Source organism: Pogoniulus pusillus, chromosome 41 (genome assembly GCF_015220805.1).
Source record: "Pogoniulus pusillus isolate bPogPus1 chromosome 41, bPogPus1.pri, whole genome shotgun sequence".
Taxonomy (NCBI): domain Eukaryota; kingdom Metazoa; phylum Chordata; class Aves; order Piciformes; family Lybiidae; genus Pogoniulus; species Pogoniulus pusillus.
The window spans coordinates 713,547-846,838 of NC_087304.1; the positions used below are offsets into that span (position 1 = coordinate 713,547).

Below are 133,292 nucleotides of genomic sequence, written 5' to 3' on the forward strand. Positions count from 1 at the left end.
GCTGTCCCCTGAGCCCTGAGCCTGCTCCTGAGCTGTCCCCTGAGCCCTGAGCCTGCTCCTGAGCTGTCCCCTGAGCCCTGAGCCTGCTCCTGGGCTGTCCCCTGAGCCCTGAGCCTGCTCCTGAGCTGTCCCCTGAGCCCTGAGCCTGCTCCTGGGCTGTCCCTTGAGCCCTGAGCCTGCTCCTGGGCTGTCCCCTGAGCCTGCTCGGGCTCCTGCCCCGCCGCAGCTGCTGTGTGCAGCATGGGGATGCCTCTGTCCTGCCCGATGGAAGCCTTCGCTCGCTGTGGCCTGGCCAAGGTTTCTCTGGGCTCTGTGCTGCTGCTCTCAGGGGCAGGAGGTGCCCTGGTGGCTGTGTGGTGCGGGAGGCACAAGCAGAGGCCATTGCCGCGGTGGGAGGAGGTGGAGAAGTGCAGGGAGGCACAGAGCAGGCAGAGATCCCCTGGAGGGCAATTGGGCAACTTGGGCAACAGCCTGAGGGTCAACGAGGCCAAGGGCTGGGTCCTGCCCGGGGGTCACAGCTGCCCCAGGAAGGCTCCAGGCTGGGGGCAGGGTGGCTGGAAGGTGCCCAGCAGGAAAGGCCCTGGGGGTGCTGGGTGGCAGCAGCTGAAGGTGAGCCAGGGAGTGCCCAGGTGGGCAAGAAGGGCACCACAGCCTGGCCTGGCTCAGCACTGGTGTGGGCAGCAGGAGCAGGGCAGGGACTGTCCTCCAGTGGTGGCCTCATTCGAGCAGAGGGGGAGCAGAACCTCCCTGGGCCTGCTGCCACACTCCTCTGGATGCACCCCCGGGGACACTGCCTGTGCCCATAGGGCAGGGTGAGGTCTCCTGGGCAACTTCTGTCTGCCAGCACTCCCAGGCCCTCTGCAGAGCTGCTTCCCAGCAGGTCAGCTCCCAGCTGCACTGCTGCAGGCCTTGGTCCTCCCCAGCTGCAGGAGCCTGCCCCTGCCCTTGGAGAGCTGTGAGAGGTTGCCTCTGTGCCAGTCCCCAGCCTCCCCAAGGCTGCCTGAGTGGCACCACTGCGGAGGTCCCCTCCAGCCTCCACCCAGGTCGCTGATGAAGATGCTGGGCAAGCCTGCACCTGGTACTGAGCCTCAAGGAGCACCACAAGCTACAGGCCTGCAGCTGGACCCTGCCCTGCTGATCACAACCTTCTGAGCTGTCCCTCAGCCAGGTGCCAGCCCAGCTCCTGCCCACTCATGCCACCCACACTTCCCGAGCTGGCCTCTCAGGGTGCCATGGCAGGCAGTGTGCCAAGCCTGCTGCAGCCCAGGCGGGCACCAGCCCCTGCTGTGCCTGCAGCTCCCCAGCCCTAGGGCACCACACTGCCCCAGCAGGGCTCCCCCTTGGTGCCCGCGGAAGGCAGCAGCGAGACCCCGGGGCCCTGGCACCTCAGGGCAGCCCTTTGCTGGTGCTCCCCACGCTGCCTGCCCTCCACACAGGCACGGAGCAGTGCTGCAGGAACAGCTTTTACTGGGCACAGCCGAACGGCTCCAAGCTGCTCTGACCACACACCCCCACAGCCGGCCCCAGCCCAAGCTCCCCTCAAGCCCACCCAAGTCTCTGCCAGGGCTCTAAACCTGCCCAGTGCTCCCCGAGGTGCCCACTGTCCCGCCAGCTCCCTGCTGCTCCCCACAGCCCTGCGCTTGCTGGGGGCTCTGCCCCCGCTCGTGCCCCGGGGCAGCTCCAGCCCCCCCCCCCCCCGAGGCTCCCCAGCCTGCAGCCCGACCCCGCTGCCAGCTGCCCACTGCCTGCTGCCCGCTGCCCGCTGCCCGCTGCCCGCTGCCCGCTGCCTCCTGCCCGCTGCCCGCTGCCTGCTGCCTGCTGCCCGCTGCCCGCTGCCCGCTGCCCGCTGCCCGCTGCCCGCTGCCTGCTGCCCGCTGCTCGCTGCCCGCTGCCCGCTGCCTGCTGCCCACTGCCCGCTGCCCGCTGCCTGCTGCCCGCTGCCCGCTGCCCGCTGCCCGCTGCCCGCTGCCTGCTGCCTCCTGCCCGCTGCCTGCTGCCTGCTGCCCGCTGCCTGCTGCCCGCTGCCCGCTGCCAGCTGCCAGCTGCCGGTGCTGTCGCTGCCCTCTGGGGCTCAGCCGCTCCTCCGGCAGGGACTCCGAGTGCCACCGCGGCCGCCTGTGCTGCTGGCACCGCTGTGCCCGGGGCTGGGGGCACTGACCCCCCCCAGGCCCCACTCCTCGGCAGCTCCTCTGCAGCAGCTGAGCCTGCGGCTCCGGCGCTGCTCCTACGCCTCCTGCGCAGCCTGCCCGGGGCCGGAGGCGCTGCGGGGCTCAGCCCCGCCGGGGGTGCCGCTTGCCCACGGGGTGCCCGCACGGCCGCCTGGCAGCGCTGCAGAGCCTGGCGCCGCCGCCGGCCCTGCCTCTGCCCTGCGCACGGTGCCCAGGCCCGGGGCCGCTGCCGGCTCCAGCGGGGCACAGCTGCCGGCTCCAGCGGGGCACAGCTGCCGGCTCCAGCGGGGCACAGCTGCCGGCTCCAGCGGGGCACAGCTGCCGGCTCCAGCGGGGCACAGCTGCCGGCTCCAGCGGGGCTCAGCTGCCCCACGCCTGCCAGGAGCCGACTCGCCCGAGCCCCCCTGCAGCAGCCTGGGCTGCGGCCCCAGCTCCTCATCCTCACAGCCCTCAGGCTCTGGCTCCGGGGGGCGCAGCGCCGCTGGGGGCATAGCACTGCCCGCAGGGGGCACTGCCCGAGGCGCCGTCGCCGGGGGGTGCCCGCTGCTCGCCATCCCCGCGGGAGCCGCGCAGGGACATGGGCAGCACTGCCCCGCAGGGACTGGGCACTGCCCCGCTCGGCTCTTCGGAGGGCACCAGGCACTGCGGTTGGCACTGGGATGTGCCTGCGGCTGCCCAGACCCAGGCAGTGCCACGCATCCCAGGGGCTCCCTGCGTGGCCCAGGCTGGCAGCGTCTGGTGCGGGCAGGGGGCTCCAGGAGGCAGCCGCAGGGAGCCCTCTGCAGACCCGCGGGGGGCAGGAGGAGCCTGCTTCGGGGGGCACCCCGCGGGGGCATGCTGCCAGCTGGCACCGATGGCCGCGGCTGGGCTGCTGTGCCAGGCGCTGGGGCTGCCCCCCAGGAGGAGCCGCGGCGCCAGCAGCCCAAGCTGCAGAGCTGGCCCCGGGCACTCAGCAAGCTCCTGGGCAGAGCTGACAGGGGCAGGGAGGCCACACCTGCTGCGGGGGGCTGGGGGTCCTGCACTGCCACCCTGCCGGCAGTGCCCAGGCTGTGGGGAAGGGCTGCCCCTGCCCAGCCGCTGGGCACAGGTTGGCCACACCTGGGAGAGAGACAGGAGCCATGGCTGGGCTCAGCTCTGCTCTTGTGCCTACAGCATGCCCAGGCTGCAGGCCTCGGGCTCCTTCCTGACCTTGGAGGCTGAAGCTTTCCGGGCACACAAGAGGCGTTTGGGGCACCCAGAGCTGGCCAGAAGGGAGCTGTGCTGCTGTCACTGCCATGCTCAGCTCACTCCCTTGCTGACTGTGGAACCTCTGCTGTGCCCCAGCAGCTCTTTTAGAGCTGCCCTTGTGGCACCCCACCCTGTGCCACTGTGATGTGCAGGTTGGCATAGAGACATGGCAGCATGGGAGACACCAGCCCCACCTGGCTGCAGAGGGCAATGAGGTCTCCCTCAGCTCCTCTCCTCCACACTCACACCCCCAGCTCCCTCACTGCTCCTCCCCAGCCCTGTCCTCCAGACCCTGCCCCAGCTTTGGTGCCCTTCTCTGGGCCTGCTCCTGCCTCTCTGTGTCCTTCTTGGGGACAGGGCCCCAGAACTGACCCCAGGAGCCGAGGTGTGGCCTTGCCAGTGCCATTCAGGAGCACAATCCCTGCCCTGCTCCTGCTGCCCACACCAGTACTGCTCCAGGTCGGGGGCTTGGTGCCCTTCTTGCCCACTTGGGCAGGGCTGGCTCCTCTTCAGCTGCTGCCAAACGCCCTCCTGAGGTCCTCCCCAGCAGGCACTTTCAGCCACTCTGCCCCCAGCCCTCGTGGGGTTGTTGGGAGCCAGGGGCAGGACCCAGCCCTTGGCCTCCTTGAGCTCACACAACTGTCCTCAACTCAGCAGTGCAGCCTGGGCACATCCTGCTCTAGATCCTCCTCCCCACATCAGCTCTGCCACGCAGCTTGCTGCTGTCTGCAGGCTGCCTGGGGATGCCCTTGGTCCCCTCCTCCAGACCACCTGCAGAGGTCGTTTGCCAGCTGCCTTGCTGGGCACCACTCAGCCAGGGAGCCTTTGGCTCTCCTGCCCACCTGGGCACTGCTGCCTCACCTTCAGCTGCTTGTGCATTACAGCCCCCAGGGCCCTTTCTGTTTCCAGCCACACTGCCCCAGGCCTGTGCCCTTGCTTGGGGTTGTTGTGGCCCAAGTGCAGGACCTGGCACTTGGCCTTGTTGCAGCTCAACCTCTTAACACTGACCCTGGACCCAGTCTGCCTCTGCACAGCCTCCCTGCCCTCTGCAGATCAGCTCTGCCACCCCTTGGTGCCATCTGTGAGCTCACTGCTGGCACTCTGTGTCTGTGTCAGGGGCAGAGAAGTTAACCAGAAGTGGTCCCAGCACTGAGCCCTGAGGAGCTCCACTTGTGCCTGGCTGCCAGCTGGGGTTAGCTCCACTGACCACCACCTCTGGGCCCTCCTGCCCAGCACTGCTTTATCCAGCACCTGGAGCCACTCAGAGCCTCTTCTTAGAGCCACTCAAAACCTCCTTCTGGCTCCAACCCATCCCCCCTTGTCCTGTCCCAACAGCTCCTGCTCCACAGTCTGTGCCCAGCTTTCTGCTCAGCCCTTGGAGCACTGCAAGGCCACAGAAGGGCTCCCTGGAGCCTTCTCTCCTGCAGGCTGCCCAAGCCCAGCTCTCAGCCTGGCCTCACAGCAGAGCCCTGCCAGCCCTGCCAGCACTGCTGTGGCCTCCTCTGGTAGCTGCAGCTGCCCTGACAGACAATCCCTGACAGACAGACCCTGACAGATCCTGGAGGGCTGAGTGCTGGCAGGCAGAACCCTGGCACAGCCCAGCCCTTGCCAGAGCCCTGGCACAGCCCAGCTCAGGCCCCACAGCCATCACTCAGCACTGAGGGGCCCTGCCCTGGGTTGCCTTTGCCCTGCCCCTGCCCTCACTGCCTGCAGTGCCCCAGCTCAGACTGCTCTGGGCTGTAGCTGCAGCCCTGCCCAGGGCCAGCTGGCAGCTGCAGTTCACCAGCCGGAGCTGAGCAGGGCAGGGAGAGCTACGGCCAGAGCTGAGCTAGGGCCAGAGCTGAGCTAGAGCCAGAGCTGAGCTACAACCAGAGCTGAGCTAGAGCCAGAGCTGAGCTAGAGCCAGAGCTGAGCTAGAGCCAGAGCTGAGCTACAACCAGAGCTGAGCTAGAGCCAGAGCTGAGCTACAACCAGAGCTGAGCTAGAGCCAGAGCTGAGCTAGAGCCAGAGCTGAGCTACAACCAGAGCTGAGCTAGAGCCAGAGCTGAGCTACAACCAGAGCTGAGCTACAACCAGAGCTGAGCTAGAGCCAGAGCTGAGCTACAACCAGAGCTGAGCTAGAGCCAGAGCTGAGCTAGAGCCAGAGCTGAGCTACAACCAGAGCTGAGCTACAACCAGAGCTGAGCTAGAGCCAGAGCTGAGCTAGAGCCAGAGCTGAGCTACAACCAGAGCTGAGCTACAGCCAGAGCTGAGCTACAACCAGAGCTGAGCTAGAGCCAGAGCTGAGCTACAACCAGAGCTGAGCTACAACCAGAGCTGAGCTAGAGCCAGAGCTGAGCTAGAGCCAGAGCTGAGCTACAACCAGAGCTGAGCTACAGCCAGAGCTGAGCTACAGCCAGAGCTGAGCTACAACCAGAGCTTAACCACAACCCAGCCTGGCCTGGGCTGCCGCAGGCTTGGCACACTGCCTGCCATGGCACCCCGAGAGGCCAGCTCGGGAAGTGTGGGCGGCATGAGTGGGCAGGAGCTGGGCTGGGCACTGCCCAAAGCCCTCCCAACAGCCTCTCCCAGGGCGAGGATCAACATGTCCGGGCCCTGCCTGTGCCCCGTGCCCCATGCGGCTCCTCTGCCGCCGCTGCTGTCGGTGCCCTCCCGGAGCCTGCAGCTCCCTGCCCGCTCCCGCCCAGCGCAGCTCAGCAGCCCGGGCTGGGCTGTGGGTGATGAGTGCCCAAGGGCACTCCCTGCGTGGAGAGATTTTTGCTGACAGGACCTGAAATGCTGAACATGAGCAGCCCCTGCTGGGGAGTGTCCTTGAGTCCACCTTGGGCTTCAGACACCAGGCGCTGGGTGGCATCCCCCACACGCAGCTGCAGGGGCTGCAGTGCCAGCTGCATGTGGGCAGATGTGCTAGTTTGAAGCAGGCAAGAATGTTTTGGTGAGAAAAAGCAGATCATAGGCTGTGAAAGGAAAACAGTGGTGATGTCTGCTGCCCTCAGAGTCTCGCTGAAGGAGAAGTGCAAACATCAGATAAATCTCTGCCTTTTTGCTGCCAGCTCTGGCTGGGCTGCAGCTCCCTGACCTCACTGCCACTCACCTTTGCTGCTTAACCTCTTGGCTGAACCTCCTTTCTTCCTTGGGACTGGGGTGAGGTTGAGAGGGGCAGGGGGAAGGTGCAGGGGTGGTTGAGAGCCCCTCCTGGGGACTCAGGTTTCTGGGAGGGGAGTTGTGTTTCTGTATTGCTTTTACCTTGTCTGCTTCTGTCCATAGCTGTATGTACTGTGACTATCTGCTTGTGTGCTGTGCTGCTGTAAGTAAATAGCTTCATTTATATTCCCAGAGCTGGCTGAGTCTAGTTTGGGTATTTCTAAAGTGTGGGGGGGTGGGGAACACCCAAACCATCACAGCAGAGTTGGCCAGCCCTGGGGCTGACCCCCCAGAATGTTATTGTGTGCCACCCTATGTGTGCCTCACATGTCACCCTGTGCCCTCCACCTGTAACCAGTCCCAGGCTAAGCTGTGCAGGCCTCTGGCAAGGCAGCATTCAGGTCTCTGTAACCAGAAAGTGACCATCTAACCACACTGGTGACCAAGAGTCATTTTGCCCAGGTGCTCCACTGCCACTCCTGCACCCTGCAGTGCTGTGGCACTGCCAAGCTACCAGCTGGGGCCACCTCCAGGCAGGAGAAAGGTGAAGGAACCTTAGGGAGGCTGAGCCAGAGTGAGCTGCTGGGGGGCAGCTGTGCCCCACCTGAGACAGCAACAGGAGCAGTGCCAGAGAGAGACCAAGAGCCAGGGGACAGTTTCCTGGGCAGGGACTGCAGTGCCAGCACAGCCAGCAGGGCTTCACCTGGGGCAGGCCCTGCCTGGCCCACAGAGTGCCCTTCAAGGACAGAGTGCCCACACCAGTGGGCAGGGGAGGAGCTCTGGGTGCCATCTCTCTGCACCTCTCTGAGGCCTCTCCTGCCTGAATGAGTGGCAGAGATGGGGCAGGGGCAGCGCTTGGGTAAGGACTTGGCTGAATGGTCAGAGCCAGAGGGTGGTGGGCAGCAGCCCCACGCCCAGCTGGAGATCAGTGGCAGTGGTGTCCTCCAGGGGATCTCCCTGAGAGCAGTGGGTTGCAGGTGGCACCAGGCTGAGTGTTGTGGTTGGCACCTGAGGGATGGGATCCACCCAGAGGGACTTGGACAGGCTGGGCAGATGGGCCCAGGTCAGGCCCATGAGGCTCAACAAGGCCAAGTGCCAGGTCCTGTACCTGGCTTGGGGGTCCTTGCTGTCAATCCAGGCTGGGGCTGAAGGGCTGGAGAGCAGCCCTGGGCAGGAGCACCTGGGGGTGCTGGGGGTGTAAACCTGGAGATGAGCTGGCACTGAGTGCTGCCAGCCCAGCATCAGCCCTGGGCTGATCCCCAGCAGTGGGCAGCAGGGGCAGGGAGGGGATTCTGCCCCTCTGCTGTGCCTGCTGAGACCTCCCTGCAGGGCTGGGGCAGCTTTGGAGCCTTCAGCACAGACAGGGACCTGTTGGGCCAGGGGAGGTCTCAGGCAGACAGCAGCAGCTCCACTCTCGGAGGGTTTCTGGTCTCCTCGGGTCCCCTCACCTCTTCCACCAGCATCCAGCGACTCCTCGGGATGGCAGCAGGGAGGAGCCTGCAGAGGCAGCCCCGAGCAGGGCTGTCCCTGCGGAGCTGACCTCGGTGTGCTCACACTCACAAAAGGAGCTCTGCCCCACAGGGGCACCCGAAGCTGTTCCCTCGCCGAAGCAGGGTGAGGACTCCTTCTGCCCACAGAAGCGCCCTCAGATGGGTCCCTGCACGACCCAGAGGCACAGCCCCACCCTCCAAGGAGCAGCAGCAGCAGCAGCAGCAGCAGCAGCAGCGGCAGGATGCTCCGTGGGGCACTGAGGCAGCTGGTCCCAGCCCAGCAGCACCAGAACCTCCTGACGATGCAGCCCTTGAGCACATGCAAGGTGAGGAGCCTGAAACGCAGGAGAAGTTCCTTGAGGAGGACCTGCAGGGTGCTGTGTTCCCGCAGGAGGCGGGGGAGGTCTGCCAGGATGGATCCAGCAGCAGCCCCAGGTCTGGCACTCACTTTCCCTGCGGTGGTGCCACAGGAAGGCTGCTGCTGCCCAGCCCCCACAGCGCTGTCACCCAGCGCTTGCAGCGGCAAGCCCGAGGTTGCAGCAATGAGGAACCACTGCAGCCCTACCTTCCTTTCTCTGCTGACTTCTGTCCTCAGGGCTTTGCTGACCCCCCGAAGGCTGAGATAAGCTCATTAGGAGGCAAATCTGGATCTTGTGAAAGGAGGCATCAGGGATTCAGGGGAACTCCTGCCCTGGGTTGTGCTGTTTGGAGAGGCACAGAGCATGGCAGTGGTGAGTCACTGGGGCAGGTCCACCTTTGTTTTCTTTCCATCAGCATGCCAAGGCTCAGTGTGTGACCAGCTTCCTCCCCCCTGCTCCACCTTCTCTCCTTACCTCTGCCCCAGCACCGGGAGCTTTCAGGGCTGTATTGATGAGTTCAGGTTATCAGCTCCCTCCACCCCTCTGTTCCGGAGCCGTCGGCACGGAGGAGATGTGGGAGACCACAGCAGGACTGTGCCGTGTCTGTGGCAGAGCAGCAGGAGCTCAGCACACCAGAGCAGGATCCGAATCCATGTGGGGCCTTTCGCCCCCGATGCACAGAGAAGGCATCAGGCCACGCCTGGAGGTGAGGTGCCCAGCTCCAGCTCCTGGTGCTGCCAGGCTGCTGTGAGCTGGGCGAGTCAAGGGCAGCCAGAGCACAGCCCCCAGGGTGGCACCTGGGCTGCCTGGCCCAAAGCTGTGGCCTCCTGGGCAGCCTGTCCCCAGTGGAGTTTGTGGAGTCACAGGACCATAAGAAGGAGCCCCCAGGGTTGTGCAAGAGGGAAACATTTGTCTCCCTGCTGGAGTTATCCCAAAGAGGCAGTGAGCACCTCCAGGGCACAGACCTGCTGCTGCTCAGCCTGCCAAAGGCATTCAGGAAGGTCCCACACCACAGGCTGAAGAAGTCCCCCCAGGCTACCAAGAGAGGCCGAGGGGGAGGCTTGGCAGAGAAAGGGAAAAGGCAGCTGGCAGAGCTGGCTGGAGTGAAAGGGGCTCATGGGGATGGTGATGCAGCTGCCTGGGTGAGGCTGCAGGAGGGGTTAGGGGCCTGAGGGACTGAGTGGTAAAACACAAGTGAAGTGCAGAAGGTGGAGGAGAGTGATGTGAGCACTTGAGAAAGGCTCCTGAAGTGCTGGGCTGGGTGCTGAGGGCAGGGCTGGGGGAGCAGCTTAGGGCCCAGCATGAGATGGGTGGAAATGCAGACAGGATGTGGGATGCTGCTGGGCCAGGTGGAGCAACCAACACAGGCTGCTGCAGCCCTGATGCTACCATTTAAGCTTTCCCAGAGCTCACAGGCACAATGGAACACAATTTAGGCTGCCTGCCCAGATTAGGTAGAAGGGTAAAAGGGGCAGAACACTCGAGAAGAGCCTGGCACCCACTGGGAAGCTGAAAGGTAACTGCAGCACAAAGAGTAAAGGAAGGCTGCAGAGATGGGAGGGAAGGGAGCAGATACAAACCCAGGCTGGCAGTGGATCTGGATTGAGATGGGTTTTGTCCCTGGATCCAGGAGGCAGCAGGATTGGCCACGTGGATAGCAGCAGGGAGATGTTGCAAAGGCAAAGGCAGGGGCAAGAGAGAGCAAGGGAGAGCTCCACTGGCTCTCAAATAGGGTTGTGGACAGGAAGTGGGAGTGGGATAAACTTGGACCTGGGGGGTCCTCCCCCCAGGAGGAGTCAGGTCTCTGCCCACTTGAGGTCCTCAGGTTTCCAGACCAGTCCCCCAGCCCAGCTGGGCTTAACCTGGAACAACTGAGGCTGCCAGAAGATTTCAGTGCTTGTGGCCAGGTTCTCCTGGGCCCTCTGCCAGGTGTCAGAGCTGACAGGTGAAGGCTTTGCAGCCTGAGCAGGGACAGGCTGGTGCAGAGGAGGGGGCTGGAGGGACCCCCCTGCTGTTGCTGTCACCAGGCAGGGACTGCACCCAGCTGTGCAGCAGAGAGGAACTGGAGCCAGGCACCTCCTTGACACCCACCTCATTGCTTTCCTGTACTAGCACATCTCACCCCAGCCCCAGGCTCTGGGCAGGTCAGGACAAGTGATGCTATTTCAGCTGCTCTGGAGTCATGCCCACGGGAGCAGGCAGGAGCTGGGCAGCGCCGTGCCGAGCTGCAGCCTCTCTGCCGCCCGCATCCCGCACCTCTGTGCCGCCGGCCTGGGCAGGATGGGGCTGTCAGCGTGGTTCTGGCACCACGAGCACTGGCTGCCCCCTGGAGCTACCTGGGAAGACTTGAAGGACTCTGCAGACAGGCACTACCCACAGCCTCAGGACATCCTGCTCTGCATCCCTGGCGCCCTGCTCCTCCTCGCTGTGCGGCTCAGCTTCGAGAGGTGAGTGCAGCGCTCCCGGCGGCTGCTCCTGGCTCACAGCGCCGCAGAGCAGCCTGGGCTGGAAGGGACCCCCAAAGCTCACCCAGCCCAACCCCTGCACCCAGCAGGGACATCCTCAGCCAGAGCAGGCTGCCCACAGCCCTGCCCAGCCTCACCTTGAACATCTCCAGGCTTGGGGCCTCAGCCACCTCCCTGGGCAACCTCTGCAGAACTTGCTCCTCAGAGCCAATCTCAGTCTGCTCTGCTCTCATTCCAAACCATTGTCCCTTGTCCTGTCCCTGCAGGCCTTTGGGAACAGTCCCCCTGCAGCCTTCTTGCACCCCCCTTCAGGTACTTCATCTTCTTCATCATCACTATGAAGGGCACAGAGAATTGTCTGCAGGGATGTGGAATCTCTCTGCTTTTCGTGGCCCTTGGCACTCGTCTGGCAGCTCTCTGCCCTGCCTACCCTCTCTCCTGGAGCTGTAGCCCAGCCTGTGCCACCAGGTGTGGAGACAGTTCTGTCACCCAGCGACGCCTTAGCTGTGGGGCAGAGTCCTTCTGGAGAAGGTCCCAAGTGGGAGCTTGCAACACAGAACTTGCTGGGCCCAGCAGTGCCAGGAGCACGCAGCAGAGCCAGGATTCAGCCTGATCCTTGAGGATGCTCCCAAGGTGCCTCCCTTTCAGTGCAGAGGCCACAGTCCCAGAGCTCCCCATGGGAGTGTTTTGCTCACACCACTGCTCCTTGGCCTCCTCTGCCATGCTCCTGGCACCAGTATGCCTTGGTTTGGTCAGGGCTGATGTGCTCCAGTGCCATGGCTGTGGGCAGCCACCCAGCTGAGGGACTCAGAGCAGTCTCCAGGGCATCCTGAGGACCGACTGGCATCTCACCAGCACTTGTGTGGAAACAAGAGAGGTCCACATGGCTCAGCACAGGAGATGGGCTCAGGCTGGGCTCTAGGTCCCTTTTCCAGGAGCACAGAGGCTGGCACACGTGGAGGCACCAACCAGCCTCAGGTGCAGGGGATGGAGGACCTGAGCAGTTGTCATGGGGCACTGTGCCACTGTGGGTGGACCTCCCAGCAGGCAGAGCAGGACTCTGGGCAGGGACTCTGTGTGCCCCATCCTTGGCTCCAGCAGCAGCCTGTAGTTGGGTATCCTGGGCACAGAGCACGTGGGGCACTTGGGCACTGGTTTGGTGTCTTGGGCTGCCTGGGACCCTTGAGAGGAGGACCAGCATGGGCTCCAGCACAGGGAGGTGTAAGCTGAGCCAGGGCCTCAGCAGCAGGAGGAACTCTGCTTCCTTTGTGGCTGTCCCACACTGCTCACCTCTGCTGTGGGGCTACTGCACCTCTCTTGAGAAAGAGCCTTGGCCTGGCAGAGGCTCCAGGCTTCATCTGGGCCCCTGGGGTCGTGCTGGAACCCTCGGGCTGGTATGTGAGCACCCAGGACAATGCCAGAGCCCTGCTGTGGTGCTGGAGCCATACTGCAGTGCCAGAGCCCTGCTGCAGTGCTGGAACTGTGCTGCAGTGCTAGAGTCCTGCTGCAGTGCTGGACCTCTGCTGCAGTGCTGGAACTGTGCTGCAGTGCTGGAGCCCTGCTGCAGTGCTGGAACTGTGCTGCAGTGCCGGAGCTGTGCTGCGGTGTCAGAGCTGTGCTGCAGTGCTGGAGCCCTGCTGCAGTGCTGGAACTGTGCTGCAGTACTGGACCTCTGCTGCAGTGCTGGAACTGTGCTGCAGTGCTGGAGCCCTGCTGCAGTGCCGGAACTGTGCTGCAGTGCCGGAGCTGTGCTGCAGTGCCGGAGCTGTGCTGCGGTGCCAGAGCTGTGCTGCAGTGCCAGAGCTGTGCTGCAGTGCCAGAGCTGTGCTGCGGTGCCGGAGCTGTGCTGCAGTGCTGGAGCCCTGCTGCAGTGCTGGAACTGTGCTGCAGTGCTGGAGCCCTGCTGCAGTGCTGGAGCTGTGCTGCAGTGCCAGAGCTGTGCTGCAGTGCCAGAGCTGTGCTGCGGTGCTGGAGTCCTGCTGCAGTGCCAGAGCTGTGCTGTAGTGCCAGAGCTGTGCTGCAGTGCCAGAGCTGTGCTGCGGTGCCAGAGCTGTGCTGCAGTGCCAGAGCTGTGCTGCGGTGCCAGAGCTGTGCTGCAGTGCCGGAGCTGTGCTGCAGTGCCAGAGCTGTGCTGCGGTGCCAGAGCTGTGCTGCAGTGCCAGAGCTGTGCTGCAGTGCCAGAGCTGTGCTGCGGTGCCAGAGCTGTGCTGCAGTGCCAGAGCTGTGCTGCGGTGCCAGAGCTGTGCTGCAGTGCCGGAGCTGTGCTGCAGTGCCAGAGCTGTGCTGCGGTGCTGGAGTCCTGCTGCAGTGCTGGAGCTGTGCTGCAGTGCCAGAGCTGTGCTGCAGTGCCAGAGCTGTGCTGCGGTGCTGGAGTCCTGCTGCAGTGCTGGAGCTGTGCTGCAGTGCCAGAGCTGTGCTGCGGTGCCAGAGCTGTGCTGCGGTACCAGAGCTGTGCTGCAGTGCCGGAGCTGTGCTGCAGTGCCAGAGCTGTGCTGCAGTGCCAGAGCTGTGCTGCAGTGCTGGAGTCCTGCTGCAGTGCAGCCACGCCCAGGCAGGGCTCTGGCAGAAGCTCTCTGCTGGCTGCCCCTGGCTCTCCGGTGCCACACAAGCCCTCTCCTGGCTGAAGTCTCTTCCCCTGCAGAGCCATAGCTGTGCCTGTGGGCAGGAGGTTGGATGTGAGGGACAAACCGAGGCCTAAGGTTCAGCCCAATGCCACCCTGGAAAGCTTCTACACTCAGCTGGGCAGGACTGCAGAGGAGGTGAGTGGCTCTGTGTGGCCTGCAGCAGACCCTTCCCCTGCCAGGAGCCCCCAGCCCAACCACAGCAGCCTCGTGCTCACCACCTGCCAGGGGAGAGGACTCCCAAGGAGATATTTCAACCTGTCCCAACCCGTCTGGCACTGCAGCCCCTGCAGCCCTGACCTGCTGGGCACAGGGGCAGCCCTGGGCACCCTGGGCAGAGTCTCTGTCCCCACAGCTCCTTGCTTTTAGCAGAGCCAAAATCCTTGGGAGCCATGGAATTGGGTAGGTTGGGAGAGACCCTTAAGGCCATCGAGAGCAGCACTGCCAGGGCACCACCCAGCCATGGCACTCAGCACCACAGCTTTACCTCCCTCAGCCTCCTCTCCTCCACACTGATCCCCCCAGCTCCCTCAGCTCCTCACAAGATGCTCTCCAAACCCCTCCCCAACTCATTGCTCTTCTCTGTTCATGCTCCAGACCCTCAATGTCTGTTATACTGCAGTGCCTGAAACTGGGCTCAGCACTGGCACAGTCCCTGCCCTGTTCCTGCTGCCCACACCAGTGCTGAGCCAGGCCAGGCTGCTGGTGCCCTTCTTGCCCACCTGGGCACTCCCTGGCTCACCTTCAGCTGCTGCCACCCCCAGGGCCTTTCTGGCTGGGCACTTTCCAGCCACCCTGCCCCCAGCCTGGAGCCTTCCTGGGGCAGTTGTGACCCAAGGGCAGAATTCAGCCCTTGGCTTTGTTGAGCCTCATCCCAGTGACCTTGGCCATGGCTCCAGCCTGGGCAGATCCTTCAGCACAGCCTCTGCCCTCCAGCAGATCAGCACTGACACCCAGTTTGGTGTCAGAATCAGCCAGGTTGGAAGTGAGCTCCAAGCTCATCCAGCCCAGCCTAGCACCCAGCCCTGTCCAACCAACCAGAGCATGGCACTAAGTGCCCCAGCCAGGCTTGGCTGCAAAACCTCCAGCCACAGCCACTCCACCACCTCCCTGGGCAGCCCATTCCAGTGCCAATCACTCTCTCTGCCAAGAATTTCCTCCTCACATCCAGCCTAGACTTGCCCTGGCACAGCTTCAGCCTGAGTCCCCTTGTTCTGTTGCTGGGTGCCTGGCAGCAGAGCCCAACCCCACCTGGCTACAGCCTCCCTGCAGGCAGCTGCAGGCAGCAATGAGCTCTGCCCTGAGCCTCCTCTGCTGCAGGCTGCACCCCCCCAGCTCCCTCAGCCTCTGCTCACAGGGCTGTGCTCCAGGACAATCTGAGGGTGTCCTTGGTCAGAGGACATCCAGGTCCTCGATAAAGACTTTAAAGGGTCTGGCCCCAGCACTGAGCCCTGGGGAACACCACTTGTGACCAACACTGCTGGGGTCACCTCCACTCCCCACCACTTCCTAGGCATAGATAATGGCTCCCTGGGCTTGAAATTACTTCTGACTTAGGTGTCCATGAGGTTTCTCCAGATTCATTAAACACTGCTCAGGAGCTCATCTTTGCAGTGCTTCCACCACAGAGTGGTCACAGGGTGGGCTGGGCTGGAAGGGACCCCCAGAGCTCAGCCAGTCCAACCCTGCCCCCAGCAGGGACATCCTCAGCCAGAGCAGGCTGCCCACAGACCTGCTCAGCCTCACCTTGAGTATCTCCAGGGCTGGGGCCTCAGCCACCTCCCTGGGCAACCTCTGCAGTGTTCAGCAGCCTCCTGGTGCAGAACTTGTTCCCCACAGCCAATCTCATTCTGCTCTGCTCTGGTTTGCAGCCATTGCCCTTGTCCTGCCCCTGCAGCCCTTTGCAAACAGTGCCTCTGCAGCCTGTTTGTAGCCCCTTCAGGCACTGGCAGGCAGCTTTGGTCTCCTTGGAACCTCTTCCTCTCCAAGCTGACCCCCCCCAGCTCCCTCAGCCTGTGCCCAGAGCAGAGCTGCTCCAAATCCCTGATCATCTTCATGGCCTCCTCTGGACCTTGCTCCATCAGATCCATGTCCTTCCTGTGCTGAGGGCTCCAGAGCTGGACACAGTGCTGCAAGTGAGGTCTGAGCAGAGGGGCAGGATCCCCTCTCTCCATCTCTGGCCATGCTGCTTTGTCTGCAGCTCAGTTCTACATCTGCAGGCTTGGTGGTTTGGGACTGATGCCATGTGGCAGCAGTGATGGGATTGGGAGCTCCAGGTGAGTGCTTGGACTTGGTGATCTCAAAGGTCTCTTCCAAACTCAACACCTCCATGATCCTGTGCTGGGAACGGTGCTTTGAGCCCATGAAAGTGCAGCTGCTGCATGGTGTTTCCTCTGGCACCAAGTGAGCCATCACTGCTTTGCCACCAGGGCCCAAACCTTGTGCCCTCAGCTCTCTGCAACTGCTGCTGGGAGAAGAGTGTGGATGGATTTGCACAGCACAGACCCTGAGCCCTGGCGTGTGGGGCTGGAGGGAAGCCTCTGCCTGCTGAGCCTGCCTTGAGGTGTGGCTGAGCTGCAGCTGGAAGTGGCCACAGCCTGGGGCAGCCTCAGTTCTGCTTCCCTTCTCTTTCCCAGGAGGATCTGATCTCCCTGGCCAAGCAGAGTGATCTGCCAGTCAAGAGGGTGCAGACCTGGCTCCGGCGCCGGCGGGCCCAGGACCGCCCTAGGCTGATGAAGAAGTTCTGTGAGTGCAGGTGAGTGGATGATGGAGACCCCCAGATGATGGAGACCCCCAGCAAGGTCTGCACACCACAGCAGCATCACAGAATGGCAGCAGTTGGTAGGGACTTCTGGAGGTCACTTAGCCCAAGCCCTGGCCAGGGCAGGTTTGCCTAGAGCAGGCTGCCCAGGATGGTGTCCAGGCAGGTTTTGAATGACTCCAGAGGAGGCTCCACCACCTCTCTGGGCAGCCTGCTCCAGTGCTCTGCCACCCTCACACCAAAGAAGTTCCTCCACATGTTCAGGTGGAACTTCCTGTGGTCAAGTCTGGGCCCATTGCCCCTTGTCCTGTCACTGGGCACCACTGATCAAAGGCTGGCCCCATCCTCCTGACACTCACCCCTAAAGCACTGCTGGGCACTGGGGAGCTCCCCCTCAGGCTGCTCTTCTCCATCAGCCTTCCTACACAGGGGCCATGTTCTGCTCCCCTGACCAGAGCCCTTTGCCATAGCCTCCCCAGCAGCTCCCTGCCCCTGAACCAAGGAGCCCAAGATTCCAGCCCCAGTACTACAAGAGACCACCTGGTAGCCCACCAGGACTCCCAGCTCCACGGGGCTGCTGCCCAGCAGGTCACCCTCTCCTGTCCTGCTCCTCCCAAGGCACAGGGCACTTGCCCTGGTTGGACTGCTGCTGGCATCGAGCTGGGAGGCTTGGCTGAGGCAGCTGCAGGCTGTGCTGCCATCCAGAGAGCCCTGGGCACAGAGCTGGGCACAGAGCAACCGAGGACAAGGGCAGAGTCCTGCACCTGAGGAAGAAGAAGCAACTGCCCACTTTTAACTTGAAGGCCCCAACACACTTCAGTGTCTTCCACAGGCTGTGGTGTAAAAGCTTTTGCAGCTGTGACCTACAAACACCCACCCAAGAGGAGGAGACAGGCACAGAGCCAGAGAGTGGGTTGGGCTGGAAGGGACCTTCAACATCATCCAGCTCCAACCCCTGCCATGGGCAGGGACAGCTCCCTCAGCACAGCTGCTCAAGGCCTCCTCCAGCCTGGCCTGGAACAGCTCCAGGCAGGAGGCAGTCACAGCCTCCCTGGGCAGCCTGTGCCAGGCTCTCCTCACCCTTGCTGTAAGGAATTTCTTCCTCCTCTCCACTCTCACTCTCCCCTCTCCCAGCTCAAAGCCATTGGCCCTTGGCCTGGCACTCCCAGCCCTTGCCCAAAGTCCCTCCCCAGCTCTCCTGCAGCCCCTTCAGGCACTGCAAGGCTGCTCCAAGGTCTCCCCACAGCCTTCTCCTCTCCAGGCTGCACAGCTCCAACTCTCCCAGCCTGTCCCCACAGCAGAGGCTCTTCAGCCTCTGAGCATCTCTGTGGTCTCCTCTGGAGCCTCTCCTTGTGCTGGGTTCCAGAGCTGGGGACAGTGCTGCAGGTGAAGGCTGAGCAGAGCAGAGCAGAGCAGAGGAGCAGAATCCCCTCCCTGCTGCATCCTGTCTAATGCTGTCCACTGGGGGTTGTGCCCAGCGTGGAGCAGAGCAGGGCCTGGCTGGGCTGTGGGGCAGCATCTGTGCATGTGGCAGCAGAGCTGAGCTGCTGCAAAGCCCTGCCCAGGGCTGCCTGGGTTGCTCTGCAGCAGCCTGGCTGCAGCTGCAGCTCGCAGGAGCTCTCAGTTCCTTGGCTTTCTGTTTCAGCTGGAGGTTCACCTTCTATCTCACCTCCTTCTTCTCTGGGCTGGCTCTGCTCTATGATGTAAGTACTTCAGCAGGGGGTGCTGGGCAGTGCCACCTTGCAAGGGTTCCTCGTTCCCAGCAGGTGAGGCTGATGGGTCTGGGCCACTTCAGAGAGCCCATCCAAAGGTCATCCATGGCCATGCCCGTGGGAACAAAGCTAACTCAGGGGTGTGGAGCAGGCCTGACCCAGCAGAGCAGTCTCCCCTGGGTGGAGCTGGTGAGGAGGCAGTGCCCCTGCCATGGCTTGCTCTGTGCCTGGGACCATTGAAGGTTGATACTCCCCCCACAGCCCTTGCAGCTCAGGCAGGAGCAGGCCTGTCCTGACTGTGGCTGCTGTGTGGCACCTGCCTGGCACATACTCTGCACCTGCTTATGACAAATGCATCTTGACCACCTCTTGTTCCAAAGCTGAAGGGCAGACTGCACCTGCCCTGGGCACTCTGACATCTTGAAGTGCTGCTGCACAGAGGCCACAGGAGCCATTGGAGGCCTCACTGCTGCCTTCTCTTTGCACAGAAGCCCTGGGTCTGGGACCCCACCCTGTGCTGGCTGAACTACCCACAGCAGGTGAGCAGCAGGTGCATGGCATCCTGGCAGCAGTGATGCTGCAGAGGCAGCAGGAGGGCTCTTGCCCAGCCTCCTGCTGGCAGCACTCAGCTGTGGGCTCAGGCCAGGCTGCCCAGGGCTGTGCTGAGTGATGAACATGGATGCAGCAAGGGCAAAGCCTGCTGGGGTAAGCTGGCAGCCTTGCAGGGGGTGTGAGGGGCTGGGGAGCTGCGGGCACAGCAGGGGCTGGTGCCTGCCTGGGCTGCAGCAGGCTTGGCACACTGCCTGCCATGGCACTCCGAGAGGCCAGCTCGGGAAGTGTGGGTGGCATGAGTGGGCAGGAGCTGGGCTGGCACCTGGCTGAGGGACAGCTCAGAGGGTTGTGATCAGCAGGGCAGGGTCCAGCTGCAGGCCTGTAGCTTGTGGTGCTCCTTGAGGCTCAGTACCAGGTGCAGGCTTGCCCAGCATCTTCATCAGCGACCTGGGTGAAGGGGCAGAGGCAGCAGAGGCACCCTCAGCAGGTTTGCTGGTGATGCCCAATGGGTAGGGGTGGCTGACACCAGGTCAGGCTGTGCTGCCACCCAGGCAGCCCAGGACAGGTGAGGGAGATGGAGAACTGAGTCCAGTTCTGTGCTGCCCAGTTTGAAAGAGACAAAGAACTGCTGGAGAGAGTCCAGTGGAGGGGCACGAAGGTGCTGAGGGGACCTGAACAGCTCTGAGAGGAGCAAAGGCTGAGCCCTGGGGCTCAGAGCCTGCACAAGAGCAGCCCCAGAGGGGATCTGATCAGTGCTCAGCAGGAGCTAAAGGCCCTGTGGGGGGCAAGAGGCTGGGGCCAGACTCTGCTCTGTGGTGCTCAGGGACAGGACAAGAGGCAATGGGCACAGACTGGAACCCAGGAGGCTCCTTCTGAACAGGAGGAGAAGCTGCTTTGGTGTGAGGGTGCTGGAGGCCCAGAGAGGTTGTGGAGGCTCCTTCTCTGCAGAGCTTCCAACCCCCCATGGCATTGTGCTGCTGGGCAGGCTGCTGTGGGTGCCCTGCTGGGGCAGGGGCTTGCACTGGCTGAGCTCCAGAGCTGCCTTCCCACTGCACCATGCTGGGACTCTGGGATTCTCCAGTTCAGCTGGGAAAGCCTTCAGGGATAAGCCCACAGCCCCCCTGGGAGCTGCCCTGCTGCTGCCTGCCCTCATGCCGAGGAAGTTTCTCTTTCTGTCCCCCTCTGCTGCTGCCTCAGCTCTGCCCCAGGCTGCACTTCTCTTGGCCAGCTCCTCTCAGCTGCTGCACAGCACAGCAGACACAGAGCTCCTGCCCTGCCAGGCACTCCTGCAGGGAGCTGCACTGGAGCCCAGGCCTGGCTGGAAGGGGCTCTGTGTGTGTGGACAACAAAGGGGGGGTCAGGACAACCTCTGGCTCCTCAGAGTAGAGATGGAGATGAGAGAGGTTTGGTTCCCTGCAGAAGGCAGATCTCAGCTGCCCTCAGAGCTGCCCCCAGGGCTGCTCCTGGCTTTGCTGCAGCCTGGCAGTGCACCACCGACAGTGGTGAGGAGCTCCCAGGTCAGGCATGGCCAAGCCCTGCTGAGAGGAAGGCTTTGCCCGGGAAGAGCCTTCCCCACCACTGCTGCCTCTCCCTTGTCTCACAGCCTCTGCCCCCTGCCCTGGGCTGGTTCTACCTCCTGGAACTCTCCTTCTACTGCTCCCTGGTGGTCACCTTGCCCTTCGACGTGAAGAGGAAGGTGAGGCACAGCAGCACAGCTGCAAGGCACTGGCTTGGTGCCCCCCACCACGAGAGTCTCTGCTCCCACGGTCAGGTCCCCAAGCTCCTGGTGTCAGCACAGAGAGCTCCAGAGCACAGCGCAGGGGCCTGGGGGAAATATGGGCTGAGGAGAAAGGACCTCTTGAAGGGCAGATTGACTGATGGGAGGTGACAAAAAGCCTTCTCACATCCCTGCACTGATGCGACCCTCAGCAGATGTCACCTGCCACCAACTGGCCACGAAGGTGCTCACCCTTCCTGGGCCTGTGCAGGAGCCGAGCGAGCTGGGGAGCGCTGATGGCTCGTGGGGGGGGCTGCCATGCCCCAGGGAGGCAGCAGCAGCCAGGGCCAGGCACTGGCAGGTCAAGGCAAGACTGACTCAGACTCTCCTCATGCCAGGACTTTAAGGAGCAGATCATCCACCACACTGCCACCATCGTTCTGATCTCCGTGTCCTACTGTGCCAACATGCTCCGCTTTGGTGCCATGGTCATAGTGCTCCACGATGCCTCTGACTACATTCTGGAGGTGAGGTCCCCTCACTGGGGCTGCAGATCTTGTAGTGGCAGGGTGAGAGGGGCTGGACTGAAGCTTGAGGAGGGTAGGCTGAGACTGGAGATCAGGAGGAAATTGCTGAGAGTGGGGAGAGACTGGCACAGGTTGCCCTGGGAGGTGGTGGATGTGCCCTGCCTGGAGGTGTTCAAGGCCAGGCTGGTGGGAGGGGGGCTGGAACTGGCTGACCTCTAAGGCTCTTTCCAACCCATCCCATTCCATGACTCTGTGCTGGTGCTGTGGTGCCCCTGGGAGCTGAGCTCCTCCCTGCACATGGCTCTGCTGCCACACGCCAGGCACCGCCTGAGCGACTGCCACAGGGGCAGGTTCAGGGAGGGCTGGGACACGTCCCAGGGGCTGCTGGGGCCGGCAGGACCAGGCTGTGGCTTTGTGTCTCTGCAGCTGGCCAAGCTGCTGCTGTACCTGCGCTGGCGCCGGCTCTGCGACGCAGCCTTCGTGGCCTTCGCCCTGGTGTTCCTCAGCTCCCGGCTCCTGCTCTTCCCCGCGCTGTGAGTCTGCTCGGGGCTCATGGGCATGGCTGAGGCTGCTGCGGGGCTGAGCCCGTGCGGGGGGCACCCTCCCGGCGAGCTCAGAGCCTGAGCAGCTGGAGCTGAGGCGCCCAAGGGCAGGGACCCAGCCGAAGCCTGGCAGCCGTGGGCCCTGCTGTGCCAAAGGGGATGCAGACAGGCTGGGAGGTGTCCAGAGCAGGGCCTGGAGAGGGATCAGAGCCCTGAGGACCTGCCCTGTGATTCCCCAGCACTGAGGTTGTTCAGCCTGGTGAGAGGAGGCTCAGGGGAGCCCTCATCACTATGGGCCAGGACATCAAGGGTGGCAGCCAGGAGGGTGCTGACTCCTTTTGTGCCAGGAGTGCCATGAGAGGGCAAGGGGTGATGGGCACAGGCTGCTGCTGGGGAGGTTCCCACTGGACTCCAGAGGGAAATGCTTCCCCTGAGCACAGCTGGGCACTGCAGTCAGCTGCCAAGGCAAGTGGTGGGTTCCCTGCACTGGGCAGTGTCAAGCCTCAGCCTGGCAGGCTGCTGGGGCAGTTCATTCCCACTGCATGCCCCTGGGAAGGTTGGAGCAGATGACCCTGGGGGTCCTGTCCAAGCTGGCATTATGGGATTCTGTGAGCAGAGCTTTAAGATGATCTGTGAGGTCTCTTCCAACCTTGGTGATACTGTGAGTTAATGAATTGACTTTATCAGTTCACCCAGAGACACAGCCTCTGCCCCAGCCTGCCCCATGCCAGCTGTGCCCGGGGCTGCCTCCTGCCGGGAGCAGATGTGCTCATGAGCTGCTGGCACAGATCACAGCATCCCACAATGGCTCAGGCTGGAAGGGACCTCAGAGCTCCTCTCCTCCAGCCCCCTGCCATGTGCAGGGACACCTCCACCAGCACAGCCTCACCCAGCCTGGCCTTGAACATCCCCAGGCAGGAGGCAGCCACAGCCTCCCTGGGCAGCCTGTGCCAGGCTCTCCCCACCCTTGTACCAAAGAGCTTCGTCCTCAGCTCCAGTCCAACCCTGCTCTCCCCAGGAAGCCTGCTCCAGTGTCTGACCTCCCTCTGGGAGAGAATGCTCCTAATGCCCAGCCTAAGCCTGCCCTGCTGCAGAAGCAGCTGCCTGGGAAGACAAGAGCAGAGCAAATGCCCCCTGCAGCAGCTCCCACAGTGTCCTGGGTGCCACAGCTCAGGGCCCTTGCAGCTCCCAGCAGCACTCCCCACGTCTCTCCTACAGCCACTGCCATCTCCTGTCTGCTTCCTTTGCCCACCTCAGAGCCTCTCTCCTTACTGTCCCCACAGCTGGTGACAGTTTCAGTGGCTCCTGCCACCCCTCATGCCCTGCCCAGCTGCTCTGCTCCCTAACCCAGGTTCAAAAGTTGCTCTTTTCACTCAGGGGCCCTCAGGGACTCATTTCTGCCCTTGCTCCTCTCCAGACTTGCCTCAGGAGCAATGCTGCCAGCTCCTGGTGCTTGCTGCAGGACCTGGCTGCAGAAGCCACCACAGCACAGAGCTGCTCTCGACCTGGGGCCTCCTTTGTGAGGGCTGGGCAGAGCAAGCAGCCTGATGGCACAGCTCCTGGGGGCACAGCAGCCACGCAGCTGCCCAGACAGAGCTTGGCCCTCGTAGGTGTGAAAGTGCCAGGCCTGCCCCAGCCCTGTGCCCCTGCCTCCTCCTTCCCTCTCTCCACAGCACCTACTACTACTTTGTGAGCAAGTTCCAGCTGTTCCCCGTGAGCTGCCTGCTCAGCCTCCTGCTGCTGCTGCTGCAGCTGCTGCACCTTTTCTGGTCCTGCCTGATCCTTCAGATGGTCTCCAGCATCCTGCTCCGTGGTGAGGTGCGCAGAGTCTCTGGCTCCTCTGGTGCCACCAGGGCTGGCAGGGACTCTGGGGGGAGAAATGGGGCCCAGGAGCTTCTGAAGCCAGGTGTTGGGGGTTGTGTGCTCAGAGATCAGAGCAGCAGCTCACCTCTGCTCGGCAGCTGTGTCCTAGTGAGGTGGGAGCCACCCACAGGCCTCTCTCCTCGCTACCCAGCGTGTGGCTTGGCACAGCAGGAGCCCCTTGGTGTGCCCAGATGGAGCATGGAAGGAGCACCCAGGGAAGCCTGGCAGAGCACCACAGCATCACACCACCACAGCATCACAGCAGCACAGCATCACAACACCACAGCACCACAGCATCACAGCACCGCAGCACCACAACACCACAGCAGCACAGCAGCACAGCAGCACAGCAGCACAGCAGCACAGCAGCACAGCACCACAGCACCACAGCAAAACAGCACCACAGCACCACAGCATCACAGCACCGCAGCACCACACCACCACAGCATCACAGCAGCACAGCAGCACAGCACCACAACACCACAGCACCACAGCACCACAGCATCACAGCACCGCAGCACCACAACACCACAGCAGCACAGCACCACAGCAGCACAGCAGCACAGCAGCACAGCACCACAGCAGCACAGCAGCACAGCAGCACAGCAGCACAGCACCACAGCACCACAGCAAAACAGCACCACAGCACCACAGCACCACAGCACCACAGCACCACAGCAAAACAGCACCACAGCACCACAGCACCACAGCACCACAGCACCACAGCAGCACAGCAGCACAGCAGCACAGCAGCACAGCAGCACAGCAGCACAGCACCACAGCACCACAGCAGCACAGCACCACAGCACCACAGCACCACAGCACCACAGCAAAACAGCAGCACAGCAGCACAGCACCACAGCACCACAGCACCACAGCACCACAGCAAAACAGCACCACAGCACCACAGCACCACAGCACCACAGCAAAACAGCACCACAGCAAAACAGCACCACAGCAAAACAGCACCACAGCACCACAGCAAAACAGCAGCACAGCAGCACAGCACCACAGCAGCACAGCACCACAGCAGCACAGCAGCACAGCAGCACAGCAGCACAGCACCACAGCACCACAGCACCACAGCACCACAGCAAAACAGCAGCACAGCACCACAGCAAAACAGCACCACAGCACCACAGCACCACAGCACCACAGCACCACAGCAAAACAGCACCACAGCACCACAGCACCACAGCAAAACAGCACCACAGCAAAACAGCACCACAGCACCACAGCACCACAGCAGCACAGCACCACAGCAAAACAGCAGCACAGCAGCACAGCAGCACAGCACCACAGCACCACAGCACCACAGCACCACAGCACCACAGCACCACAGCAAAACAGCAGCACAGCACCACAGCACCACAGCACCACAGCACCACAGCAAAACAGCAGCACAGCACCACAGCACCACAGCACCACAGCAGCACAGCAGCACAGCAAAACAGCACCACAGCAGCACAGCAGCACAGCACCACAGCACCACAGCAAAACAGCACCACAGCAGCACAGCAGCACAGCACCTTTCTGTCCCGCAGAGAAGGAAGGACGCCAGGAGCGACACCGAGGAGAGCACCGGCAGCGAGGCAGAGGGCCCAGCCGAGAGCCAGCAGTGCCCCAGGCTGGCTGCAGAGAAGCAGGAGCTGGGCAGGCTCCCAGAGCAGGGAGGCTGCTCAGGGCCAGGGGCAGAGGCCAGGCAGGCCCACAGGTGTCTGCCTAGGAACCAGCCCCTGCCTGGCTGGAATCCAGCACAGTGCTCCTAGGGCCAGTCCCTCTAGGAGATGCTTTCTGCCCTCCTCCTGCTGGCACCGTTCCTTGGCACCCTTTGTACTGCCCCTCTGCTCAGTCACCCAGGAGCAGCCCAGGGCTGCCAGCAGAGTCCCACTGTAAGCAGAAGAGAGCTTGAGCGAGCTGCTGCTGCTCTGGCACCTCACTGTGGTGAGCTCAGCCCCAGGGCGCCGAGACAATAAATGGCAACTGCGGAAGCTTTAATGGCCTCGAGCTGCAGCAGACGCCAGGAGCCTCTGCAGCCCTCACCCAGGGGCTCCTCGGCAGCCACACAGAGGAGCCTGGAGGGGTGGAGTGTGGGAGTCAGGCTCCGGGGAGGGCTCAGCCTCCTTGGCCTGGCCAAGTGACAGCTCTGCTGGCCCCGGCAGGGCACAGAGCTGCTGGGGATGGTGCCAGGGCTGCAGCAGCTCTGCTGTGAGCACTGCTGAGGGAGCTGGGAGGGTGCAGCCTGCAGAGGAGAAGGCTCCAGGGGACCTCAGAGCAGCTGCCAGTGCCTGGAGGGAGGCTGCAGAGAGACTTGTGCTGAGGGGGCCTGGGCCAGAACAAGGGGAATGGTTTGGAGATGAGGCTGAGGAAGAAGTTCTTTGGTGTGAGGGTGGTGAGAGCCTGGCACAGGCTGCCTGGGGACGCTGTGGCTGCCTTCTGCCTGGGGATGTTCAGGGTCAGGCTGGATGAGTCCTTGAGCAGCTGAGTCTGGCTGAGAGGAGTCCCTGGGCATGGCAGGGAGCTGAGCAGATGATCTCTGAGCTGCCTTCTGAGCTGAGCCACTCCAGGGTCCCAGGATCCACTCCCCAGGCAGAGGGGTCCTGAGAGCAGCTGAAGCCTTTCAATCAGAAACTAGAATGGAGACAGAAGTGTCCGCAGGGACTGACTCATGCTGTTGAGGCTTCTTGTTCACAGCTGGCACAGAAGAGCCTCCCAGCACAAACACTTCAGTGGGCAGCTGAGGCCTGGGTGACTTCACCTCCTTACAGCTTGTTCCTGCTCTCATCTTCTGTCTTCACAGAACCACTGACTTGGTTGGGTTGGAAAAGCTCTCTGAGCTCACCCAGTGCAACCCCAACCCAGCCCCTCCATGGGCACCAGACCATGGCCCCAGCTGCCATGGCCACAGGGCTCTGCAGCACCTCCAGCCAGGGGCACTCCACCACCTCCCTGGCAGCCTCTGCCAGGCCCTGACCACTCTGGCACCAAAGACATTTTTCCTCCTCTCCAACCTGACCCTGCCCTGGCACAATTCCAGGACATTTCCTCTCCTCCTGTCCCCTGGTCCCAGGCAGCAGAGCCCAACCCCCACCTGCCTGCAGCCTCCTCTGAGGGAGCTGCAGAGAGCAATGAGGGCTCCCTCAGTGCTCCACACTGCTCACCCCCAGCTCCCTCAACCACTCACAAGATGCTCTCCAAACTCCTCCCCAACTCATTGCTCTTCTCTGCTCATGCTCCAGACCCTCAATGTCCTTCTTATACTGCAGTGTCTGGAACTGGACTCAGCACTGGCCTCACCCGTATGAGGCTGCTGCTGCCCTTCTTGCCCACCTGGGCACTCCCTGGCTCACCTTCAGCTGCTGCCACCCAGCAGCCCCAGGGCCTTTCCTGCTGGGCACTTTCCAGCCACTCTGCCCCAGCCTGGAGCCTTCCTGGGGCAGCTGTACCCAAGGGCAGGACCCAGCCCTTCGCCTTGCTGAGCCTCAGGCAGATGAGCTCTGCCACGGCTGCAGCCTGGGCACATCCCTCAGCACAGCCTCTGCCCTGCAGATCAGCACTGCCAGCCAGGCCAGAGTCACCTGCAAACTGCCTGAGGCTGCCTCAATCCCCCCACTCCAAACCACTCCCCAGTGCTGCCCGCGGCCCTGCCCAGCACCTCTGCTCCTCAGGCCCACTCCAGTCCCTGCTCCTGCACCCTCCCTTCAGGGCCCTGGGATGGGCATTTTCATTCTGCCTCTCTACAGCAATGAGCCCAAAGGGGACAAAGGAAACTGAAACCAAGACTCTGCAGTGCCCCAGTTTGGGCATGGTTCCGAGGCAACTTCAGCTGCAGTAAGCTGGGAAACCTGTTTCTGCCAGGCTCAGATGGCAGAGGCACTGCTGTGGCCTGACTGCACTGCCTGCCTGCCTGGCTGGGTGGGTGGCTGCCCTCCAGCCCTGCCTGCCTGCCTGCCTGGCTGGGTGGGTGGCTGCCCTCCAGCGCTGCCTGCCTGCCTGGCTGGGTGGGTGGCTGCCCTCCAGCCCTGCCTGCCTGCCTGGCTGGGTGGGTGGCTGCCCTCCAGCGCTGCCTGCCTGCCTGGCTGGGTGGGTGGCTGCCCTCCAGCCCTGCCTGGCTGGGTGGGTGGCTGCCCTCCAGCCCTGCCTGGCTGGGTGGGTGGCTGCCCTCCAGCACCAAGAGCTGGCAGATGCTGCCGTGGGCTCCTCCCCTGCCATCACTGTGATCTGTTCTCCCACAGCATCTCCCAGCAGTGACCTTCCTGCCTCTCCCAGCTGTGCACGGGACAGAGGCACAGAGGCTGCAGGGCAGAGCAGGCCTTTATTTGGCATCCCCCTGGGGAGTGCTGCAGCACAGCAGCACCAACCCCTGCTCCCCACGACCCCCCAGGCGCTGTGTGCACAGAGCTCTCCGGCTTCTGCTTCAGCGCCAGTGGGCGAGCGGAGGGAGGGGAAGAGCCGCAGGGAGGAAGCAGTTTGCAAAGGGAATCACTTCCCAGACAGGACTTCAGGCAGCCTAAGCCCCAGCAGCTGCAGCAGCCTGCGGCTGCGTCGGGGCCGGCACTGCTCAGGCATCAAACCTGCGCACGGAGACGCAGCCGCGGATGGGCAGGGGGCAGGGCAGTTTGTCCTCTGTCACCTGGCACTCGTCGGTGTAGGGGTCAAAGACGACCACGACAGGCAGGGCACCGTTGCCCTTCCTCTGCCCCAGCAGGTAGATGCGGCCGTTGGCAGTGCTGCAGCCCATGAAGAACTTCTGGGCCAGGCACTCCTCCGGCACCGGCGTCCACTCAGCTGTCTCCACGTCCAGCCGCAGAGCTCCCCCCCCGAAGGTGTAGAGGGCACCGTGCAGGGCAGTGCCACACAGGTCATACCTGGGGAGAGACCTGCAGAGTCAGCTGGGAGCTGGGCCCTGAGCCCTCAGGCTGGAGAAGCTCTCTGAGCTCACCCAGTCCAACCCCAGCCCAGCCCCTCCATGGGCACCAGACCATGGCCCCAGCTGCCATGGCCACAGGGCTCTGCAGCACCTCCAGCCAGGGGCACTCCATCACCTCCCTGGGCAGCCTCTGCCCAGCCCTGACCACTCTGGCACCAAAGACATTTTTCCTCCTCTCCAACCTGGCCCTGCCCTGGCACAATTCCAGGACATTTCCTCTCCTCCTGTCCCCTGGTCCCAGGCAGCAGAGCCCAACCCCCACCTGCCTGCAGCCTCCTCTGAGGGAGCTGCAGAGAGCAATGAGGTCTCCCTCAGCCTCCTCTGCTCCACACTGCTCACCCCCAGCTCCCTCAGCTGCTCCTCCCCAGCCCTGCTCTGCAGACCCTGCCCCAGCTTTGTGCCCTTCTCTGAGCTGCTCCAGCTCCTCAATGTCCTTTTTGCAGTGGAGAACCCAAAACTGACCCCAGGATTCCATCTGTGGCTTCCCAGTGTCCAGTCCAGGGGCACAGTCCCTGCCCTGCTCCTGCTGCCCACACCAGTGCTGAGCCAGTCCAGGCTGTGGTGCCCTTCCTGCCCACCTGGGCACTCTCTGGCTCACCTTCAGCTGCTGCCACCCAGCACCCCCAGGGCCTTTCCTGCTGGGCACTTTCCAGCCACTTTGCCCCAGCCTGGAGCCTTCCTGGGGTTGCTGTGAGCCCAGGGCAGGACCCAGCCCTTGGCCCTGTTGACCTCAGCTCACGGATTCAACCTACCCAGGTCCCTCTTCAGACCCTTCCTGCCCTCAGGCAGAACAATTCCTACTCAGTTCTGTGTTGTGTGACCTTGCTCCTCGTTCCTGTCCGAGCAGTCCCAGAGGTGTGTGGCTGAGGGCTTTTGGCTGCCTCCAGCCCAACCTCTTCCTGGAGCAGGACCCACACCAGCATCTTCCTTCCCTGCCATCTCCAGAAGGCTCTCCCTTACCTGGGCAGGGGGGAGGCCGAGATGACCTCCCAGCTGTCGGTCTCCGTGTTCAGCCTCTGCACGCCGCGGTAGACATGGCCCCGCTCGTCCAGGCCACAGACCACGTAGATGCTGGTGCCCAGGCTGGCTGCAGCTCCCCGCTCCACGGGCTGGGCCATGGGGCTCCTGCTCTCCCACTCGGGCTGCTGCAGCGCCAGGCGCTCCACGGCGGGCACGGGGCCCTCGTCCGTGCTGCCCCCCAGCACGTAGAGGTACAGCCCTGCCCCCACGGCACAGTGGCTGTGGCGAGACAGCTTCATGGCAGGTCCCTGCTGCCAGCTGTCCTCCAGGCAGCTGTAGATGAGGACCCAATCCACACTGAACCACTCAAAGTGCTCCCGGAAAGAGCCTCCGGTCACGAAGAGGAAACTCCCTGCAGGGAGAGCAGAGAGGCAGCAGTGGCACTGGGGCTGGAGCTGCTCCTGGGCCCTCTCCTCTCCCTGGGCTGGACCCACGAGGAGCAGGCTGAGCAAATTCCTGCCTCCCGTGGGTCCAATTCAGCAGCTGCTCAGAGCTGCTGGGCCTGCAGGGTGCAGGAGGTCACAGCTCAGAGGTGGCACTGGGTGGGAAGGGACCCTCCAAGGGCAGCTTGGCCAACCCCTGCAGCCACCAGGGACACCTCCAGCCAGAGCAGGCTGCACAGGGACACATCCAGCCTGACCTGGAATGTCTCCAGGGATGAGACCTCCACCACACCTCCCTGGGCAGCCTGTGCCAGTCTCTCCCCACCCTCACTGTGCACAGCTCCCTCCTGATGTCCAACCTAACTCTGCTCTGCTCCACTGCCAAACCACTGCCCTCAGCCTGTCCCCACAGGCCCTTCTGAGCAGTCCCTCCCCAGCTGCCTGCAGGTCCCCTGCAGGTACTGAACTGCAGCTCTGAGGTCTCCCTGCAGCCTTCTCTCCAGGCTGCACAGCTCCAACTCTTCCCAAGTCTTTCTGAGTCTGCTCTCACTCTCAAACAGTGTCCTGGAAACACAGCCTGGAATTGTGCCAGGGCAGGGTCAGGTTGGAGAGGAGGAAAAATGTCTGTGGTGCCAGAGTGGTCAGGGCCTGGCAGAGGCTGCCAGGGAGGTGGTGGAGTGCCCCTGGCTGGAGGTGCGGCAGAGCCCTGTGGCCATGGCAGCTGGGGCCATGGTCTGGTGCCCATGGAGGGGCTGGGCTGGGGTTGCACTGGATGAGCTCAGAGAGCTTCTCCAACCCAATCAATTCTCTGATTCAACAGAGAAGCTCTGGGGAGCTCATGCCCAGACTCCCACTTGCACAGGGCTGGCACCAGCACCATGTGAGGGAAGCCACTGAGTGGTCTTCAAAAATCTCCAATCAAATCCAATCCCCCAGCACAAGCAGGAGATGGAAGTGTTGGAGCCAGGCCAGAGGAGGCTCAGAGGGCTGCAGCAGCTCTGCTCTGAGCACAGGCTGAGAGGGTTGGGGCTCTGCAGCCTGGAGAGGGGAAGGCTTGGAGGAGACCTTGCAGGATCTGAAGGGGGCTCCAGGAGGGCTGGGGAGGGACTATTGACAAGGTCTGGGAATGGCAGGAGGAGGAGGAATGGGTTTGAACTGGCAGAGGGCAGATTGAAACTGGGTATTGGGAAGGACTGAGGGTGGTGAGACACTGGCACAGGTTGCCCAGGGAGGTGTTCAGGACCAGGATGGATGAGGCCTTGAGCGACCTGTTCCAGTAGGAGGTGTCCCTGCTTGTGGCACAGGAGGGTTGGAGCTGAGCTCCCTTCCAACCTAAACCATTCTGTGATTCTATGGAGCCTTCACAGCCCAGAGTAACTTCAACTCCACATCAGACATCAGCACCCAGCAGAGCCACCACGCAGGAGCAGACAAATCAGATCTGCTGCTGAAGCCATCGGACCCTCTCCAGCTGAGGCTGGGCAAGGAGCTCAGCAGCCTCTGCTGCATGGGAGCCCACAGCCAGCCCGGCCACAGCAAAACCCTCCCCTGGGGGAGCAGCAACCCAAAGGAGCTTTCAGCAACCCCGAGCAAGCCGTGGAGGAGCAGCAGCTGAGCTCCTGCCCTGGGGGCTCTGCAGCTCTGCTGCTCCCAGCCCACCTCTGCGCGTTACCTACTGCTGCCACTGCGCACTGGGTGAGGTTCCTGCGCTGCAGGGGGGCGCAGGCCTGCCAGGTGCCTGTCTTGGGCTGGAAGAGGAACAGCTCCTGCTGCTCCCGGTCGTGCTGCCCTCCCAGCACGTAGAGGGTGTCGTAGCTGCGAGGCGCGGCGGGGGCCAGCTCCGTGCGCTGCCAGCTGGCCGGAGGGCATCTGTCCAGCTTCCTGAGCAGCCTGCCCAGGGGGTCCGCGGCCCCGGGGTGCTGGCTGCGCTTCACCAGGGCGTCCAGGAGGGACAGGCTGAGGGAGCTGACCCTGACGGCGGCCACCAGCTCCAGGAAGTCCTCCTCCCTGGCGGCAGGGTCCTCCAGCACCCAGCTGACGACGCTGTCGAACACCACATCCTCGCGGGGGACGAAGAGGTCGTCGCTGCACAGCAGCTGCAGCAGAGCGTCCTTGGGCAGTGCCAGGAACTCCTCCTGCCGCATCAGCTCCCGCCAGTGCGTCAGGGCCACGCCGCGGGCGGCGGTGCCCAGCGCGGGCAGCGCCCAGCGGCCGCAGTAGCGCAGCAGCCCCAGGCAGTTGCAGACGTGCAGCTGCCGCTGCAGGAACTGCTCGCACAGCAGCTTGGCCCTCTCCAGCTGCAGGAAGTCTGCGGCCTCCAGCAGGCTGGTGACGTTCTCCGGGCCCAGGGGCAGCTGAGCCGTGCGGGTGAAGTCCAGCAGGGCCCCGAACGGCCCCGGGGCCATGCCCCGCAGCACGATGTGGCGCTGCGAGCTCTCCCTCGCCCCCCCGAAGAACAGCGCTCGGAAGTAAGGGCTGTGAGCTGCCAGCGCCCTGCGGCTGACCTCGAAGAGTCTCCCTCCGACCTCCAGCACTGCGTCTGCAGCCGGCTCGGCCTCGGCTCCCAGCTCCTCGGCTTCCCCTGCGGGCTCCATGCTCGCTGACCGGTAGGCAGCTAAAATTAACTCGGCCCTGGCTCATGTGAGGGTTCTGCAACGATGATGCCCCTGGCTAGGAGAAGCTTCTCCCCAAAATAGAACTGTTTGGTACCTGCTGCTGTGCAGAGCCTCCTGCAGCTCCCAGGGCAGGAGAGCTGCACAGCCAAACCCCCCACATCTAACCCTAGAACGGCTCAGGTTGGGGGGGACCTCAGAGCTCATCTGCTGCAACCTCCCCACCATGGGCAGGGACACCTCTCAGCGAGGCTCAGGCAGGAGGCAGCCACAGCCTCCCTGGACAGCCTGTGCCAGGCTCCTACCACCCTCACCCTAAAGAACTTCTTCCTCAGCTCCACTCTAACCCTGCTCTGCCTCAGCCCCAAACTATTCCCCCTTCTTCTGCCTCCCTCAGCACAAGTCCCTCTGCAGCCTCCCTGCAGGCTCCCTTCAGGCACTGGCAGCAGCTCTGAGGTCCCCTGGAGCTTTCTCTGCAGGCTGCACCCCCCCAGCTCCCTCCATCTGCGCTCACAGCAGAGCTGCTCCAGCCCTGGCAGCATCTTTGTGACCCTCTGTTGTAGCAACAGCCAACAGTCTCCCTCCAGCAGTACAAGACACTGCTGAGGCTGATGGCAACAAATCCTGCCCCAAGCACCCTGGTGAGCCCCTTTGAGTTGTGCAGTTCATCAGAGCAGGTTTTGCAGTGTGGAAGGAGCAGACTGCAGACAGCTCTGTGAGGCACTCAGAATGAGCCCCCAGGAGACACAAATCCAGCAGCACTCAGCTGTGCACAAGCAAAGTGCCGTGCCACAGCCAACTGCTCCCTGGTGTCAGCTCTCTGCAGACCTCAGACCCTGAACTGGAATTTGTTTACCTTAAACTCCTCTTCAGAGCTTACCCAGGAAGAGCTGTGCCCAGGAGCAGTGCTGCTGCCACCACCTGTCCCTGCCATCTTCCTGACAGCCTCCAGGAACAAGGCTGGTGCTGCTGCCACCAAAAGGCTTTCACTCTGCCGCAGCCTTGTAAAAGGAAGCGTGGTGGAGGGCCACATAGGCGCAGATGGCTCTGTTTACAAGTCTGTGCTTGCCCGGACATGTTTTCCCCTCGAAGGGTGTTTTTCTGTCTAAACCAGGGGAAAACAAATTAAGGGGACAAAGGAGCACAACAAGCCTGGCGCCTTCAAGTGCGGCCTGCCCTGCCTGCAGGCCTGGGGGAAACAGTTGTGTAAGCTCACGCGCCTAGGGTGTGGGCCCACCTGAGCCCCCGCCATATTTGGGGCTATCGCACCTGTGGACCCTACCTTATTTGGCATGTTTTGGCCTGCTGCCAGACTCTTGTTGGACAGTGGCCAAGGACCATCAATCTCGGGCCCACGTCTCATAAAAAGGGCAATTCAGTGCTCCTGCCACCTTCCCCCACCCACTGCTCCCAGCCTCTTTGCCGCCTTTGGGGCCATCGCCGCTGCATGGTTCCAGCCCAGGGCACTTCGCACCGGCCCAGGGGAAATTTGACCAAGGTGCTCCCGGCCAGAGCCGCTCCAGCCCAGCGTTCCCAGCCTGATCGTGCCCGCGGAGCCTCCTCAGACAGCGCGCCCCAATAATACCTGAACTGAACTATTCAGCGTGGCTTTTGCTACCCATAGTTGGGACCACAGAGACTGTGACTCTGACTAGTGAGTAACTGAGCGATCTCGATTTGAGCAGCATAGACTCTCAGTGACTTTACCTGTGGCACTTTCATGCCACAAGAGTCTCTATCCAAAACCTTTCCAAACCTCTACCAAATTCCTGATTCCTGCTGTAAATAGACATTCTGTAAAGTAATTTCACAACTGCATACACAGAACTTGTGTAGGTTAACTGTAGATAAGGTCTGGGGGGGGAAATTCTGTTTGTATATAACATTAAATTATTTAAACCCCTTTTAAATTCAGCCTCATATTCAGTCCCCTAAACCCCAAACAAACCCTTCACAACAGGAAGGAAACAAATCACAGAGCCGCAGAGGCTGGAAGGGACCTCCTGAGATCCAGCCCAAGCCCCTGCCAGAGCAGGGCCACCCAGGTGGGTTCTGAAAGTCTCCAGAGGAGACTCCACAGCCTCTCTGGGCAGCCTGCTCCAGGCCTCCAGCACCCTCACACCAAAGCACTTTCTCCTCATGTTGAGGTGGATGCTCCTGGGTGCCAGTTTGTGTCCATTGCTGTTCACCACCAGAAGAGCTTCCCCCACACACACTGTCCCCCACCCCTCAGGTGTTTACAGACATTGCTTAGATCCCTCTCAGCCTTCTCCTCTGCAGACTGACCCCCCCCCCCAGGGCCCTCAGGCACAGGGAGGTGCTCAGGCCCTGCCACCCTCGTGGCTCTGCTGCGCTCTCTCCAGCAGCTCTGCCTCTCTTGACTTGGGAGCCCAGCACTGGGCACAGTAATGCAGGTGTGGCCTCAGCAGGGCAGAAGGTCAGGAGAACCTCCCAGAGGAGGCCCTGTTGGCCCCAAGGGCACACTGCTGCCCACAGGCACTCCAAGGTCTTCCTCCACAGAGCTGCTTTCCAGCAGGGCAGCCCCAACCTGCTCTTCCCCAGGTGCAAGACCCTGCACTTGAACTCCATGAGCTTCGCCTTCCCCCAGCCTGTCCGGATCTCCTTCGATGGCAGCACAGCCTGAGGGGGGTCAGCCCCCCCAGTCTGGCACATCAGGGAACCTGCTGGGGCTCCTCAGTCCTTTCATCCAGGTCGTTGGTAAAGATGTTGCACAGAAGGGGGCCCGGCCCTGATCCTGGGGAGCAGCACTGCCCACAGGCCTCCAGGCTGGCTCTGTGCCACCAGGCACAACCCTCGGGGCTGCCGAGCCAGCCCTCAACCCACCCACTGCAGCAGCAACCTCTCTCCAGAGGGCATTTCTCCATTCTCTCACTTGCACGTTAAATGCCAATCACTTTGTGCCCTTGGGAAGGCAGGAGCAGGGCACAGACACTCCAAGAGCACACACCAGCGCCACGGAAGTGACCTTCAAGCTCATCCAGCTCCAAGCCCCTGCCATGGGCAGGGACAGCTCCACCAGCCCAGGGTGCTCAAGGCCTCATCCAGCCTGGCCTTGAGTACCTACACCCTCCCTGGGCAACCTGTGCCAGTCTCTCCCCATCCTCACTCAATCTCTTCCTCTTCTCCATTCTCTCTCCCCTCTCCCAGCTCAAAGCCATTGTCCCTTTTCCTGCCGCTCCCAGCCCGTGCCCAAAGTCCCTCCCCAGCTCTCCTGGAGCTCAGGCACTGCAAAGCTGCTCCAAGGTCTCCCTGGAGCCTTCTCTTCAAGCTGAACACCCTCTACCCCAGTCTTTAAAGTCCCCAAAGGGATCATCCACTCAGTGGTTTCTCATCCACTTGTCTCAAGCAGAGCAGCTTCTGACCTGGGCCCTCCTGGCGCTGTCTGCACACCCGAGCCAAGCCCATGCACCATCAGCTGAGGAGCAGTGCCCAGGCCAACAGCAGACATTTAGGAACAGATTCATCTCTTTATTCACTCAGAACTCTTGGAGTGTTGCTGCAGTATAAAAGTGGTCCCTTAGAGAGCAGGCTCCCAGGGGCAGGAGCAGTGGACAGGCACAGGACAGACCCTGCAGCCTCCCAGGCACTGCCTACTGCTGACCTGAGCAGCTCAACCTTTCTTCCCCCCACCCAGCACCAAATGGACAACTCAGCCAAGAACCATCTCAGATTTTATCCCAGCCCTCCTGTGGCAATGTGGGAGGCCTCCTGACAGAGACCAGAGCCCACAGGAGCTGGGACAAGTGCTAGGAGAGACCTTCTTGGCTGGAATGATGCCAAGGGGCTGCAAGGAGTCAGCTTCCTGCAGGCACTGCAGCAAGCAGGCAAGAGAGGCTGAACTCTAGAGCTGGGGGCTGACACCTCAGGGGAAGGAAAACAAGTTCTAAGCTGGTCAGGCTGGAGACCCATTCAGATCCAACAGATTTTAATCTGGTTTAAGATGTAAATAATTGTAACCACCATCCAGGGCATCCTTTAGTCTGTGCTGGCTTCCAGGCTGGCCCTCAGACAGTTCCAGGCCAACATTTCTCTCGTCAGCTCTAGAGGTGGTTACACATTTTGGGGTGGGGAGAAGATAAATCAGAGCTGGCCTCTTGGCCAGCAAGCACCAGGCCCTCAGCACTGCTGGGAAGCCACCAAAAGAAAAGCTGCCTGTTGGGTCACACTAACACACACAGACCCCAGCCCCTGCCCACCACAGGGGGAGCCTCTCACACTGCTAGCTCCGTGTGAAGATCTGCACCCAGGAAGTCCCCTGAGAGTCCAAGGCAGCATCATCCATCCTGCTGCTGAATGAAGGGGTTGGGAATTGCTTCCATCCCATCCTGGGGACAGATGAGAACCACAGAAGTGCCTCTGCAGACCACCAGTCCCAGCTGCCTTGTGTCCTCCGTCAGCTTGTACTGATCATCAGGGTCTGAAACAGAGAGGCAGCCCCAGTGAGCGGGGCCAGGCACCCAGGCAGCCCCTACAGGCACTGCTGCACTGCAGGGCTGAGAGCAGTGCAGCTGCAATAGCACTGCAAAACAGCACTGCTCAACAGCACTGCTCTGCTGAGACCTCTCCTGCAGGGCTGGGTCAGCTCTGGGCCCCCCAGTACAAAGACAGAGATCTGCTGGTGCAGGGCCAGGAGGCCTGAGATGCTGGTGGGAGGGTTGGGGCTGTGCATCCTGGAGAGAAGGCTCCAGGGAGACCCCAGAACTGCAGTTCAGTACCTGCAGGGGAGCTGCAGGCAGCTGGGGAGGGACTGCTCAGGAGGGCCTGTGGGGACAGGCTGAGGGCAGTGGTTTGGCAGTGGAGCAGAGCAGAGTTAGGTTGGGCATCAGGAGGGAGCTGTGCACAGTGAGGGTGGGGAGAGACTGGCACAGGCTGCCCGGGGAGGTGTGGTGGAGGTCTCATCCCTGGAGACATTCCAGGTCAGGCTGGATGTGTCCCTGTGCAGCCTGCTCTGGCTGGAGGTGTCTCTGTGGCTGCAGGGGTTGGCCAAGCTGCCCTTGGAGGGTCCCTTCCCAGCTGGTGCACTCTGTGAAGCTGGATCATGCCCCAAGCTGCACAGACCACAGCCAGCACCAAAGAGCTTTGCTGTGTGTGCAGAGCAGCACCCAAAGGGCCTTTCACTCATCCAACCAAAAGCAAAGCCAAGGCCCTAGAGCAGCTCCTGAGCTTGCTCCTAATGCCACAGGGAGCAGTGCAAATCAGGAGGAGCTTGACCTGAGGGTGCTGTGGCACAGCACAGACTGCTCTGTGTCCAGGCTAAGCAAAGCTCTGGCTGGGGTTAGGCACTGCAGGGCAGGGCTGTGCACCTCTGCTTGGCAATGGAGGCCACAAAGATGCTCCACACTCAGCTTTCAGAGAGAGCCTGAGTGGCCTTCTGGTAAGCAGGAAAGGAAAGACTCTAAAAGCACTGCCCTTGGCAGGATGGATTTAGTGCAGGCAGGAGAAAGGGAAATGGAAACACTGATCCTGGGGTGGGAAACAGAAACAAGGAATCCTGCAAGGGCTCAGGCTGGGAGGGACCTCAGAGCTCATCTCCAACCCCTGCCATGCCCAGGGACACCTCTCAGCCAGACTCAGCTGCTCCAGGCCTCACCCAGACTGGCCTTGAACATCCCCAGGCAGAAGACAGCCAGAGCCTCCCTGGGCAGCCTGTGCCAGGCTCTCACCAGCCTCACACTGCAGAGTTTCTCTCTCAGCTCCACTCTAACCCTGGCTCAGACACCCTTGAGAGGAGACTCCAGAGGGACCTTCCAGTGCCTAAAGGGAGCCTGCAGGGAGGCTGCAGAGGGACTTGTGCTGAGGGGGTCTGAGCCAGGCCAAGGGCAATGGTTTGGGGCTGAGGCAGAGCAGGTCCAGGATGGATCTCCACACACTCACTGGACACATCCAACTGCAAGAGACCTCCAAGCTCAGCCAGGCCAACCCTCGGCCCAGCACTGCAGGGTCAACACCAAGCCAAGTCCCCAAGCATTAGGTCTGTTTTGGAGGCTCTTCAGTCTGAGGGTGCTGAGCCTGGCACAGGCTGCCCTGGGAAGCTGTGGCTGCCTCCTGCCTGGGGGTGCTGAAGGCCAGGCTGGATGAGGGCTGGAGCAGCTGAGTCTGGCTGAGAGGTGTCCCTGGGCATGGCATGGGTTGGAGATTAACTCTGAGGTCCCTTCCAGCCTCAGCCTCTGCTCACAGCAGAGCTGCTCCAGCCTTTGGATCATGTTTGTGGCCTCCTCTGGCCTCACTCCAACAGTTCTGTCCTCCTCCTGCTGGGGACAGTAGCACTGGAGGCAGGATTGGAGGTGAGGTTTCAGTCAGGAGGCAGAGTTCCCCTTGCTGCCCACACTCCTTTGGGTGCAGCCCAGGACAGGGTTTGCCTTCTCCATTAGCTCTGAGGAGCTACAGAAGGCTTCAGCTCCACAGGTGTTGAGGCAGTGCACTCAGGACAGGGCACTCAGGTCCTAGATCTAGCTGAAATGCTCTCCCTGCTGGGAGCAAGCCAGCAGCCCCCCAGCAGGATAAGCAGAGGCAGCTCTCTGGCCTGAAGGGACACTGCTGCAGGGGAGGAGTGGCAAAGCAGTCAGAGCTCAAGCAGGGAGTACAAAGGATGTTCCACCAGAGGGACTGTGCTTAACCTAGCCCCTGGCATCAGTTCTCCCCTGCAACTTGGTCACCTCAGCCTGCACCTTCTGGTGAAGGACTCCCAGAGCAGCAAGGGCCCTGCTGAGGAAACCCTCTGGGGAGGGAGGGAAAGCTTCCCAGAGGCCTCCTCACCTCGCATGTACTCGATGGTTCCATCCAGCACCAGGTTCAGCAGGGGGTCAAAGCCTTTCAGGACACCACTTGCTGTAGGGGACCAAACACAGAACCACCATCAGAGACCCAAACCCTGGACACAGCAACACAGCAGGCCACAGGCAGTCCCCTGCCAGCAGGGCTATGGAGCAAGTGGGGCCAGGCAGCAGGCAGTGCCCCAAAAGGGCACAGACAGCAGAGCCCACAGGGCACCAGCTCAGGGTTCAGAGCAGAACCTGCACTGTGGGACAGGCTCGGGGAGCTGGGGCTGTGCAGCCTGGAGAGGAGAAGGCTGCAGGGAGTGCTCAGAGCAGCCTTGCAGTGTCTGAAGGGGCTCCAGGAGAGCTGGGAGGGACTTTGGGCAAGGGCTGGGAGTGCCAGGCTGAGGGCAATGGCTCTGAGCTGAGAGAGGGCAGAGTGAGAGTGGAGAGGAGGAAGAGATTGCTGAGAGTGAGGGAGGGGAGAGCCTGGCACAGGCTGCCTAGGGAGGGCAGTGCTTGACGAGGGCTAAAAGTGCTGTGGGGGACAAGAGGCTGGGGGCAGACTGTGCTCAGCGCTGCCCTGGCACACAGGGGGCAGTGGGCACAGGCTGGGACCCAGCAGGTTCCACCTCAACAGAGGAAGAAACTGCTTTGGTGTGAGGGTGCAGGGGCCTGGAGCAGGCTGCCGGAGAGGCTGCGGAGTCTGCTCCGAGGAGCTCCCAACCGCCCTGGCACTGTGCTGCTGCGGGAGCCCTGCCCAGCTCCGGAGCTGCCTCCCGCCCCCACCGCGGGAGGCTGACAGGGATGCGAAAAAACAGCCCGAAGGAGGAAAGCAGCTGCCGAGGGCACTGCAGGGAGCGAGAGCAGAGCGCGGGGCGGACACGGGCGCGGAGCCGCGGCCGGAGGGGCTCGGCCCAGGGGAGAGCCGCGGGCAGGCTGCAGCCCGCGCCCGGCCCCGCTCACCTTCCCTGCCGCCCTGGAACTTCACGCGGATGGTCTTGTCGATGTACTTGGACAGGTCCAGGATGCTCTCCTTCTTCTTCTTCTCCTTGTCCTGCGGAGAGACAACGCTCAGCCGCCCGCTCCGCCCCGCCGCGCTCAGCTCCCGCACTGCTGGTCCCGCTCCGCTCCGCTCCCCGCACTGCCGGTCCCACTCCGCCCCGCTCCCCGCACTGCCGGTCCCGCTCCGCCCCGCCGCGCTCCGCTCCCCGCACTGCCTGCCCCGCTCCGCTCCGCTCCCCGCACTGCCTGCCCCGCCGCGCTCCGCTCCCCGCACTGCCTGCCCCGCTCCGCTCCGCTCCCCGCACTGCCTGCCCCGCTCCGCTCCGCTCCCCGCACTGCCTGCCCCGCTCCGCTCCGCTCCCCGCACTGCCTGCCCCGCTCCGCTCCGCTCCCCGCACTGCCTGCCCCGCTCCGCTCCGCTCCCCGCACTGCCTGCCCCGCTCCGCTCCGCTCCCCGCACTGCCTGCCCCGCTCCGCTCCGCTCCCCGCACTGCCGGTCCCGCTCCGCCCCGCTCCGCCCCGCTCCCCGCACTGCCGGTCCCGCTCCGCCCCGCCGCGCTCCGCTCCCCGCACTGCCTGCCCCGCTCCGCACACGGCCACGGGAGCCGCCCGGGGCAAGGCTCCGCTCCAGGGGGAGCAGGAGCGAAGGGCTGGCAGCGGGACCAGCGGGACCGGCAGGACGGCAGCACCGCGGCGCTTGAGGCCAGCAGAGCCCCGGCCGAGGCCCCGGCCGAGGCCCCGGCCCCGGCCCCGGCCCCGGCCCCGGCCCCGGCCCCGGCCGAGGCCCCGGCCGAGGCCCCGGCCCCGGCCCCGGCCCCGGCCCCGGCCCCGGCCGAGGCCCCGGCCGAGGCCCCGGCCGAGGCCCCGGCCCCGGCCCCGGCCCCGGCCCCGCTGCCCCCTCGCCCCCTCACCGCCATCTTCCCGCCGCCGCCGCCGCCGCCGCTGCCCACGTTCGCCATTTCGTTCGCGGCTGCCGGAAGTGACGTCTCTGTTCGGCGAAGCCCATTGGCGGGTGCGGCGCGGGGCGGGACTTCCGGGTCGGGACTTCCGGGGCGGTTCCGGGGGGCAGGGGCCTGCCCCGGGCGCGGACACAGCGGGCGGCGGCCCCGGCATGGCGGCCTGGCCCCGGCGGCGGCTCCGGCCCCGGCTCTGCCTGCTGCTGTGTTTCCTGTCGCAGGTGAGCCCCCCGAGCCCTTCGCCTTGGGGGTGGGAGCCCGGCGGAGGGGGGCGCAAGCCGATGGCAGCGCGGTCGCGGCAGAGCCCGGGCCGGTTCCGCGCCGGCCCCGGTGCGGTCTGCGGTGCTGGCGGCGCCAGCTGAGGCCGAGCGGCGGCCTGTGGGCAGCCACGGGGCTGGACGGCAGGAGCGGAGCCGGGTGCCCGCCGGGCTGGGCCAAGCGGTGGCGCTCGGGTCGGGAGGCAGCGAGCGGGGGAGAGCCTCGCTCCGCGCAGTGCCGCGGCTCGGGCAGCTCGCCGCTCCCCCCCGGGCAGCTCGCCGCTCCCCCCCCGGGCAGCTCTCCGCTCCCCCCCCGGGGCAGCTCTCCGCTCCCCCCCGGGGCAGCTCGCCGCTCCCCCCCGGGGCAGCTCGCCGCTCCCCCCCGGGGCAGCTCGCCGCTCCCCCCCGGGCAGCTCGCCGCTCCCCCCCCGGGCAGCTCGCCGCTCTCCCCCGGCAGCCTCTCGGCAGGGCTGTGCGGGCCGGCGGCTGGGGCTGGGCCGCCTGCGGCAGCGACAGCTCCTGGCTTGGCTTCAGCTTCTTCTCCAGCGCCAGGCTGGCTCCAGGAAGGCTCCAGCAGGGCAGGACGGGGCTGGCAGGCTGGGAAGGGGCCTCCGGAGCTCACCGAGCCCAGCCCCCGCCGGAGCAGGGCTGCGGAGCGCAGTGCAGGTCCCTGACCCGACCCCGCGCCTGGCTGCGGCGCTGCCTGCTCAGCGCTTCGCTGCCCTCGGGTTTGGGCAGGGTTTGTAAGGATCGCGGAACTCAGTGAGGTTGGAAGAGACCTCCAGGCTCACCCGGCCCAGCCCAGCCCTGGCCAGGCACCAGGCCATGGCTCCAGGTGCCCGTCCAGGCTCTGCTTGCACACCTCCGGGGGGGACTCCACCGCCTCCCTGGGCAGCCCATCCCGAGGCCTGTCCCACAGCCTTGTGTGCTCTCAGCTGCTGCTTCCTCCCATCCCTTCCCCCTCTCCCATTCCTGTCTTCTCCCCAAACCCATCAGCTCTTCCCTCGTGCCCACCGTGGCCTCCCCAAAGCTGGGAACGACCTCGGAGCGCTGAGCCGCGGCCCGGAGCCAGCTGCTGCCCAGCGGTGGGTGTGGAGCAGAGGGGTGAGGAGCTGGGCAGGGGCCCTGGCACAGGAAGGTTGTTGGCCCCTACAGTGCAGGATGCTTTGGGCTCTGTGCCCGTGGGGCACTCTGGAGGGTGCTGTGCCTGCCTCAGCATCACTGCTGCTCTGATCCTGCCTTCAGCTTTGGGGCCCTGCCACAGGGCAGACGTCGAGGGGTTGGAACTGGCCTGGAGCAGGCCACGGAGCTGGTGAGGGAGGGTCTGGTCCTGTGAGGAGCAGCTGAGGGAGCTGGAGATGTTTGCCTGCAGGAGAGGAGCCTGAGGAGGAGACCTCACTCTGCTGCTCCATGGAGGGAGGCTGGAGCCTGCTGGCGAGTGCCAGGAGGAGAGGAGCAGCCTGAAGGTGCCCAAAGGGAGGCTTGGGTCGGACATGAGGATCAGTTCCTGCCCTGAGAGGCTTGTCAGGGCCTGGCCCGGGGCACTGTTTGGCTGGGCACTGCTGCAGGCATTTAAAGGCTGTGTGGCTGTGGTGCTGGGGCCGTGGCTCAGTGGTGAGCTGGCAGTGCTGGGCCAGTGCCTGGACTCAGAGGTCATTTCCAGCCTCTGTGACTCTTCTCCCTGCCCCATGCCTGCCTGCTGCCTGCTCCACAGCAGGGAGCTTCAGTTCCAGCATGGGCTGCTTGCCACTGAGCTTCTGTGCCCTTCCTCACTCTGCCCTTTTGGAGCCCAGCATCCTTCCCTTCCTCATTGCCCACATCCCCTGTGCCTTCCTGGCATCTCTCTTTGTGCTCCAGGTGGGTTGGCAGTGCCAGCACAGGCCCCACCAGTGGGAAGATCTAAGATGTGAGTCAAGGCCTGGCTTGGAGTTTGCCTGCTCCCTCAGCTTGGGCAGGGTGAGCACACTGCAGGTGAGGAGGCTGCTCCTGGCTGCAGCTCCATGCACTGCAGCACACAGGCTCAGGGCACTCAGCCCGAGCAGGCTGCCCAGGGGGCTGCAGCCCTGCAGCTGCTGCAGCAGAAAGGGCATTGGTTGCACTGAGCTGCTGCTGCCTCCTGCCAGCCTGGCTGCCCCCTTGGCTCCTAGGTGGCAGTGCTGCAGCAGGGTCAGTGCTGGCACCAGTGCTGTGTGACACTTGGGCAGTGGGGTGGAGGCAAGTCTGAGATGCCACCAAGCTGTGTGGTGCTGTTGGCAGTGCTGGAGGTAAGGATCCAGCCAGAGGGACATGGCAGGCTGCAGAGCTGGGCCCAAGCCAACCTCCTGGAGTTCAGCAAGGCCAAGGGCAGGTCCCTGCAGCTGGGTGAGGAGTGGCTGAGAGCAGCCCTGAGGAGAAGGCCTTGGGGGTGTCAGCTGGTGCCAGAGTGCCCAGGAGCCAGCACTGGTCACAGCCCAGAGGCAGCTGAGTGCTGAGCTGCAGCCAGAGCAGGGAGAGCAGCAGCACAGGGAGGGGATTCTGCCCCTCTGCTCTGCTCAGCCCTCACCTGCAGCACTGCCTCCAGCTCTGGGATCCCAGCACAAGGACCTGGAGCTGCTGGAGAGGCTCCAGAGGAGGCCACAGAGATGCTCAGAGGCTGGAGAAGCTCTGCTGTGGGGACAGGCTGGGAGAGTTGGGGCTGTGCAGCCTGGAGAGTAGGAGGCTTCAGGGAGACCTTGGAGCAGCCCAGCAGTGCCTGAAGGGGCTGCAGGAGAGCTGGGGAGGGACTTTGGGCAAGGGCTGGGAGTGCCAGGCCAAGGGCAATGGTTTGAAACTGGAGCAGGGGAGACTTGGGTTGGTATCAGGAGGAAGTTCTGCAGAGTGGGGGTGGGGAGAGCCCGGCACAGGCTGCCCAGGGAGGCTGTGGCTGCCTCCTGCCTGGAGGGATGAGGCCTTGAGCAGCTGTGCTGGGGGAGCTGTCTGGGTGGTCTTCCTGCCCTCACCTGCTCTCTGAGAGCATCCATTCAGTTGGTGTCTGCTGTGGGGCACTGGGGACCTCTGCCGGGCTCCAGTCATGGGGGCCCAGGTGGGAGGCAGCAGTGGATCCAGGGGTCTGGGTGGGAGGCAGCAGTGGATCCAGGGGTCTGGGTGGGAGGCAGCAGTGGATCCAGGGGTCTGGGTGGGAGGCAGCAGTGGATCCAGGGGTCTGGGTGGGAGGGCAGCAGTGGATCCAGGTCTCCTGGGTGGCACCAATGGATCCAGGTCTCCTGGGTGGCTGGCCCCACTGCCCCCTGTGCTTTAAAGCTCTGTGCCTTGCCCCCTGTAGGTGCCAAAGCTGTACCTGCAGCTTGCTTGGTTCTCGGCTACACGAAGCTGTGTGACAGCTCAGCCCTGCCAGGCTGCCTGGGGGTGTGCAGGGAGTTCACAGTCACAGAGAGGGTTGGATTGGGAGGGACCTTGGAGCTCATCCAGCTCAAACCCCTGCCCTGGGCAGGGACAGCTCCCCCTGCACAGCTGCTCAAGGTCTCAGCCAGCCTGGCCTTGAACAGCTCCAGGCAGGAGGCAGCCACAGCCTCCCTGGGCAGCCTGTGCCAGCCTCTCCCCACCCCCACTCTGCAGAACTTCCTCCTGATATCCAACCTCATTCTCCCCTGCTCCAGTTTCAGTCCATTGTCCCTCTCTGTCACTCAGCCTTTGTCAGAAGTCCCTCCCCAGCTCTCCTGGAGCTCCTTCAGGCTGCTCTAAGGTCTCCCTGAAGCCTTCTCCAGGCTGCCCAGCCCCAGCCTGTCCCCACAGGGAAGTTTCTTCAGCCTCTGAGCATCTCCTTGGCCTCCTGGACCCACTCCAGCAGCTCCAAGTCCTCCTTGTGTTTGGGGCACCACTCACCTTTGGCATTTCTCAGCTGCTGCCTGGAGAAATGAGTGTGCCAGGGGTGTTGGTGAGGCTGTGAGGGTCTGGCTGTCAGCTCCTGAGCTGGGCTGAGTGGTGAGGCAGAGGCTGCTGGGTTGGGCTGGCTCAGCAGTGGTGCTTGGGGATGTTCATCTGAGCAGGGGAAGAGCAGTTTAAGGAGTCAGTCTGAGATCAGTTTGTTAAAGGGGAAGGGAGGCAGGGCAGGGGCAGGGCAGGGTGGGCAGGGAGGAGTGGGGTCTGGGGGGGCAGGATGTGAAGGAGGAAGGGGAAGGTAAGGTGGGGGAGGGTTGTTGGCTTGGGGCTGCTTTGCTCCTCTGAGCCTGCTGCTCCTGCGTCCTGGAGTGGCTTGGGGTGGAAGGGACCTTCAAGCTCAGCCAGTGCCGAGCCCCTGCCCTGGGCAGGGACACGTCCACCAGCCCAGCTTGCTCAGGGCCTGGCCTCAAACACTTCCAAGCTTGGCCCCCCTCAGCTTCTCTCCTCAGTGAGGCTCCAGTGCCTCCCCACCCTCGGGGGAAGGATTTCTTCCCAATGTCTCATCCACATCCTGCTTCTTCCAGTTGGAAGCCACCACCCTCGGCCTGGCTCTCCCAACCCTTGTCCACAGTCCCTCCCCAGCTCTACTGGAGTCCCTCCAGGTACTGGAAGGCTGCTCTGAAGTCTCCCTGGAGACTTCCTCCCCCCAGGCTGAAGAGCCCAGCTCTGGCTGCCTGTTTGGGGGCAGTGGGAGCAGCCCGGGGGGAGCCAGGTCAGTGCTGGGCCTGCCCCAGGGGGTTCATTCTTTAAACTCAAGGTGCTGGCTGCTGCTGAGCACTGTTGAGGCTCCTCAAGTGAAGTGCCATGGAGATGGAGAACCAGCAGGCAGCAAATGCTCCTGGAGTGGGGCAGTGCTCACAGGAGGAGCTGAGCTGCTCAGCCATGGTATTCCCAAGGACTGGATTCCAGGCTGCTGGGCTAGAGGAGTGTTTTGGGAATGCTGCTTTTAGTACCTGGCCAATTTTAACCTATTTAACAGTTCTCATGAGTCTCACCAAGGTGCTCAGGGGGCTGCAGCACCTCTGCTACACAGGCAGGCTGGGGGGGTTGGGGCTGTGCAGCCTGGGGAAGAGAAGGCTGCAGGGAGACCCCAGAGCTGCAGTTCAGTATCTGCAGGGGACCTGCAGGCAGCTGGGGAGGGACTGCTCAGAAGGGCCTGTGGGGACAGGCTGAGGGCAGTGGTTTGGCAGTGGAGCAGAGCAGAGTTAGGTTGGGCATCAGGAGGGAGCTGTGCACAGTGAGGGTGGGGAGAGACTGGCACAGGCTGCCCGGGGAGGTGTGGTGGAGGTCTCATCCCTGGAGACATTCCAGGTCAGGCTGGATGTGTCCCTGTGCAGCCTGCTCTGGCTGGAGGTGTCCCTGGTGGCTGCAGGGGTTGGCCAAGCTGCCCTTGGAGGGTCCCTTCTAAGCAGTGCAGTCTGTGCCTCTGTAATGTGCAGCACAGGTCTCCTTTGCTCCTGCTCAGCATCTCCCTGCTCGAGGCTGTTAGCAGCCAGCTCAGTTCCAGCACCAAGCTGCTCTGCAGGAGGGCTCTGAGGCTCGGAAGCAGTAATTAAAGCTCAGCAGGACTCTGCTTTAGAAAGCAGCCTCGGTCTGCATTTGAACCTGAAAAGAGGAGGAGCAAGGCCTGAGCCTCAGCTCAGCTTCTGCCCTGCCTGCTGAGCCTTTCTCCTGCGTTAGTCTGAAGCCTTTGGAGCTTTCTGCAGCAGCTGAGCAATGGTCAGGCCTGAACCTCAGGCTGAGTTCTGACTGAGGTGCACACAGTGCATGTGGGCAGGCTTGGTGCCAGTGTTCAGGGAAGGAAAAGCTTCCCAAACCTAACACTGAGAGTAATGGTAGGGGCTGGAAGGGACCTCCAGAGATCATCCAGACCCCCCTGCCAGAGCAGGGGCACCAGGGCAGGGCACACACAGCACACCCAGGTGGGGCTTGAATTTCTTCCCAGTGCCTAATCCAAGTCCAGCTTCTTCCAGCTCAAAGCCATCACTTCTCATCCTCTCACTCCATGCCTTTGTCTAGAGCCCTTCTCCAGCTCTCCTGAAGCCTCCTGCAGGTAGCGAGAGGCTGCTCTGAGGGCTCCCTGGAGCCTTCTCTCCTGCAGGCTGCCCAAGCCCAGCTCTCAGCCTGGCCTCACAGCAGAGCCCTGCCAGCCCTGCCAGCACTGCTGTGGCTTCCTCTGGCCCTGCTGCAGCAGGTCCCTGCCTGTGCTGTGCTGAGGGCTCCAGAGCTGCCCCAGCCCTGCAGGGAGGTCTCAGCAGAGCACAGCAGAGGGGCAGAATCCCCTCCCTGCCCCTGATGGAGATCAGGACAGGGCTGGCAGCACTTGGTGCTAGCTCATCTCTAGCTTTGCACCCCCAAGGCCTTGTGCCCAGGGCTGCTCTCCAGCCATTCTCCACCCAGCCTGGATCTTTGATTGGGGTTGCCCTGACTTTGGTTACAGGACTTTACACTTGGCCTTGTTGAACCTCATGAGGTTGCCTCTGGCACAGCTTTCAAGCCTGTCAGGGTCCCTCTGGGCAGATCTCTTCTGCCCAGCACTTCAGCTGCACCACTCAGCTTGGTGTTGCTGGCTGCTGAGGGTGCCCTGATGCCACTCTCCATGGCACCAGCCAAGATGCTGCACAGGGTCTGGTACCTGAATCCTTTGCTGGAGGTGTGATGGAAGAGACATGACCAGAGCAGGGCAGCAAGGCTGGGGAGAGGCCTGGGGCACAGCCCTGTGAGGAGAGGCTGGGGGAGCTGGGGGTGTGCAGCCTGCAGCAGAGGAGGCTCAGGGCAGAGCAGGGAGGCTGTAGCCAGGTGGGGTTGGGCTCTGCTGCCAGGCACCCAGCAACAGAGCAAAGGAACACAGCCTCAAGCTGTGCCAGGGCAGGTTGAGGCTGGATGTGAGGAGGAAGTTGTTGGCAGAGAGAGTGATTGGCATTGGAATGGGCTGCCCAGGGAGGTGGTGGAGTGGCTGTGCCTGGAGGTGTTGCAGCCAAGCCTGGCTGGGGCTCAGAGTGCCATGGTCTGGTGGCTGGCCAGGGCTGGGTGCTGGGTTGGGCTGGCTGAGCCTGGAGCTCTCTCCCAGCCTGGCTGATTCTGTTCTATGAAAGGATAACAAACTCCAGCTGGAGCTTCCTGGGCTCTCTGCAGCAGGGGCAGGCTGTGGGCAGCAGCACCTGAGCTGCTGCAGGGCCCCTGCCGGTGCTGCAGTGCTGCTGTGTCCCCTGCAGGCCTGCGGCGAGTATGGCATGGTGCACGTGCTCTCGGAGGGCAGCAGCCAGGGCAAGGACTACTGCATCCTCTTCAACTCCCAGTGGGCTCACCTGCCACACGACCTGGGCAAAGCTGTGAGTACCTGGGCAGGCAGGGATGGGCAATGCCTTCAGAGTGCCCCTGGAGGGGAAGCTTCTGCCTGCTGCAGTGGGCCAGTAGGATTTGAAGCAAGTGCTTGCTTTGCTCAGGGTGTTTGCCCTGCTCAGCCCCCCTGAGCTGTGCCCTGCTGGCAGAGCTCTTTCCAGGCAGCCTGCAGAGCTGCTGCTCACAAACCTCCTTTGGCACAGGGTGCATTAAGTGCAAAGGGCACTCAGCCTGTGCTTGGAAAAGGAGTTTGCATCTCACCATGGCACAAAAAGGCACCAGAGTGAGCTATGGCTGCAGAGCTGGAGGGGCTGAGCACTGAGCCAGCTCTTGCTGGGTTCCTGTCACTGCCTGGTGGAATTGGCAAACACTTGGAGTGAGCTGCTGGGTGGGGAGGATGTGGAGGCACTGACACTGTGCTCAGTCCACTCACTGTGCTCCTGACCCTGCCAGGTGAGTGGGGCACAGCTTTGTGGTGGCCCTTGTCAGGGGGCAGTCACAGCTGCAGGCTGCTCCCTGGGCACTCTGGGACACTGCAGCTGCCTTGGCACTGTGCAGACCCAGCTCAGATCCTTCACCTGGCTGCAGAGTGTGAAGTCCCCCAGCCTCTATGAGTGTGTCCCTGTCCATGTCTGTGTGTCCCTGTCCATGTCTGTGTGTTCCCACCTGTGTGTGTCCCTGTCCATGTCTGTGTGTCCCTGTCCATGTCTGTGTGTCCCCACCTGTGTGTGTCCTGTCCATGCATGTCCCTCTGTGTGTGTCGTCTTCCCCCACCCCTGTGTGTCCCTGGCCTCTCTGTCCCTCTGTGTCCCACCTCCTCCCTGTGTGCCCTTCCCCCACCTGTGTGCCCAGCTGCAGCAGCAGGAGGTGCCCACAGGTGCCCAAGAGGCTGTGCTGGGAGCCTCTGGGCCTGGCTGGGCTGTGTGCAGGCAGTGTCCCCAGGGTGCCTCTGGCATCCCAGACTCCAGGCCCCGTTGGAGCTGGGCACTGCCCTGCACACAGCTGGTTCTAACCAGTCCCTAAGGATTCCCTAGGGACAGGTTTGAGGAGCTCTGCAGGAGCTGGGATAGCCCAGAGCAGCTTCCCTGAGCTGAAACAAAGCACCCCCACGGAGCACCAGGGCTGCCCGTCCTGTCCCTTGCCTGTCCCCATTTGCTCCCTCAGCTCTCCTCTTTCCACCTTCTCCTTCCTCCTCCTCCCCTGCTGTGCTCCAGCAGTGCAGCTCAGTGACTGAGGCCATGCACTGCACTCAGCTGAGCTCCCTCTGCACTTGTGCAGTGCTCTGGCACAGCTTTGCTGGCAATGGCACACGCGGGAAGCCTGTGGAGACCTTTTGCTGTCTCTGAGGCAGGACAGGTTGGGGACAGCATTTTTCTGAGTAAGCTGGGAGCTACCAACAGCCTGACTTTGGCTTCCCCCTGCAGCAGCACAGGCAGGGGCTGGATCTTGTACTGGGCTTGTGCTGGGCACTGGTGAGGCAACAGCTCGGGTGCTGGGGGCAGCTCTGGGCACCAGAGTAGGAAAGACATTGAGGGATGGGTCCAGAGAAGAGCAACAAGGCTGGGCAGGGGTCTGGAGGACAGGGCTGGCAGGAGTTCTCATGCAGAGTGTTAGAGGCTTTATCCTGGCCCTTCTCAGACCCAGCAGCTCAGCTCCCAAGAGGAGTGGAGCTGTGACCTGCCTGTGCTGGCACAGCTCACAGCAGGAAGCAGAGGTGCAGAAGGACCTGGGCAGAGATGCTCCTTAGGCTTTGCCAGGAACAATTCCTGCCAGGCTTGATTCTAGCACCTGGAAGTCTCTTTGGTGTTTTACACTGCTCCTGTGTGAAGGAGCAGAGTGGATGTCTGCAGGACATCTGTGGGGTCTGAGGAAGGCCAAAGCTAAGGCCCTGGGGCAGGCCTGCAGCATCTCTGGGTCCCAGGCAGTGTGAGAAGCAGCCTGGAGTCTAGTGCCAGGTGCCTGGGCATGGCTGCTCTCCAGCTGGCAGTCTGGTTTGGTTGCAGCAGGGAGTGAAGGCAGGCAGGGCCCTGCAGCAGAGCAGCACTGCTTCACCTTGCTCCAGCAGCCCTCGGTCCCTGCAGTGCTTGCAGGTCCCACCCCCCCTTTGGAACCTGCTCTCTGCTGCTGGTCTGTGCGTTAGATGCAGCTGTGGATCCCTTTCTGTTCTGTTGCAGTCTCTCTTGCAGCTGCAGGATCAGACAGCCTCTGTTCTGTGCTCCCCCTCCGATGTCCCTGATGGGGGCTTCAGCAACCAGATCCCCATGGTGATGAGAGGCAACTGCACCTTCTACGAGAAAGTGAGGCTGGCCCAGATCAACGGAGCCCGCGGGCTGCTGATCGTCAGCAGAGAGAGGCTGGTGAGGCTCTGGCTGCTGGCTCCCCCCCGGGGCTGTCTGCTGGCACCCCCCCGGGGCTGTCTGCGGGCACTCCCCTGGGGCTGGCAGCTGCCTTGGTCTCTTACCTGCTCTGAACTGTCTTCCAGGTCCCTCCTGGGGGTAACAGGAGTCAGTATGAAGAGATTGACATTCCTGTGGCTCTGCTCAGCTACGCTGACATGCTGGACATTGGCAAGGTGAATGGGAGCCTGAGCCACACAGGAGTGACCTCTGGAGGTCCTTCAGTCACACACAGATTGCATTGGCTTGGGAAGGACCATCAGAGGGCATCTTGTCCAGCCCTCCCAGGCAGCAGGAACACCTCCAACTAGAGCAGGCTGCCCAGGGCCAAAGCAGGTTTGGCCTTGAATGTCTCCAGGGATGGGACATCCACCACCTCCCTGGGCAGCCTGTGCCAGTCTCTCCCTCCCCTCACTGTGCACAACTCCCTCCTTATGTCCACCCTAACTCTGCTCCACTGCCAAACCACTGCCCTCAGCCTGTCCCCACAGGCCCTTCTGAGCAGTGTCTCCCCAGCTGCCTGCAGCTCCCCTGCAGGTACTGAACGGCAGCTCTGGGGTCTCCCTGCAGCATTCTCTTCCCCAGGCTGCACAGCCCCAACTCTGCCAGGCTGTGCCCACAGCAGAGGTTCTGCAGCCCTCTGAGCATCTTTGTGGCCTCCTCTGGACCCACTCCAGCAGGTCTCTGGCCTTGCTGTGCTGGGGGCTCAGAGGTGCAGTGCAGGTGAGGTCTCAGCACATCCCAGGGACAGCTTCAGAGTGAAATCCAATTGGAGCCTGGTGCTGGCAGTGGAAGTCACAAGAGCAGAGCCAGGAGGTTGCTCCTAAGTGCTTCTAACAAAGCTCAGCTCTGCGGTGGCTTAGTGCCCGCTGAGTGCCTGAACCTTCCCTGCGGCGGTTTCCCAGCAGCTCCTCATCACTTCTTCCTCCACAGAGCTTTGGCAGCTCGGTGAAAGGGGCTCTGTATGCCCCCAACGAGCCCGTGCTGGACTACAACATGGTGATCATCTTTGTCATGGCCGTGGGCACCGTTGCCATCGGAGGCTACTGGGCAGGAAGCAGAGATGTGAAAAAGTGAGTAACTGGAGTGCTGGTGCCAGCCCTGCTGTGCTGCTCACAGGCAGGCACAGCTGCTTGGCCAGAGCTCACCTGGCACCACTGCCAGGCAGAACCACACAGCTGCTGAGGTTGGAGGGGACCTTTTTGCTCCTCCAGCCTGACCTGGAGCTCACAATCTCACCCCTGCCACTGCACCACCTCCCTCAGCACCACATCCATGCAGCTTTTAAACCCCTCTGGGGATGGGGACTCCACCACTACCTCCCTGGGCAGCCTGTGCCAGTCTCTGAGACCCTTACTAGAGAGGAATTGTTCCTAGTATCCAACCTGAACCTCCCCTGGCACCACTTGAGGATGCTTCATCTTGTCCTGTCCCTTGGTGCCTGTGCAAAGAGCCCAACCTGGCTCCAGCCTCCTCTTGGGGAGCTGCAGAGAGCAATGAGCTCTGTCCTCAGCCTCCTCCAGGCTAAGCTCCCCCAGCTGCTCCTCACAGGACCTGAGTGCTGTGCTCTAGAAGCAGGATGGGAAGAGGCTGCTGTGACCTCTGAAAGGCCCTGAGCACTGCCCTGTGTGAGGGGGTGAAGGTGTCCTCGGCTCGTGGACTGTTCTCACTAGTGAGGCTTGTCAGAATCTGAGCAGGTGAGAAGCTCAGAAGGAAAATTGGGTAGGAAAAGGCTTCTCTGGGGGTCCTGTAGAAGCTCAGCCCAGCCCAGTCTGGCAGAGATGGTTGGTGGCTGGTCCGGTGCGAAGCACAGTGCTGAGCTGGCTGACAGCTGTGGTGGCTGCTGGGAGCCTCTTAGTCACATCTGTGGTCCCTGTTTGGCAGGAGGTGGAGTTGCTGGGGCTGAGGCTCCACATTCCCACAGCTCCCACAGCTCCCGTGGCTCTGTGCCACGCTGCCACAGCTCCTGCAGCTCTCTGCCACGCTCCCACGGCTCCTGCAGCTCTGCACCGCTCTGCCACGCTCCTGTGGCTCTGCCATGCTCCTGTGCCACTCCTCCTCACTCCCACACCTGTGCCACGCTCCTGTGCCACTCCTCCTCGCTCCCACACCTGTGCCACGCTCCTGTGCCACTCCTCCTCGCTCCCACACCTGTGCCATGCTCCTGTGCCACTCCTCGCTCCCACACCTGTGCCACGCTCCTGTGCCACTCCTCCTCGCTCCCACACCTGTGCCACGCTCCTGTGCCACTCCTCCTCGCTCCCACACCTGTGCCACGCTCCTGTGCCACTCCTCCTCGCTCCCACACCTGTGCCATGCTCCTGTGCCACTCCTCGCTCCCACACCTGTGCCACGCTCCTGTGCCACTCCTCCTCGCTCCCACACCTGTGCCATGCTCCTGTGCCACTCCTCCTCGCTCCCACACCTGTGCCATGCTCCTGTGCCACTCCTCGCTCCCACACTTCTGCCATGCTCCTGTGCCACTCCTCCTCGCTCCCACACCTGTGCCATGCTCCTGTGCCACTCCTCGCTCCCACACCTGTGCCACGCTCCTGTGCCACTCCTCCTCGCTCCCACACTTCTGCCATGCTCCTGTGCCACTCCTCCTTGCTCCTGCGCCTCTGCCATGCTCCTGTGCCACTCCTCCTCGCTCCCACACCTGTGCCATGCTCCTGTGCCACTCCTCGCTCCCACACCTGTGCCACGCTCCTGTGCCACTCCTCCTCGCTCCCACACTTCTGCCATGCTCCTGTGCCACTCCTCCTTGCTCCTGCGCCTCTGCCATGCTCCTGTGCCACTCCTCCTCGCTCCCACACCTCTGCCATGCTCCTGTGCCACTCCTCCTCGCTCCTGCGCCTCTGCCTCGCTGTGCCTGTGCCGTGCTGAATTTTCCCCTGGCACACACAGCCTGGCCTGAGGCTTCCCTCTGCAGCCAGCAGCTTACCCTGTGGCACCTCCAGTGCTCTCCTGAGTTCTTAGGGAGTGGAAGAGAATCTTCTTCATGACCGCAGCAGCTGCTGGGCTGTGCTCTGTGTCCTGTGGTGCTCCTGCAGCCACAGCGGGTGGAGAGCAGCTCAGTCCTAGAACACCATGGAAGGGACCTCCAGAGACCAGGTCCAACCTCCCTGCCAGAGCAGGAGCACCCAGGAACACATCCAGGCAGGTTTTGGAACCTCTCCAGAGCAGGAGGCTCCACAGCCTCCCTGGGCAGCCTGCTGCAGGCCTCCAGCACCCTCTCACCAAAGAAGCTTCTCCTCACGTTGAGATGGACCCTCCTGGGTTCCAGCTTGTGCCCCTTCTTCCTTGTCCTGTCACTGGGCACCACCAAACAGAGCCTGGCACCTTCTTCTTGCCCCCCACCCCTCAGAGATTTATAATCATTGCTCACAGCCCTCTGAGCCTTCTCCTCTCCAGCCCAAGCAGCCCCAGGGCTCACGGCAGAGCTGTTCCAGCGCCCCAGGCCCCCTCGCAGCCTCCGCTGGGCTCTCGCCAGCTCTTCCCTGTCTGTCTTGTACTGGGGGTCCAGAACTGGACACAGTTCCAGGCGTGGCCTCAGCAGGGCAGAGCAGAGGGGAAGGAGAAGCCTCTCAGCCCTGCTGGCCACTGCTGCCGTTTCTGCTGTGTGCTGTTTTCCAAGGCCAGGGAGCTGCCTGTGCCCGCTGAGGTGACCGAGTGTGGCCTTGCCCCCTGCAGGCGCTACATGAAGCACAAGCGCGACGATGGGGCCGAGAAGCAGGACGATGAGACCGTGGATGTGACCCCCATCATGATCTGTGTCTTCGTGGTGATGTGCTGCTCCATGCTGGTCCTCCTCTATTTCTTCTATGACCACTTAGGTACTCTTGGGGTTGATGTTGGTGCTGCTGCAGCTTCCCCGTCACAAGGAGGCATTTAAGGAATGCTCTCAGTGTGGAGTTAAGCAGGACTTGGCCTGTGCCATGGCTCCTGGTGCCACTGCGATGGAAGCCACACTCAGTGGTTCTCTGCCCCTGCTGTGAGGGAGGTTGCTTGGCTGAGGTGATCATTTTGCTGCTTTCTAACATGAAAACCTGCGAAGTAGATCTGGACTTGATGTCCTCTGCCCTGCAATGGCAAAGATGGTCTCAGACCTCTGCCTGCATTTCTCTTATTGCAGTTTGTGACTCTCATGCAGCACCTGGGTGAAAGGGACCCTCCAAGGGCATCTCGGCCAACCCCCTGCAGCCACCAGGGACACCTCCAGCCAGAGCAGGCTGCACAGGGACACAGCAAGGCTGACCTTGAATGTCTCCAGGGGTGGCCTCAACCACCTCCCAGGGCAGCCTGTGCCAGTCTCTCCCCACCCTCACTGTGCACAGCTCCCTCCTGGTATCCAACCTAACTCTGCCCTGCTCCACTGCCAAACCACTGCCCTCAGCCTATCCCCACAGACCCTTCTGAGCAGTCCCTCCCCAGCTGCCTGCAGGTCCCCTGCACGTATTGAACCACAGCTCTGAGGTCTCACTGGAGCCTTCTCCAGGCTGCACAGCCCCAACCCTCCCAGTCTGTCCCTATAGGAGAGGTTCTGCAGCCCTCTGAGCATCTCTGTGGCCTCCTCTGGACCCTCTCCAGCAGGTCCATGCCCTTGTTGTGTTGTGGTCCCACAGCTGGACCCAGCCCTGCAGGTGAGGTCTCCCCTGAGCAGAGGGGCAGGGTCCCTTCTCGCCAGCTCTGCCCACACTGCTTTGGGTGCAGCCCAGGCTGATCCATCAGCCATTTTTCTATCTTCATAAAGTGAAGTTTCTGCTGCTCACTTAGCAAAGTGATTGGCAAAACCCAGCAGAGTCTGGTGGCCTGGAGCTGTCCTCCTGGCATTGCTGAGGCAGCTGTGCCCCACCTGTGCCCAGTACAGAGTGGTTTGAGGAGTTCCTTTCTAACACTCACCCTCCTCCTAATGAGGGCTTAAGCACTTCACCATTAATTGCTTTTCAGGCTTAGGAGTTAATGTCTGGCACAGAGGGGCTGGGGTTAGATACTCACAGAGCAGAAGCCTCAGCAATCGTTTGAGGAGTCTGGGGTTTGCTCTGAGAGCTGAGCCTCACTGCTCACTCAGGAGCTGTGATTGGTCTCCACTCAGCTGAGACATGCAAGAAGCCTCTCACATCCTCCTCTGGCTGCCTTCTCCTCCCTCAGTGTATGTTATCATCGGGATATTCTGCCTGGCTGCCTCCATTGGGCTCTACAGTTGTCTGTCTCCCTTCGTGAGAAGATTCCCCTTGGGGAAGTGCAGGTATGGGACAGCTTCCCCACTCTGAGCAGGCACTTCGGGAGGCTGGGGGGGTGTGGGGCTGATCCCTACTGGAGGAGGAGAGGGTGACTGTGGTGTGTTGGTCCCCAGGGTCCCAGACAACAACCTGCCTTACTTCCACAAGCGCCCGCAGGTCCGCATGCTGCTGCTGGCAGCCTTCTGTGTCGCCGTCAGCGCCGTCTGGGGAGTCTTCAGGAACGAGGACCAGTAAGTGTGGCCTGCAGGTGCTGTGCCAGGAGCTGTAATTGCCTTGTAACCCAGCACCTGGCAGCCAGAGATGCCTAACTTAGCCAGAAGGTAGCAGTGACAGGGAAGGACTTAGAGGCTTGGGTAGATGTTCTTGGTTGTGCCTTCTGCAAGGGCAAGGAAGATGAGGAAGGGGCTGGGGAGGAGCAGCTGGGGGAGCTGGGAGGGGTTGGTGTAGAGAAGAGAAGGCTGATGGAGACCTCATTGCTCTCTACAGCTTCCTGAGAAGAGGCTGGGCTTGGGCTCTGCTGCTTGGGACCAGGGGACAGCGGCAGAGGAAATGTGCTGGAATTGTGCCAGGGCAGGGTCAGGTTGGAGAGAAGAAAAATGTCTGCTGCCAGCGTGGTCAGACACTGGCAGAGGCTGCCCAGGGAGGTGGTGGAGTGCCCATGTTTGGAGGTGTTCCAGAAGGGTGTGGCCGTGGTTTGGTGCCCATGGTGGGGCTGGGTTGCTGCTTGGGATCGATCTCAGAGGGCTGCTGCAGCCCCACCAGCTCTGTGACGCTGCTGCCGCCTTTCTCTCGCTGGTTACAGAGAGCTGCCTCTTGTCGGGCTTGGGAAGCACTGAATTAACCCTTCCCAGGCTGTCCAGGGCAGTGGTGGAGTCTGGCCCTGGAGGGATTTACAGTCCATGGAGATGTGGTGCTGAGGACCAGGGTTTAGTGGTGTGGGCTTGAGCTGAAAGGTCTTTGCCAAGCTGAGCAGTTCTCTGGTTCTCATTCCTCAAAGTCCCAATCTCTGTTCTGATTTGCCATGGAGCTTCCCTTGCAGCCTGTTCAGTGTTTAACCACCCTCACAGCAATGAAGCTCTTCCTAATGTCCAGTCCACCTCACTCTGCTCCTTCAGCCTGTGCTGCTTCAGTTTTCCTGTTGGATGAGTCCCAAGGGACAGGATCCATCCAAAGGGACCTGGACAAGCTGGGGAAGTGACCCAGATGAACCCCATGAGGTGGTACTTGGGTGTGATGTTCTGCACCTGCTGCAGCAGGGCCAGAGGAGGCCACAGCAGTGCTGGCAGGGCTGGCAGGGCTCTGCTGTGAGGCCAGGCTGAGAGCTGGGCTTGGGCAGCCTGCAGGAGAGAAGGCTCCAGGGAGCCCTTCTGTGGCCTTGCAGTGCTCCAAGGGCTGAGCAGAAAGCTGGGCACAGACTTTAGAGCAAGACCTGTTGGGACAGGACAAGGCGGGGATGGGTTGGAGCCAGAAGGAGGAGATTCAGAGTGGAGAGAAGAGAGAAATGTTTGGCACTGAGGGTGGTGAGAGCCTGTGCCAGGCTGCCCAGAGAGCTGGGAGCTGCCCCATGGCTGGCACAACTGCAGGTCAGGCTGTCTGGGGCTCTGAGCAGCCTGCTCCGGTTGCAGCTGTCCCTGCTGGCTGCTAGATGACCTTGGAAGGTCTCTTCCAAGCTATTCTCTGATAATCTTAGTGGAGCTTGGCAGGGGCAAGCCTCACTGGGGCCTGGCTGGACAGGGCCTTACTGCTCCCCACTGCTCTTCCCTTGCTGCCAAGCAGCTGCTCCACTGCGAAGGCTCCCAGGCTGAGCAGGCTCAGGCCCTGTGGACAGCAGTGGTGATTTCAAGCAAGCAGTTTGTGATGGGAGTTTTCTGCCCCAAAGAGGTGCTCAGTGCCAAGGCCTGCTCTGGTTCTCCTGTCTGCTGCAGCAGTGTTGCTCTCCTCTCCCTCCAGGTGGGCCTGGGTGCTGCAGGACGCTCTGGGGATCGCTTTCTGTCTCTACATGCTGAAAACCATTCGCCTGCCTACCTTCAAGGTATGAAAGACAAACAGATGGGACCAGGAGGGTGCCTGGCTCTGGCTGGGGAGACACAGGAGAGTTCCTCCCCGTGGAGCACCTGCCTTGGAAATTCACTTCCACTCACTTGTAGCTCTGCAGAGTGATGTGGTTAGTGCAAAGGAGAGCAGCAAGTGGAGTGTGCTGGTGACACCTGCTGCTATGTGGTGCCTTGAAGATCTGTGCCACTAACTCATAGCCCAGACACCAACTTCTCCAGAGGAGGCCTCAAAAGTGATCAGGGAGTTGGAACACCTCTGCTATGAGGCCAGGCTGAGGGTGCTGGTGGTGTTCAACCTGGGGAAGAGAAGGCTCCAGGGAGACCTAATAGCTGCCTGCCAGTGCCTGAAGGGGCTGCAAGCAGGCTGCAGAGGGACTGTTCCCGAAGGTCTGCAGGGACAGGCCCAGGGCAGTGGCTGCAAACTAGAGCAGAGCAGACTGAGATTGGCTGTGAGGAGCAAGTTCTGCACCAGGAGGCTGCTGCAGCACTGCTGCAGGTTGCCCAGGGAGGTGTTTGAGGCCCCACCCCTGGAGTGAGGCCCAAAGTGAGGCTGGACAGGGCTGTGGGCAGCCTGCCCTAGCTGAGGACATCCCTGCTGAGTGCAGGGGTTGGACTTTGGAGCTCCCTTCCAATCTGTGGTTCTATGATTCTGGAGGGTCTGGGGTGCTCTTGGCTTGGTTTGGAGTCTGGCACACAACTGCTGCTGTTCTGCTCTCTTAAATCTCCCAGAGCTTGCTCAGCATCCCAAGCTCCCAGTCAGTGTCCTTTAGTTGTCCCTGAGGCAACTGTTTTGAGTTAACTTCACCTAGAAAGTGACTTCCCTGCAGAGCTCAGGCACAGGCCTGTGGCTGCTGTCAGGCAGAAGCCTCCAGAGGAACTGTGGAGCTTTGGCTGTGTCCTGACTAACTGAGCTGGCACCGAGTGAGGTTTTTACATGGTAAGGAGTGTTAGGCACCAGCATCTCTCTGCTGGTTTGAAGCCAGCTGGGATGTTTTGGTGAGCAGAATGGCATTACAGGCTGTGAAAAGGAAGCAGTAGTGGTTTGCTTCACTCACAGGCTTGCTGAGAGGTGTGAGAGCAAGAATGTAAATAGAGATAAGACAATTGCCTTATCTCTACTGTTGTTCTCTGTCTGGGCTTTGGGCTGCATCTCCCTCTGACCTAACCTGCCGTCTGTGTGACTAAATCCACCTGCTTCCTTCCCCCCCAGCCAACCCTCCGATCTTCCTTGGGCATAAGGCAAGATCTGGGGTAAGGGAGAGGGGTGGGAGAGAGGTGGAAGGGTGTTTGGGAGCCCCTCCTGGGGACTCAGGTTTCTGGAGGTGAGTTGTGTTTCTGGATTGCCTTTTACCTTGTCTGTGTCTGCTGTAAATCTCTGCCCCTCTCTGGTGCTAAGCTGCATTCAGTTTCCAGAGCCCCCGAGTCTGCTCCGGGTGATTTACAAAGTGGGGGGGGCAGGGAACACCCAAACCATCACAGTCTCCTCTTGTGCCTCGGGACTGCTTGCTCCTAGGAGGAGCAGGCCAGACCCAGTTCCTCCACCTGCAATGTTTCAGAGCAAGGACAAACATTTTGGTGCCTTCTCTCCTTCTTAGCTGATGTTGAAGTGCTGGAAGGTGTTGAGAGCAGGGCAGCAAGGCTGGGGAGGGGCCTGGAGCACAGCCCTGTGAGGAGAGGCTGAGGGAGCTGGGGGAGTGCAGCCTGCAGAAGAGGAGGCTCAGGGCAGAGCTCATTGCTGCCTGCAGCTGCCTGCAGGGAGGCTGTAGCCAGGTGGGGTTGGGCTCTGCTGCCAGGCAGCGACGGACAGAAGGGGACCCAGGCTGAAGCTGTGCCAGGGCAGGTTGAGGCTGGATGTGAGGAGGAAGTTGTTGGCAGAGAGAGTGATTGGCACTGGAATGGGCTGCCCAGAGAGGTGGTGGAATGCCCATGGCTGGAGAGGCTCAAGCAAAGCCTGGCTGGGGCACTTAGTGCCGTGGTCTGGTGATTGGGCCGGGCTGGGGGCTAGGCTGGGCTGGAGCAGCTTGGAGCTCTCCCAGCCTGGCTGGTTCTGTGGCTGTGACAGCCCAGGGCTGCTGATGGGTTAATTCTCTGCTGGCTGCTGATGGCAGCTCTGAGTGCCCATTGTCTGCTCTCTTCCCTCAGGGCTGCACCTTGCTCCTCCTGGTCCTCTTCGTCTATGATGTGTTCTTTGTTTTCATCACACCTTTTCTAACCAAGGTAAGTCTGGGCCCTGCTGCTCACCCCCTGTGACTCTTTTTCTCCCAGAGCTGCTGACTGAGTTCTCTCCCTGGTTTGTCTTTTTTTCCTCCTTTAGACTGGGGAGAGCATAATGGTGGAGGTGGCTGCAGGCCCATCTGATTCTGCCACTCACGAGAAGGTAAAGTGAGGCACCTGGAGCCTGGCACTGCCTGCCAGCTGCTGCCCTCTCAGCTGCCCTGCAGTTGAAAGACTACAAAACTGAAATGGAAATGCCCATCTGGAGAGAAGTTAATGCACAGAAGGGATTGGGTTGGGAGAGATCTTATCCAGCCCCAACCCCTGCCATGGGCAGGGACAGCTCCTCCAGCCCAGGGTGCCCAGGCCTCAGCCAGCCTGGCCTTGAACAGCTCCAGGCAGGAGGCAGCCACAGCCTCCCTGGGCAGCCTGTGCCAGGCTCTCCCCACTCTCACTGCCAACAACTTCTTTCTCCTCCCCACTCTCACTCTCCCCACTCCCAGTTCAAAGCCATTGGCCCTCGGCCTGGCACTCCCAGCCCTTGTCCAAAGTTCCTCCCCAGCTCTCCTGCAGCCCCTTCAGGCACTGCAGGGCTGCTCTGAGGTCTCCCTGAAGCCTCCTACTCTCCAGGCTGCACAGCCCCAACTCTCCCAGCCTGTCCCCACAGCAGAGCTTCTCCAGCCTCTGAGCATCTCTGTGGCCTCCTCTGGAGCCTCTCCAGCAGCTCCAGGTCCTTGTGCTGGGATCCCAGAGCTGGAGGCAGTGCTGCAGGTGAGGGCTGAGCAGAGCAGAGGGGCAGAATCCCCTCCCTGTGCTGCTGCTCTCCCTGCTCTGGCTGCAGCTCAGCACTCAGCTGCCTCTGGGCTGTGACCAGTGCTGGCTCCTGGGCACTCTGGCACCAGCTGACACCCCCAAGGCCTTCTCCTCAGGGCTGCTCTCAGCCACTCCTCACCCAGCCTGGCCTGGGATTGCCCTGACCCAGCTGCAGTACCTCACACATGGCCTGGTTGAGAGTCAGCACTTCTCAGCTCTCTGGAGATCTGCTGCAAGCTCAAGGGCAGACTTTTAGGGCTTTGTTGTGACAGCTCTGGGCTTGCTTTATCTTGTTGCCAAAGGGTTCCAGTGGCAGGGAGCTGTTAGCTCAGCTTCACAAACACCTGTGACCAGGTTTGGAAACAGAGCTTAGTGCTGATGAAGCACAGGAGATAAACCTGAGGTGTGCAGTCTGTGCCTCTGCCCTCCTTCCCTCTTCAGGGGGTTGCTTTGTGACAAGGCAAAGGAGGGGGACACAAGTGGCAAGCAGAGAAGAAGAGATTTGGGTGTGCAGTGGTTCTGTGTGCCCAGAGCTGTGCAGGTGACCTGCCTGAGGGAGGAGGGGCAGGGGATGGAGGTGACAGAGTGCAGAGCAAGTAAGAAATGAGGCTGCAGGGAAACTGCTGTGGTTCATTTCAGGGTGTTTGGTTCCTTCACAGGGGAAACAGTACAGGATGATCTGTGAGGAGACTGAGCCATAGCTTCACAGAGAGGGTGGGGCTAGAAGGGACCTCAGAGGTGATCCTGGCCTGGATCAGCACTGGTTTGGGCAGCAGGAGCAGGGCAGGGATGGTGCCCCTGTAATGGGCACTGCTGAGGCCACAGCTTGGGTGCTGGGTCAGTTCTGGGTGGCACAGGGTAAGAAAGCTACTGAGGAGCTGGAGGGGTCCAGAGGAGAGCAGTGAGGCTGGGGTTGGGAGGGCATCATATGAGGAGAGGCTGAGGGAGCTGGGGGTGAGCAGTGTGGAGAAGAGGCTGAGGGAGACCTCATTGTTCTCTGCAGCTGCCTGAGAGGAGGCTGCAGGCAGGTGGGGGTTGGGCTCTGCTGCCTGGGACCAGGAGACAGGAGGAGAGGAAATGTCCTGGAATTGTGCCAGGGCAGGGTTAGGTTGGAGAGGAGGAAAAATGTCTTTGGTGCCAGAGTGGTCAGGGCTGGGCAGAGGCTGCCCAGGGAGGTCGTGGAGTGCCCCTGGCTGGAGGTGCTGCAGAGCCCTGTGGCCATGGCAGGTGGGGCCATGGTTTGGTGCCCATGGAGGGGCTGGGCTGGGGTTGGACTCTGGTCCTGGGGAGGGCTTCTCCAATCCAAACGAGCTGTGATCCCCTGGCCCTCATGGTTCAGTTGTTGTACTCACAGGGCTAAAAGCTGCACTGGCTGAAGCCTGCAGTGTCAGCAGAGCCAGGACAAGCTCTGGGGCTGGCCTGTGCACAAAGCAGCTTCTCATGGTGCCTGTCTCTGTCGTTGCCAGCTCCCGATGGTGCTGAAGGTGCCGCGGCTGAACTCCTCGCCCCTGGCTCTCTGTGACAGGCCCTTCTCTCTCCTGGGATTTGGAGACATTTTAGTTCCAGGTATCTCTTGTCCAGCCTGCTGAGAGTTTGGCTTGTTAGAGCTGCCAGTGGCTTGCACCTCTTGGACTTCTTCAAGGGAGAAGTTGAAGTGCTGCAAACCTCTCAGATGTGGAAGTTTGTCTTTTCTGGTCTCTTTTCCCTCCCTTCCCACAAGAAGCTGAATGCACTTTCCCCTGGGGGGCAGTTTGCAGGCAGTGGTGTCAGGAAGTGTAGAGGAAGCTCAGGAGCTGATTTAGCAGCACAAAACCTCTTTCCTAGAGGCAGTTTTCTCTCCACTTGCACATGATCTGAGGACACATCTGACCACTCAGAGCTCCACTGCACCACAGCCCAGAGTCCCAGCGTGCTTGGAGGGCACCTTGGAGCTCAGCCAGTCCACCCCCCTGCTCCAGCAGGGCACCCACAGCAGCTTGCCCAGGAGCACAATGCCATGGGGGGTTGGAAGCTCTGCAGAGACTCCACAACCAGTCTGGGCAGCCTGCTGCAGGCCTCCAGCACCCTCACACCAAAGCACATTCTTCTCCTGCTCAGATAGATCCTCCTGGGTGCCTCTGTGGTTCTCTCCACTCTTCCTGCCACAGCTTCTCCCAGATCTGACTGCAGAAGCCTGCCTGGCACCACTGCAGGTGAAAGCCAGTAGGGATCTGCTGGACCTCAGCTTCCTGGGAAGCCTTTTGTCCTGCTGTCTGTGGAAGTATGAGCCATGGCCCCCCAGCTCTGTGCCCTTCTGCCCTGTCAGAGCCATCAGTTGGTAACCAGAGCTTGGTACTGCCTTCCCAAGGAGCTGCAAGGCCTGAACTCACACAGGGGTTGGACAGCTCACTGTTGGGCTGGGATGAACCTTTGGGATCCAGGAACATTGCTAGAAGGGAATTCCATCCCTGGAGTGCTTCTGTGGTGCTGGGCTTGTGGCACACAGCTGATTTGTAAGCTGCCAAGGAGCAAACCTTTCATGTTGCTGCTTAACTTGCTGGGTTTGTGTCCTGATGTGCAAATGGGTTGTAAACCTGTAGTAATTGTCCTTTCCTTTCCTAGGCTTGTTGGTAGCCTACTGCCACAGGTTTGACATTCAGGTGCAGTCATCCAGAGTCTATTTTGTAGCCTGCACAATAGGTAAGTGTGGCAGAGACACCTCCAGCAGCTGCTCCCTCTGAGTGCTGTCTCCAGCTCTGGGGCTCCCAACACAACCAGGACAGGGACTTGCTGGAGAGGGTCCAGAGGAGGCCACAAAGATGCTCAGAGGGCTGCAGAACCTCCCCTATAGGGACAGGCTGGGAGAGCTGGGACTGGGCAGCCTGGAGAGGAGGAGAAGGCTCCAGGGAGACCACAGAGCTGCAGTTCAGTATCTGCAGGGCACCTGCAGGCAGCTGGGGAGGGACTGCTCAGGAGGGCCTGTGGGGACAGGCTGAGGGCAGTGGTTTGGCAGTGGAGCAGAGCAGAGTTAGGTTGGGCATCAGGAGGGAGTTGTGCACAGTGAGGGTGGGGAGAGACTGGCACAGGCTGCCCTGGGAGGTGGTTGTGGCCACCCCTGGAGACATTCCAGGTCAGACTGCTCTGGCTGGAGGTGTCCCTGAGACTGCCAGGGAGTTGGGCAGGCTGCTTCTGAGGGACCCTTCCAGCCAAAGAAAAAGAAAGGGGGGAAAAGAAAAGAAAAGAGAGGAGGGAACAGGGAAAGGAAAGCATCAGAAAGCCCAGCTGCAGGTGTCCCCTCTGCAGCACCCCAGCATGCAGCACCCCAGCCTTGGCTCCAGGCACTGAGTGCAGCTTAGCAGGTTCCTGTTGGCTTGCTGTGAAGCACTGCTGCTAGCAGAGCCCTCTGCTGCTTGCAGCTAAAGCCTTGACAGCTTTTCAGGAGCAAATTATTTAGCAGTGCATTTGGAACAAAGAGCTGGGCTGGGGCTGGAGACTCCTGCAGGGGCTGAGAGGCTCTTCTTAATCCCATGTGCCAAATACTGAGTCAATTCCTCTCATGTCTGCCCTGGAGCCTTCAGAGCACACTTACACAGCCAGCAAAAGCTGTGTGGATGAGGAGGCAGCAGGGAGCTGTTGGCAGGGCTGTGTTAGCAGGGTGAGGGAAGGGATCCTCCTCCCCCTCAGGGTGCCACTGAACCAGGATCTCTGCTGTGAAAGAGAGATTGGCACATCCAGTGGAGGCCATCAGGCTGCCTGAGGGCTTGCAAAAGAGGGGAAGGCAAAGAGGAGGTTCTGCTGCCATCACAGCTGCCTGGTGAGGCTGCAGAGAAGAGAGACTCCTTACAGGGATGAGAGGTGAGGCACAGCTGAGTACAAAGAACTCCACTGACAGCTGTGTGCCCTGGGAAGAACACTCAGCATTGGGAAAGGTTATCCTGGATTCTAACCATGCCATAGGCTTGGAGATCCTAGAGTCCAACCCAACCAGCACTGCCAGGGACCACCAAACTGTGGCCCTCAGCACCACATCTCCACTGCTTGGAACCCCTTCAGGGATGGGGACTCCACCACTGCCCTGGGCAGCTGGGCCAGGCCTTGACAGCCCTTTGGGGGAATAAATTGTTCCCCATGGCCAGCCTCAACCTGAGGCAGTTTCCTTTTGTTCCATTGCTTGTTCCTTGAGAGGTGAGCCCTGCCCCCACCTGACTGCAGCCTCCTCTCAGGGAGCTGCAGAGAGCAATGAGGTCTCCCTCAGCCTCTTCTCCAGGCTGAACACCCCCAGCTCCCTCAGCTGCTCCTCACTAGAGTTGTGCTCCAGATCCTTTCCCAGCTTCATTGCTCTTTGAAGTTGCTTCAGCACCTTTAGTGTCCTCCTTCATCTGGTTCCTGGGCAAAAACCAGTTTGGTTTAGCCTCCTTGTTGTGAAAATGTGATTTGGAGTAGTCACAGCAGGAGGTCCCAACTGCTCCTGTCCTGGTTAGTTGCTGCCGACCCTCTGCAGAAGCTGTTCAGTAGGAAGTGACAGCAAATGGTCACCTGGAGCTGGCCTTGTGTCACTGCAGTGGTGGAACAGGCAAAGCCAAGGCAAACAGGAAGCACCTGTCAGAGTGGTCAGAGCAACTCTGTGTCTGTGGAGATCATGGACATGTCCCCTGGCACCATTTCATGTCCTCATTTTCCCTTTCCCAGACCACTGGATCTTGGGAAGGAGCTCTTCAGCCTGAGGGTGCTGAGGCTGGCACAGGCTGCCCAGGGAGGCTGTGGCTGCCTCTTCCCTGGAGGTGTTGAAGGCCAGACTGGATGAGGCCTGCAGCAGCTGAGTCTGGCTGAGAGGTGTCCCTGCCAGGACAGGCAGGGGGTTGGAGGAGGTGGCAGGAGATGAGCTGTGAGGCCCTTCCAGCCTGAGCCATTCAGTGAGTTGCTCAGCATGGACACTGATCACTGCTTCCACAGCTCCTTCCTGCCACTGGAAGCTTGGAATCAGAGTTTGGCTTGGAAGAGACCTTCAAGATCATCCAGATCCAACCCCTGCCACGGGCAGGGACAGCTCCTTCAGCCCAGGGTGCTGAGGGCCTCATCCAGCCTGGCCTTGAACACCTCCAGGCAGGAGGCAGCCACAGCCTCCCTGGGCAGCCTGTGCCAGGCTCTCCCCAGCCTCTTTGTCAACAATTCCTTCCTCACCTCCAGTCTCTCCTCCTCAAGCTTCAGTCCATCCCCTCTGGTGCTTTCCAACAACCCTTGAGCAAGGTCTGTAGCAGGCTGTAATATCTCTGCTAAGTTAAACATAGAATGGTTTGGGTTGAAAGGGACCTCCAAAGCTCATCCAGTCCAATTCCCCTGCCAGAGCAGCATCACCCAGGGCAGGGCACACAGGAACACATTCAGGCAGGTTCTGAATCCCTCCAGAAAAGGAGACTCCACAACCCCCTGGGCAGTCTGTTGCAGTATTCCAGCACCACTCTCGTGGTTAGAGTCATAGAATGGTTTAGGTTCGAAGGGACCTCAAAGTTCAGCCAGTTCCAACCCCTTGCCATAGGCAGGGACCCCTCCCACTGGAACAGGTGGCTCAAGGCCTCATCCAGCCTGGTCCTGAACACCTCCAGGGAGGCTGTGGAGCACAGCAGCACAGAATCTGATCAAAGATTACATTCTGTGCCTCTGTGCTCCACATCCTCCCTGGGCAACCTGTGCCAGTGTCTCACCACCCTCAGTCCTTCCCAATATCCAGTTTCAATCTGCCCTCTGCCAGTTCAAACTCATTCCTCCTCCTCCTGCCATTCCCAGACCTTCTCAATAGTCCCTCCCCAGCCCTCCTGCAGCCCCCTGCAGACCCTGCAAGGCCACTCCAGGGTCTCCTCCAAGCCTTCTCTTCTCCAGGCTGCACAGCCCCAACTCTCTCAGCCTGTGCTCAGAGCTGCTGCAGCCCTCTCAGCATCTTGGTGGCCTCCTCTGGGCTGGCTCCAACACTTCCATGTGCTGCTTGTGCTGGGGGCTCCAGAGCTGCCCCCAGGACTGCAGGTGGGGTGTGAGGAGAGCAGAGTGGGAAGCAGGCTAAAGCACTCTCCCAGGTGTGCATTGGGATTGTAGCCTGGAGCAGTTCTGGAGATGCTTTGTGCTGCTGCCCCCAGCCCTGGCAGGATGCCCCTGGGGCTGCCTCTGACCCGCTGCTGTCTGCTCTGCTTCCCCTGCAGGCTACGGCGTCGGCCTGCTCGTGACCTTTGTTGCCTTGGCACTGATGCAGATGGGGCAGCCTGCCCTGCTCTACCTGGTGCCCTGCACCCTCCTCACCAGCTTCGCTGTGGCAGTCTGGAGGAAGGAGCTGGGCATGTTCTGGACGGGCAGCGGCTTTGCGGTGAATACCACTTTGCTCTGAGTGTCTGCAGGAAGTACTAATGTTAGCAAACCCTAACTAGCATCACAGTTGAGTAACAGTCTTGCAGTCTTCTCAACCCAACCCCAAGAGTCCTCCTTTGCTTGGTTGTTTGCCTTTCTTAACTGATTTTTCTTGCCTCAGCAAAGTTTTTCCTCCTTTAGGACGTTTATGGCCATGGCAGCTGTGAGGTGACAGAGGTCTGCCTGAGCTTAGAATCAGTCAGGGCTGGAAGGCACCACAAGGACCATGCAGCTCCAGCCCCCTGCCATGGGCAGGGACACCTCACACCAGAGCAGGCTGCCCACAGCCTCAGCCAGCCTGGCCTTAAACACCTCCAGGGATGAAGCTTCCACCACCTCCCTGGGCAACCCCTGCCAGGCTCTCCCCACCCTCCTGCTGAACAACTTCTTCCCAACCTCCAGGCTGACTCTGCCCATTTCCAGCTTGGTTCCATTCCCCCCACTCCTCTCACTCCCTGACAGCCTAAGAAGTCCCTCCCCAGCTCTCCTGTAGCCCCTTCAGATACTGCAAGGCCACAAGAAGGTCCCCTGGGAGCCTTCTCCTCTCCACCCTGCACAGCCCCAGCTGCCTCAGCCTCTCCTCCCAGCAGAGCAGCTCCAGGCCTCTGCTCATCCTCCTTTGGCTCTGCTGAGCTCTGGTGAGAGCAGCAGTGCCATTAGGAGTGGAATATTGCATGAGCAGGGTTTAGGTGTAAGTGAAATGGCATTGCTGGGGGGGTCCAAGACCAGGCAGGGTGGGGCCTGCAGCAGCCCCCTCTGGCTGGGAGCATTCCAGCCTGGCCCCTGGGATCCCTTCCAACCTGAGCCATTCCAGGACTCCACACGGAGCAGAGCCCTCATGCTTCCCAGAGCAGCCTGGGGCTGAATCCCCTCAGCTGAGTGGTGTCCTGCTTCCTCCCTGAGCTTGCCAGCCTCTGTAGGCTGCCACCTGAAGGGTGGGGGTCAACCCCCTCTGCCTTGGCAGTGCTGCTTGCATGGGCTTGTTCTGCTCACTCTTGTAACCTGACCTTGCTGTGCTGCCAGCCTGGCTGCTGGGCTGGGCAGCAGGCAGAGCACAGGCTGCTAGCTTGTGATCAGGAGGCTTGAAAGGTTGGCTCAGGCTGCTCAGAGAGGTGGCAGAAGCCCACTCCTTGGAACCAGTTCAGGCCATAGAATCATGGAATGGTTTAGGTTGGAAATGACCTCAAAGCTCAGCCAGTCCATAGACTAGAACACACTGCTCAGGGCCTCATCCAGCCTGGTCCTGAGCACCTCCAGGGAGGTTGTGGAGCACAGAAGCACTGGATCTGATCACATTGGGTGCTTCTGTGCTGCACAGCCTGTGCCAGTGTCTCACCACCCTCACTGGAAGCAGCTCCTTCTGAGCTCTCCTGTCCAGGCTGCAGAGCCCCAACTCTGTGGCCAGCTCTGGCCAGGTTGGGCAGGCCTCAGCATCTGTTTGAGGGTGTCTCTGCCTGGCTGCAGGGGCTTGGGCTAGAAGAGCTTTGAAGCCCCCTTCCAGCCCAGCCCATCTGTGCTCTGAGTCTGCCTTGCGTTGATTCTTTCCTGGCCTGCTGCCTGTGAAGGTAGAAATGAAGCTCCGTGCAGCAGCTTCTCACTTTGCCTCCCTGTGGGACAAGTGAGGCTCATCTGATTCCAAAAGGAATCATTCCTGCTGTGAGGAATGGCTGCAGGTTTATAGAACGGGCTGGAAGGGACCTTGGAGGGCATCCAGTGCCACCCCCCCGCCGTGGGCAGGGCCAGGTCCCATAGCCCAGGCTGCCAATGCCTGCCCTAGCCTGGGCAGCCACTGCAGCAGGCTGCAGGCAGTGTGCCCCAGGGAGCTTCCTCCTGTTGTCTTCAGTTCTTTGTGGGAGCCTCCACAGCTCTGCCCTGGAGGATTAACTTTCATTGTCACTGTGCCCAGCTCTGGAGCCACTGTCACAAGAGGGCTCTGGAGGTGCTGGGAGGGGTCCAGAGAAGGGCCAGGAGGATGAGCAGAGGCCTGGAGCTGCTCTGCTGGGAGGAGAGGCTGAGGCAGCTGGGGCTGTGCAGGGTGGAGAGGAGAAGGCTCCCAGGGGACCTTCTTGTGGCCTTGCAGTATCTGAAGGGGCTACAGGAGAGCTGGGGAGGGACTTCTTAGGCTGTCAGGGAGTGAGAGGAGTGGGGGGAATGGAACCAAGCTGGAAATGGGCAGAGTCAGCCTGGAGGTTGGGAAGAAGTTGTTCAGCAGGAGGGTGGGGAGAGCCTGGCAGGGGTTGCCCAGGGAGGTGGTGGAAGCTTCATCCCTGGAGGTGTTTAAGGCCAGGCTGGCTGAGGCTGTGGGCAGCCTGCTCTGGTGTGAGGTGTCCCTGCCCATGGCAGGGGGCTGGAGCTGCATGGTCCTTGTGGTGCCTTCCAGCCCTGACTGATTCTGTGATTGTTGGGGAAAATATTGGAGGTCATCTGCAGTGTGCTGGGAGTTGGCAGTGTTTGGGCACTGCCAGCAAGGAGGGCAGGGGCAGAGAGCTGCTGCCTCAGCCCTGCCTGGGCTCAGCAGGCACTAAACCTTGCTGGCAGAAACATCCCTTTGGTGTCCTGACAGGAAGCTGTGTCCACAAGCCCTCTGCTGAGGGCTGCCCCTGGAGAGGATGCATCCTTGAATCTCAGCCTTGCAGGATGTGACTGAGAGCTCAGAGCTGCTGCCAGGGCCTGAAGGGAGCCTGCAGGGAGGCTGCAGAAGGACTTGGGCTGAGAGGGTCTGAGCCAGGCCAGAGGCGAATGGTTTGGATCTGAGGCAGAGCAGGGTTAGAGTGGAGCTGAGGAAGTTCTTCAGTCTGAGGGTGGTGAGAGCCTGGCACAGGCTGCCCAGGGAGGCTGTGGCTGCCTCCTGCCTGGGGGTGTTCAAGGCCAGGCTGGGTGGGGCCTTGGGCAACCAAGTCTGGCTGAGAGGTGTCCCTAGGCATGGCGGGAGCTTGCAGGAGATGAGCTCTGAGGTCCCTTCCAAGCTGAGCCACTCTGTGACCATGTCTCACAGAATGCCAAGCACAGACCTGCAGCCAGCCCTGGCCATGTGCAGGTGATCTGAGCTCTCAGGCCTGGCCCTGCACACCTCAGAGCTGTGGTGCTTGCACCATGCCCAGAACCCAGCATGGGGCAGTTGGAAGGGGCCTCTGCAGCTCAGCCAGCCCAAGCCCCTGCCCTCACACAAGAGGGCTTTGAATGTCTCCAGAATGGGGACTCCACCACCTCTCTGGGCAGCCTGTGCCACCCTCACACCAAGGAACTTCCTCCTCGTGTTTAGGTGGAACTTCCTATGGTGAAGTTTGTGCCCATTGCCCCTTGTCCTGTGTGCAGGCAGTGCTGGGCAGAGCCTGATGCCATCCTCCTGGCACCCACCCTTGAAGTGCTGCCCAGACTCAGACCTCTCTTTTCCAGCCTCAGGAGCCTCAGTTCTGTCCCCATGAGATGCTCCATTCCCCTCAGCACCTCTGCAGCCCTCCTGCTCTCCACCATGCTGACTGTGACCTTCTCTTTCCAGAAGGACCTACCTCAGCCTCCCCTGGTGATAGCTCCTGTCAGCTGCCCTGAGCTTCCCAAAGACAGCAGCACAGCAGCCCCCCAGCAGGACTCAGAGCAAATGACCAACCCCACCCTCCACCTGAAGGAGCTGCACAGCCCCAGCTCAGCTGCAGAGGAGCTGGCTGGTGGCAGCACAAAGCGGGACCAGCCTGAACCCTGCGAAGCACAGAGTGGGCAACCAGCTGGGCAGGACCAGGACAGCCTGGGAAGCCAAGGGCTGACTGCAGAGGAAAAGCAGCTGGAATGAACTGTGCTGAGAACTCCTCTCCCCTCCCACCCATGTCCCTGTCCCAGCAGTGTGTGGTTAGGACTGGTTTAGTTGTGTTTGCAGTCAGGAGTCCTGCAGGAGCCACCCTCGGATCCAGCAAGGAATGTTCTGCCTCCAGCTTCACTCCAGCTGCACACTTCAACCACCCTCTGAAATATGGTGCTCTACAGGGGCTGATGGCTGCATTGCAGTGGTGGCTTCAGGCCTGGATGCCTCTGACTGCTCCATTTCCATCACACCAGGGGCTGGACTGCCACAGGCCTCTGCGTGGCTGTTTTGCTGCTTTAGCACAGCACAGGTCAGCCTGGAGGAGAAGCACTGAACACTGCTGCAGTGCTTGGCTGAGAGCAGCAGGACAAGAGGAGCTTTGGCACTCTCCTGTGCTCACCTCTTACTCTTCCCTACCTGTCAAAGCCATGATACAAGGGAATGCTTTAGTACAGACTGAGCTGCAGGAGCTGCAGAGGGTGGCTGCCCTGCCAGCTCTGCAGGGCTTCAGCCACCTCTGGTGCATTAAATGCATCTCTTAACTTTGCTGTTGGTGCTTTTCCTTCCAGGTACCTGGGCTGGCTACAGGCTACTTCAACAGGCAGCCTGGCTGGAGCTGCAGGAAGCTTGCTGAGCACTTGCTGAGCTCTGGGGTCTGTCTGAAAGCAGACAGTGTCTGTTCCAGAGCACTCTGGGGAGGCAAAAGCATCTCAGGAGTGTTTGATGGTTTAGAGATAAAATAGAAGCCAGAGAGGTGAGAAAAGAGGCAGGAGAATACCCTGAGCTGAAGAGGCAAATGCCAAAGCAGACAAAGTTCACCTGCTGGAGGTTTTGGAGCTTCTCTTGTTGTTTGCTTAAGGATCATGATTCTGGTCTGTGACTCTGAAGCAAGTCCTCTGCTGCCTACACTGCCAGGGCAGCACTCTTGGTGCTGGAGTCAGTTGTTCCTTAGAGCTGCTCTCAGGGACCAGCTGCCTCAGCCATGCTTTGCCTGTCCCAGGGCAGCCCAGGCATGGCCTGTCCTGCTCTGGCATGGAGCTGTGGTCTGGCCTGTGGTCCTGCACCTGCTCCAGGGCACTGTGCAGGACTCAGTTTGTGGCTTTAAAGCTTTCCTGGGTTTCTTTTGTGTCTTTCCCTGTGTCTCATGATGGAGTCTTCCCAGCACAGGTGGAGGAGAGCTGCTGTGGTTGGTGTCTTTGTCACTCCATCCAAGAGCATTTGGCTTTGTCAGGCTTCTCTGGTGGACACTTTAAGTTGCAGTCCCTGAAGGCCTCAGGCACTTCCCATGGAAGCTGCAATAGGAGATGGAAGGATTCCAGGATCCTGGAATGTGATTCCAAATGGCATTGAAGAAATAACTCCTGGGGAGAGCCCAACGTGGCCTTTGCAGGAGCAGCAGCAGGTGGCAGGAGCAGAGGCAGTGCTTTGAGAGGAGGCTGCAGCTGGCAGGTTGGGTTGGGTGCTGAAGAGCTTCCTGATGCCTGCTCTGGTTTAGCCATTTGGGCCTTCCAAAAGCTGCCCCTTTCCTGCTTCTGTTTGCTTTGGAGTGATCCCCTCAGTTCTTACCTGTCCCCAGCTGCTGGAAAGCCTTTGTCTAGACTAGAGAAGGGCTTTGTGGAGCCCAGCCCTGGCTGTCAGAGTGGCCAAGCCTCTGCTCAAAGCCTCAAGCCCTGTCTAAAGCTGAGTTTCATGTTGAGTTTCCTGAGTCCAGAGGCCTGCAGTACGTTTGAGTTACAGAGCACCCTGCTGGAAGGCACTGCTAAGGCTCTGGGGTGCAGCCTCCTCTTCCCTGCCCTCTCTTTCCAGCAGGGAGCAGAACCAACTGTGGCAGATAAAAAACCTTCAGCCAGCAGGATTAGGCCTTAATGTAAGTCCTGGGACAGCTGTGTCTGTGGAATGCAGCAGGCAGCCTCATGTCTGAAGGAAGAAGTTGGCAGGGAGCAAGCAAACAGCTCTGGAGCCTGCCTTGGCCCTCTGCTTTCTTGCCTGGGGGTGTCTCTCAGTCACAGCTTTTGTGCCCTTGCTGATGGTGAAGGGTTGAGCTGTATCCTCTGCCTGAGAGTGGCTGTCAGCATCGTGCTCACCTGCGGGGGGTCAGGGGGCAGTTTGCTGCTCAGGTTCTTTGTAGCCCAGGTGAAATGGCAGGACCCAGACCATCTGCAGGCAGGCAGCAGCCTCTCTGCTCAGCTGGCACCCTGGGCAAGGCTGCTGGCAGCATCTGGCTTCCCCTGCTGGCCCTGGGTGGCCTCCCTCTGTTTTTCAAGTGTGATTTGGATCTGCTCTCCCAAACTCCCCAAAGATCAAAGCAGGACAAACCCCCAGCAGCTGCCTGGGGCAGTGTCTCAGTTGCAGAGTGTGAGCTCAGCAGCTGAGCTCCATGCCTTGCCCCTGACAGTGCTGTACACAGGGACCCTGCTGCCCCACTTTGGCTGTGACTGGACCCTGATGGAGTTCATCAGAACCCACAGCTCTGCTTTTCCTTTGTCTCTGCGAGTCCAGGCCAGCAAAAAGCTCTGCAGGCAGGTGTGAGGCTGTGTTCAGTGGGGCTGGCCCTGATGGCAGCAGGCAGCCATCCCCAGCAAACCTGAGTCCAGGTGCTCAAGGCAGGGAAAATGCTGTTAAAAGCAGTGCTGCTGTGCTGCTCCTCTGCACCTTGGCAGCTTCATCTGGCACAGAGCAGCCCTGGGTGTCAGTCCAGGCTGGGGGTGAGGAGACTGAGAGCAGCCCTGCAGAGAAGCACCTGGGGGTGCTGGTGGGGGAGAAGCTGGGCAGGAGCCAGCAGTGGGCACTGGCAGCACAGAAGGCCAAGGGCAGCCTGGGCTGCACCCAGAGCAGTGTGGGCAGAGCTGGAGAGAGGGATCCTGCCCCTCTGCTGGGCTCTGGGGAGACCTCAGCTGCAGGGCTGGGGCCACCTGTGGGACCCCAACACAGGAAGGACCTGGACCTGCTGGAGAGGGTCTGGAGGAGGCCATGCAGATGATCAGGGGCTGGAGAAGCTCTGCTGTGGGGACTGAGGCTGAGGGAGCTGAGGGTGTTCAGCCTGGAGAGGAGAAGGCTCCAGGGAGACCTCAGAGCTGCAGTTCAGTATCTGCAGGCAGCTGGGGAGGGTCTGCTCAAGAGGGCCTGTGGGGACAGGCTGGGGGCAGTGGTTTGGAACTGGACCAGGCCAGAGCTAGGTTGGGCATCAGGAGGGAGTTGTGGACAGTGAGGGTGGGGAGAGGCTGGCACAGGCTGCCCAGGGAGGTGGAGGAGTCAAACTCAGCCTTGCTGTGTCCCTGTGCAGCCTGCTCTGGCTGGAGGTGTCCCTGGTGGCTGCAGGGCCTTGGCCAAGCTGCCCTTGGAGGGTCCCTTCCCACCCACTGCTGTCTGTGCATCTAAGAATTGAGTGAGGAGAAGCCTTTGCTGTAGTGAAAACACCAAAACCCAAACCCCAAACAGACAAAAAGTCCCCCCCAAAACAAGAAAAAACACTAAAAAAGTTCCAAGAACGAAGAAAGAACCAAAAGGTCCCAAAGAGAGCAAAGTGCTGAGGATCATCAGCAGGGAGCCCAGAGGAGAGCCTTGGCCAGGCTGCCCCCAGCTGCTCTCTCTGGAGTGTGGGTCCCCAGCTGCCTGCTGGGGCACCCAGCACAGATTGGCACCACCAAGCTCTTTGGCTTCTCTGTGCCAGTGCTGCTGGGCAGGATGCAGAGGGAGAGGAGAGAATAAAAGTGGAGGCTCAGAGAGCAGGAGACACTGAGGCAGGGCAAGAGTTTGCTCTGCTGTCCCAGAGGGAAGTCCTGAGGGCATGTGTGGGAAAAGCCAAAGCAGCTGAACTGCTGCAGAGTGGAAACCAGAGCCAAGAGCTCCACAGGCTGCAGGAAGGGAACTTGGGGCAGGAAAGAACCTCTCAGGACAGCTGCTAGCAGAGAGCCAGAGGCTGTGTGTGGAACCTGGCTGGGCTGGGGCTGAGCTCAGCTGCTCCTGAGAGTGAAGAATTCACCCAGGCAGACAAAAGCCACCTCAGGGCACTGGGAGCCACCAAACCAGCCCAGCTGTAGTCTGGGGGCTGAGCTTTCTGTCACTGGATGGCCTCCTGAGGTGGTGGTGAGGCAGAGGAGCAGGCAGCTGGGGTGCCTGAACAGCCTGGGGCAGACCATTCCATCCCCACCACTGCCAGAGTCCTGCGCTCAGAGCTGGGGCCCTGAGCTCCCAGAAGGACATCGAGAGGCAGGAGCAGGTCCAGAGCAGGGCACAAAGCTGGGGCAGGGCTGGGGAGGAGCAGCTGAGGGAGCTGGGGGTGAGCAGTGTGGGGAGAGGAGGCTGAGGGAGACCTCATTGCTCTCTGCAGCTGCCTCAGAGGAGCCTGCAGGCAGGTAGGGGTTGGGCTCTGCTGCCTGGGACCAGGGGACAGGAGGAGAGGAAATGTCCTGGAATTGTGCCAGGGCAGGGTTAGGTTGGAGAGGAGGAAAAATGTCTTTGGTGCTGTCTTGGGTTCAAATGCAGGTTCCCAGAGACTCTTATAAATTTGGTAGACCCAATGACAATTTATAGAATTTATAGAGTGCCCTCCCCTCTTCCCCCTCCTTTCCCCAAAAGACAGGGAGAGAGATAAAGGTAGGGACACCCAAATAAATCAATCTCACTCGATTTGGAAGTTAAAAAAAGGAAAAGTTTAACAATAACTTAGAAAAAAGGGATTGGAGGTAGGGGAGTTTACAAAGGATAAGGAAGGGAAAACAGCAAAATACAAACAGGGATGGATACAACCCGAGTAGTGTGATGGTGTCTCTGCCTCGTGGCTGCCACGTGGTGTGCTGGTATGCAGTATCAGTGTGTGTGTGATCATGAACGCAGGAAGGGAGAAAAAAAAGGGGAGAGACAGGAAACTCCTGTCTCTTTTATACCACAGGAAGTGGGGGGAGTGGGCTAACCATCACCTGGAGTGTGGCCCACCCCTGGGGAGGGGCCGAGACCCCTAGGGTCAGGTTCAGGGTCACTCCCCCAGGAGTGTTAACCCTATACATTCCACCCCTTGGTTAGACCACTTCCACCTTCCTAAGAGCAGTCTTCTCCAAAGATGGGAAAAAGTGTCCATGGGTTAAGAGTTCTTAAAGTCCTTCTTGGTCCCCGGCTGTATCCCAAGACGCTCTGCTCCTCTGGTCCAGTGCAGGTTGGTGAGGTGTGAGCAGGGCAGGAACGGAAGAAAAGTCAGTGAAACAGGAACAGTTCTTGTTGGAACTCAGGAAAAAAAAAAGTCTTTTCCCTCTGCGAAGAAAACATCAGGAACAGTCTCTTGGTGTCTGGCATCAGGGGAACAGGTGTAGATGAGATGGCTGTAGACATCCTCTGGAGGGAAATCAGGAACAGTCTCTCACTGCAGGGCATCAGTGACGAATCAGATGCAGGGTTCTGGTTGGACGCCGTGGTGTGATGTGATGCTGTAGGACTCTGGATAGCTGCTGCTGTCATGTAGGTTCTGTTGGACACCGTGTAGTGGTGAGGGTATAACTACAAAAACAACTTGTAACCCCTTATGAACTATAACACAAGTATTACACAACTATGATACAACTATGATACAACTATAATACAAGATAACCTGAAAGTATCTGGAACACATGGAATCAACTCTGAGATTTCAAAACCTTTTCAGCTAAAGAGAGGTTTCTCTGAGGGACACACTCAATAACACCAGTTTCCATCATCACCCAGTATGTGTGACCAGGACCCTCTGCAGATACCACCCCTTTGATAGGTTTTCCCCCACCAGAGGCAGGAGCAACCCACACAGTCTTTCCCAGTAGATTCCTTTCACAGACCACAGGAACTCCATCTCCCTCAACTATGGGCAGTAGGGCAGACTGAGCAGGACCAGCTCTGTTAACTGATCCCCTGCTGTTCACCAGCCAAGTGGCTTCTGCAAGGTGCTTCTCCCAGTTTCTGAGAGTTCCTCCTCCCATAGCCTTCAGGGTGGTTTTCAGCAGGCCATTGTGTCGCTCAATCTTTCCTGCAGCTTGTGGGTAGTATGGGATGTGGTAAACCCATTCTATCCCATGCTCTTTTGCCCAGTTGCTTACAAGGTGGTTCTTGAAATGGGTCCCATTGTCTGACTCAATTCTCTCTGGGGTACCGTGTCTCCACAGGATGTGGCTCTGCAGGCCCAGAATGGTGTTACGGGCAGTAGCATGAGGTACTGGGTAGGTTTCCAGCCACCCAGTGCTTCCCTCCACCATGGTTAACACATACTGCTTGCCACTGCGAGACCGAGGCAGAGTGATGTAATCGATCTGCCAGGCCTCCCCATACCTGTACTTTGACCACCGTCCCCCGTACCACAAAGGCTTCATGCGCTTAGCTTGCTTTATGGTGGCACAGATGTCACATTCATGGATAACCTGAGTTATGGTCTCCATGGATATGTCCACGGATCTGTCTCGGGCCCATTGGTATGTGGCATCTCTTCCTTGGTGGCCAGAAGAGTCATGTGCCCACCGAGCTAAGAACAGTTCACCTTTGTGCTTCCAGTCCAGGTCAATCTGGCAGATGTGGGCAGCCTGGTCAGCTTGGTGGTTATGCTGCTGCTCTTCAGTGGCTCTGCTCTTTGGGATGTGAGCACTGATGTGTCAGATTTTAACTGGTAGGTTGTCCAGGCGTGCAGAAATGTCTTGCCAGAGATCAGCAGCCCAAATAGGCTTCCCTTTTCTCTGCCAATCATTTCTCTTCCACTCCTTCAGCCACCCCCATAAGGCATTTGCTACCATCCATGAGTCGGTGTAGATGTATAGCATTGGCCACTGCTCTCATTCTGCAATGTCCAGGGCCAGCTGGATGGCTTTCACCTCAGCATACTGGCTGGATTCACCTTCTCCATCTCTTGCCTCTGCAACCCTGCGTGTGGGGTTCCAGACGGCAGCTTCCATCTCCGCTTGCTACCTACCAGGTGGCAGGATCCATCTGTGAAGAGAGCATATGCCTTTTCCTCCTCAGGGAGGTCACTGTATGGGGGGGCTTCCTCGGCACGGGTCACTGCCTTCTCTTCTGCTGGCTTTCCAAAGTCAGTGCCCTCTGGCCAGTTGGTGATGACCTCTACAATGCCTGGGCGCTCGAGAGTCCCCATCCTAGCCCTCTGAGTTATCAGAGCCATCCACTTACTCCAAGTGGCATCTGTGGCATGGTGCGGAGTCGAACCCTTCCCTTTAAACATCCAAGTCAGGACTGGAAGCCTTGGAGCTAAAAGGAGTGGTGACTCCGTCCCAATCACCTCAGAGGCAGCTCTGACTCCCTCATAGGCAGCTAGGATTTCTTTCTCTGTGGGGGTATAGTTGGCCTCTGAGCCTTTGTATGCCTTGCTCCAGAACCCGAGTGGGCGGCCTCGTGTCTCATCAGGAGCTTTCTGCCATAGGCTCCAGCTAGGACCATTCTCACCGGCTGCTGTGTAGAGAATGTTCTTAATCTCTGGGCCGGTTCAAACTGGTCCCAAGGCCATGGCATGGACCACCTCTCGTTTGATCTGGTAAAATGCCACCTGCTGCTCAGGTCCCCACTCAAAGTTATTCCTCTTTCTTGTAACGTCAAAGAGGGGTTTCACAATTTGACTGTACCCGGGAATGTGCATCTTCCAAAAGCCCACAAACCCCAGGAAGGATTGTGTCTCCTTCCGGTTAGTGGTTCCACCATAGTGGCCACTTTATTCACCACATCCATAGGGATGTGGCGTCGGCCATCCTGCCATCGAACTCCCAGGAACTGGATCTCTCTGGCAGGCCCTTTCACTTTGCTTCTCTTAATGGCAAAACCTGCATCCAACAGGATATTAATGATCTTCTCACCCTTCTCAAAGACCTCCTCTGCTGTCTCACCCCATACAATGATGTCATTGATATACTGCAGATGTTCAGGAGCTCCACCCTTCTCCAGTGCAGTCTGGATGATGCTATGGCAGATTGTAGGGCTGTGCTTCCACCCTTGAGGCAGTCTGTTCCAGTGGTACTGGACTCCTCTCCAGGTGAAGGCAAACTGTGGCCTACATTCTTCTGCAATGGGGATGGAGAAGAAGGCATTAGCAATGTCAATTGTGGCATACCATTTGGCCTCCTTCGTTTCCAGTTCATACTGCAGCTCCAACATATCAGGCACGGCTGCACTGATTGGAGGAGTCACTTCGTTCAGGCCTCGGAAATCCACCGTGAGTCTCCACTCCCCAGTCTCCTTTCGCACTGGCCATATCGGGCTGTTGAAGGGCGAGTGGCTCTTGCTGATGACAAGCTGCTGCTCCAGGCGGCAAATCAGCGGCTGTATGGGTAGCAGGGAGTCTCTGTTGGTGTGGTATTGCCTGCGATGAACTACACGAGAAGCAATGGGTAACTTAACATCTTCCACCTTGTGGGTGCCAACCACGGAAGGGTCATCTGACAGGCCAGGCATGATAGACAGCTGCTCTTTGTCTGCAGTCTCTACAGCTGCTATGCCAAATGCCCACTTGTTCCCCTTCGGATCTTTAAAGTACCCTTCCCAGAGAAAGTCAATCCCCAGGATGCAAGGTGCATCAGGGCCAGTTACTATGGAGTGCTTCTCCCACACATTCCCGGTGAGGCTTAGCCTGCAGCACAGTCAACTCCTGAGACCCCCCTGTGACTCCTGCAATTGTAATAGTTTCTGTCCCCCTGTGGCTGGAGGGGATCAGAGTGCATTGGGCACCGGTGTCTACCAACGCTCTGTACTTCTCGGCTTCAGAAGTGCCAGGCCATTTCACAAACACGTCCCAATATACTCTGTTATCCCTGGCCTCTGCCTGGCTGGAGACAGGGCACCTCTAATGCTGAGCAGTGTGACTGCATGAGGCACATGGACCTGAGTTACTGGCTTCACCACCCCTTGGGCGAGAGGGCTGCCTGCGGGACACTGGGGCAACCCCTCTTCTGGAGGAGTTATTCCCTGTGTTTGTCCCCTGCAGTTCCCTTACCCTGGCCGATAGAGCTGAGGTGGGCTGGCCATGCCATCTGTCCATGTTTTCCCCATGCTCACACAGTGTTCTCCAGAGTGAACCCCTGTGTGTACCCTGTCTGCTCTGGGCTGGTCTCCTGCGGGGAGGAGGAGGAGCACGGCGGCGTGTGTTCCTGACAGCTGAGACTTGCACCCATTCTGAAGGTGAAGAGCAGTCATCCTCTGCCTTCTGCAGTTCAGAGAAAGAGGCTTTTAGCTCATTCACTTCTTGGGTGAGGGTCTCTACAGTGGCAATTAAGGTTTTCCTTGACAAACTGTCTTCAAACTGTCTTAGGTCATTCACAAACTCCCTGATTGTGGGAAGGTTGTTGGGGTCTCTGCCCAGCAGCAGTGCTCCCAATGTGGGGGCATATGTAGAAGGGGCACACTGGGTCAGTTTCTTTAAGAGGGCTGGCTTCATGCGGACATCATCAGGGTCCGAGGGCATCTGGCCGGCTCCATAAATTATCTCTTGAACCGCCATTTGCCTCAGGTATGAGATCCCCTGTTCCATATCTGTCCATCTAAGGGGATGGAAAATCATGTCATCCTTAGTCGGGTACCTGTACCTCACAGCTATCAGAAGCCTGGCCCAAAGTGAGTGGGTACCATCGAGCCTTCCCAGCTCCTTATCCACACCTCCATCCCTCGACAAGGATCCCAGCTGCTTTGCCTCCCTCTGATCTAGGTCCACGGTTTCTGCTCCTGCATCCCAGCATTTCAAAAGCCAGGCTAAAAGGGACTGTCCGTTTGCCCTTGCATACTCCTGCCTTATGTGCCTGATTTCCTTTCTGGGCGTGGAGCTGATAAGGATCACTCCATTATCAGGTCCATTTCCAGCTGGTTGCTGTTGCTGGGGGGTGCTGGTTCCCGAAGAGGTCCCTTGCCCTGGATCGGTATCTGCGGGAGGATTTTGATTTGATCTTGCTGGCCGCGTGGTAATTGGCGCCAGGTGAAGGGGGCTGGGCTGAGGGGGCAGGGTCCGGGGGGCTGCCCTGGGCGGGACCGGAGGCGGAGTTCGGGGCGGAGCCGCGCTAGGGGCGGTGCCTGCGCTGGGGGCGGCCGGAACGGCCTGACCTGTCGCCCAACCCCCGCAGCTGCAGCTCGGGCAGTGAGGACCACCCCTCCCCCTAAGCACCCTAATGGCGGCGCCCACCTGATACTTCCACGTGTCCAAGTTCACAGCTACCTTATTAATTCCCAAACCTACATTTACACACAGTGAAATAACAGCTATCCAGTACCATTTCTCCCCCAAAATATCTGGAGCTTCTGTGCTCCAATGCATATACTCAGATTGATTCCATGTTCCAGAAACATTTCTAAACACAGTGATATTACTAACAGAATTCAGGAAATAGGCATAGACTCGGGCAGGCAAATGCTTAGAATATTCCCAGAGCATATCAATGACAATCCAGAAGACATGGTAACTTATAAACTTTAACACCCAGGCCCAAAACAGCCATGCAAAAGCCTGAATGATTAAGACTTTCAGAATATCCATTTTTTAACTTCCAAATCTTCTCTGAAAGAATTCTTTCTACCTAGCCCCACGTTGGGCACCAAATAAATTGTCTTGGGTTCAAATGCAGGTTCCCAGAGACTCTTATAAATTTGGTAGACCCAATGACAATTTATAGAATTTATAGAGTGCCCTCCCCTCTTCCCCCTCCTTTCCCCAAAAGACAGGGAGAGAGATAAAGGTAGGGACACCCAAATAAATCAATCTCACTCGATTTGGAAGTTAAAAAAAGGAAAAGTTTAACAATAACTTAGAAAAAAGGGATTGGAGGTAGGGGAGTTTACAAAGGATAAGGAAGGGAAAACAGCAAAATACAAACAGGGATGGATACAACCCGAGTAGTGTGATGGTGTCTCTGCCTCGTGGCTGCCACGTGGTGTGCTGGTATGCAGTATCAGTGTGTGTGTGATCATGAACGCAGGAAGGGAGAAAAAAAAGGGGAGAGACAGGAAACTCCTGTCTCTTTTATACCGCAGGAAGTGGGGGGAGTGGGCTAACCATCACCTGGAGTGTGGCCCACCCCTGGGGAGGGGCCGAGACCCCTAGGGTCAGGTTCAGGGTCACTCCCCCAGGAGTGTTAACCCTATACAGGTGCCAGAGTGGTCAGGGCCTGGCAGAGGCTGCCAGGGAGGTGGTGGAGTGCCCCTGGCTGGAGGTGTGTGCCCCTGGCTGGAGGTGTGTGCCCATGGCAGCTGGGGCCATGGTGTGCTGGAGTTGGGTTGCTGCTTGGACTGGATGAGCTCAGAGGGCTTGTCCCAGCCAAGTGATTCCCTGACTGGTTGCTGGGCAGCAATGCCCTGCTCAGCCTCTGCAGGTACTTCAGGGGTGCTGCCAGGAGACCCTCAGTGTTGGGATGTGCACAGGAGGCAGAGCTGCTGCTGCCTCCCACACAACCTTCTCCTTGGTCCAGCAGTTTGTAGAGAACACAAATTGCAGCTGAAAATTGTGGCTGGAGCCTGGAAAATGCCCCTGGGAAACATCTGCCCTGCTGGGCTGTGGGGCTGGGGGTGCAGGGAGCTGCTGTCTGGCAGAGCTCAGGGCAGGGCCCAGCTGGGTTTGTACTGCTCAGCTCTGACTGAAGTTGGTCCCCTTCAGGTTGAGCAAAAGCTTCAGCATCTCCCTGCTGGCAGAGTGCAAAGGGCAGGCTCAGTTCGACAGAGCCCTCCCAGGGTGCAGCTCAGGCTGGTTTGGGGCAGAATCTGCTTCCTCCACAGCTGGGGCTGGAGGTGAACCTGTCAGGCTGTTAGCACAGCAACCCTGGCTGGGGAGGTGACCTCACTCCTCTCCCCTGTGCTGCCCATGGTCAGCATCTGTCTGCAGCTCCTGCTCCCTCACCTGCCCTCTCCAGCAGCCTTTTCCTTCTCCCTCTCCTGCAGTCACCCCCAGGCTTGCAGAGCTCCAGCCCAGCACCCACTGTGCTGTTAACCCCCAGCAGCACTCCTGGGACGTGGCCTCAGCTCTCTGCTTGCCAGTTAGTGTGCTGCTGGCCTGGGCACACAGACCTGGGCATCTGCTGCCTCTTGGCCTCCAGCTCCTGCCCTCCCCAGCAGCCTTTCACCCTCTCACCCTCACAGACCCAGCACAGGCTCAAGGGACACAAAAGGAAACCTCTGAGAAGTGAACTTTTTGCTCCCAGAGGTGAGTCCCTGACACAAGAATGAGCTCTGCCCCCTGCAGCCTGGCAGCACCCAGAAGCCACAGCTGAGTGGTAAAGAAGATTCGGTTTGCAGCCCTGCCCATGGTCTGCTCAGCCTCAGCCACTGTGCCCTGCAGCTCCTCCGTCCGAGCTGGTGCAGGCTCTGCTGGCAGCCTGGGCAGGTCTGGTCTGCATGGTGCTGGTGCCCCTTTGCCAAAGCTGGGTTAAGTTAATGCTTGCTCTGGGTCAGGTGGGAGGCTGCAGGCAGAGCCTTGGAGCAGTGTGAAGGGGGTGGGTGAGATGAGTAAGGATCTGTTTGCTGGGGCTGCTTTCCTGGGGGCTTGGTAGGAGCTGCTTGCAGCGAGGAAGTTTGTTGTTGGGAGGTAGCATTTCAAGGAGAGCATCTGGAAACATCTGGAGTCTGTGGAAGGAAGCTGCAGCAGGGCTCAGCTCAAGGTCTCCAGGCTGGTGTCAGAGCAGTGCAGAGCCAGAGGGGGTTCAGAGCTTGGGGATGCTCAGGTTGAGCCCTGCACGGGGACTGAGCTTGGAGCTGCTTTCCTGTGGTGCTGCAGCGAGGAAGTTCTTGGGATCCAAAGCCTGGGATCACAGGACCAGAGGATGTTAGGGGGTGGAAGGGACCTCCCTGGATCATCGCGTCCAGCCCCACCCCTGCCGGAGCAGGACCATGGGATCTGCCTCAGGGCAGTTTGCTGTTTGAAGATCTCTGCAGTTCGACCCCTTAATAATTAATTAATTAATCTACATTAGAAATGGAGCCCAAAAAAGCAAACCAAACCCCAACCAAACCACACAAACTGAGCCCAGCTCTGGCTGCTGCAGGGAGCTGGCTGTGGAGCAGCCCTGCCCTGCTCCCTGCACAGGGGCTGCTGCTGCCGCAGGCACTGGAGCTGTGCAAGTGCAGGTGGGACACAAGGGATGAAGGCTTCAGCTCTCCACAGGGCTGCACTCAGCAGCTGTGCCAGGGCTGCCGGTGCAGGGAAGCTCCTTCCTAGGGCTGCTGGTGCAGGGAAGCTCCCTCCCAGGGCTGCTGGTGCAGGGAAGCTCCCTCCCAGGGCTGCCGGTGCAGGGAAGCTTCCTCCTCAGCCCCCTGGTGTCTGCCTGGCACCTCGCTGCCCTGCTTGGTCAGTCGCAGGTACTGTGCTGTTTGAGCTCTCTGAGCTGTGCTGTCAGCTCCCAGTTCAGGCCCCTGGGTTGCTGAGCTGGGAGCCGTGGTGAGAGCTCTTTGCCAGCCCGGGGTGGGGGCTGGTTGCCAGGGGCTGCCCTGCAGAGCTGGCTCCTGCTGCTTGCTGTGGCTCTGGGGCTGAGCTCTGCAGCACAGGTGGGGGCTCTGCGGTGGCTGTCCCAGGGCTGAGCAGGCTGCAGCCGTGGGCAGCGCAGGAGGAGAGCAGCCTCAGCCCCCGCAGCGAGGAGGGAGTTCCTGGTGGGCACCTCTGGTTCTGCCTGTGCCAGCTGCCTCGGGTGCTCAGCTCCCCTGGGCTGGGTTCTCCCCACCCTGTGTCTGCAGAGCTGCTCCTGGCTTTGGCTGCAGCCTCCCCCCTGCACCGCAGCCTTGCAGCCACCACACTCTGGTTCCTCTCTCTGCAAGCCTTTGCTCCTGGCACTGCCAGCTGGAGATTGGCTTCTCCCTTCGGTGAGCTGAGGTGAGCTGAGGTGGGGAGTGTCTAGCCCAGAGCTGGCAGTGAGGGACACAGAATCCTGGGCCAGGAGGTGAGAAACAGCCCAAAGGTTTCTGCAGGGTGGACTTGCCCTGGGGGTACTTTAAGCCTGTTTGGGGCACAGCTAAATGTGGTGGAGGAAAACAAAGCTGGCAAGGAGTGCCCAGGGGAGGCTGCAGCAAGGTTTGGGCCCTCCTGGTTTGCTCTCTTCAGCCTGCTCAGCCCTGCACACCTTTTCTAAACCTGTCCAATAAAGATGCTGACTTTTTGAGCTGAGTCCTGCTGCTTTGTGCCACCCTCACAGCTAAGGCCAGGGCTTGGCTTCTTTGGAGTGCCTGTGCCCAGGGAGGGGGAGAAATCTCTCTTGTGGTGTGCAGAAGCACTGCTCAGGGCTTCTGGCTGCAGCTGGAGCCCCCCTGAACTCCCCCAGCTGTGCCTGTGGCGTTCTCAGGTGCTGTGTTCAGCTGGGAGAGTCCACAGCAGAGCTGCTCAGGGGCCCAGGTGGGCAGCAGCAGGCATCTCTGCCCTGCTCTGCCAGCTTTGGACAAGGGCTGGTAGTGACAGGATGGGAGGGAGCAGATCAAAGCTTGAAGAGAGATTGGGAGTGGACATCAGGAAGGAATTCTTGAGAGTGAGGGTGGGGAGAGACTGGCACAGGCTGCCCAGGAAGGGCTGGGCTGGGGGTCTGTTGAAGGAGGGCATCCAGGACAGAGCTGACAGCACCAGAAGGGATCAGCCTCAAGGGTCTCTTCCCCAGCTCCAGAGTCAGTTTGTCTGTCTCACAGTTCAGATTGAGTTGGAGCTCTTCAGCCTGGAGAGGAGAAGGCTCCAGAGAGACCTCAGAGCAGCCTTCCAGGACCTGAAGTGTCTACAGGAGAGCTGGGGAGGGACTTTGGGCAAGGGCTGTGAGTGCCAGGCTGAGGGACAGTGGCTTTGAGCTGGGAGAGGGGAGAGGGAGAGTGGACAGGAGGAAGAAATTGTTGCCAGTGAGGGAGGGGAGAGCCTGGCACAGGCTGCCCAGGGAGGCTGTGGCTGCCTCCTGCCTGGAGGTGCTCAAGGCCAGGCTGGCTGAGGCCCTGAGCAGCTGTGCAGGGGGAGCTGTCCCTGCCCAGGGCTGGGGTTGGGGCTGGATGAGCTTTGAGTTTCCTTCCAAGCCAGCCCACGCCATGACCCTGTGAGCACAGAGGTGCCCTTTGCTCTCCCGGCTGCAGCACACAGGAGCAGCTCTGTGCCTCCAGCAGGGGCTGCTGGGTCAGCTGCCACAGCAGCAGTGCAGAAAGCCTCAGGCTGAGCTTGTGCCCACCCTGCAGTAACCCCAAACCTGTCCTGCTCGGAGCCCTCTGCCTGGGTGGCAGCAGCAGGCCCCAGCTGCACAGCCACAGCCTGCTCCCAGACGCCTCCTGCTGCAGCTGCCACAGCTGACCCAGGCAGTGCCTCCTGGCAGCTCTGCTCACCTGACAGGGATGCAGGGCACAGGGAGAGCCATGGGCACAGACACAGCCTGGAAACCATTGACTTGGTTGGGTTGGAGAAGCTCTCTGAGCTCATCCAGTCCAACACCAACCCAGCCCCACCACAGGGCTCTGCAGCACCTCCAGCCAGGGGCACTCCACCACCTCCCTGGGCAGCCTCTGCCAGGCCCTGACCACTCTGGCACCAAAAACATTTTTCCTCCTCTCCAACCTAACTCCACCCAGCCTGGGTGCTCCACCCAGCCAGCCTGATGGCTCATTGCAGCCCAGGACCTGCTCCCTGCACTGCTGCTGCCTGAGGGTTGCCTTCAGGGCACTCTGACATTCCAGCACGGATTGCTCAGATCCTGGCCTGCGAAGACCTTCAGTGGGTGACCACTTTCAAGTCAATTCCTTATCTCTGGCCCACCCCAGGACTTGCTGAGTTGGCTGCCTGGCTGTGCAGGCAGGGCCAAGCTCCATCCCCTGCCGAGGGCACAGCTGAGTCCTGTGCTCACAGCTCAGGTCTAACAGTTCATGGCTCTTGCCATGGCCCAAGAGGTCTGAGCTCTTTCTGTCCTCAGGAGGCTCCCAGCAAAGCAGAGAGAGCTTCTGCCTCACCACAGGGAAGCCATCAGCCATCAGCCAGGGTGTCCTGCACTGCCCAGGGCTGTTGTGTGGTGGGAGGTGAGAGCAAACTGGTGCTGATGGATGGAAGCAAAGCTCTGAGCTTCCCTTTCAGCCTGGTGTTGGGCACAAACCCTATGAGGAGAGGCTGAGGGAGCTGGGGGGGTGCAGCCTGCAGCAGAGGGGGCTCAGGGCAGAGCTCATTGCTGCCTGCAGCTGCCTGCAGGGAGGCTGTAGCCAGGTGGGGTTGGGCTCTGCTGCCAGGCAGCCAGCACCAGAAGAAGGGGACACAGCCTCAAGTTGTGCCAGGGCAGGTTCAGGCTGGATGTTAGGAGGAAGTTGTTGGCAGAGAGAGTGATTGGCACTGGAATGGGCTGCCCAGGGAGGTGGTGGAGACTCTGCCTGGAGGTGTTGAAGCCAAGCCTGGCTGGGGCACTGAGTGCCATGGTCTGGTTGGTTGGGCAGGGCTGGGGGCTAGGTGGGGCTGGATGAGCTTGGAGCTCTCTTCCAACCTGCTTGAGTCTATGATTCTATTCATGGACCTGTGGGATCCTTCTTCCCGGGGCAGCTGTGTGCAGACAAGAACAGTCCTTGAGTTCTGGGGTCAGAGTTTGCTGTTTAAAAGCAAACCTCATGTGCACAGTCACAGCCCTGGCTGGCTGGCACAGCCCAGCAGGGAGGCTAACACCTGCAAGGTGAAGGATGGAGGAAGATGAAGGGGAGGAGCAGTTCAGCTCCCTGTGTTTCATGCACCTGCCAAGGACCAGACTGAGCCAGTTGGTAGCTCACAGGGTCATAGAATTGGTTGGTTGGAAAAGGCCTCTGAGCTCATCCAGTGCAACCCCAGCCCAGCCCCACCATGGGCACCAGACCATGGCCCAGCTGCCATGGCCACAGGGCTCTGCAGCACCTCCAGCCAGGGGCACTCCACTGTCTCCCTGGGCAGCCTCTGCCAGGCTCTGACCACTCTGGCACCAAAGATTTCTCCTCCTCTCCAACCTGACCCTGCCCTGGTGGTGCTGAGGGACATGGTTTGGTGGTGCCCTGGCAGTGCTGGGGGAAGGCCTGGACTTGGTGATCTTCCAGCCAGAACAGTCCTGTGATTGTGTAACATTTTCCATGCCCTCAGTAAGAAAAATTTCCCAGGAAGCAGAATGAAATCCATGGTCCTGGGAGCCCTCCCACGTGGAGCCCTCCTTGCTCTGTGTTTTGCAGCACCCACAGCCCCTGGGCAAGGACTCCAAGGAGGGTCCCTGCAAAGCAGCTCCCTGCTCTTGTAGATGTAAATTGATGGCATTCAACAAGGCCAAGTGAAAGGTCCTGCACCTGGGGGGATGCAGTCCCAAGCACAGCTCCAGGCTGGGTGGGGAATGGCTGAGAGCAGCCCTGAGGAACAGGACCTGGGGGTCTGAAATGATGAAAAGCTCCACAGGAGCCTGCAGGGTGAGTGCAGCCCAGACACAACCCTGGGCTGGGCTGCAGCCAGAGCAGTGTGGGCACAGGGCAAGGGAGGGGATTCTGCCCCTTGGCTCTGCTCTCCTCACACCCCACCTGCAATCCTGGGGCAGTTCTGGAGCCCCCAGCACAAGCAGGACATGGAAGTGCTGGAGCCAGCCCAGAGGAGGCCACCAAGATGCTGAGAGGGCTGCAGCAGCTCTGCTGTGAGCACAGGCTGAGAGAGTTGGGGCTGTGCAGCCTGCAGAGGAGAAGGCTTCCAGGAGAGCTTGGAGTGGCCTTGCAGGGTCTGCAGGGGGCTGCAGGAGGGCTGGGGAGGGACTGCTGAGAAGGTCTGGGAATGGCAGGAGGAGGAGGAATGGGTTTGAACTGGCAGAGGGGAGATTGAAACTGTATGTTGGGAAGGACTGAGGGTGGTGAGACACTGACACAGGTTGCCCAGGGAGGATGTGGAGCACAGAGTCACAGAAGGTGATCTTTGATCTTTGATCCCATTCTGTGCTTCTGTGCTCCACAGCCTCCCTGGAGGTGTTCAGGACCAGGCTGGATGAGGTCTTGAGCCACCTGTTCTAGTGGGAGGTGTCCTTGCCTGTGGCACAGAGGGCTTGGAACTGGCTGAGCTTTTGAGCTCACTTCCATCCTAACCCACTCCATGATTCTGTGAGTCTATGACAAAGGTCACTGCTCAGTGTCCCAGTGGTGAATGCAGCAGCAGCCTGGGCTGTGGTGGCCTGCTCCAGCTGCACACTTCCAGACAGCCCTGGGAGCACACTGAGATTTCCTTTTGCTTCCTTCGAGCCTGTGCTGGGTCTGTGAGGGTGAGAGGGTGAAAAGGCTGCTGGAGAGGGCAGGGGACAAAGCAGGAGCTGAAGGCAAAGAGGCAGCAGGTGCCCAGGTCTGTGTGGCCACGCCAGCAGCACACTAACTGGCAAGCAGGAGTGCTGCTGGGGATTAACAGCACAGTGGGTGCTGGGCTGGAGCTCTGCAAGCCTGGGGGTGACTGCAGGCAGTGTCCCATCTGCACAAACCAGAGCACTTTCACCCCCCCATTTCCTCAGACACCTGCCCCCCTGCCCCTGCAGCCCCTGGTTTGTGCCTCCTCACAGCAATGTCACTTGCAGAGGGACAGGCAGGGACCAGCCAGCACCACAGAGGCCAAACCCAGACAGGTTCCTTGTGCTGCAGCTGAGCCCTCAAGTGAGCTCCCTGGGGTCTGAAGAGAGGGAAAACTGAGGACTCCTTTTGCTTCAGCCTGAATCTTGGACCTGCACCTTGGTGCAGTCACCTTCCACCTGCCTGCCACAGCTGAGCAGTGGCTTCAGCGTGGGCAGCAAATTGCTCAGGCAGGGTGGTTGGGAGCAAAGCAAGGGAGGAGCAAAGGAGTCAGAAACTGCTGAATGGTCACTGAGGTGTCCCTGAGGTTGGCCTCTATAAAAATGCTTCATCTGTAGCACCTCAGCTCCTATGGATCACAGAAACATGGAATGGGTTGGGTTGGAAAAGCTCTCTGAGACCATCCAGTCCAAGCCCAGCCCAGCCCCACCATGGGCACCAGACTATGGCCTTTCTGCAGCACCTCCAGCCAGGGGCACTCCACCACCTCCCTGGCAGCCTCTGCCAGGCCCTGACCACTCTGGCACCAAAGACATTTTTCCTCCTCTCCAACCTGACCCTGCCCTGGCACAATTCCAGGACATTTCCTCTCCTCCTATTCCCTGGTCCCAGGCAGCAGAGCCCAACCCCCACCTGCCTGCAGCCTTCTCTGAGGCAGCTGCAGAGAGCAATGAGGTCTCCCTCAGCCTCCTCTGCTCCACACTGCTCACCCCCAGCTCCCTCAGCTGCTCCTCCCCAGCCCTGCTCTGCAGACCCTGCCCCAGCTTTGTGCCCTCCTCTGGACCTGCTCCAGCTCCTCAATGTCCTCCTTGCAGTGAGGGTCCTGAAACTGACCCCAGTACTTGAGGTGCAGCCTCCCCTGTGCCTAGTCCGGGGGCACCATCCCTGCCCTGCTCCCTCTGCCCACCCCAGTGCTGAGCCAGCAGCGACCACTGGAACCTATTTCAGGCTTCCTCCTGAGCCCCAGCAATGAAGTCCTGGCGCTGGTCGGTTGCAGCTCCTGCAGGGTCAGTCGGCAGGAGAAGGCAGCAGTGTCTGCCTGCAGCAGGCAGCGGCGCAGGCAGGAGCTGTCCCTGTGCGCTGCCCTCCGACGGAGCGGGGCCAGGTCCATGTCCGCCCTGCAGCTTGGCACTTCAAGGACCTACACAGAGCTCTGTGCTCCTGGAGGAGACGAAGCTGCTTGGCCAAACTGACCCAAGAGAAACCGAGGAGCGCTGGCAAAGAGCCTCACAGAGCAGAGGCTGCTTTGGAGGGTGTCTGAGGCAAGCCACAGCCCCCGAACTCTGCAGAGATGTTTGCTTAGCAGCTGATAATCTGCAAGCCTGAGCCGTGGCTGCTGCAGAAGTGTCTGTGAGAGGCAACCTGGTAAAGGCTCAGGCCTGCAGTGACTGAGGGAAGCAGGAAGGAGGCAGAGGAGAAGCAGAGATATGCTGACATCAGCAACAAAGAGGGGTCTGCTGGCCAGGGGTAAGAAGACCCTGCGAGGAAGCCTGTGTGTGGGGTTCATCCCAGACAACCCGGGTTGGATCTGGGACAGAGAATGGCAAATAGCTCTGAAACAGCTGTAAGGAGCCTGCCTGTGCCCAGGGCTGTGCCTGCTCTGGGGCAGACTGCAGCCTGTGCCAGCATGGGGCTGCAGGGCCGACGGAGCCACCCTGCCTGCACCCGGGCTGAGTCCAAACACAGCTGCTGCAGCACTCTGCAGGAGCCCCGGGGTTCACTTAGCTCAAACCCCCAGCAGCAGCAAGGGGAGGAGGGGAAGCTGTGGCTGCAGGAGAGGAAGGAAGCAGCAGGAGCTGGTAGGGAAAGCAACATCCAGAACAGGCTGAGTGGGAACTGCTCAGTGCCTGCAGACAGCTGCGGGGTGGGGGCAGGAGGATGGGGCCAGGCTCTTCTCAGGGGTGCCCAGGGACAGGACAAGAACCACAGTCACAGAGTTAACCAGGCTGGAAAAGACCTTTGGGCCACTGAGTCCAACCTAGCACCTAAGTGCCTCATGCAGCCCCCAGGGTCGGGGCCTCCCCCACCTCCCGGGCAGCCCAGGGGCACTGAGCGTAGAGCTGAGCATGGAAGTTCCATCTACAGGTGAGGAGGAGCTGCTGTGCCGTGAGCCCTGGAGCAGGCTGCCCAGAGAGGTTCTGGAGTCTCCTCTGGAGACTTTCCAAAGCCACCTGGCTGTGTTCTGTGTGCCCTGCCCTGGGTGATGCTGCTCTGGCAGGGGGCTTGGGCTGAAGGATCTCCAAAGGTGCCCCCAGTGCTCTGTGGCTGTGTGCAGTGAGCAGCAGCAGCAGCAGCAGTCTCTGCCCACCTGCTGAAGGGGCCAGGAGCAAACATGAGCTACATGACAAGAGAGTCACTGGAGATGGCATCACTGGGAGCCAGACCCAGCAGGGGCAGCTGGGGCCACTCTGCTCAGAGCAGCTTGGACTGTCAGAGCATGAGGCCAAAACCAGGACTGCTCTGAAGCAGGGCAAGAAGCTCAGCAGAGCAATCAGGGAGCCATGGTGGAGCAGCTGCAGGATCTAAGCAGGGAGTCATGGAACGGGTTAGGTTGGAAGGGACCTCAAAGCTCAGCCAGTTCCAACCACCTGTCACAGGCAGGGACACCTCCCACTAGAACAGGTGGCTCAAGGCCTCATCCAGCCTGGTCCTGAACACCTCCAGGGAGATTGTGGAGCACAGAAGCACCCAATGTGATCGATCACATTCTGTGCTTCTGTGCTCCACAACCTCCCTGGGCAACCTGTGTCAGTGTCTCACCACCCTCACTGCAAAGAACTTCTTCCTCATATCCAGTTTCAGTCTCCTCTCTGCCAGTTCAAACCCATTCCTCCTCCTCCTGCCATTCCCAGACCTTCTCAATAGTCCCTCCCCAGCCCTCCTGCAGCCCCCTGCAGACCCTGCAAGGCCACTCCAAGCTCTCCTGGAAGCCTTCTCCTCTGCAGGCTGCACAGCCCCAACTCTCTCAGCCTGTGCTCAGAGCAGAGCTGCTGCAGCCCTCCTCTGGGCTGGCTCCAGCACTTCCATGTCCTGCTTGTGCTGGGGGCTGCAGAACTGGACTGGACCTCCAGGGCTGCAGGTGGGGTGTGAGGAGAGCAGAGCCAAGGGGCAGAATCCCCTCCCTTGCCCTGTGCCCACACTGCTCTTGCTGCAGCCCAGCCCAGGGTTGTGTCTGGGCTGCACTCACCCTGCAGGCTCCTGTGGAGCTTTTCATCATTTCAGACCCCCAGGTCCTGTTCCTCAGGGCTGCTCTCAGCCATTCCCCACCCAGCCTGGAGCTGTGCTTGGGATTGCACCCACCCAGGTCAGGACCTTTCACTTGGCCTGGTTGAATGTCATGAGGTTGACCTGGGCACAGCTCTGCAGCCTGTCCAGGTCCCTCTGGATGGATCCTGCCCTCTAGCAAGTTGCCTGTGCCACACAGCTTGGTGCCACCTGCAAACCTGCCGAGGGTGCAGTTTTTGCTCCCAGAAGTGAGTTCCTGACAAGAATGAGCTCTGCCCCCTGCAGCCTGGCAGCACCCAAAAGCCAAAGCTGAGTCGTAAGGGAAATTGGGTTTGCAGCCCTGCCCATGGTCTGCTCAGCCTCAGCCGCTGTGCCCTGCAGCTCCTGCGTCCGAGCTGCTGCTGGAGGCTCTGCGGCTCTGCTGGCAGCCTGGCAGCGTGGGCAAGCAGGGAGACTCCAGCGCTGCCGGCAGGACCCAGCTCTGCTCTCCGCCGTGCGGTGCGAGGCTGCCGAGGCAGAGCTGCAGCAGGGCTGGGCTGAGCCTGCAGCATCTTTGCCCGAGGGGCCGCAGGTGGCTGGGGAAACACCCAGAGAATGCTGGTGCCAAAGGGCAGGGATGGCCCCCCCGGGGCTGTGCCGGGGAAGGGTTTCTGCCTCCCAGCCTGCGCCTTTAAGCTCGTATGCAAAGTCCCCGAGTGTCCCCCTCCTCCTGCGGGCGGTGCCGGGCAGGCACCGTGCGGCCGCGCACGGGAGGGCGGCACGGGTGGGCTGCCGGGGAGAGCCCACGGAGCGGCGCGGCAGGTGAGTCCCCGTCCCCTCCGCAGCCCTTGCGGCTCCTCCTGGCTTCTCTCCTGGCTCCTGGCGAGCAGAAGAACCTTCTCTGGTCGCTGTCCCCACCCGGAGCTGCCTCCTGCCCCGCGGCTCCCGCGGCTGGCACTGTCCCGCTCAGCGAACGCTGGCAGGGCTCGGGGCACCTCCTCCTTCTCCTTCTCCTTCTTCTCCTTCTCCTTCTCCTTCTCCTTCTCCTTCTCCTTCTCCTTCTCCTTCTCCTTCTTCTCCTTCTCCTTCTCCTTCTCCTTCTCCTTCTCCTTCTCCTTCTCCTTCTCCTTCTCCTTCTCTTTCTTCTCTTTTTGCTTTTCCTCCCTCCTCCTCTCCCTTTCCCCCTCTCCCCTGCCCCAGGCTCTAAGCAGAGGGCTCACTGAATCTCTTGTCTGTTCAGGGCATAACCCAACCTCTTCTCTGAAGCAGCAGCTGCAGATGGCTTCACTGCTTTCTTTTCAGTCATTGAATCATTTTCCTGCTGTGCTCCTGCAGGGGTAGTTAGGGGCTTTTATCCCATGGACTGTAAAGCGATTTGGGAGAGCTTGGGAGAGCTTTGCACAAATGAATCAGTGGTAGTGGAGGGATCAGTGCTGGTGGAGCTGGAGGGATTGGTGCTGGTGGAGCTGGAGGGATCAGTGCTGGTGGAGCTGGAGGGATCAGTGCTGGTGGAGCTGGAGGGATCAGTGCTGGTGGAGCTGGAGGGATCAGTGCTGGTGGAGCTGGAGAGGATCAGTGCTGGTGGTGCTGGAGAAGATTAGTGCTGGTGGAGCTGGAGGGATTGGTGCTGGTGGAGCTGGAGAAGATTAGTGCTGGTGGAGCTGGAGGGATCAGTGCTGGTGGAGCTGGAGAGGATCAGTGCTGGTGGAGCTGGAGGGATTAGTGCTGGTGGAGGTGGAGGGATTGGTGCTGGTGGAGCTGGAGAGGATTAGTGCTGGTGGAGCTGGAGGGATCAGTGCTGGTGGAGCTGGAGGGATTAGTGCTGGTGGAGGTGGAGGGATTGGTGCTGGTGGAGCTGGAGGGATTAGTGCTGGTGGAGCTGGAGGGATTGGTGCTGGTGGAGCTGGAGGGATTAGTGCTGGTGGAGCTGGAGGGATTGGTGCTGGTGGAGCTGGAGAGGATCAGTGCTGGTGGAGCTGGAGGAATCAGTGCTGGTGGAGGTGGAGGGATTGGTGCTGGTGGAGCTGGAGGGATTGGTGCTGGTGGAGCTAGAGAGATCGGTTCTGGTGGAGCTGGAGGGATCAGTGCTGGTGGAGCTGGAGAGGATTAGTGCTGGTGGAGCTGGAGGGATTGGTGCTGGTGGAGCTGGAGGGATCAGTGCTGGTGGAGCTGGAGAGGATCAGTGCTGGTGGAGCTGGAGAGGATTAGTGCTGGTGGAGGTGGAGGGATTAGTGCTGGTGGAGCTGGAGAGGATTAGTGCTGGTGGAGCTGGAGAGGATTAGTGCTGGTGGAGCTGGAGGGATCAGTGCTGGTGGAGCTGGAGGGATTGGTGCTTGTGGAGCTGGAGGGATTGGTGCTGGTGGAGCTGGAGAGGATTAGTGCTGGTGGAGCTGGAGGGATTGGTGCTGGTGGAGCTGGAGAGGATTAGTGCTGGTGGAGGTGGAGGGATTGGTGCTGGTGGAGCTGGAGGGATCAGTGCTGGTGGAGCTGGAGAGGATTGGTGCTTGTGGAGCTGGAGGGATTAGTGCTGGTGGAGCTGGAGGGATTGGTGCTTGTGGAGCTGGAGGAATTAGTGCTGGTGGAGCTGGAGAGGATTAGTGCTGGTGGAGCTGGAGGGATCAGTGCTGGTGGATCTGGAGGGATTAGTGCTGGTGGAGCTGGAGGGATTGGTGCTTGTGGATCTGGAGGGATTAGTGCTGGTGGAGCTGGAGGGATCAGTGCTGGTGGATCTGGAGGGATCAGTGCTGGTGGAGCTGGAGGGATTGGTGCTGGTGGAGCTGGAGGGATTGGTGCTTGTGGAGCTGGAGGAATTAGTGCTGGTGGAGCTGGAGAGGATTAGTGCTGGTGGAGCTGGAGGGATTGGTGCTGGTGGAGCTGGAGGGATTGGTGCTGGTGGAGCTGGAGGGATCAGTTCTGGTGGTGCTGCAGGGGATCAGTTCTGGTGGTGCTGCAGGGGATCAGTTCTGGTGGTGCTGCAGGGGATCAGTTCTGCTCATCAGCCCAAAGCAGCCAGCAGTGCCCACAGCAATGTGCTCCCCATGGGATGTCTGTGCAGGTTTGATGCCTCTGGCAACTGTGCCCAGCAGGTGCCATTTCCATAGGCCGTTTCAGCCCCGTCCGCTGCCACCAGCTGTGCCCAGCCTGTGATGTGGTGGCTGAGCCTTGGTGGGAAGTGACCTCTGGAGCCTCTTTCTGAATCAGTAGGAAGCTCCTCACCTCTTTACCACTCTGCAGAGCCAGCACAGAGGGTGCTCAGGTTACAGAGGAGCTCCGCGGGGCGATGAAGGATCGCAGAAGGAAGCTCAGAGGGTTTCAGAGCAAACACAAAGTGCAGCTTCAGCAGAGATGCAGCCCCAAGCCCCACAGGGAGCGACCTTATGGTGGCACGAAGGAGATGAGTGCAGAGCCAAGAGTTCACCTTGGCATGGCACAAACCTTGGGGCAGCCTCCTTGGGTTGGCACAGCTCCATCTCCGGAGCTGGAGGAAGTCTCTGCAGCTGGATGCTGCTTTGCTCCCACCACAGCTGGAAGGGAAGGGCTGGAGAGCACTGCCACTGCTCTGCACCCACTGCAGGAGGCTGCCTGCAGAGCACTGCCACTGCTCTGTACCCACTGCTCTGCACCCACTGTCTGCAGGAGGCTGCCCTGCAGAGCACTGCCAGGGCTCTGCACCCACTGCTCTGCACCCTCTGCCTGCAGAGCTCAGCACTGCTCTGCACCCACTGCCTGCAGAGCTCAGCCACTGCTCTGCACCCACTGCCTGCAGAGCTCAGCACTGCTCTGCACCCACTGCCTGCAGAGCTCAGCCACTGCTCTGCACCCACTGCCTGCAGAGCTCAGCACTGCTCTGCACCCACTGCCTGCAGAGCTCAGCCACTGCTCTGCACCCACTGCCTGCAGAGCTCAGCACTGCTCTGCACCCACTGCCTGCAGAGCTCAGCCACTGCTCTGCACCCACTGCCTGCAGAGCTCAGCCACTGCTCTGCACCCACTGCCTGCAGAGCTCAGCCACTGCTCTGCACCCACTGCCTGCAGAGCTCAGCACTGCTCTGCACCCACTGCCTGCAGAGCTCAGCCACTGCTCTGCACCCACTGCCTGCAGAGCTCAGCCACTGCTCTGCACCCACTGCCTGCAGAGCTCAGCCACTGCTCTGCACCCACTGCCTGCAGAGCTCAGCACTGCTCTGCACCCACTGCCTGCAGAGCTCAGCCACTGCTCTGCACCCACTGCCTGCAGAGCTCAGCCACTGCTCTGCACCCACTGCCTGCAGAGCTCAGCACTGCTCTGCACCCACTGCCTGCAGAGCTCAGCTGTGCCCTGCCCGGGGCAGGTCCCTGGGGCCGAAGGTGCTGAGCACAAGCAGGGCTGGGTTCGAGTGCCCTGTGTGTAGCAGCACCCAGCGGGCACTGCCTGGGGCTGGTCTCCCCGGGCAGGAGAGCTGAGCAGAGCTGTGCATGGGCACACAGCCGGAGCAGAGGAGCTGGGGGATGACACTCTGCGTGTCCACACGTGTAGGGTTTCACTCCTCGGCCCGGGACAACAATCCCATTGAGCCAGCTGCTGCCAGCTCCCTGCCTGGCCCAAGCCTTTCATCAGGGGCTGCTTTCTCTCTGAATTCTGCCTTTGAGGGAGCCTCCAGGGCTGCTGACTGGTTCGAGGGTAGCAGGGGAGGGGGCTGTGCCCATCAGCCTGAGCACCAGCCTGCCAGACTGAAAGCACAGGCGAGGCTAGGCACAAGCTCCTGTGGCTGCCAAACTGCTTCTGGCGAGGGGAAAGAGACCAAAACGTGCAAAGGGAGACCTGCCTGCACCTCGGCTCAGGGCACCTGCAGGCAGTGGGGGAGGGACTGCTCAGAAGGGGCTGTGGGGACAGGCTGAGGGCAGTGGTTTGGCAGTGGAGCAGAGCAGAGTTAGGTTGGACATCAGGAGGGAGCTGTGCACAGTGAGGGTGGGGAGAGACTGGCACAGGCTGCCCTGGGAGGTGGTTGAGGCCATTCCTGAAGCCATTCAGACTCAGCCTTGCTGTGTCCCTGGGCAGCCTGCTCTGGCTGGAGGTGTCCCTGTGCAGCAGGGGCATTGGCCAAGACATCCCTCCCAGCCCCACGCAGTCTGTGGATCCACTCCAGCCCCTGTTCCTCCAGGAACCTTTGGTTAGATCCTTCAACTTCCTCAGCACCAAGATTTCCCCCACAGCTTGCACTGAGCTGGGCACCAGGGCCAGGGCAGGAGGGTGGCTGTGGCTGGAGGAAGTGCCCCCAGTTAAAAGTGAGCTCTTCTTGGCCATTCATGAGCTGAAAGTATCAGATTCTAATAGAGCTGCTTTTGTGAGAGGCACTGGACACAGGCAGCTCTTCCCTGCTCACAGGATACTCCCTGGGTGGACTCAGCATTTACTACCAGTGCTGGGCTGCCAGGCAGTGCAGCTGGGGCAGGAGGGTGGCCCTGGGCGACCCACAGCTCCCATTCAGGCAGCAGCTGCAGGTGCCAGGGTGGTAGCAGCAGGGCTGGGGGGGTTGTGGCAGTGCCACTGCGGGCGCAGGGAGCTCAGCCCCTGTCTGTCATGGCCCAGCCCAGGCTGCAGAGCTGGCAGGCAGGGAGAGGATCTTCTTACTTGTAAATTGAGAGACATTTGAAGCCCAAGAGGGACAATAAACAAGGCCCACACAGTGTCACTGGGCTCGCTGGGAGCAGCACCGCGGCTGCAGCAGAGGCAGCTCCAGGAGGAGCGCTGCAGGAGCTGGCAGCTGAGCTCAGATTTGGGCACTCTCAGGCTGGAGGCTGCTGGAGGCTTCTCACTCCTTTTGGAGTTGGTGTTTCTGCACTGACTGACAGCACAATCCAGCTCCTGCCACTGGCAAAGGCAGCTGCTGCCAGGGGAGTCCCTGCCAATCCCCCATGGTCTGTACTCAATCCCAAACTGCTCCACACAGAGGCTGTGCTCCCAGGCACCTCAGGTGTCCTCAGCCTGGGGCCTGCAGCCTCTGCTTGGCATTGGGCATGGCCTGCACAGCCCTTCAGACACAGCACAAGCCCAGCAGAGAGGTGGGGGTGGTGCAGAGCTCCCCGTGCCCAGCAGCAGCAGCAGCAGGAGGTGGCTGAGAGCAAAAGGATTAGAGATCCAGGGCTGGGGGGGTTCAGGGAACCAGTCTGGTTGGCAGGAGATGCTGATGCCACCTGGCACGAGAAGGCCATGGTAGCCAGACCTGGCTTGGCTGTGTCAAGGTTGGCCCAGATGGCCCTCAGGGGCCCTTCCACCCTGGCACCCTGTGGCTCTGTGTGGGTGTCCTGCCCCTGGCTATGAAGGAACCTTCTGCTCCAGCTGGGCTGATGCTGAGCAGCTCTGCCCTGGCCTCATGTGCCCTGCCAGCTGCCTGCTGCTCCTGCAGGAGCTTTCTGTCGTGGCAAGCCTTCAGCCCCCCAGATTTAAGGGCTCAGCAGGAAGCAAGAGTTGTGTGCCAACACCTTCTCTGGAAGGAGCCCTGCTCACAGGCAGCCCTGGGGGCTGCCAAGCTGTAAGTGGGGGCTGGCACACGGCTGTGGGCCTCTGCAGACTGGCAGCTGCTTGCACCATCACCCCAGGAACCTGTTCTGCCTTCTCCCAGGAGCTGCTGCACAAGGAGCTGAGCAACACTGGCACCCAGCTGCACTGCCAGCTGCAGCACAGGGCTTGGCTCCGCTTCAGCTGAGACCTGAGGGTTGGCTCCTCCTGCCCCCAGGCTCTGTCCACAGACCTGTTTGCCCCCCCACAGCTCTCCAGTTCCTCTGCTCATGCTTTCACTGGCTGCAGGTGCCCATCCTAGCTTCTCTCTGCTCAAGGTCCTGGTCTGGTGGCACAGGAGTGATTTAATGCCACAGGAGCACTTTGGTGGCATAGGAGAGGCTTGGTGGCACAGATTTCATTAGGTGGCACAGGAGTGGTTTGGTGGCACAGGAGTGATTTGGTGCTACAGCAGTGGTTTGGTGGCACAGATTTCATTATGTGGCACAGGAGAGATTTGGTGGCACAGATTTGGTTGGGTGGCACAGATTTGGTTGTGTGGCTCAGGTGTGGTTTGGTGGCACGGGGGGGGTTGGTGGCACAGATTTAGTCGGGTGGCACAGGAGTGATTTGGTGGCACAGGGGGGATTGGGTGGCACAAATTTAGTCGGGGGGCACAGGAGTGGTTTGCAGTTCTGGTGCCTGTGGTTTTGGGCTGCCGAAGCCTCCCCTGAGCCATGCTGGGCTCTGCCCTTTGCCTCTGGCTCTGCCCTGCACGGAGCTGATTCTGCCTCTGCTGCATTCCTCTTCTGAGCGCCCCAAGCCTTATCTGGCTGAGGACATCTCCAGTCCTTCCCTCACCTTTGACCAAGTGCTCAGAGCACCTCCAGGCTGCAGGAGGCTTTGCTGCTGCTCCTGTGTTCTGCTGATCTTTCACGCGGGTGCCCCCAGGTGACTAAGGCTCTGTCTGGGTGAGGGGGCACAGGGCTGGCCTTAGGGCACCAGCTGGTTTTACAGCCCTTGTGCTGAAGGCTCAGCAGGCTCAGGCTGTGCTGCAAGGCACCCCCTTGGTGTGGGACACAGCAAATGGTTTGTGAGCTCTCGGTGACTCAGCTGCAGCATGAAACCTGCCCCTTGGCACCACAGGGCTGGAGAAAACATCCAAAGCCCAGGGGAGTGCAGCAGGAGGACTTGAGAGCAGCCTGGACCCTGGGTGCTGGGACTCAGGCCCAGGCTGACCAGAGATGTGAGCTGCCCCATCCTGGAGCCATTCCAGGTCAGGTCGGTCGGGACCCTGAGCAGCCTGCTCTGGGTGAAGCTGTCCCTGCCGACTGCAGGGGGCTGGAGTTAGGTGACCTTGAAAGGTCCCTTCCAAATCCAGACCATTCTGTGGGCTGGGGGCACCAGGTCTGCACACAAGGAGGGCTTCTGCAGACATGGGCACCACTGCTGCTTGGCACAGGAAGGGGAAGACACAGCAGAGGCAAAGGAAGAGGAGTGCTGAGAACGGGCAGCAGTGGAAGGCAGGAGGCTGGAGAAGGGGGAGGCAGAGCCCTTTGCTGGGGAGCAGCCAACACAGAGCTGGGAGGTCAGCAGCAGCCTTCAGCCCAGGAGCTGTCAGCTTGTGCCAGCAGACAGCTTCTGCCTGAGCCCAGCGACCCCCCAGGGTTTGCACTGGGCAGCTGTGGGAACTCACAGAGCCCCAGAATGGGTTGGCTTGGGAGGGACCTTCAAGATCATCCAGGGCCAACCCTCTGCCATGGGCAGGACACCTCCCCCCAGACCTCAGCCAGCCTGGCTTTGAACACCTCCAGGCAGGAGCATCCACAACCTCCCTGGGCAGCCTGTGCCAGTCTCTCTCTACCCTCACTGCCAAGAATTCCTCCCTCCTCTCCACTCTCCCTCTCCCCTCTCCCAGCTCAAAGCTGTTGGCCCTTGTCCTGGCACCCCCAGCCCTTGGCCAAAGTCCCTTACTGCCTCCTGCTGAAATGGAGCAGTGAGAAGAACCCTCCCTAGGATGGGGCTGGAAGGAATTTCCCAGGTCACTGAGTCTTCTCCTCACGCTGGGATTGGAAAGGAGCTCTGGAACTCAGCCAGCCCAACCCCTGCCCCAGCAGGGCACCCACAGCAGCTTGCCCAGGAGCACAGTGGCCAGGGGGGGTCTGGAAGCTCTGCAGAGAGACTCCACAACCCCTGTGGGCAGCCTGCTCCAGGCCTCCAGCACCCTCACACCAAAGCAGTTTCTCCTGTTGAGATGGAACCTCCTGGGTGCCAGTTTGTGCCCAGTGCACCTTGTGCTGTCCCTGGGCACCTCTGACAAGACTGCTCAGCAGCTAACCCCACTCAGGCTCTTGCTCACTGGGGGATGGAGAACTGGAAGGGAGATGAAGACAGTTTGAGACTTAAACCAAGACAATGAATCCGTTCAGCTGCTTGCCATGGTCAGGCAGGTGCTCAGCCCCAGGAGAGTTGTGCCCCACCAGGGGTGACCTGGGGAGACAAAACCATCACCACTGCACATTCCTCCTCCTCCTCTTTTGTCACAGAATCACAGAGTGGGCTGGGCTGGAAGGGACCTCCAGAGCTCAGCCAGTCCAACCCTCTGCAGGGACATCCTCAGCCAGAGCAGGCTGCCCACAACCCTGTCCAGCCTCACCTCAAGTATCTCCAGGGCTGGGGCCTCAGCCACCTCCCTGGGCAACCTCTGCAGTGTTCAGCAGCCTCCTGGTGCAGAACTTGTTCCTCACAGCCAGTCTCAGTCTGCTCTGCTCTGGTTTGCAGCCATTGCCCTTGTCCTGTCCCTGCCTTTGCAAACAGTCCCTCTGCAGCCTGCTTGCAGCCCCTTCAGGCACTGGCAGGCAGCTCTGAGGTCTCCCTGGAGCCTTCTCCTCTCCAGGCTGAACACCCTCAGCTCCCTCAGCCTGTCCCCAGGCTGCAGAGCTTCTCCAGCCCCTGATCATCTGCATGGCCTCCTCCAGACCCTCTCCAGCAGGTCCAGGTCCTTCCTGTGCTGGATCCCACAGCTGGCCCCAGCCCTGCAGCTGAGGTCTCCCCAGAGCCCAGCAGAGGGGCAGGATCCCTCTCTCCAGCTCTGCCCACACTGCTCTGGGTGCAGCCCAGGCTGCCCTTGGCCTTCTGTGCTGCCAGTGCCCACTGCTGGCTCCTGCCCAGCTTCTGCCCCACCAGCACCCCCAAGTCTTTTTCCTCAGGGCTGCTTCCTAACATCACAGGCTGGAGGTTAGGAGGAAGTTGTTGGCAGAGAGAGTGATTGGCACTGGAATGGGCTGCCCAGGGAGGTGGTGGAGTGGCCGTGGCTGGAGGTGTTGAAGCCAAGCCTGGCTGGGGCACTGAGTGCCATGGTCTGGTTGACTGCACAGGGCTGGGGACAGGTTGGGCTGGAGGAGCTTGGAGCTCTCTCCCAGGCTGGCTGATTCTGTGATTCTATGCTTCTAGCCCCTGCTCCCCTGTGCCAGCCTGTACTGACAGTGAGGATTGTTCTGGCCCAGCTGCAGGACCCTGCACTTGCTCCTGCTGAACCTCCTGAGCTTTCCCCCAGCTCTGTGCTGAGCATGATGTGGGCTGGGATGTCCCTTTGGTCGCCTGGGATCAGCTGTCCCAGCTGTGTCCCCTCCCAGCTCCTTGTGCAGTCTGCCTGTGGCTGGGCAGCAGAGCAGCCCTGGGCTGAGCTCTGTGTGCTCAGCACTGCCTGCAGCACAGCCCCAGCCCTGCAGGCCAGGAGCCAGCACACAGCAGCCCCAGGAGTGCTTCTTAGGGAGCTGCTGGAAGCTGCCTCCCTGGAGGTGTTTAAGGCCAGGCTGGACGTGGCTCTGGGCAACCTGATCCAGAGTGAGGTGTCCCTGCCCATGGCAGGGGGCTGGAGCTGGATGATCCTTGGGGTCCCTCCAGCCCTGGCAGCTCTGTGATTCTGTGACTCCTACTTCTTGCACCACTCAGGGATCAGCACAGGCTGCCCAGGGAGGTGGTGGAGTCCCCATCCCTGGAGGGCACTCGGGGCCGTGGTTTATGGCCACGGTGGCGCTGGGGAGCTGGTCGGACTGGATGGTCTGGGAGGGCTTCTCCCACCGAGACAGCTCCCTGGTGCTGTGACTGCCAGCGGAGGAAAGTGACCTTTCCCTCTGCCCAGGGGCAGCAGAGCAGAGCTGCTTTGGTTGCTCTGGGAAGCAGGAGGCCTCTCAGCCCCCAGTGCCACCGGCAGCATCAGCCTCTTTCTGGGGTGCCCTGCTGCAGGGAGCCCTTTGCCTGCAGACGAGCCTGGCTCAGGTGACCTGTCAGAGCAGCACCCAGCCACAGCCAGGGCTGGCCCTCAGCTGCCAACCCTGCTGGCACCAAGAGCAGTGCTCAGCGCAGCTGGCTGGGGGGTTCAGCACATGGCAGGAGAGCTGCTGACCCCAAAACCTGCAGTGAGGGTGGAGAAGGACCCACTCAGGCCACAGGGACCACAGGCAGAAGTGTTCCCTCCCTGCCTGCTCTTGGGCAGAGCCGAGCCCAAGGGAGCTGCTGTCAGCAGTCAGGGCCCGAAGCTCTCAGTTACAGCTGGCAAGGTCTGGAGGTTTGTTAGACAAAAAGAGGCATCCTGGACCTGCTCCCCCTCCTCTCTGTCGCCTCACAAAGAGGCAGCCTTTGAGAGCCTCTTATCTGCAGGCTCCGCTTTAAAGAGCTGCTGACGCCTCTGGGAGAGGGCTGCAAAGCAGCTCCGAGCTGCCCTGGGGCTGCGGCTGGCTCCGGGCTCCCTCCCGCTGCAGGATGCATTTGCATGGCAAAAGGCTGCTCCGGCAGCTCCTGCGGCCACTCGCAGCACCTCCTGGCACGGGGGTAGTGGGCAGGACACAGGTGCCAGCCAGGCTGCCCTTGGCAGCACAGGACCGGGAGAATCAGAGACTCGTTTGGGTGGGAAGAGCTCTCTGAGCTCATCCAGTCCAATGCCAGCCCAACCCCACCATGGGCACCACACCATGGCCCCAAGCGCCATGGCCACAGGGTTCTTGGGATGGGGACTCCACCACCTTCCTGGGCAGCCCGGGCCAATCCCTGACCCCTTTGGCAGTGTTTTCCTCCTCTCCAATCTCACCCTCCCCTGGCACAGTTTCAGGCCATTTCCTCTCCTGGCCCTGGGGAGCAGAGCCCAACCCCCACCTGACTGCAGCCTCCTCTTACCACTGAGGAAGCAGAACCCAATGGCTTTGGTGTCACTGCCATGCCCAGGCGGAGTGCACCTGAGGTGGCATTGCCTTGCCAGGACTGCTGGCACCTGGCAACCTGAAGTTTCCCAGCAGCAAGAGGCTGAGTCCCCAAAAAGCTGAACTGGGAAGCTGAGGACACCAAAGGTCATGCCAGGGTCTGGGCTGCAGTGAACCAGAGAGATCCTTCTGGAACATCTGCTCCTAGAGCAGGCTGCTGCCCTGAGCCTGCCAGAAACCAACCCCCTGCGGGTCCCAGCTCTGACCAACCACAATGGCTTGGGCAGACCTCTGTGTGCCAGCCTGAAGGGAAGGGCTCTGTGTCCTCACCTCAGGCTCTGTGTCCTCACCTCAGGGCTCTGTGTCCTCACCTCAGGCTCTGTGTCTTCATCCCAGGCTCTGTGTCCTCACCTCAGGCTCTGTGTCCTCACCTCAAGCTCTGCATCCTTCTCCCCTCAGGAAGAAGCTCTTCCCCGTGAGGCTGGCAAGGTGCTGGAGGCTGCTCAGGGCAGCTGTGGAAGCTGCAGCCCCAGAAATGCTCAAGGCCAGGCTGGGTGCAGCAGGAGGTGTCCCTGCCCCTGGCACATCATGGGATGGTCTTGAAGGTCCCTTCAGCCCAAGCCATCCTGGGATGCTCTGCCCTGCAGGCCCCTGGGGTGGCTCTGAGCCAATGTTGTGCTCCCCTTTCCCAAGGTGCCAGCTGCCTCTGCAGCTCTGGCACTGCTGAGCAGCACCAAAGCACAGAGCCACAGAGCCAACCAGGCTGGAAAGAGCTTTGAGAGCCTCGAGTCCAACCTTCACCTAGCAGCTCCTGATTAGCTAACCCCTGGCACCGAGTGCCTCATGCAGCCTCCTCTTAAACATCTCCAGGGGTGGGCACTCCACCACCTCCCTGGGCAGCCAATTCCAATGTCAATCTCTTGATGTGCAGAACTTCCTCCTAGCATCCAGCCTGAACCTCCCCTGACACAGCTTCAGGCTGTGTCCCCTTGTCATGTCCCTGGCTGCCTGGCAGCAGAGCCCAACCCCACCTGGCTACAGCCTCCCTGCAGGCAGCTGCAGACAGCAATGAGCTCTGCCCTGAGCCCCCTCTGCTGCAGGCTGCACCCCCCCAGCTCCCTCAGCCTCTCCTCACAGGGCTGTGTTCCAGGCCCCTCCCCAGCCTTGCTGGCCTTCTCTGGGCACCTTCCAGCACCTCAACATCTCTCTTAACCTGAGGGGCCCAGAACTGGGCACAGCACTCAGGGTGTGGCACCTGTTGGGCAGATTCAGGATCTCTGCCAGGGTGATGCCTAAGGCATAAGGACCAAGTCAAGATGCCAAGCCCAGTCCACACCACCCCTTGCTGGTGCACCCCTTCACCCTGGCATCAGGGGCAGCAAGCCTGGGGCTGCCTGCTGAGGAGCAGGGACAAGGTGGTGACCTGGCTGGGCTGCAGGGCACAGCCTGTGATGCTGGGACACTGCTGCAGTGCTCACCCAGGACTTGTGGCACCTAAAACTGCTGTTCAGAGCACGGCGGTGGAGGCATCAGGCTGGTTTGTACCCACAGTGGGCATGGCCATGCTCAGTGGTGGCCTCCTAGGAGGAAAAAGAAGGGGAAGCAGACAGGGAGGGGGCACCACGGTGCCAGTGCTCAGGGCTCACAGCCTGAATGTGTCAGCAGCACCTCCTGACTGCAGCCCGGGGCGGCTCAGGGGGCACAGTGTGCAGGGGCAGACCATGCAGCCACCCCTGCCCTCTGCTGGAGCTGGCCCATCACATTGCACCCCACCCTTGCTCTCTTCTGTTTGCTTGCAGAGCTGCTCGGGAAGCATGGACCAGCTCAAGCCAGTGGTAGTGCCCCAGAGAAGAGGACTGAGGGGCAGCTGCTGGAAGGTGGCAGTGGCAGCCACGGCGGTGGGCACCGTGGCAGCTCTCTACCTGGGCATCCTGCTGGGTGGGTCTGCAGTCACAGCTGCTCTGCTTCTCTGCTGCAGAGAGCAAACATCCTCCAGAGCCTCCCGCTGAGGACTGAAGGTGCTCAGCTCTCTCCACACAGGCCAAGTGCCAGGGCTGTGCCCAAGCCACGCTGTCAGTGTCCAGCCTGAGAGCACTTTTACCTGCAGCCAGGCAGCACAGAGGCTCTGCTCCTCTCTCACCTCCTCCTCTGCCTCCCAGATTCCCTCTCCCCAAAGCCCCCTGCCCAGCCAGCTCTGCCACAACCTCCTGCAGCCACTGACCGCTGCCCGTGTGGCCACTGCCTCCGCTGCTGCCCGCTGCTGCCCGCTGCTGCCCGCTGCTGCCCGCTGCTGCCCGCCAGACGCCGTCTCAGCGCAGCCCGAGGTGCCCGGCAGGGCGCAGCAGCGCAGCTCCCCGCCCGGAGCCGCCTCGGGCACCTCTCCCCGGGCCGCCCCCGCGGGGCTGGGGCCCACTGGGACTGCACTGCTGGGCTGTACCCATCTGTTCGCCCACTCCTGCCCCAGCCTCGGCAGAAATCCTCCTCGGTGCAAGTCCCCCCAGTCCTGTGTGCAGGGCAGCCCAGCGGGGCCAGGGACACCCCCGGGGCAGGCACTGGAGCTGCTCAGACCAGGGCCTGGTGAGCTCCGTGTTCCAAAGCAGACAGTGAGGAAAGCTGGGTCCAGCCATGGCCCCAAGCCTCTGTGTGCCCTCTGTGTGCCCTCTGTGTGCCCTCTGTGCCTCTGACACCCCTTTTCCCCTGGCAGCCTGCCAGCCCTCGGGGGAGACCAGCTTTGAGCACACGGTGGAGCTGCGAGGGATCAGCTTCGACAGCAGCCTGCAGCTGGAGAGCTCAGACTACTACAGGGTGCTGACCCCTGCCCTCGAGAGGCTGGTGAGTGGGGCTGGCCAGGGCAAGCCTTGGAAAGGGTCCCCAGAGGCCTCCTGCAGCGGGACCTGGATGCCAAAGGCAGGAGCACAGGGAGCTCTGAAGCCAGCAGGGAGCTCCTCGGGTCTGAGCTGAACCTCCCCAGGGCCATCTGCAGGGTGGGCAAAGTGTGCTCAGGGCTGGCCCTTGCAGCAGAGAGGTGGTGAGGAAGGGCCAGAGAAGGGCTGTGCTGCCTCATGCCCTGAGCCAGGATGGGCAGAGGGTGGCACATGAGCTGCACCCAGGTGGCTCTGCTGCCTGTAGAGACAAGACACTCAGCAGGCTCCAGCTCCCTGCAAAACCCCAGCACTGCCTGGTCCCATCCCCCTGGGGTCTCCTGCCCCCTGAGCATGTGCCACCCTCCTCTGCTTTGCAGTTCCTGTCCAGTGTCCAGGACTCACAGCTGGACTGGAGCTGCACAGGTTGCACCATCCTGGGCTACAGGTGAGTGTGGGCAGCACCACCAGTGCAAAGAGCAGCTGCTTCGGGCTGGGGCTGGACCTTCTCCTGGGCTGGCTCCAGGGTTCTGGGTCCTCTCACTTGGAAATGAGCTCGGAGAGGGAGAGGGAAAAGGAGGTGCTGAAGCAAAGCTGAGCTCTGGGCCAAAGCCTGCAAAGGACCACTCCAGCTCAGGGCTGCTCCAGAGAAACTGTGCCTGAAGTTCTGCAGGCTCAGCCCTGTCGGCCCTAAGCAACCTGGTGCCTGGAGCCTGTCCCTGCTGCTCCCCAGAGCCTGTCCCTGCCCTCTTGTCCCCCCTGCTGCCCTCTTGTCCCCCCTGCTGCCCTCTTCTCCCCTCTGCTGCCCTCTTGTCTCCCCTGCTGCCCTCCTGTCCCCTCTGCTGCCCTCTTGTCCCCCCTGCTGCCCTCTTGTCTCCCCTGCTGCCCTCCTGTCCCCTCTACTGCCCTCTTGTCCCCTCTGCTGCCCTCTTGTCCCCTCTACTGCCCTCTTGTCCCCCCTGCTGCCCTCTTGTCCCCTCTACTGCCCTCTTGTCCCCTCTGCTGCCCTCTTGTCCCCCCTGCTGCCCTCTTGTCTCCCCTGCTGCCCTCTTGTCCCCTCTGCTGCCCTCTTGTCTCCCCTGCTGCCCTCCTGTCCCCTCTGCTGTCCTCTTGTCTCCCCTGCTGCCCTCTTGTCCCCCCTGCTGCCCTCTTGTCCCCCCTGCTGCCCTCCTGTCCCCCCTGCTGCCCTCTCGTCCCCCCTGCTGCCCTCCTGTCCCCCCTGCTGCCCTCCTGTCCCCCCTGCTGCCCTCTCGTCCCCCCTGCTGCCCTCCTGTCCCCCCTGCTGCCCTCCTGTCCCCCCTGCTGCCCTCCTGTCCCCCCTGCTGCCCTCTCATCCCCCTGCTGCCCTCTTGTCCCCCTGCTGCCCTCCTGTCCCCCCTGCTGCCCTCTCATCCCCCTGCTGCCCTCTTGTCCCCCTGCTGCCCTCTTGTCCCCCCTGCTGCCCTCCTGTCCCCCCTGCTGCCCTCTCATCCCCCTGCTGCCCTCTTGTCCCCCCTGCTGCCCTCCTGTCCCCCCTGCTGCCCTCTCGTCCCCCCTGCTGCCCTCCTGTCCCCCCTGCTGCCCTCCTGTCCCCCCTGCTGCCCTCTCATCCCCCTGCTGCCCTCTTGTCCCCCTGCTGCCCTCCTGTCCCCCCTGCTGCCCTCTCATCCCCCTGCTGCCCTCTTGTCCCCCTGCTGCCCTCTTGTCCCCCCTGCTGCCCTCCTGTCCCCCCTGCTGCCCTCTCATCCCCCTGCTGCCCTCTTGTCCCCCCTGCTGCCCTCTTGTCCCCCCTGCTGCCCTCTCGTCCCCCCTGCTGCCCTCCTGTCCCCCCTGCTGCCCTCCTGTCCCCCCTGCTGCCCTCTCATCCCCCTGCTGCCCTCTTGTCCCCCCTGCTGCCCTCCTGTCCCCCCTGCTGCCCTCTCATCCCCCTGCTGCCCTCTCATCCCCCTGCTGCCCTCTTGTCCCCCCTGCTGCCCTCCTGTCCCCCCTGCTGCCCTCTCGTCCCCCCTGCTGCCCTCCTGTCCCCCCTGCTGCCCTCCTGTCCCCCCTGCTGCCCTCTCATCCCCCTGCTGCCCTCCTGTCCCCCCTGCTGCCCTCTCGTCCCCCCTGCTGCCCTCCTGTCCCCCCTGCTGCCCTCCTGTCCCCCCTGCTGCCCTCCTGTCCCCCCTGCTGCCCTCTCATCCCCCTGCTGCCCTCTTGTCCCCCTGCTGCCCTCCTGTCCCCCCTGCTGCCCTCTCATCCCCCTGCTGCCCTCTTGTCCCCCTGCTGCCCTCTTGTCCCCCCTGCTGCCCTCCTGTCCCCCCTGCTGCCCTCTCATCCCCCTGCTGCCCTCTTGTCCCCCCTGCTGCCCTCCTGTCCCCCCTGCTGCCCTCTCGTCCCCCCTGCTGCCCTCCTGTCCCCCCTGCTGCCCTCCTGTCCCCCCTGCTGCCCTCTCATCCCCCTGCTGCCCTCTTGTCCCCCCTGCTGCCCTCCTGTCCCCCCTGCTGCCCTCCTGTCCCCCCTGCTGCCCTCTCATCCCCCTGCTGCCCTCTCATCCCCCTGCTGCCCTCTTGTCCCCCCTGCTGCCCTCCTGTCCCCCCTGCTGCCCTCTCGTCCCCCCTGCTGCCCTCCTGTCCCCCCTGCTGCCCTCCTGTCCCCCCTGCTGCCCTCTCATCCCCCTGCTGCCCTCCTGTCCCCCCTGCTGCCCTCTCGTCCCCCCTGCTGCCCTCCTGTCCCCCCTGCTGCCCTCTCGTCCCCCCGCAGGAGCGGCAACTCCAGCGTCCTCGTCCGCTTCCGCCTGCGCTTCAGCCCGCAGGACTCGCAGCCGCTGAGCTCCAGCCTGGAGGAGGAGGCTCTCAGGCATGGGCTGGCAGCTGCCCTGCGGGAGCAGGGCCTGTCCCTGGCTGCCTACGGGACCATATCCTCAGCCTCCCTCACAGGTGAGCTCCTCCTGCCGCTGCTGGGCCACCAGAGCACGGCGGTGCCTGTGCTGGGTCCTGCTGGCACCGCAGGTCCCCTGCGACATCCCAGCCTGGCTCCCGGGCGGCAAAGTGCCACAGGGCTCTGGGTACCCAGCCCAGGCTTCATGCCCAGCAGCAGTGAGAGCAGCAGGATGCTGCCAGGCACCCAAGCAAGCTGGCAGCAGCCGCTCTGCCTGGCTCCCAGCTGCTGCCAGCTCCACAAGGAGCGTGGCCAGGCCTTGGCTGCTGCTCAGCAGACACTGCTGGGGAGTCCTCAGGTCCCTCTCCAGCACTGCCCTGCCAGAGCAGCCCGGGGGAGGGGGGGGAAGGGGAGGTTGGGCTGCAGCAGCAGAAACCGAAGCTGCTTTGGTGTCCCTTGCAGCGCCTGGCAGCTGCTGAGGGCCAAGAGCTCCAGCCCCAGGAGGGTCATTGCTGTGCTGCCTGCCCCCGCGGGAGCCCCGAGGCAGCCCTCAGAGCCGTGGCAGTAAATGTGCTCAGGCTGCCTCCCGTTCCTGAGCTGCCCTCTGAAGCCACCTGCCCAGCAGTGGTTTCCATCAGTGGCTGGAGTTTGGTGTGCCCATGAGCCTCCAGCTCCAGCAGCTGGAGAAGATGAAGGTTCCTCTGCAGCTCCTCCTGCCCTCCCTGCCATGGCAGCAGGGCCCTGGGTCCTTGGCAGCCTTGGGCAGCACAAAGGGAGGCTGCACAGGCACTGCATGGCTTTAGGCAGCAGCCCTGCAGGGCTCAGCCATGGAGCCTGCTCCTGGCAGGCAGTCAGGGCTCTGGGGCACTTCTCCCTGCAGCTGGGACCACCCCAACAGCCTACAGAGCCTCTCCTGGGCTGCACGCTGGGGGCATGGAGCAAAGCGAGGAAGGGCACTGGGCCAGGGAAAGCAGTTGCCAGGCAGGAGAGCAAGGCTGGGTTGGTCTTGTCTCCCTCAAGTGGCTGCAAGTTGCACCAGGGCAGATTGAGGGTGGATATGAGAAAAAACTCCAAGAAAGGTTCCCAAAGCCTGGCACAGGCTGCCCAGGGAGGTGGTTGAAGGCCTGCAGGGGGTTGAAAGCTGCAGAGCTGTGGTGCTGAGGCCCATGGCTTGGCCCCAGCCTTGGCAGAGCTACAGCCTGGCTGGGCTGGAAGATCTTACAGCTCTTTTCTAAGTCGCTTCCATGGTTCCACGAAGCCAAACCTCTGCCAGCCCTGGCCCAGGAGCAGCCCAGACTGCAGGGCACTCAGCTCCTGTGCCCCCAGCTGCGATGCCCTCACCCATCCCAGTTCCCTCCCATCTCTCACAGGTGGCAGTGAGGTTTCTCCCCACAGAGCTGGGCTGAAATCAGGTAAGAGCAGAACCTCCTGCCCCAGCTGCACTCTGCAGCCTCCTCCTCACCTGCCTGGCTGCAGACACAGGAGATGTTTGTGCCCCACCTGCACAGCCTGTGCCCAGGACCCCGCACCCCATGTCCCCTGCCAGCTCAGCAAGAGCTGCAGCCCCACCCCGCAGGCTCTGGCGGTGCCAGGGAGCAGAGCCATGAGCACTGGCAGAGCTGGCCCTGCGGGGTGGCTGCTGGGAGGCCTGCAGCGGGCACTGAGCCACTGTGTCCTTGCTGTGCCCAGGGAGCTGCCCTGCAGACGCCTTCACCTGCCACAACAGCCAGTGCGTGGGGAAGGCAAACCCCGAGTGCGACGGGCGGCAGGACTGCGCCGACGGCTCCGACGAGCGCGGCTGTGGTGAGTCCCGGCAGCGCCCCCGGGCACCGGGGCTGGGCAGCGCCCCCGGGCACCGGGGCTGGGCAGCGCCCGCCGCTGCTGCTGACCTCGGCAGCTGTAGTGCCTCTGGCAATGAAAAGAGCCAAAGGCACAGCACAGCCTGGCAGGGCAGGTGTAGATGCCTGCGTCAGGATGAGGGGAATTGTACCCTGGAAACTTGAGTCCTGTGCCCAGTTCTGGGCCCCACAGGTTAAGAGAGATGTTGAGGTGCTGGAAGGTGCCCAGAGAAGGGCACAGGAGGGGCTGGGCACAGCCCTGTGAGGAGAGGCTGAGGGAGCTGGGGGGGTGCAGCCTGCAGCAGAGGAGGCTCAGGGCAGAGCTCATTGCTGCCTGCAGGGAGGCTGTGGCCAGGTGGGGTTGGGCTCTGCTGCCAGGCAGCCAGGGACAGAAGACGGGGACACAGCCTCAAGCTGTGCCAGGGCAGGTTCAGGCTGGGTGTTAGGAGGAAGTTCTGCACAGCAAGAGATTGGCATTGGAATTGGCTGCCCAGGGACGTCCATCCCTGGCAGTGTTTAAGGGGAGGCTGCATGAGGCACTTGGTGCCAGGGGTTAGGTGCTAGGTTGGACTTGGTAATCTTAGAGGTCTTTTCCAGCCTGGGTAACTGTGGCTCTGTGAAAGGCCTCAGTGCCACTGCCAGCTGCCACCCTCCCGCGGGGCTGGCACACCAGGTGAGCGCCAGGAGCCGCTGGGAGCAGAGCAGGGGGCAGTGGCTGAGCCTGCGGAGCCAGCCCAGGGAGGTCTTTCTGCAAGGTCTTGCCCTGGCAGAGGCTCAGGGAGGATGCTGAGGCCGCAGGGAGCTGAAGCGGCCCCCAGGAGCACTCTGCTGGGGCACAGGACGCTGATGCTGAGCTCCCTGCTGGCTTGCAGAGTGCGGGAGCCGCCCTGCCATGCAGGCTGCCAGCAGGATCGTGGGGGGCTCGGAGGCGTCCCGGGGGGAGTTCCCGTGGCAGGTCAGCCTGCGGGAGAACAACGAACACTACTGCGGCGCTGCCATCCTGACGCGCAAGTGGTTGGTGTCCGCTGCCCACTGCTTCACCGAGTAAGCTCTGCCCCCGCGCAGCAGCGCCGCAGCAGCCAGCTCCGGCGGAGCGCCCTGCCTGTGCCCGGCCCCTGCCAGCTGAGCCCTGGGCAGCTGCTGCCCCGCAGGACGGCAGGAGGCGGCTCCGGCGGGCAGGGTGGCGGCACGGCTGCGGGCTCAGGGTGCCCCTCTCTCTGCCTCAGGTTTCAGGACCCGGCCATGTGGGCAGCTTACACTGGCACCACGTCGCTGCGGGGCGCGGAGCGCGGGGCGGTGCAGCTGGGCATAGCGCGGATCATCACCCACCCCTCCTACGACCCCGACACCGCCGACTACGACGTGGCCGTGCTGGAGCTGAAGAGACCTGTGCCCTTCACCAAGTACATCCAGCCCGTCTGCCTGCCAGGAGCTGGGCACCACTTCCCCACCAGCAAGAAGTGCCTCATCTCGGGCTGGGGCTACCTCAAGGAGGATTTCTGTAAGCTTTAAGCGTGGCCAGGGGCAGAGAGGGCACAGAGGGAGTGAGCTGTGCAGGGGGCACAGAGGGGGTGAGCCGTGCAGAGGGCACAGGGAACTCAGGATGTGCTCAGCTCGTGGTCACTGAGCCACAGAATCAGTAAGGTTGGAGAAGCTCTCTGAGACCATCCAGTGGAGCTCTCTACCCAGCCCCTCCATGGGCACCAGACCATGCCCCAGCTGCCATGGCCACAGGGCTCTGCAGCACCTCCAGCCAGGGGCACTCCAACACCTCCCTGGCAGCCTCTGCCAGGCCCTGACCACTCTGGCACCAAAGACATTTTTCCTCGTCTCCAACCTGACCCTGCCCTGGCACAATTCCAGGACATTTCCTCTCCTCCTATTCCCTGGTCCCAGGCAGCAGAGCCCAACCCCCACCTGCCTGCAGGCTCCTCTGAGGCAGCTGCAGAGAGCAATGAGGTCTCCCTCAGCCTCCTCTCCCCACACTGCTCACCCCCAGCTCCCTCAGCTGCTCCTCCCCAGCCCTGCCCCAGCTTTGTGCCCTGCTCTGGACCTGCTCCAGTCCCTCACAATCCTGCTGGGGAGTGAAGGGCACAGAACTGCCCCCAGCACTCAAGCTGTGGGCTCATAAGTGCCAGTCCAAGGGCACAATCTCTGCCCTGCTCCTGCTGCCCACACCAGTGCTGAGCCAGGCCAGGCTGTGGTGCCCTTCTTGCCCACTTGGGCACTCCCTGGCTCACCTTCAGCTGCTGCCACCCAGCACCCCCAGGGCCTTTTTTGCTGGGCACTTTCCAGCCACTCTGCCCCAGCCTGGAGCCTTCCTGGGGTTGCTGTGAGCCCAGGGCAGGACCCAGCCCTTGGCCCTGCTGAGCCTCAGGCAGATGAGCTCTGCCATGGCTGCAGCCTGGGCACATCCCTCAGCACAGCCTCTGCCCTGCAGATCAGCACTGCCACTTCGTCTTGTGCTGCCTGCAGAGTGCCCGAGGGTGCCTCACTGCCCTCACCCGGACTGGTGCTGAGCATGTCAGAGGCCTGGCCCCAGCACAGAGAGAGCCCTGGGGCACGCCACTGGTGCCAGGACACCAGCTGCTTTCAGGTCCCTGCCCCCCGGTCCCTGTGCCCAGCCCCGGGGCAGCTCCCGACCCTCTCTCTGCCGCAGTGGTGAAGCCTGAGTTCCTGCAGAAAGCCACCGTGGAGCTGCTGGACCAGGCACTGTGTGCCAGCCTCTACAGCCATGCCCTCACCGACAGGATGATGTGTGCTGGCTACCTGGAGGGCAAAGTCGACTCCTGCCAGGTGAGTTCTGCCCAGGGGGCCTGCACCCCTCCTCTCTCCAGCATTAGCCCTCCTGGGGTGCAACAAGTAGGAGAGCAGCAGAGTGGCACAGAGCAGCAGTGTGGCACACAGAGCAGCAGAGTGGCACAGAGCAGCAGTGTGGCACACAGAGCAGCAGTGTGGCACAGAGCAGTGGTGTGGCACACAGAGCAGCAGTGTGGCACAGAGCAGCAGTGTGGCACAGAGAAGCAGTGTGGCACACAGAGCAGCAGTGTGGCACAGAGCAGCAGATGGGCACACAGAGCAGCAGTGTGGCACAGAGCAGCAGAGTGGCACAGAGCAGCAGTGTGTGGCACAGAGCAGCAGTGTGGCACAGAGAAGCAGTGTGGCACACAGAGCAGCAGTGTGGCACAAAGCAGCAGATGGGCACACAGAGCAGCAGTGTGGCACTGAGTAGCAGAGTGGGGCACACAGAGCAGCAGTGTGGCACAGAGCAGCAGAGTGGCACAGAGCAGCAGTGTGGCACAGAGCAGCAGTGTGGCACACAGAGCAGCAGAGTGGCACAGAGAAGCAGTGTGGCACAGAGCAGCAAAGTGGCACAGAGCAGCAGAGTGGCACAGAGCAGCAGTGTGACACCAGAGCAGTGGAGTGGCACAGAGAAGCAGTGTGGCACACAGAGCAGCAGTGTGGCACAGAGCAGCAGTGTGGCTCACAGAGCAGCAGAGTGGCACAGAGCAGCAGTGTATGGCACAGCAGCAGTGTGGCACAGAGCAGCAGCGTGGCACACAGAGCAGCAGAGTGGCACAGAGCAGCAGAGTGGCACAGAGCAGCAGTGTGGCACAGAGCAGCAGAGTGGCACAGAGAAGCAGTGTGGCACAGAGCAGCAGAGTGGCACAGAGCAGCAGTGTGGCACAGAGCAGCAGTGTGGCACAGAGCAGCAGTGTGTGGCACACTGAGCAGCAGTGTGGCACAGAGCAGCAGAGTGGCACAGAGAAGCAGTGTGGCACAGAGCAGCAGTGTGGCACAGAGCAGCAGAGTGGCACAGAGCAGCAGTGTGGCACAGAGCAGCAGTGTGTGGCACACAGAGCAGCAGTGTGGCACAGAGCAGCAACGTGGCACAGAGCAGCAGAGTGGCACAGAGAAGCAGTGTGGCACTGAGTAGCAGAGTGGCACAGAGCAGCAGTGTGGCACACAGAGCAGCAGTGTGGCACAGAGCAGTGGTGTGGCACACAGAGCAGCAGTGTGGCACAGAGCAGCAGTGTGGCACAGAGAAGCAGTGTGGCACACAGAGCAGCAGTGTGGCACAGAGCAGCAGATGGGCACACAGAGCAGCAGTGTGGCACAGAGCAGCAGAGTGGCACAGAGCAGCAGTGTGTGGCACAGAGCAGCAGTGTGGCACAGAGAAGCAGTGTGGCACACAGAGCAGCAGTGTGGCACAAAGCAGCAGATGGGCACACAGAGCAGCAGTGTGGCACTGAGTAGCAGAGTGGGGCACACAGAGCAGCAGTGTGGCACAGAGCAGCAGAGTGGCACAGAGCAGCAGTGTGGCACACAGAGCAGCAGTGTGGCACAGAGCAGCAGAGTGATGCACAGCGCAGCGGTGTGGCACACAGAGCAGCAGAGTGGCACAGAGCAGCAGTGTGGCACAGAGCAGCAGTGTGGCACACAGAGCAGCAGAGTGGCACAGAGCAGCAGTGTGTGGCACACAGAGCAGCAGAGTGGCACAGAGAAGCAGTGTGGCACAGAGCAGCAGAGTGGCACAGAGCAGCAGTGTGGCACACAGAGCAGCAGAGTGGCACAGAGCAGCAGTGTGTGGCACACAGAGCAGCAGAGTGGCACAGAGAAGCAGTGTGGCACAGAGCAGCAAAGTGGCACAGAGCAGCAGAGTGGCACAGAGCAGCAGTGTGACACCAGAGCAGTGGAGTGGCACAGAGAAGCAGTGTGGCACACAGAGCAGCAGTGTGGCACAGAGCAGCAGTGTGGCTCACAGAGCAGCAGAGTGGCACAGAGCAGCAGTGTATGGCACAGCAGCAGTGTGGCACAGAGCAGCAGCGTGGCACACAGAGCAGCAGAGTGGCACAGAGCAGCAGAGTGGCACAGAGCAGCAGTGTGGCACAGAGCAGCAGAGTGGCACAGAGAAGCAGTGTGGCACAGAGCAGCAGAGTGGCACAGAGCAGCAGTGTGGCACAGAGCAGCAGTGTGGCACAGAGCAGCAGTGTGTGGCACACAGAGCAGCAGTGTGGCACAGAGCAGCAGAGTGGCACAGAGAAGCAGTGTGGCACAGAGCAGCAGTGTGGCACAGAGCAGCAGAGTGGCACAGAGCAGCAGTGTGGCACAGAGCAGCAGTGTGTGGCACACAGAGCAGCAGTGTGGCACAGAGCAGCAACGTGGCACAGAGCAGCAGAGTGGCACAGAGAAGCAGTGTGGCACTGAGTAGCAGAGTGGCACAGAGCAGCAGTGTGGCACAGAGAAGCAGTGTGGCACAGAGCAGCAGAGTGGCACAGAGCAGCAGTGTGGCACACAGCAGCAGTGTGGCACAGAGCAGCAGTGTGTGGCACACAGAGCAGCAGTGTGGCACAGAGCAGCAGTGTGGCACAGAGCAGCAGAGTGGCACAGAGAAGCAGTGTGGCACAGAGCAGCAATGTGGCACAGAGCAGTGGTGTGGCACACAGAGCAGCAGTGTGGCACAGAGCAGCAGTGTGGCACAGAGCAGCAGTGTGTGGCACACAGAGCAGCAGTGTGGCACAGAGCAGCAGAGTGGCACAGAGCAGCAGAGTGGCACAGAGCAGCAGTGTGGCACAGAGCAGCAGTGTGTGGCACACAGAGCAGCAGAGTGGCACAGAGCAGCAGTGTGGCACAGAGCAGCAAAGTGGCACAGAGCAGCAGTGTGGCACAGAGCAGCAGAGTGGCACAGAGCAGCAGAGTGGCACAGAGCAGCAATGTGGCACAGAGCAGCAGTGTGTGGCACACAGAGCAGCAGAGTGGCACAGAGCAGCAGAGTGGCACAGAGCAGCAGCTGGCTCAAGGGATGGTGTGAGAGGAGGCACTTTGGCTTCTTCGATCTTGGGGGAACTTTTACTGAGCCAGACCTGCTTGATCCTGATGGGGTTCAGTTATCTAAGAGGGGCAGGAGAGTCCTGGCACTGGAGTTGGCAGGGCTCATCAGGCAGGCTTTAAACTAGGTCTGAAGGGGGTGGGTGAGGCAATTACTCTCTGTGAGAAGGAGAGAGTGGGAAGGAAACTAGGGACAATTGAGGAACCCAGAGCCCAGCTGAAGTGTATCTACACCAATGCAGGCAGCTTGGGTAACAAGCAGGAGGAACTGCAAGTCCTGCTCCACCAGGGTGACTATGAGACAGTTGCCATTGCAGACACTCGGTGGGATGACAGGCATGGCTGGGCTGCTATACTGGGGGGATATAACCTCTTCAGGAGAGATAGGCAAGGGAGAAGAGGAGGAGGGGTGGCTCTGTATATTAGGGAGTCACTCCTTGCCACTGAGCTTGAGGTGAGGGACGAAGGGGTTGAGAGCTTGTGGGTTAAAATCAGAGGGAGGACTAACAAATCTGACATCCTGGTTGGAGTCTGTTACAGACCACCCAACCAGGAGGAGGGAACAGATGAGATATTTTACAAACAGCTGGAGGCTGTCTCAAGATCAGATCTTGTCCTTGTGGGTGACTTTAACCTGCCAGATATCTGCTGGGAACTTAATTCAGCAGAGAGGAGGCAGTCCAGGAGGTTTCTAGAGTGCATGGAGGACAGCTTCATGTCCCAGCTGTTAAGTGAGCCTACTAGGGGTCAAGCTCAGCTTGACCTGCTGCTCTCCAACAGAGAAGGGCTGGTAGGAGATGTGGCAGTGGGAGGCTGCCTGGGGTGTAGTGATCACGAGTTAGTGGAGTTTTCAATATGCAGGGAGGTAGGGAGGCACTACAACAAAACCTACACCTTGGACTTTCGGAGGGCAAACTTCAATTTGCTTAAGAAACTTATTTGCTTATTTGCAAAGTGCCCTGGGCAGCAGTCCTTGAGAACAAAGGGGTCCAGGGTGGTTGGACCTACTTTAAACAGGAGCTCTTGAAGGCACAGGAGCTGGCAGTTCCCATGTGCTGAAAGATGAGCCGCAGGGGGAGGCGACCAGCATGGATGAGCAAAGAGCTCCTGAAGGAATTGGGGGGAAAAAAGAGGGTGTATCACCTCTGGAAGGAGGGGAAGGCTTCTCCGGATGTGTTTAAGGAGGTAGCCAGACTATGCAGGAGAAAAATTAGAGAGGCTAAGGCCCAGCTAGAACTTAGGCTGCCACCTCTGTGAAGGATAATAAAAGCACTGTTATAAATGTATCAGAGCTAAAAGGAAGGGCAAGAAGAGCCTCCACTGCTTACTGGACCAGGAGGGGAACACTATAACTGATGATGAAGAAAAGGCTGAGGTCCTGAATGCCTTCTTCATCTCAGTTTTCAACAGTAAGGAGAGAGGAGTTCAGGGCAAGTGGCCTCTTGAACTGGGGGATGGGGTTGGGGAGCGGTGTGTTCCCCTGGAAACTCATGAGGAATTAGTTCAGGACCTGCTGAGCCATCTGGACACCCACAAGTCCATGGGACCAGATGGGATCCATCCCAGGGTGCTGAGAGAGCTGGCAGCTGAGCTGGCCAAGCCGCTCTCCATCATTTTCCAGCAGTCCTGGCTCACCAGAGAGGTCCCAGGAGACTGGAAAATGGCCAAGGTGGTCCCCATCCACAAGAAGGGTCGGATGGAGGAACCTGGGAACTACAGACCTGTCAGCCTGACCTCAGTGCCAGGGAAACTGATGGAGCAGGTTATATTAGGGGTGATAAGAGCGCACCTGAGGGATGGCAAAGGGCTCAGGTCCAGCCAGCATGGGTTTAGGAAGGGCAGATCCTGCCTTTCTAACCTGATCTCCTTCTATGATCAGGTGACTGCTTGGTGGCTGTGGGGAGCCTGTGGATGTGCTCTATCTGGACTTCAGCAAGGCCTTTGACACTGACCCCCACAGCACACTGCTGGCTAAGCTGTCAGCCCATGGCTTGGATGGCAACACTCTGTGCTGGGTTAGGAACTGGCTGGAGGGCTGGACCCAGAGAGTGGTGGTGAATGGTGCCACATCCAGCTGGTGGCTGTCACTAGTGGTGTCCCTCAGGGATCTGTGCTGGGCCTCATCCTCTTTAACATCTTCATAGATGATCTGGATGAGGGCATGGAGTCAGTCATCAGCAAGTGTGCAGATGACACTAAGCTGGGGGCAGATGTGGCTGGGTTGGAGGGCAGAAGGGCTCTGCAGCAGGACCTTGACTGCCTGCACAGATGGGCAGAGCCCAAGGGGATGGGGTTCAATAGCTCCAAGTGCAGGGTGCTGCACTTTGGCCACAACAACCCCATGCAGAGATACAGGCTGGGGTCAGAGTGGCTGAGAGCAGCCAGACAGAGAGGGGTCTGGGGGTGCTGATTGATACCCACCTGAACATGAGCCAGCAGTGTGCCCAGGTGGCCAAGAGAGCCAGTGGCATCCTGGCCTGCATCAGGAATGGTGTGGCCAGCAGGAGCAGGGAGGTCATTCTGCCCCTGTACTCTGCACTGCTTAGACCACACCTTGAGTGCTGTGTTCAGTTCTGGGCCCCCCAGTTTAGGAGGGACATTGAGATGCTTGAGTGTGTCCAGAGAAGGGCAACGAGGCTGGGGAGAGGCCTTGAGCACAGCCCTACGAGGAGAGGCTGAGGGAGCTGGGATTGGTTAGCCTGGAGAAGAGGAGGCTCAGGGGTGACCTTATTGCTGTCTACAACTACCTGAGGGGAGGTTGTGGCCAGGAGGAGGTTGCTCTCTTCTCTCAGGTGGCCAGCACCAGAACAAGAGGACACAGCCTCAGGCTGTGCCAGGGGAGATTTAGGCTGGAGGTGAGGAGAAAGTTCTTCCCTGAGAGAGTCATTGGCCACTGGAATGGGCTGCCCGGGGAGGTGGTGGAGTCGCCGTCCCTGGAGCTGTTCAAGGCAGGACTGGACGTGGCACTTGGTGCCATGGTCTGGCCTTGAGCTCTGTGCTAAAGGGTTGGACTTGATGAGCTGTGAGGTCTCTTCCAGCCCTGATGATACTGTGAGACTGTGATACACAGAGCAGCAGTGTGGCACAGAGCAGCAGAGTGTGGCACAGAGCAGTGGTGTGGCACACAGAGCAGCAGAGTGGCACAGAGCAGCAGAGTGGCACAGAGCAGCAGTGTGGCACAGAGCAGCAGAGTGGCACACAGCAACAGTGTGTGGCACACAGAGCAGCAGCATGGCACAGAGCAACATTGTGGCACAGAGCAGCAGTGTGGCACACAGAGCAGCAGTGTGGCACACAGAGCAGCAGAGTGGCACAGAGCAGCAGTGTGGCACACAGAGCAGCAGTGTGGCACTGAGTAGCAGAGTGGCACAGAGCAGCAGCCAAGTGCCAGCTCTGCAGGTGCTTGACTCCAGGCTGGGCAGATCAGCAGGGCTGATCTGGGACACCTGGGGATGGGCACCCAGGCTGGCAGAGGTCTGCTGGGGGTGCCCAGGGCGAGCGTGCAGCAGTGCCAAGGAGGACTCAGCCTCTGGCTTCTCTTTCAGGGGGACTCTGGGGGGCCCTTGGTGTGCCAGGAACCCTCTGGCAAGTTCTTCCTGGCGGGCATCGTGAGCTGGGGCATTGGCTGCGCCGAGGCCAGGCGGCCTGGCGTCTACACCCGCGTCACCAAGCTCCGCCACTGGATCCTGGAGGCCATCTCTGCCCTGCCCACCTCCAGCGACCACTCTGTGCCCCTGACAGACCCCAGCACCCACGGCCAGGTTGGCAGCATGCCACAGCTCAACACCACCGCGGCCATGCCCACTGCCACCGCAGCCACAGCTGCCAGCAAGCCACTGCCTGCAGCAGGGCCACAAGGTATGAGAGCCCACGGGGCAGGGGCACCTTGGCAGGGGCAGTGGCTGGCACGGGTCAATGCCAGGGTCATTGTCTGCTGAGCTGGGCTGCCCTGCAGCAGGGTGACCCACAGTACCCTTGCCTTGGGCCTAGGCACCAGGGGCACTATCTGGTGGCCCTGGCTCTGCCCAGAGCAGACTGGCAAAGCCTCTCAGTGGCTGCCCAGGTGAGCTCCAGGGGCTCCCTTGCCCAGGCAGCTGTCATTCTGCCTGCTGCAGCAGGCCCAGGGCAGGGTGCCAAGGCACAGCAGCAGCTGGCACTGTTTACCCTGCTGGCCACTCACTTTGGTTTGCCACCCGAGGATCTCCCTGCAGACCAGAGGTGGTGGCTGCAGCCTTGGAGCTGCCACAGATGTCCCTGAAGGGAAGGAGAGAGGGCAGCAGAGCCTGGCAGCTGCCCAGAGCCCTGCCAGCTGCCCAGAGCCCTGCCAGCAGCCCTGCAGGGAGACATCCAGCAGGGGAGGAGACATCCAGCGGGGGGGAGACTCCCAGCACGCAGGGTGGCATCTGGCTCTGCAGGGTACTCGCTGACACATACCTGGCATGCCAAGGCCAAGGGGCACGGAGCTGCTGGTGGCAGGGGTCAGGCACTGCCCAGCAGTCGGGGTGGGAGCTCCATGTGCAGGGTGCCAGCAGGGACCCAGTGCCAGCAGGCAGGGCTCGGGTAGGTGCTCAGGCATCAGCCCTGCCCTGTGCCAGCTCAGCGTCGGCCGTCGGGGGGGCAGAGCTCTCTGCCAGCGCCGCTCACGGGTCCTGCTTTGGCTTCTGTGCAGGGTGTGGAGCCCGCCCTGGGTTCTCCAAGCCCAGCAGGATCGTGGGGGGAGCAGAAGCCTCCCCGGGAGAGGTGCCCTGGCAGGTCAGCCTGCGGGAAGCCTCGGGGCACTTCTGCGGAGCCACCATCATCGCCGAGCGCTGGCTGCTGTCCGCAGCTCACTGCTTCAACCAGTGAGTGCCACCCTGCCTGCCCTGCCACCCTGCCAGCCCTGCCACCCTGCCGCCCTGCCAGCCCTGCCACCCTGCCGCCCTGCCACCCTGCCTGCCCTGCCACCCTGCCTGCCCTGCCACCCTGCCACCCTGCCACCCTGCCGCCCTGCCACCCTGCCTGCCCTGCCACCCTGCCTGCCCTGCCACCCTGCCACCCTGCCACCCTGCCACCCTGCCTGCCCTGCCACCCTGCCTGCCCTGCCGCCCTGCCAGCCCTGCCTGCTCTGCCTGCCCTGCCTGCCCTACCACCCTGCCACCCTGCCTGCCCTGCCACCCTGCCACCCTGCCTGCCCTGCCACCCTGCCACCCTGCCACCCTGCCTGCCCTGCCACCCTGCCTGCCCTGCCACCCTGCCACCCTGCCTGCTCTGCCTGCCCTGCCACCCTGCCAGCCCTGCCACCCTGCCGCCCTGCCACCCTGCCTGCCCTGCCACCCTGCCTGCCCTGCCACCCTGCCACCCTGCCACCCTGCCTGCCCTGCCACCCTGCCTGCCCTGCCGCCCTGCCAGCCCTGCCTGCTCTGCCTGCCCTGCCTGCCCTGCCACCCTGCCACCCTGCCTGCCCTGCCACCCTGCCACCCTGCCTGCCCTGCCACCCTGCCACCCTGCCACCCTGCCTGCCCTGCCACCCTGCCTGCCCTGCCACCCTGCCACCCTGCCTGCTCTGCCTGCCCTGCCACCCTGCCACCCTGCCGCCCTGCCACCCTGCCTGCCCTGCCACCCTGCCACCCTGCCTGCTCTGCCTGCCCTGCCACCCTGCCACCCTGCCTGCCCTGCCACCCTGCCACCCTGCCACCCTGCCACCCTGCCTGCCCTGCCACCCTGCCACCCTGCCTGCCCTGCCACCCTGCCTGCCCTGCCACCCTGCCACCCTGCCTGCTCTGCCTGCCCTGCCACCCTGCCACCCTGCCACCCTGCCGCCCTGCCACCCTGCCTGCCCTGCCACCCTGCCACCCTGCCACCCTGCCTGCCCTGCCACCCTGCCTGCCCTGCCTGCCCTGCCACCCTGCCACCCTGCCACCCTGCCACCCTGCCTGCCCTGCCACCCTGCCACCCTGCCTGCCCTGCCACCCTGCCTGCCCTGCCACCCTGCCACCCTGCCACCCTGCCTGCCCTGCCACCCTGCCACCCTGCCTGCCCTGCCACCCTGCCACCCTGCCTGCTCTGCCTGCCCTGCCACCCTGCCACCCTGCCGCCCTGCCACCCTGCCTGCCCTGCCACCCTGCCACCCTGCCTGCTCTGCCTGCCCTGCCACCCTGCCACCCTGCCTGCCCTGCCACCCTGCCACCCTGCCACCCTGCCTGCCCTGCCACCCTGCCACCCTGCCTGCCCTGCCACCCTGCCTGCCCTGCCACCCTGCCACCCTGCCTGCTCTGCCTGCCCTGCCACCCTGCCACCCTGCCACCCTGCCACCCTGCCGCCCTGCCACCCTGCCTGCCCTGCCACCCTGCCACCCTGCCTGCCCTGCCACCCTGCCTGCCCTGCCTGCCCTGCCACCCTGCCACCCTGCCACCCTGCCTGCCCTGCCACCCTGCCACCCTGCCTGCCCTGCCACCCTGCCTGCCCTGCCACCCTGCCACCCTGCCTGCTCTGCCTGCCCTGCCACCCTGCCACCCTGCCTGCCCTGCCACCCTGCCACCCTGCCACCCTGCCTGCCCTGCCACCCTGCCTGCCCTGCCACCCTGCCTGCTCTGCCTGCCCTGCCTGCCCTGCCACCCTGCCACCCTGCCTGCCCTGCCACCCTGCCTGCTCTGCCTGCCCTGCCTGCCCTGCCACCCTGCCACCCTGCCTGCCCTGCCACCCTGCCACCCTGCCTGCCCTGCCACCCTGCCTGCCCTGCCACCCTGCCTGCTCTGCCTGCCCTGCCTGCCCTGCCACCCTGCCACCCTGCCTGCCCTGCCGCCCTGCCACCCTGCCGCCCTGCCGCCCTGCCTGCCCTACCACCCTGCCGCCCTGCCTGCCCTGCCACCCTGCCTGCCCTACCACCCTGCCACCCTGCCTGCCCTGCCACCCTGCCACCCTGCCTGCCCTGCCACCCTGCCACCCTGCCTGCCCTGCCTGCCCTGCCGCCCTGCCACCCTGCCGCCCTGCCGCCCTGCCTGCCCTGCCACCCTGCCTGCCCTGCCACCCTGCCTGCCCTGCCTGCCCTACCACCCTGCCACCCTGCCTGCCCTGCCTGCCCTGCCTGCCCTGCCACCCTGCCTGCCCTGCCACCCTGCCACCCTGCCTGCCCTGCCACCCTGCCTGCCCTGCCACCCTGCCTGCTCTGCCTGCCCTGCCTGCCCTGCCACCCTGCCACCCTGCCTGCCCTGCCGCCCTGCCACCCTGCCGCCCTGCCGCCCTGCCTGCCCTACCACCCTGCCGCCCTGCCTGCCCTGCCACCCTGCCTGCCCTACCACCCTGCCACCCTGCCTGCCCTGCCACCCTGCCACCCTGCCTGCCCTGCCACCCTGCCACCCTGCCTGCCCTGCCTGCCCTGCCGCCCTGCCACCCTGCCGCCCTGCCGCCCTGCCTGCCCTGCCACCCTGCCTGCCCTGCCACCCTGCCTGCCCTGCCTGCCCTACCACCCTGCCACCCTGCCTGCCCTGCCTGCCCTGCCTGCCCTGCCACCCTGCCTGCCCTGCCACCCTGCCACCCTGCCTGCCCTGCCACCCTGCCACCCTGCCACCCTGCCACCCTGCCTGCCCTGCCACCCTGCCTGCCCTGCCTGCCCTGCCGCCCTGCCTGCCCTGCCACCCTGCCTGCCCTGCCTGCCCTGCCACCCTGCCTGCCCTGCCACCCTGCCGCCCTGCCTGCGCCGCGCCAGGCACGCCCCGGGCGGGGAACAAGCCCTCAGGAGGGCTCGGGTGGGGAGGGACACGGAAGGGCCAAAGCAGCCTGGGTGGGAGGTGAGGACCACGGAGAGAATGAGTGGGAGAGGGCAGAGGCCACAGGAGACTTCCTTCAGGAATGTAAGTTTGAAAGGTGGGCATGAGAGAGGTGCCCAGTAGGGAAGGGCAGATGGGCACTGCAGCCCTGCCTGGCTCTGTGCCACAGCAAGAGCCCCAGCCCAGACTTACAGAAAGGAGCAGCAGGAGGATGGTGTTGGAAAAGCTCTCTGGGATCATCCAACCCCAGCCCAGCCCCTCCATGGGCACCAGACCATGCCCCAGCTGCCATGGCCACAGGGCTCTGCAGCACCTCCAGCCAGGGGCACTCCAACACCTCCCTGGCAGCCTCTGCCAGGCCCTGACCACTCTGGCACCAAAGACATTTTTCCTCCTCTCCAACCTGACCCTGCCCTGGCACAATTCCAGGACATTTCCTCTCCTCCTGTCCCCTGGTCCCAGGCAGCAGAGCCCAACCCCCACCTGCCTGCAGCCTCCTCTCAGGCAGCTGCAGAGAGCAATGAGGTCTCCCTCAGCCTCCTCTCTACACTGCTCCTCCCCAGCTCCCTCAGCTGCTCCTCCCCAGCCCTGCCCCAGCTTTGTGCCCTGCTCTGGACCTGCTCCAGTCCCTCACAATCCTGCTGGGGAGTGAAGGGCACAGAACTGCCCCCAGCACTCAAGCTGTGGGCTCATAAGAGCCAGTCCAAGGGCACAATCCTTGCCCTGCTCCTGCTGCCCACACCAGTGCTGAGCCAGGCCAGGCTGTGGTGCCCTTCTTGCCCACTTGGGCACTCCCTGGCTCACCTTCAGCTGCTGCCACCCAGCACCCCCAGGGCCTTTCCTGCTGGGCACTTTCCAGCCACTCTGCCCCAGCCTGGAGCCTTCCTGGGGTTGCTGTGAGCCCAGGGCAGGACCCAGCCCTTGGCCCTGCTGAGCCTCAGGCAGATGAGCTCTGCCATGGCTGCAGCCTGGGCACATCCCTCAGCACAGCCTCTGCCCTGCAGATCAGCACTGCCAGTCAGGCCAGAGTCACCTGCAGAGCTCTCCGGGGCTGCTCTCCTGAGCTCTGCTCGGCTAAGGAAGGCTCCTGAGAGTGACCCCTGGCAGCTGTCTGCAGCGTCGGTGCCAGCCCCTGCTGGGCACTCAGCTGTGCCCGTGCTGAGGGCTGTGTGTTCTCAGGACGAGCCCAGAGGAGCTGGAAGCTCAGGCGGGCACAACCTCACTGAACGGGAGCGAGGGGAGCAGAGTGAGAGCCAACATCAGCAGGGTGCTGCAGCATCCCCTCTACAACCCCATACTGCTCGACTTCGACGTGGCGCTGCTGGAGCTGGCCACACCTCTGCCCTTCGGCAAGCACATCCAACCCATCTGCCTGCCAGCTGCCGCGCAGGACTTCCCCGTGGGCAAGAAGTGCCTCATCTCCGGCTGGGGAGACCTCCAGGAGGGCAATGGTGAGCCCTGGCCCGCGGGCACCTGCTCTGCTCTGCAGCAGGGACAGGCTCAGCCCCAGCGAGCCTGGGGAGCTGCAGGAGGCAGCCACAGGGACAGGCACAGGAACCACACCGGGGGTGGGGGTGGAAGGGACCTTCAAGATCAGTCAGTGCCAGCCTCGGCCATGGGCAGGGACACCTCCAGCACAGGGTGCTCAAGGTCTTGTCCAGCCTGGCCTTGAACAGCTCCAGGCAGGAGGCAGTCACAGCCTCCCTGGGCAGCCTGTGCCAGGCTCTCCCCAGCCCCACTGTAAGGAATTTCTCCCTCCTCTCCACTCATTCTCCCAGCTCAAAGCCATTGGCCCTTGGCCTGGCACTCCCAGCCCTTGCCCAAAGTCCCTCCCCAGCTCCCCTGCAGCCCCTTCAGGCACTGCTGGGCTGCTCCGAGGTCTCCCTGGAGCCTTCTACTCTCCAGGCTGCACAGCCCCAACTCTCCCAGCCTGTCCCCACAGCAGAGCTTCTCCAGCCCCTGAGCATCTCTGTGGCTTCCTCCGGACCCTCTCCAGGTTGAGCTCAGAGGACTCAGCTCCTGGGTGGGCTTTGGGCCTGACTCAGGCCAGTCTCAAAGCCCTCGGGTGCCTCCTCCCTCTGCTGCTCTCCCAATCCCATGGCTTCCATGCAGGCACCAACTCGGAGACCCTGCAGAAAGCCTCTGTGGGCATCATCGAGCAGGAGACCTGCGACTTCCTCTACAACTTCTCCCTCACCGACAGGATGCTCTGCGCTGGCTTCCTGCAGGGCAAGGTGGACTCCTGCCAGGTGAGAGCCTGCGGCTGCCCTCTGCCAGGCAGCTGGGGCAGCCCCCACGGAGCTGGGATGGCCCCCACGGAGCTGGGATAGCCCCCACGGAGCTGGGATGGCCCCCACGGAGCTGGGATGGCCCCCACGCAGCTGGGATAGCCCCCACGGAGCTGGGATGGCCCCCACGGAGCTGGGATGGCCCCCACAGAGCTGGGATAGCTCCCGCACAGCCTCAGCAATCCCTGGGGAATGTCTGGAGCTGGCGTGGCTGGGCTGAGCCCCAGATGTTCCCCAGATGTTCCCCAGCTGTTCCCCAGCTGTTCCCCAGCTCACCAGTCCCAGCCCACCTGAGCCGTGGAGCTTTAGACAGGCAGAGGAAGCTCCATGAGCTGAGCATGACCCAACCAACCCCTGCTGCTGTCTGGGCAGAGCAGAGCCCTGGGGGGAAGCTCTCCTGCCGTGGGAGCCTTTCCCTTCCACGACCCTGCCAGCTGTATCTGTGCAGGTGCCAGCCCCAGCCCCTGCACGCCCCTGGCACGGCAGTGGGCACCCCACGGGCTGCAGAGAGCAGAGGCTGGGGCTGGCTGCGTCCTCCCAGCGTGGCTGAGGGGCAGCTGGGGCTGAGCAGCCACTGCCTTGCTGCTTCCCCAGGGGGACTCGGGCGGACCCCTGGCCTGCGAGATGACCCCAGGAGTGTTCTACCTGGCTGGCATCGTGAGCTGGGGCATTGGCTGTGCCCAGGCCATGCAGCCTGGGGTGTACTCCAGAATCACCAAGGTCAGGGACTGGATCCTGGATACCATCTCACAGCTGCCCAGGCCTGGCACGGGCAGCCCTTCCAGCTCAGCCATCACCACAACTTCCACTGCAGCCATGCCCCCCCAGCAGCCCAGCACAGCAGCTGCCAGTCCAGCCCCGGAGGTGGCAACGACCACAGCCAGCAACGCAACCTCCACGGCTCCGGAGCCCACTCAGCCTGCCAGGCCCACGCAGCCCCCAGGTAACAGCGGCGGCAGAGCCAGCACCATGCTGGCAGCAGGCCTGCAGCCTGGCACGGGGGGCACTGAGCAGCTCATTGCCTTCCAGTGGTGCCTTGTACCAGCCTCACCTTCAGGTGCTCCAGCAAGGTCTGCATTGGCAAGGAGAACCCTGAGTGCGACGGCGTCCTGGACTGCAGCGACGGCTGGGACGAGCACGGCTGCGGTGAGTGCTGCCCTGCACCTGCCACTGCTGCCCTGCACCTGCCACTGCTGCCCTGCACCCTGCCACTGCTGCCCTGCACCTGCCACTGCTGCCCTGCACCTGCCACTGCTGCCCTGCAGCTGCCACTGCTGCCCTGCACCCTGCCAGTGCTGCCCTGCACCTGCCACTGCTGCCCTGCACCCTGCCACTGCTGCCCTGCACCCTGCCACTGCTGCCCTGCACCCTGCCACTGCTGCCCTGCAACCTGCCACTGCTGCCCTGCACCCTGCCACTGCTGCCCTGCACCTGCCACTGCTGCCCTGCACCTGCCACTGCTGCCCTGCACCCTGCCACTGCTGCCCTGCAACCTGCCACTGCTACCCTGCTGCCAGCCCCTCCACACGGGCTGTGCTGGGCACTAGGCTGCACCCCGGGGGCGCAGGTGCCTCTTGCTCTGCCAGAGCCTGCAGCAAGGCCCCGCTGGGTGCGCAGGCTCCAGACCTTCTGCCACGAACCGTGGCCCCTGCCCCGTTGCCGCCAACACTGCCCGGCACAGAGGGCACCAGCAGGGCAGCTCTGCACAGCCTGGCACACTGCAGAACGGTTTGGACTGGAAGGGACCTGAGAGGTGATCCCGTTCCATGCCCCAGGCCGTCTCGGCACCCCCAGGGCAGCTGCTTGCTGCGAGAGCTCAGCCAGCCCAGCCCAGCCCAGCCCAGCAGCCTCTCCCCCGGCCACAGCTCGCCCCCAGCTGTGCTGTGCAAGGGAGTTTTGTGTTTCCCCTCCCTCCTTAACTCCTTTCGGGAGCCAGGGAGAGGCAAAGTGGCTCCAGCGCCCCAGCAGCAGCCTGGAGCTGCTCAAATCCCTCCTGGGGACAAACCTTCGGGCCCGGCTCACAGCTTCGGCTTCTGTCCCTGCAGAAGGGCCAGGAGAGGGGGGAAGAATCTTTGGCGAGTGCTGGGGGCTGAGCACTGCAGCCCTGCAGAGCTCATCCGCGGCAGGCGCTGCACGCTGGCACTGGCACCTCCCCCCTGCCAGGCTGTGCCCCAGACGGGTGCAGGGCACTCATCACCTCCCCGGGAGGCTGCCGCGGGCGGGGGCAGGTGCCTGTGCCGCGGACGGGTCCCTAAAGCCAAGGTGCCTCTTCTCCTGCCCCAGACTGCGGCTCAGCCCCCGCCGTGCCCGCCGTGCCCGCCGGCAGGATCGTGGGCGGCAGCAGCGCGGCGCAGGGCGAGTGGCCCTGGCAGGTCAGCCTCTGGCTGCGGCGCAAGGAGCACAAGTGCGGAGCTGTCCTCATCGCCGACCGCTGGCTGCTGTCTGCCGCTCACTGCTTCGACATGTAAGTGAGAGGAGCTGCTGGCTCCTGGCACCCTCCTGCAGCCCCCCGTGCCCGTGCCCTGCGCCACCCCGGCGCTGTGCTGGCTGCTGTGCCCTGCGGCAAACAGCCCCTGCCGGTGAGGGGTCAGAGGAACTGTGCCAGCTGGAAAAGCCCTCTGAGACCAGAGTCCAACCCCTGGTGTGGGCATCCTGCCCCTCTGCTCTGCTCAGCCCTCACCTGCAGCGCTGCCTCCAGCTCTGGGGACCCAGCACAAGGACCTGGAGCTGCTGGAGAGGCTCCAGAGGAGGCCACAGAGATGCTCAGGAGCTGGAGGAGCTCTGCTGTAGGAACAGGCTGGGAGAGTTGGGGCTGTGCAACTTGGAGAGGAGAAGGCTTCAGGGAGACCTCAGAGCAGCCTTGCAGTGCCTGAAGGGACTGTAGGAGAGCTGGGGAGGGACTTAGGGCAAGGGCTGGGAGTGCCAGGCCGAGGGCAGTGGTTTGGCAGTGGAGCAGGGCAGAGTTAGGTTGGACAACAGGAGGGAGCTGTGCACAGTGAGGGTGGGGAGAGAATGGCACAGGCTGCCCAGGGAGGTGGTTGAGGCCATCCCTAGAGGTGTTCAGGGTCAGCCTTGCTGTGTGCCTGGGCAGCCTGCTCTGGTTGGAGGTGTCCCTGGTGGCTGCAGAGGGTTGGCCAAGACACCTTCGGAAGGTCCCTTCCAACCTGATGCATTCTGTGGCTCTGACTCTGCCAAGCCTGGCAGGGTCCATGTTCCTCAGCACCACATCTCTGCCTCTCCCATGTGCCTCTGTGGGTAGGAGTGGGGAGCAGAGAGTGCAGCCAGGGCTGGCTGTACCCACAAGGAGCTGCAGAGAGGGCTCCTGGCAGCTCGAGGCTTGCCCACGGTGCACAAGTATGGTGTTGGCATACTGGAAGGTGCCCAGAGCAGGGCAGAAAGGCTGGGGAGGGGCCTGGAGCAAAGCCCTGTGAGGAGAGGCTGAGGGAGCTGGGGGGGTGCAGCCTGCAGCAGAGGAGGCTCAGGGCAGAGCTCATTGCTGTCTGCAGCTGCCTGCAGGGAGGCTGTAGCCAGGTGGGGTTGGGCTCTGCTGCCAGGCAGCCAGCACCAGAACAAGGGGACCCAGCCTCAAGCTGTGCCAGGGCAGGTTGAGGCTGGATGCTAGGAGGAAGTTGTTGGCAGAGAGAGTGATTGGCATTGGAATGGGCTGCCCAGGGAAGTGGTGGAGTGGCTGTGCCTGGAGGTGTTGAAGCCAAGCCTGGCTGGGGCACTTAGTGCCATGGTCTGGGTGATTGGATGGGGCTGGGGGCTGGGTTGGGCTGTTTGAGCTTGGAGCTCTCTTCTGACCTGCCTGATTCTGTGATTCTAAGTGGAGGAAGAGCCCTGCCCGCGGAGCCATGCTCCTAACAGCCTGCTCTGCTCTGCTCTCTCTGCTCTGCTCTGCTGTGCTGTGCAGTTACAGCGACCCCAAGTCGTGGGTGGCCTTCCTGGGCACGGCGCTGCTGAGCGGGGCGGGGGGCTCGGCGCGGGACATCTCCCGCATCCACAAGCATCCCTTCTACAACGTCTACAGCCTGGACTACGACGTGGCCCTGCTGGAGCTCAGCAGCCCTGTGCCCTTCAGCAGCACCATCGGCCCCATCTGCCTGCCAGACCCCTCCCACGTCTTCCCTGAGGGGGGCAGGTGCTTCATCACGGGCTGGGGCTCCACCAAGGAAGGAGGTAGTGCCCCAGGGCTGCCCACACCCCGTGCCCAGGGTGCCACTGCCCTGCAATCCTGCACTGCCCCAGGCACTCCCCCTGCAAGGCCTGGTGCCACCACCTGCCCAGCTGCCAGGCACTGTGCTCCCCCCCAGAAACACTCAGGCTGGCAGAGCCCCTCAGGATCACCCAGTCCAACCCAGCACCCTGCTCTGCAAGGCTCACCCTAAGCCATGGCCCCAGGCACCACCTCCCAGGGACCTCTGAACACCTCCAGGGTTGGTGCTGCTCCACCTGCCCTATCCCAGTGCCTGACCACTCCTGCTGGGAAAAAAAGGCTCCTGGTGTCCAGCCCAAACCTGCCCAGGGGCAGCTCCAGGCCATTCCCTCTTGCTCTGTCACTGCTGCCCTGTGAGCAGAGACCAGCACCAACCTCTCCACAGCCTCCTCCCAGGGAGCTGCAGGCAGTGGTGAGCTCTGCCCTAACCCTCCCCAGCTCCCTCGGCCTCTCCTCCCAGGGTCACAGCTCTGCCCTCTCGCAGCCCTCCCAAGCTTTCTCCCCCACCCCATGGCAGCTGCTGCAGCTGTGCCCCTGCAGCACAAGGACGCCCCCGAGGCCACTGCCCCTGCCCAGCCCAGCTGCCCTGTGTCAGAGGGACCTGAGTCTCTTAGGTGCCTCCCTTTGGCAGGCACAGGAGGCTGCAGAGCCCTCCCCGCACTGCTGCCCCCGCTCCGTGCCAAGCTAACGCTGCCTTTGCCTCCTCAGGCCTCATGGCCAAGCACCTGCAGAAGGCAGCAGTGAACATGATTGCAGACCAGGCCTGCAAGAGGTTCTACCCAGTGCAGATCAGCAGCAGGATGCTGTGTGCTGGCTTCCCACAGGGCACCGTGGACAGCTGCTCAGTGAGTGCCAGAGCAGCCAGCGGGGGCACAGCCAGCTCCTGCCAGGCTGCACCCTCCAAGGTGGTCCCTGCCTCCCCTAGCTCAGCTCCCTGCCCACCCATCTCCCCTGGCTGCTGCCAGGTATCCATCCCCCCTGGCTCTGCCTGCCCTTGCCTAACTCCTCAATCCTAAACCCAACCCCAACCCTAACCTGAAGGCTGCCTAACCCCAACCCCCTAACCCCAACCCCCTAACCCCACCGGGCACAGGACACAAGGAGCCTGCTCCGTG

At 61.6% G+C, this 133,292-nt stretch overlaps 5 protein-coding genes across 8 annotated transcripts in view; 3 read left to right on the forward strand and 2 right to left on the reverse strand.

The window, feature by feature from the left end:
- The first annotated feature begins 10,668 nt into the window (after positions 1–10,668).
- LOC135192135 (ceramide synthase 4-like) lies at positions 10,669–25,121 on the forward strand. Its single transcript, XM_064175035.1, has 10 exons — positions 10,669–10,835; positions 13,495–13,612; positions 16,111–16,229; positions 17,881–17,938; positions 18,436–18,486; positions 20,103–20,195; positions 20,615–20,743; positions 21,170–21,276; positions 22,959–23,103; positions 24,693–25,121. Exons 1-10 carry the CDS (start codon positions 10,669–10,671, stop codon positions 24,915–24,917), a joined length of 1,212 nt encoding a protein of 403 aa, XP_064031105.1. The 3' UTR covers positions 24,918–25,121.
- A 2,333-nt stretch (positions 25,122–27,454) lies between these two features.
- LOC135192126 (kelch-like protein 23) lies at positions 27,455–32,116 on the reverse strand. The gene is made up of 3 exons (XM_064175020.1): positions 31,154–32,116; positions 29,039–29,450; positions 27,455–28,016 (listed from the first exon to the last, which is right to left on the reverse strand). The coding sequence occupies exons 1-3, from the start codon at positions 32,073–32,075 to the stop codon at positions 27,710–27,712; spliced, it is 1,641 nt and encodes a 546-aa protein (XP_064031090.1). The 5' UTR covers positions 32,076–32,116; the 3' UTR covers positions 27,455–27,709.
- A 3,445-nt stretch (positions 32,117–35,561) lies between these two features.
- On the reverse strand, positions 35,562–40,878 carry LSM7 (LSM7 homolog, U6 small nuclear RNA and mRNA degradation associated). Its single transcript, XM_064174805.1, has 4 exons — positions 40,786–40,878; positions 39,836–39,926; positions 38,871–38,942; positions 35,562–36,531 (listed from the first exon to the last, which is right to left on the reverse strand). The coding sequence occupies exons 1-4, from the start codon at positions 40,831–40,833 to the stop codon at positions 36,389–36,391; spliced, it is 354 nt and encodes a 117-aa protein (XP_064030875.1). The 5' UTR covers positions 40,834–40,878; the 3' UTR covers positions 35,562–36,388.
- Positions 40,879–40,950: 72 nt separating this feature from the next.
- Positions 40,951–71,781, forward strand: SPPL2B (signal peptide peptidase like 2B). Of its 4 annotated transcripts, none has more exons than XM_064175283.1 (15): positions 40,951–41,051; positions 48,221–48,337; positions 50,522–50,704; positions 50,830–50,919; positions 51,677–51,816; positions 54,437–54,579; positions 55,895–55,991; positions 56,100–56,216; positions 57,937–58,018; positions 60,183–60,257; positions 60,355–60,417; positions 62,534–62,633; positions 63,669–63,746; positions 67,238–67,398; positions 70,939–71,781. In XM_064175283.1, the coding sequence occupies exons 1-15, from the start codon at positions 40,986–40,988 to the stop codon at positions 71,224–71,226; spliced, it is 1,800 nt and encodes a 599-aa protein (XP_064031353.1). In that variant the 5' UTR covers positions 40,951–40,985; the 3' UTR covers positions 71,227–71,781. The 4 variants fall into 4 exon arrangements, with proteins under 4 accessions (XP_064031353.1, XP_064031354.1, XP_064031355.1 ...); XM_064175284.1 differs by having other exon boundaries at positions 70,942–71,781; XM_064175285.1 differs by having other exon boundaries at positions 67,238–67,466; positions 70,939–71,029.
- A 34,595-nt stretch (positions 71,782–106,376) lies between these two features.
- Positions 106,377–133,292, forward strand: part of TMPRSS9 (transmembrane serine protease 9) — a 27,513-nt gene continuing 597 nt past the window's right edge. Inside the window, exons 1-18 of the mRNA XM_064174788.1 lie at positions 106,377–106,500; positions 107,267–107,394; positions 107,804–107,871; positions 110,145–110,320; positions 111,632–111,673; positions 111,951–112,064; positions 112,972–113,143; positions 113,326–113,600; positions 114,759–114,895; positions 121,474–121,786; positions 122,598–122,769; positions 126,853–127,124; positions 127,786–127,922; positions 128,556–128,904; positions 128,991–129,107; positions 130,245–130,425; positions 131,875–132,140; positions 132,886–133,022. Coding sequence (XP_064030858.1) covers positions 106,377–106,500; positions 107,267–107,394; positions 107,804–107,871; positions 110,145–110,320; positions 111,632–111,673; positions 111,951–112,064; positions 112,972–113,143; positions 113,326–113,600; positions 114,759–114,895; positions 121,474–121,786; positions 122,598–122,769; positions 126,853–127,124; positions 127,786–127,922; positions 128,556–128,904; positions 128,991–129,107; positions 130,245–130,425; positions 131,875–132,140; positions 132,886–133,022 — 3,180 coding nt within the window. The remainder of the gene's footprint in view (positions 106,501–107,266; positions 107,395–107,803; positions 107,872–110,144; positions 110,321–111,631; positions 111,674–111,950; positions 112,065–112,971; positions 113,144–113,325; positions 113,601–114,758; positions 114,896–121,473; positions 121,787–122,597; positions 122,770–126,852; positions 127,125–127,785; positions 127,923–128,555; positions 128,905–128,990; positions 129,108–130,244; positions 130,426–131,874; positions 132,141–132,885; positions 133,023–133,292) is intronic.

What these genes read in the sequence shown, in the direction of transcription:
- LOC135192135 (XM_064175035.1), top strand. Translation starts at nt 10,669, where the DNA reads ATGGGGCTGTCAGCGTGGTTCTGGCACCACGAGCACTGGCTGCCCCCT. An exon ending in GGCTGAACTACCCACAGCAG is followed by an intron (nt 18,487 to 20,102) that starts GTGAGCAGCAGG and finishes CTTGTCTCACAG; the next exon opens with CCTCTGCCCCCTGCCCTGGG. An exon ending in CCTTCGACGTGAAGAGGAAG is followed by an intron (nt 20,196 to 20,614) that starts GTGAGGCACAGC and finishes TCCTCATGCCAG; the next exon opens with GACTTTAAGGAGCAGATCAT.
- LOC135192126 (XM_064175020.1), bottom strand. Translation starts at nt 32,075, where the DNA reads ATGGAGCCCGCAGGGGAAGCCGAGGAGCTGGGAGCCGAGGCCGAGCCG. An exon ending in GTGCGCAGTGGCAGCAGTAG is followed by an intron (nt 29,451 to 31,153) that starts GTAACGCGCAGA and finishes CTCTCCCTGCAG; the next exon opens with GGAGTTTCCTCTTCGTGACC. An exon ending in TCGGCCTCCCCCCTGCCCAG is followed by an intron (nt 28,017 to 29,038) that starts GTAAGGGAGAGC and finishes GTCTCTCCCCAG; the next exon opens with GTATGACCTGTGTGGCACTG.
- LSM7 (XM_064174805.1), bottom strand. Translation starts at nt 40,833, where the DNA reads ATGGCGAACGTGGGCAGCGGCGGCGGCGGCGGCGGCGGGAAGATGGCG. An exon ending in GCGGCGGCGGGAAGATGGCG is followed by an intron (nt 39,927 to 40,785) that starts GTGAGGGGGCGA and finishes GTCTCTCCGCAG; the next exon opens with GACAAGGAGAAGAAGAAGAA. An exon ending in AACCATCGAGTACATGCGAG is followed by an intron (nt 36,532 to 38,870) that starts GTGAGGAGGCCT and finishes TCTCTGTTTCAG; the next exon opens with ACCCTGATGATCAGTACAAG.
- SPPL2B (XM_064175283.1), top strand. Translation starts at nt 40,986, where the DNA reads ATGGCGGCCTGGCCCCGGCGGCGGCTCCGGCCCCGGCTCTGCCTGCTG. An exon ending in CACACGACCTGGGCAAAGCT is followed by an intron (nt 48,338 to 50,521) that starts GTGAGTACCTGG and finishes GTTCTGTTGCAG; the next exon opens with TCTCTCTTGCAGCTGCAGGA. An exon ending in TCGTCAGCAGAGAGAGGCTG is followed by an intron (nt 50,705 to 50,829) that starts GTGAGGCTCTGG and finishes ACTGTCTTCCAG; the next exon opens with GTCCCTCCTGGGGGTAACAG.